Source organism: Budorcas taxicolor, chromosome 2 (genome assembly GCF_023091745.1).
Source record: "Budorcas taxicolor isolate Tak-1 chromosome 2, Takin1.1, whole genome shotgun sequence".
Lineage (NCBI taxonomy): Eukaryota > Metazoa > Chordata > Mammalia > Artiodactyla > Bovidae > Budorcas > Budorcas taxicolor.
In genome coordinates this window covers 48567218-48711396 of record NC_068911.1, presented here as the reverse complement: position 1 = coordinate 48711396, position 144179 = coordinate 48567218, and the positions used below count along the sequence as shown (strand labels likewise).

Genomic DNA, 144179 nt, shown 5'->3' with positions numbered 1-144179 from the left:
GGTTTCACCAGACCTGAGTGATATTTAAACCTACATTTGAAAACAAGTTTGCGGTTATAATTGAGGAACGGTATGGTAACATAACAGCTCCCCTGGCGGCTCAGTGGTAAAGAATCTGTCTGCAGTGCAGGAGACCTGGGTTCAATTCCTGGGTTGGGGAGAGTCACTGGAGGAGGGCATCGCAACCCACCCCAGTATTCTTGCCTGGAGAATCCCATGGACAGAGGCGCCTGGCGGGCTACAGTCCACTGGAGTGTACAGAGTCAGAGACGACTGAAGCGACTAAACAGCAGCAGCATGGCAGCATAAATAAATATGAATTTGAGCAAACTCCAGGAGATAGTGCAGGACAGAGGAGCCTGGGGTCAAAGAGAGTCAGACATGACTCAGTGACTGAACAGCAACATGGTAACACTGTGAATGAAGTTAAACCTAGAAGTTGCGTATCTCTGTAAGTCCATTTAGGGAGAACTGCAATGGCTTGTCTAATACTAGAAGAATTCACTTAAATTCCTCTCAAGACTAAATGGCAAACTGAGATTCGAAGTCAATGAATATAACACATGGATTTATCAGGTAAACTGATCATTTAAAAGATAAAAAAGAGAGCTAATCATTTGATTTATTTACTCATAAAAGGGAAATGTAACTCATAAAAGGGAATTTAACAGTTAAATCTTAACAGATTTTCTTTCTGTTAAGACCAGTACAGAATATGTCAGCTAGTTCCATTCAGAAATGCATGTCACTTACAGGTTCAAAATCATCTGTATCAAAATCCCAACTGTCTTCTCCCCAGCCAATCCTAAAGGAAATCAATCCTGAATATTCATTGGAAGGACTGATGCTGAAGCTGAAGCTCCAATACTCTAGCCACCTGATGTGAAGGACTGACTCACTGGAAAAAACACTGATGCTGGGAAAGACTGAGGGCAGGAGAAGGGGATGACAGAGAATGAGATGTTTGGATGGCATCACCAACTCAATGGATGTGAGCCTGAGTAAACTCTGGGAGATAGTGAAGGACAGGGAAGCCTGGCATGCTGCATTTTGTGGGGTCACAGAGTTGAACTTGACTTAGCTTCTGAACAAAAACAGCAAAGTTATTTAAAAAGTGTGTAACTTACTTATCTTAGATGCATGAAAGGTATATTCACACCAAAGTGAACCATTTCCATTTCATGATGGAAAAAATATTTCAAATTCAAGATAGCCTTTAAGTTTCTGTATTATTTCCCATTATATTTTAGACATAATAGGTTATTACATACAACATAGTGTTTTACTTTATTATCTTGTAGTTAGGAAAATAGTAATAGTTGCTTGAGAGATTATCATAATAAGTGAAATAAGTCAGAAAGAGAAAGACAAATAGTATATGATACTGTTACTTATATGTTTAATCTAAAATATGAGACAAGTAAACCTGTCCATGAAACAGAAACACACTCCCAGACAGAGAGTAGCCTGTGGTTGCCAAGGGGATGCAGCATGGGAGTGAGACGGACTGGGAGTTTGGGATCAGCAGATATAAACCGGGATATATAAAACGGGTAGGCAAGGTCTGGAGAAGGCAATGGCATGCCACTCCAGTACTCTTGCCTAGAAAGTCCCATGGGCAGAGGAGCCTGGTGGGCTGCAGTCCATGGGGTTGCTAAGAGTCGGACACGACTGAGCAACTTCACTTTCACTTTTCACTTTCATGCATTGGCGAAGGAATTGGCAATCCACTCCAGTGTTCTTGCCTGGAGAGTCCCAGGGATGGGGGAGCCTGGTGGGCTGCCATCTACGGGGTCGCACAGAGTCGGACACGACTGAAGCGACTTAGCAGCAGTAGTAGTAATAGTAGGCAAGGTCTTACTGTACAGCACAGAGAGCTATACTCAATATCTTGTGATAAACCATAATGGAAAAGAATATGAAAAAGAATGCATATTTATGTATAACTGAGTCACTTTGCTGTACAGCAGTAATTAAAACATTGTAAATCAACTATACTTCAGTTAAATTAAAAAAAAATCCATTATACTTCAAAAAAAAAGTTGCTTGTAAAAAGCTATCCACAGTAGCCATTTAGTTTTTATTCCGAAAAACTGAACCTTGTAGAGCTACCTAGTGGAAATCCATCAGCACAGCTCAGTACAGCACAAAGGCAACCAAAACCCAGGTACCATCTACCATGCCCCAGACGGGCCTCTTCACTTGGAATACTAGGCAGGTTTACTTCCTCTGGTGTTTTCCCATTTTTGTCTGTATTAATTGTCTTGCTGTCTTTATTATAGGTTTCTATGTTGAATTTAAACCATCTTCTGGGCTTCCTTGGTGGCTCAGTGGTAAAGAGTCTGCCTACCGGTGCTGGAGACACGGATTCGATCCTGATCTGGGAGGATCCCACGTGCTGCAGGACAGCTAAGCCCACGCGCCACAACCACTGAGCCCAGGAACTGAAGCTACTGAGCCTGCGCGCAACTACAGAAGCTCACATGCTCTGGGGCCCGTGGTCTGCAACGAGAGAAGCCGCCACAAGGAGAAGCCTCCACCACACAGCAAGAGAAAAGCCTGCTCAGGAACAAAGACCCAATACAGCCAAACACAGACAAATAAATAAATAGAAGGATAAAAAAATTTAAACCATCTTCTGAGAGGTATAGGAGGAGGAAGTTCTGGAGAAGGAAAGTCTAAGACAGGAATATTGGCTATTGGAATGTCCTGAATTTCTCTATATTTGCTGCAGAGTTCTCCCAGGAAACTTGATGCACCTCTTTGCACTTGTGGTCTAGGTTGCCTGTTTATCTTTTCATTTTTCAGGATTTGCCCTCAGTGTGTGATGTTGGTGCTCATTCTTTTTATGAAGCAAGTATAGTAGTGATTCTTAGGCCCCTTTCAAAGAGTCTAGGATTTTTCTGGCAGGTATTTATCTGTAAAAAGGCTATACTTCTGAAAGAAAAAGAAAGAGGCCTAAACGCCAATAGCTTTGCCCTTGACTACATTCTTCTGGGCTTTTTTCCGCGGTTCTGTGTTGCCTTTTTCCACTTTCTTGGTTCTGAGATTTCATTTCATTCTCTCTCTAAGTTAGTATGTTAGCCTGTCCCTATTTCATGGGTGCTGGCAGAAATTACCAGACTCTTGGATCAAGTTTCATTGCATGGGTTTATTACAGACAGAATAGCAAGCAGCATCAGCATTACACATGCATGATTTGTTTTCTCACCACCGCCTCCACAAGTCCCACGGGGGTGACGCGGTGTGGGCCTGATAGCTTTTGTGCACACAGTGAGTTTTCATGACAGCTGAGATACATGGAGCTTGGAGAACTCACTATTTTATAGCAAGCAGTATGCAAGCCTGCTCTCTGCCCCAGAGAGAAGCAGTCTCATATCTCTTAGGGCTGCTTGCCGCAAACACAGTCCCAAGAAATGGCCTGGGATTCGTCAAGGTAGTCAGGCACTTATGTTCTTGACATAGTGTTATAGTGTTAGTGACTCAGTTGTGCCAGACTCTTTGCGACCTCATGGACTTCAGCCCGCCAGGCTCCTCTGTCCATGGGATTTTCCAGGCAAGGATACTGGAGTGGTTTGCCATTTCCTTCTCCAGTGTTTTTGGCATACCCAGCAAGAAAGGTGAGAGACACATGAAGAACTGTCTGTCTCAACATACTGCTCCTATTTCAATATGTATTGACCTCCCAAAAGGGCTCCCCTAGGTAATCCACCATCTAGGAGCTTCCTGGATGGCTGTGCTAATGATAGCCAACAAACAAGCATGAAAGATAAACCTTTATTAATGCTCCCACCAGTGGGGACTGTCAAAGGAGAAGGGGCTTCATCAGCTGGAGGCAGGTGATGACAGGGTCATGGGAAGGCAGCCAGGTTGCAGAAGCAAAGCTACTTATGCGTTAATTAGGGTAGAGTTACATTTTGCACAAATTCTTCTCTGACTGGCTGGATTTGGATCCTAAAAAGCTCTCACAGGTGCCACTGAAAAGGGAGCATACATGTGAGTTCAATACCTGTGAGGCACAGGGGTGTCAGTGGGTGAAGCAATGGAGGGCATGCAGATGGGAGGACATTAGTGGGCATCCCAGAGTTAAGTGGGACTTAACCAAGCTGAAGTGGGTCTTAGGAAGTGCTACTGTGAACAAAGCTAGTGGAGGTGATGGAACTCCAGCTGAGCTATTTCAAATCCTAAAAGATGATGCTGTTGAAGTGAGCACTCAATATGCAAGCAGATTTGGAAAATTCAGCAGTGGCCACAGGACTGGAAAAAGTCAGTTTTCATTCCAATTCCAAAGAAAGGCAATGCCAAAGAATGTTCAAACTACCACACAATTGCACTCATTTCACATGTTAGCAAGATGACTCAAAATCCTTCAAGCTAGGGACTTCCCTGGTGGTCCAGTGGTTAAGAATCTGCCTTGCAATGCAGGGGACACAGGCTCAATCCCTGGTCAGGGAACTAAGATCCCACGTGCCATGCAACAACTAAGCCCATGCCACAACTAAAGATCCTGCATAAGGCTACAAAGATGCCACATGCTGCAATTAAGACATGTCACATATATTTAAATAAATAAATATATTTTAAAAATTCCTCAACTTAGGCTTCAGTGGTAAGTGGACCAAGAAATTCCAGATGTACAAACTAGATTCAGAAAAGGCAGAGGGACTGGAGATCAAATTGCCAACATCTGTTGGATCATAGAAAAATCAGGGGAATTAAAAAAAATTTGCTTCGTTGACTACATGAAAGCCTTTGACTGTGTGGATCACAACAAACTGGAAAATTCTTAAAGAGATGAGAATACCAGGCCACTTTACCTGTCTCCTGAGAAACTGTATGCAGATCTAGAAGCAACAGTTAGAACCAAACAAGGAACAATGAACTGGTTCAAAATTGGGAAAGGAGTCTCTCAAGGCTGTATGTTGTCACCCTGCTTATTTAACTTCCATGCAGAGTACATCATGTGAAATGCCAGGCTGGATGAATCACAACCTGGAATCAAGATCACTGGGAGAAATATTAACAACCTCAGATATGCAGATAACACCACTGTAATGGCAGAAAGTGAAGAGGAGCTAAAGAGCCTCTTGATGAGAGTGAAAGAGGAGAGTGAAAAAAGCTGGCTTAAAACTCAACATTCAAAAAATGAAGATCGTGGCATCCAGCTCCATCACTTCGTGGCAAAAAAAAGAGGGAAAAAGCAGAAGCAATGACAGATTTTTTTATTTCTTGGGCTCCAAAATCACTGTGGACGGTGACTGCACCCATGAAATTAAAAGACGATGCTTCTTGGAAGGAAAGCTATAACAAACTTAGTGTATTAAAAAGCAAAGACATCACTTTGCGGATAAATTTCTGTTTAGTTAAAGCTATAGTTTTTCCAATAGTCATGTACGAATGTGAGAGTTGGACCTTAAAGAAGGCTGAGCCTTTATTGAAGCCTCAGTAAATGACAAGAAATTGACTTTCCATTTCCCTGCAGCTCATGATTGGTTTGCTCTCCTGCTCTGTTGATAAACGTGGAGTGAATTGGGTGCTTCTCTTATTTTTGGAGATGTTAGGCATCACTCCCCTCTCCAGAAAGGCATTAAGACATCAAGACATATTCACAGAGTTATGACTGTCTTATTTCGAAGGTTTTGCAACCCCTCATTGATTGTCTAACTATGTAGAACCAAATTAGGCACTTGGCTTATGTCCTAGTCGATCAGTAATTTCCTCCAAGCTTGCCTGTCTATTGTTATAGAAGGCATATTAGAAATTCCTCTCGTAGAGATAAAGTAGCCCAATGAATACTACTATATGAGCAGGATTAAAAGCAGTGAGGGGACAATTCTCAGTTCCTGCAGCCTCCTGTGTCCTTCATTCCATGCCGTTTGCTGGGACAACTGACTTTGGGGAGGAATCTCAGGGGAATCAGGCAGGCATGGGAAGTGGTGCAGCCTGCACTGCTCTGCCTAGACCACACTGCTTCACAGTTGATGTGAGAAGAACACAAGTGAGGAAAACTTCAGCTAAGCCTGAATTAGCCTCTGTAAGTTGGCTGAGGCTCAGTCACGTATCACCCAGAATCCTGGGCTAGACAGAAAGAACAAAAGAGAAGTTGGTAGAGCTTGGAGGCCCACGCCTCACGCGGAAAGATGATGGGCCATGTGGCTTGCGACTGCCCTGTTTCTCATAACTATCTGTGCTCACAAGCCAAAATTACTTTTTTTTTTTTTTTTTTGACTTCACACCTTACAACAGTGAAAGCTTGAAGTCCTGACCACTGGACTACCAAAGAATTCCCCCAAATTACTTTTTTAACGGCAACTGTGGTTCTCCCTGTTGCTAGTTTCCAAGGGGCAGAGGTCAAGCACAGGCCAAAGACCATTATAAATAGAATTGCAGCAGAGTGGACAGTGAGCATGGATGGAGCAGCAAGCAGAATGGTTTCCCTCAAGAAATCCTTGCTGATGGGTTATAGAACATGACATAATAAGGAATAAAATATATGAAAACTCCACTAAATTTGTAGTTGCTATTAAGAAGCAAAAATGTTTTAGTTGTGGCCTCCACAGACCTGATTTGAGCCAAATATTGTAGGGTCATTTTCCATCACCCGATTCTCACACTGAGGCAGTTTACAGCCCCAGGGCCTCTTAAATGGAGGGAAAGGAAATCTCTCTGAGGAAAAACCTTGCGAGACTTCCCTGATAGTCCAGTGGCTAAGACTTCACACTCCCTATGCAGCAGGGCCTGGATTTGATCCTTGGTCAGGTAACCGCTAGACCAATCAGGTATGACTTAAATCAAATCCCTTATGATTATACAGTGGAAGTGAGAAATAGGTTTAAGGGACTAGATCTGATAGATAGAGTGCCTGATGAACTATCGACAGAGGTTCGTGACATTGTACAGGAGACAGGGATCAAGAACATCCCCATGGAAAAGAAATTCCAAAAAGTAAAATGGCTGTCTGAGGAGGTCTTACAAATAGCTGTGAAAAGTAGCGAAGTGAAAAGCAAAGGAGAAAAGGAAAGAAATCATTTGAATGTAGAGTTCCAGAGAATAGCAAGGAGAGATAAGAAAGCCTTCCTCAGCAATCAGTGCAAAGAAATGGAGGAAAACAACAGAATGGGAAAGACTAGAGATCTCTTCAAGAAAATTAGAGATCCCAAGGGAACATTTCATGCAAAGATGGGCTCGATAAAGGACAGAAATGGTATGGACCTAACAGAAGCAGAATATATTGAGAAGAGGTGGCAAGAATACACAGAACTGTACAAAAAAGATCTTCACGACCCAGATAATCATGATGATGTGATCACTAATCTAGAGCCAGACATCCTGGAATGTGAAGTCAAGTGGGCCTTAGAAATCATCACTACGAACAAAGCTAGTGGAGGTGATGGAATTCCAGTTGAGCTCTTTCAAATCCTGAAAGATGATGCTGTGAAAGTGCTGCACTCCACATGCCAGCAAATATGGAAAACTCAGCAGTGGCCACAGGACTGGAAAAGGTCAGTTTTCATTCCAACCCCAAAGAAAGGCAATGTCAAAGAATGCTCAAATTACTGCACAGTTGAACTCATCTCACACGCTATTAATGCTCAACATTCTCCAAGCCAGGCTTCAGCAATACGTAAACCGTGAACTTCCAGATGTTCAAGCTGATTTTAGAAAAAGCAGAGGAACCAGAGATCAAACTGTCAACATCCGCTGGATCATTGAAATAGCAAGAGAGTTCCAGAAAAACATCTATTTCTGCTTTATTGACTATGCCAAAGCCTTTGACTGTGTGGATCACAATAAACTGTGGAAAATTCTGAAAGAGATGGGAATACCATACCACCTGACCTGCCTCTTGAGAAACCTATATGCAGGTCAGGAAGCAACTGGACATGGAACAACAGACTGGTTCCAAATAGGAAAAGGAGTATGTCAAAGCTGTATCTTGTCACCCTGCTTATTTAACTTCTATGCAGAGTACATCATGAGAAACGTTGGACTGGAAGAAGCACAAGCTGGAATCAAGTTTGCTGGGAGAAATATCAATAATTTCAGATATGCAGATGACACCACCTTTATGGGAGAAAGTGAAGAGGAACTAAAAAGCCTCTTGGTGAAAGTGAAAGGGGAGAGTGAAAAAGTTGGCCTAAACCTCAACATTCAGAAAACAAAGATCATGGCATCTGGTCCCATCACTTCATGGCAAATAGATGGGGAAACAGTGGAAACAGTGTCAGACTTTATTTTGGGGGGCTCCAAAATCACTGCAGATGGTGACTGCAGCCATGAAATTAAAAGATGCTTACTCCTTGGAGGGAAAGTTACGACTAACCTATATAGCATATTCAAAAGCAGAGACATTACTTTGCCAACAAAGGTCTGTCTAGTCAAGGCTATGGTTTTTCCAGTGGTCATGTATGGATGTGAGAGTTGGACTGTGAAGTAAGCTGAGTGCCGAAGAATTGATGCTTTTGAACTGTGATGCTGGAGAAGACTCTTGAGAGTCCCTTGGACTGCAAGGGGATCCAACCAGTCCATTCTAAAGGAGATCAGCCCTGGGTGTTCTTTGGAAGGACTGATGCTAAAGCTGAAACTCCAATACTTTGGCCACCCCATGCGAAGAGTTGTCTCATTGGAAAAGACTCTGATGCTGGGAGGGATTGGGGGCAGGAGGAGAAGGGGACGACAGAGGATGAGATGGTTGGATGACATCACTGACTCGATGGCCGTGAGTTTGAGTGAACTCCAGGAGTTGGTGATGGACTGGGAAGCCTGGTGTGCTGCGATTCATGGGGTCACAAAGAATCAGACATGACTGAGTGACTGAACTGAACTGAACTCAACAGGTGACTAGATCCCACATGCCTCAGCTAAGAGTTAGTATACCACAGCTATAGATCCCACATGGTGCATCGAGATAGAAGATCCCAACTGTCACAACTAAGATCCTGTGCAGCGAAATAAATGAATTAAAGAAAATAAAAAGACCCTGCAATGTGGCTACTTTTCTTCCTTGCTTTCCACATGCACCTGTGGCCAGTTACCAGAGTGATTGTGTATTGTAGGAAGGAAAATGCTCAGAATTTTCAAGGATTACTGGATGCTGTCACCTAACTGATGTTATTTTCTTTTTTTTAAAAAAAATATTTATTTAGGCTGAGCTGGAGCTGTGTTGCTGCGTGAGAGCCGTCTGTAGTCATGGGAAGCAGGGGCTTCTCTGTTGCAGTGTGCGGGCTTCTTGTTGCCGTGGCTTCTCTTGGTGAGGATCATGGGCTCAGTAGCTGTGGTGATGGGTTTAGTTGCCTCTCAGCATGTGGGATCTTCTGGGACCAGGGATTGAACCCTCATCCCCTACATTGGCAGACAGATTCTTAACCACTGGACCACCCAGGAAGTCCCAAGTGATGCTTATTTTCTGATGAACCTTTGAGTGGTAGGCTGAATAATGGTCCTCCCTAAGTAGTTCACTTCCTAAGCCCCAAAATGGAACCTGTGAATAGATGACTTTGCTGATGTCCTTAAAGATCTTGAGATGGGAAGATTGTCCTGAATTATCCAATGGAATCTAAGGGTCTTATAAGAGGGAGACAAAGGGTCAGAGAGAGAGGAGATATGATGACAAAAGCAGAGGTCAGAGTGTGCAGAGCCATGATCCAGAGAGAGTGGGAGGCTCTGCTGCTGCTGCTGCTGAGTCACTTCAGTCGTGTCTGACTCTGTGCGACCCCATAGACGGCAGCCCACCAGGCTCCCCCATCCCTGGGATTCTCCAGGCAAGAACACTGGAGTGGGTTGCCATTGCCTTCTCCAATGCATGAAAGTGAAAAGGGAAAGTGAAGTCACTCAGTCGTGTCCAACTCCTAGCGACCCTGTGGACTGCAGCCTTCCAGGCTCCTTCATCCATGGGATTTTCCAGGCAAGAGTGCTGGAGTGGGTTGTCATTGCTTTCTCCTGTGGGAGGCTTCTAGGGGCTGAGAAAGGCAAGAAACTGATTCTCCCTTAGAGCCTCCAGAAGGAATGTGGCCCTGCTGACCCATTGTGAACCTTTGACCTCTAAAACTAGAGTGGAGTTCTCTGGTGTCCTAGTGGTTAGGATTCTGGGCCTTCACTGCCATGGCCCTGGGAGATCCTGCAGGCTATGTGGCCAAAAAACCTCCAAAACAACAACAAAAAAACAACAAAAAAACTAACAAAACCATGTAAGACTTTGCACTTTACTAGTCAAAATGGGTACTTACAGAGTCATAGTATACCAGAAGTTTTTATCCAAGTCTAGTGGCCTGTCAACTCACTCTTATTTTTTTCTGTCTATACACAATAATAGAATCCCAGTAGCTTTCTGACCCATAAAACAAAGTTTGCTTTTAAGGTCAGAAGTGCCATGTGGAAGCCTAGGAATTACTCCACACATCACAGCAAAAATATAACAACCTCCTTGGAAATTCCAGAGATCAGCATCATCAGTTAAAAAAAAAAGAAAGATGTAGGGGTACTCCTTCCCCATTCATCTTGTCCGTTAGTTTTGTGCAAAAGACTGATTTCAGAGAACAAAGGATTATTGTAAATTTAATTGCAGCTGCATCTGATCTCATAATATTGTCTCTTTAGAGCAAATTGTCCTATTTGGTAACTGGTTTGCAGCCATCATATCAACTGGAAATTGATGTGGCAATTTTTTTTTTTCTAAATGCCAATTAAACAAAACCTACTAGAATTTGTTTTCCTCTGGCAATGAGAGCAGTCATGTGCCTTCATCATCTTTCCTCAAAGATGTCGAATCTTTGGCTCTACATCTTAATCTCGTCTACAGAAAACAATCTGTCATTAAGTCATCATCCTGTCCTATTACAAGGTATTGAGTAAGTTACACTGGATCTGATAACGAGGATACTTCAAATGCCCTAGATTTCTTAAAAAAAAAAATATTAAAAAAATCTTCCCTCGGTATATTTATTTACTCTTATTTTTGCCTACTTTTTGGCCACATGGCATATAGGATCTTAGTGCCCTCTACAATGGAAGCACGGAGTCTTTTTTCTTTTAATGTCAAACTTTATTAAAGTATAGTTTACATATAATAAAGTACAGGTGGATTAGTTTTGACAAAAGTATATTGCCTTGGAGTCATCCCCACAGTGTAGGTAAAATATTTTCATCACTTCAAAAACTCTCATTAAGCCCTCTGTAGCCAATCTCCTTCCCCAACTCCTGGTCCACAGAAGATTACCTTTTGAATCCTACTGGATACCTACTGGATCCAGTGAGTTTTATCATTCAAGAATTAGAACTCTCTGCATGTTCAACACAGAAATCAATAATTTAATCCACCAAACACAAAATATACTCAGAAAAGGACTACAATAAAGGAATTCTCAATATACAGCATGCCAATTTGTGACCTTGGAGCACCATTACCGAGGTTGAATCCAAGTGTTAGTCATTCAGTTGTGGCGGACTCTTTGTGTTCCCATGGACTGTAGTTGGTCAGGCGTCTCTGTCCATGGAATTCTCCAGGCAAGAACACTGGAGTGGGTAGCCATTCCCTTCTCCAGGGGATCAAACCCGGGTCTCCTGCATTGCAGGCCGACTTGTAACCATCTGAACCACTAGAGAAGCCCAGTTGAATCCAACATCCATAGAGTTTAAGCCCCCTTCATCCTTTAAGGAAGAACAGAATTTTAACCACTGGACCACCAGGGAAGTCCCTGGATTTCTTTTTAATACTCTTGCATGATTGAGGACTGGAGAGAAACCTCATAAAAATCCAGAAGTTGATCACTTTGTTAAAGTTTCTAGAGGTTTTTCGGTCTGGGGTATGTTGAGATGCCCCCTCATGAATGAAATGAGTTACTGGAGCTTGTGCCTCTGTCACTAATACAGAGGCATAGTGTTTTGGTGGGTCACTTTGGATTCTGGAGGCAACATATATATTTGGCCCAACTACTGAGTAATACGTAACATTCAGTTTTGAGTGAAAGTTCTGAGCAAGAAGGCACTGCAGTTTGTTCAACTTTACTACGAGCTACTCTGTCACTTGAGCCTAATGACCCAGCAAATTCAATAATTCCAAAGCATCTCTGATATTTTGATGTTTATGATGGGGCTTCTGGAAAACCCCAATAGAGAAATGTCAGTTCAAACTTCTAGGGGTTTTGCACAAAAGTAATGCCATTTTCGGAAGATAGATATTCCCTTTTTACGAAATACCTCCTGATTTACTCTTCAGCCGTAGCAGAAGCCAAAGGGAAACTAAGTTATTACTCCACCTTTGTTGGTTACTATGATCTAGGTGTTTGTTATTGGATCTACAAAGCTAAAGAGTCTGTCATGCACACCAATAATTCCCCATCAAATGGAAACAGTACATACGAGATTGTGCATGAACATTTCCTGAAGACACACGTGAGTTGTGTGAGCAAATGGCTTTGACCCCATGGTAGCTACTGCTGCTGCACTGACACTGCTCTCTCAACCCACATCGTGGCTTCATGGGGAGTTTCTTATGACCCATCCACCTAGAAAGGGCAGTTTTGATGCTGATCAGGGTTCTTGACCTTCCCCGATTTATAGAAATTGACTAGAAGCCAGACAAGAAACTCAGGCAGGGCTTTAATGGGGCCACAGCTATAGCAGCAGGGAGCCAGAACAAGGAACAGGTTCTCTTGCTTGATTGCTCCCTGGGCGGGGGTGAGCTGGTTCCTTACACAGGGGAAGGTGGGGTGTGTCTAGGGGTCGGACTGGAGGTGGTTTGTCCACTCCTTGGATGGTATTGTATGCAGAGAGCGTGGGCAGTACCCTGCTTTTGCTCCAGAAGTGGCAGTTGGTTTTTTGGTCTCTTTGCATCATTTGTCTAGAATTTGTCCCAACTGCACATTCATGCAGGCTTTTTTTTTTTTTTGGTCCCATATAATTTCTTTGTGTTCTTCCCAGGTGCCTCAGTAAGTAAAGAATCCACCTGCCGGTGCAGAAGATGCAGGGTTCTCCTGGGTCGATCCCTGAGTTGGGAAGACCCCTAAGAAGAGGAAATGGCAACCCACTCCAGTATTCTTGCCTGGAAAATTCCATGGGCAGAGGAGCCTGGTGACCTCCAGGCGGAGGTGGAAAAGACTTAGTGACAGCGTGCACACACACACAGTTCTTTTGTGTTCTATTGCTCAGGGATGTGTGTCCAGGTGCAAATACTGCAGCAAAGGGTCCCAGGTCCCACACTGTCTCAGTGTCCCCCTCAGGCTTGGTTTATAGATGTTTCCGTACAAGGATGGCTCAGTAATAAAGAATCTGACTGCCAATTCAGGAGACACAGGTTTGATCCCTGGGTCAGGAAGATCCCCTGGAGAAGGAAATGGCAACACATTCCTGTATTCTTGCTTGGGAAATCCCATGGACAGAAGAGTCTGGTGACCTATGGTCCAGGGAGTTGCAAAAGAGTTCAACACCACTTATTGACTAAACAACAACAAGGAGATTGTGCATGCATGTCAAGACTTTTGCTTTGGAAAAATGTAGACTCAGCAATTTGTGAAAAAATCAACTTTGTTTTCTGCGGCCAGTTTCTTTGTTGACCTTAGATTCTTAAAATTCCTGGCCAGTTTTGTATGATACATTTAAGTTTAGCCAAAGGTATACACAGAGCTCCCTTAACAGTGATTTCAGTTTCCCGCAGATTTGCGTTGTAGGTTCTATGTAACTCCTACTTCCAACTTTATAAAAGTTGTCTCTAATTTGTATAGATTGGAACTGCTTTTTTCACATTTATTTTATTGATATGTACTTGAGTTACGATGTTAACTTGCACAGTGTTAATTTCTACTGTACAACAAGATGATACAGTCCTCTACATATATATATTCATATTCTTTTCCATGATTTTTTTAAAGTCTTTATTGAATTTATTACAATATTGTTTCTGTTTTATGTTTTGGTTTTCTGGCCTCAAGGCATATGGGATCTTAGCTCCCCAACCAGGGATCAAACCCATGCCCCGTACATTGGTGAAGTCTTAACCACTGGATCACCAGGGAAGTCCCTCCATTACAGTTTATCCCAGGATATTGAATGTCGTTCTCAGGAGTATACAGTAAGACCTTGTTGTTTATTCTATGTAATAGTTTGCATCTGCTAATCTCAAATTCTCAAGCTTTCCCCTCCCCCCTCCCCCCTCCCCCAGCCACTTAGCAACCACAAATTTTAGAACCTGGTTTCTGGCCATAAGATATTCTCTGAATGTCATTCCCCTCTCTTTCTCTGAGTATATCCTCCTCCCCCCAGACACCTCCCTTTTCCTTGGGCAGTTCAAAGTTTAATTCCTCCCTCTTTTTAATCCAGTCTTGCATCCTCCTCCAACAACTTAGTAAGACAGAGGAGCTATATGACACTGTATCAGTTCAGATCAGTCATTCAGTCATGTCTGACTCTTTGAGACCCCATGGACTATAGCACGCCAGGCTTCCCTGTCCCTCACCAACTCCTGGAGCTTGCTAAAACTCATGGCCATCCAACCATCTCATCCTTTGTCATCACCTTCTCCTCCTGCCTTCAATCCCAGCATGAGGGTCTTTTCTAAGGAGTCAGTTCTTCCCATCAGGTGGCCAAACTACTGAAGCTTCAGTTTCAGTATCAGTCCTTCCAATGAATATTCAGGACTGATTTCCTTTAGGATTGACTGGTTTGATCTCCTTGCAGTCCAAGGGACTCTGTGGGTTGCCATGCCCTCCACATCTTCCCAACCCAGGAATCAAACCAGGGTCTCCTGCATTGCAGGTGGACTCTTTACCAGCTGATCTACCAGGGAAGCTCAAACAGATATGTGACACTGTACAGAAGTAGCTAAATAAGTGGCAGAGACATTAAGTGCCAGAAGTTCCAAGGACAAATGTGGACCAGATTTCCTTGCACTCAATAGGCACTTCAACGCAGGAGCATGGAACATGACGTAAGTGGACACGTACATGCAGACAAGGAACCAGAGGTTAGGAAAGGGGGAGACACAAGGGCCCAAAAGGCCTTTCGTGAAGCAGAGTGGGGACCAGTGATGCAGACCAGACACTGCCCATCAAGTTCTCTGAAGCGATAAAATTAACAACTGAAAAGTCCCCCAGGAGCTTCAGTTCCTTTTTATGAATTAGGGATGCCATTATGGGGCCAATCAATAAAGATGAGAGAATAAGATGCTGGATCAAAGTTGTAAAATAAGAACTGATTTGACAGAAATACAAGTAGAAGAAAGACATAAATGTAATCAAAGATAAAGCAGTGTAAAAATACTTATAAGGTAGGCATTTACAGTTAACTTATATATGGCTACTTTTAGATATTGTCTTTATTGTGTTTATTAACTTACTTTTGGGCAATTTCTTTTGCCAGATGGTGTGGAACCCTGTACCAATGTCACAGGATAAAAATCTCTGGAATTGACCAACCCCCATAGCATAGCAACTGTTGCCATGTGCCTCTGGGATCTAAACCAGCCAGTTCCCTGATCCCAGATTAGGCAAACTATCCACCCTACTATCCACCCTATAGCATCCTCACCAATCACCTAATGCCACAATTTCAGTAGGAATTTTCTGTCTTGAGGCTATAAAAACTGGATGCGAGGCTGTGAAAGGGCTCAGTTCTCCCTTGAGTTAGCCCACTATGCTAACAGCATCTCCCACTCTAATAAACTTTATTCTCCTCTCGTTCTGCCTCATGTCTGGAAATTCATTTCCAACCCGTGTACGGACCACGACAGATTGTTCTTTGTTGGGAACTCTAGTAAGACAACTCTGTAAATGCAAAATATATACTAGTTCAAACAGTACAAAAAATAGTAAAATTTCTTAATAATATTAAAAATAACTACCCCATTTAAAGGCCCTGGTTGCCTTACAAGGACCAGGTGGCCTGGGTCTGCAGGGCCAGCACCCCTGAGGACATAACTCTCCCACTGGGCCTGCCTGCTCTTGAGTCCTGTGTTAAGAGAAAAAGCACACAGAGTCAACAGTGGGCTTTCATTTCTAAAATTATAAACAGAGCTTAAAAGTGGGAAGAGTCTATGCTCTGTCTCTTAAATAGTTCAAGGAGACTCACTGATCTCATGGCAGGTCCTTTGCCCACAAGCCGACAGGGTAACAGCAGAAGTAAGGGCAGAACACCTCCTTGGTTGAGCATGTTCACATGGACAGAGGAGGGCGATGTGGCTGGAGCTCATCATCAGATGTTGCGTGGTGCTGTCCTGGGATGAGGACGTAGCATGGAACTAAGTAGTGTCCTGTAATGGGGAAGGACAAAATCTGACTCTGTGCTGGGTCTGCTTCTTTTACTTTAGCCTTTGCTTTCCATTGCTTTTGTCACCATAATCACTGGAAGAATGCCGTGTATGCTATATGTATGCTATAAGCATACACAGTGGCCTGCCTTGTGGAACCCTGTCCCTCTGCCTGAATGTTGAAGTACCTTTGTTCAGCTCGCGGGTAAACACGCTGACCCTGCCCACCTGTGGATGGTTGCAGAAAAGAAGAAACTAACAAGCCCTCTCCACAGGCTGACGAAACCAGGAGATATTTTGCAAGACTTTCTGTGGTTTTATTTTACTTCCTCCTCTCCTTCCCTCTCTCTCTTCTATAAAAGAAACTGGTATCCAGATCATGATAAAATGGTACTCTAAGACTCTAGTCTGTCACCTTCTTTGACACCCGGCTTTCTGAATAAAGTCATTATTCCCTGCCTCAATGCTGCGTCTCTCAATGATTGGTCTGTGGTGCAGAGAGCAGACTGAGTATGGATTTGGTAACAATCCCTGTCCTTGTGTGGTGACATCTAATAGGGTATAGTAGACTATAAACAAATATAGAATGGAAAAAATAAAGTGGGTAAATCAGACAGAAGGTAACAGTTTGGGGATCTATTTTAGGTGGGGAAGTGAGGAAAATCCCTCTGAAGAGTTGATGTTGACAGTGACCTAAGTCAAGAGTATGAGCAGACCTTGTAGAGAAGGGGGAAGAAGACAATTCAGCCAGAGGGGCAAGCACAGGAGGGTGCCTGTGTGTTCAAGAAACAGTCCTGGTGAGGCGTGCACTCAATTTACTCTCAATAATTTTTTTAATGACAGATAGGGTGGTTAGCAGAGTCTATGGCTATTGAGCCCTTAATATGACTGAATTGAGATATGTTGTAAATGCAAAATGTATACTAGATTTTAAACACTATTTAAAAAAAGAGTAAAGTGTCTTAATAACTCTTAAAATAACTGCACATTTAAATGAAAATGTATTAAATATATTGGTTAAGTAGAATATGTTGTTAAACTAATCTCACCTATTCTCTGTACTTTTTAAACACTTTTTATTGAAGTATAGTTGACTTGCAATGTTGTGTTTAATTTCTGCTGCACAGCAAAGTCACTCAGCTATGCATATATATGTATATATTCTTTTTAATATTCTCTTCCATTATGCTTTATCTCAGAATATTGAGTGTAGTTCCCTGTGTCTTTGTAGTTTTTTAATGTGGCTACTTAGAAAATTTAAAATTACACGTGTGGTTCACATTTTATTTCTATCAGCCGCCACTGATCTAGAGATCCAGGCTCTGCCAACAACTCTTCTCAAGCAGTGTGTTTGGACTTCTGGTTTCTACTCTGTGAGTAGTGTTTGGAAGTCATCTTTCCTATCCTCACAACAAGAAAAAACTGAATGAACTAAAAGTCAACAGAGAATTTTCAGAAGACAAACTGCCAATCCCCAAACTGGAGAGATGGGTAAACACAGAGAATAAAGGTCATCCTACCTGAAGGAGAAGCTGCTGGAACTACTAAGTCATAGGAACACTGAACAGGTAATGTAGGCAAGTTTCTAGAGGCTGAGTCTACACTAGTTTGAGAGAGATACCCCTCAGGGCCCGGAGTAAGGTGAGATGGTTCCTACAGTTTTGTGGGGTCTGTCTCCAGGAGCCTTTCCAGATAACAGTAAGTACCTTAGAAAAATCTGTTCATGTTTGGCCTGGTGGAAGGGAAATGCAATGATTTTGAAACAAGTCCAGAGAATTCTCCAGAACAAAGCCTTACCCAGTGAGGAGAAAGCCATTACCCCAGCCTTCTGACTTGGAGGGAAGGAAATCCCTGAAGTCCAGCCCCCTCTGGATATCCTGTCTCATGCAATGTGAAAAGCGCTTGTGGAGGTCACAGCCCTGGGAGACAGGCCTACAGAATCTAAGTACTAGTCATAGAATTGCTCAGTTTTCCCTCCCATCAACCTTACCACCACATCAACAGGACTCTTGTGATAATGTGGGGTACAGCTGAAAGGACTAATAATGCCCAGGCTCTACTTAAGAAGTCGTTTCTAGGGAAACCCAAATATAAGAAAGGAAACAAAAACAAGAGGACAACAGAGGAAATTTAGGTCTCTGATATATACAGCTTCAGGAACAGTAAACACAGCCTAACTCCTAGACAGAAAAATATAAAGGCTCACACCAAGGTCTATTTACCTCACTTCCTGCTACCTACTACGTCATGTCTGGGTTTCAAGCAAAAATTACAGGCATCCTTAAAGTCAACAAAAAATATAGCCTGACAAGATAAAGCATCAGATCAGGTTCTGATATGGAGAGATTTTGGAATTATCAGACTAGAATTTGAGCAACTTTGTGTAACACGCTAAAGGCTTAAGTGAAAAATGTGGGCAGCATGTAAGAATTTCTCTTTGTGTCCTCAGATGACCAAAAGGCAAGGGAGCCTCTGAAGTCTTTTTTATAAGGGAACTAACCCCATACATGAGGGTTCCACCCTCATGATCTAGGCCCTTCCAAAGACCCTGTCTACAAATATTACCACGTAAGGTTTCAACATATGAATTTAGGTGGTGGTGGTGGTTTGGTCACTAAGTCATGTCTGGCTCTTGCAACCCCATAAACTGTAGCTTGCCAGGTTCCATAGGATTTTCCTTCTCCAGGGGATCTTCCCAACCCAGGAATCGAACCTGAATCTCCTGCATTGCAGGCAGATTCTTTATGAACTGAGCTACGAGAATTTAGGGGTGTGACACAAACATTCAGTTATAGCTCAGTTGTCGCTCAGTCGTGTCTGACTCTTTGTGACCCCAGGGACTGCAGCAGGCCAAGACTCCCTGTCCATCACCAACTCCCAGAGTTTACTCAAACTCATGTCCATTGAGTTGGTGATGCCATCCAACAACCTCATTTTCTGTCATCCCCTTCTGCTCCTGCCTTCAGTCTTTTGCTGCATCAGTCTTTTCAAATAAGTCAGTTCATCCCATCAGGTGGCCAAAGTATTGGAGTTTCAGCTTCAGCATCAGTCCTTCCAATGAATATTCAGTACTGATTTCCTTTAGGATAGACTGGTTGGATCTCCTTGCAGTCCAAGGGACCCTCAAGAGTCTTCTCCAATACCACAGTTCAAAAGTATCAATACTTCAGCACTCAGCTTTCTTTACAGTCCAACTCTCACATCCATACATGATCACTGGAAAAACCATAGCCTTAACTAGACAGAACTTTTTTGGAAATTAATGTCTCTGCTTTTTAATAAGCTGTCTAGGTTGGTCATAACTTTTCTTCCAAGGAGCAAGCGTCTTTTAATTTCATGGCTGCAGTCACCATCTGCAGTGATTTGGGAGCCCAAAAAAATAAAGTTTGTCATTGTTTCCACTGTTTCCCCATCTATTTGCCATGAAGTGATGGGACCAGATGCCATGATCTTTGTTTTCTGAATGTTGGGCTTTAGGCCAACTTTTTCACTCTCCTCTTTCACTTTCATCAAGAGGCTCTTTATTTCTTCGCTTTCTGCCATAAGGGTGGTGTCATCTGCATATCTGAGTTTATTGTTATTTCTCCTGGCAATCTTGATTCCAGCTTGTGCTTCACCCAGTCCTGCATTCCTCATTATGTACACTGCATATAAGTTAAATCAGTAGGGTGACAATATACAGCCTTGACACACTCCATCCCGATTTAGAACCAGTCTGTTGTTCCATGTCCAGTTATAACTGTTGCTTCTTGACTGGCATACAGATTTCTCAGGAGGCAGGACAGGTGGTCTGCTATTCCCATCTCTTGAAGAATTTTCCACAGTTTACTGTGATCCACACAGTGGATCAAAGGCTTTGGTGTAATTGATAGAGCAGAAGTAGATGTTTTTCTGGAACTCTTTTGCTTTTTCCGTGATCCAATGGATGTTGGCAATTTGATCTCTGGTTCTTTTGCCTTTTCTGAATCCAGTTTGAACATCTGGAAGTTTGCAGTTCACGTACTGTTAAAGCCTGGCTTGGAGAATCTTGAGTATTACTTTACTAGCATGTGAGGTGAGTGCAATTGTGTGGTAGTTTGAACATTCTTCATTGCCTTTCTTTGGGATTGGAATGAAATTTGACCTTTTCCAGTCCTGTGGCCACTGCTGACTTTTCCAAATTTGCTGACATACTGAGTGCAGCACTTTCACAGCATCATCTTTTAGGATTTGAAAGAGCTCAACTGGAATTCCATCACCTCCACTAGCTTTTTTCGTAGTGATACTTCCTAAGGCCCACTTGACTTTGCATTCCAGGATGTGTGGCTCTAGGTGAGTGATCACACCATTGTGATTATCTGGGTTGTGAAGATCTTTTTTGTACAGTTCTTCTGTGTATTCCCATCACCTCTTCTTAATCTTGTCTGCTTCTGTTAGGTCCATACTATTTCTGTCCTTTATTGTGCCCATCTTTGCATGAAAATTTCCCTTGGTCTCTCTAATTTTCTTGAAAAGATCTCTAGTCTTTCTCATTCTATTGTTTTCCTCTATTTCTTTGCATCGATCACTGAGGAAGGCTTTGTTTTCTCGTCTTGCTATTCTTTAGAACTCTGCATTCAAATGGGTATCTCTTTCCTTTTCTCCTTTGCCTTTCACTTCTCTTCTTTTCTCAGCTATTTGTTAGGACTTCTCAGACAATTTTTTTGTCTTTTTGCATTTCTTTTTCTTGGGGTTGGTCTTGATCACTGACTCCTGTACAATGTCACAAACCTCCATCCATAGTTCTTCAGGCACTCTGTCTTTTGGATCTAATCCCTTGGATCTATTTGTCACTTCCACTTTAAAGTCTTAAGGGATTTAAGTTAGGTCATACCTAAATGGTCTAGTGATTTTCCCTACTTTCTTCAGTGTAAGTCTGAATTTGACAATAGGAGTTCATGATCTGAGCCACAATCAGCTCCTGGTCTTGTTTTTGCTGACTATATAGAGCTTCTCCATCTTTGGTTACAAGGAATATAAATAATCTGATTTTGGTATTGACTATCTGGTGATGTCCATGTGTAGAGTATTCTCTTGTGCTGTTGGAAGAGGATGTTTGCTATAACCAGTGCATTCTCTTGGCAAAACTCTGTTAGCCTTTGCCCTGCTTCATTCTTTACTCCAAGGCCAAATTTGCCTGTTACTCCAGGTATGTCTTGACTTCCTACTTTTGTATTCCAATCCCCATATAATGAAAAGGACATCTTTTTTTGATTTAAGTTCTAGAAGGTATTGTAGGTGCTCATAGAACCGTTTTACTTCAGCTTCTTCAGCATTATTGATCAGGGCATAGACTTGGATTACTGTGATATTGAATGGTTTGCATTGGAAACAAACAGAGGTCATTCTGGCATTTTTGAGCTTGCATCCATGTACTGCATTTTGGACTCTTTTGTTGACTATGATGGCTCCTCCATTTCTGCTAAGGGATTCTTGCCCACAGTAGTAGGTATAACAGTCATCTGAGTTTTATTCACCCATTCCAGTCCATTTTAGTTGCTGATCCCTAAAATGTTGATGTTCACTCTTGCCATCTCCTGTTTGACCACTTCCACTTTGGCTTGTTTCATGGACCTAACATTCCAGGTTCCTATGCAATATTGCTCTTTACAGCATCAGAATTTACCTCCATCAGCAGTCACATCCACAACTGGGTGTTGTTTTTGCTTTGGCTCCATTTCCTCATTCTTTCTGGAGTTAGTTCTCCACTGATCTCCAGTAGCATATAGGACACCTACCGACTTGGGGAGTTCCTCTTTCAGGAACTGTTCATACTGTTCAGTTATAGTAGATGCTGATAAGACCAGTGGTTGCCAGGATTTCAGGGGAGAGGTGAAGCACAGGGGATTATTAGGGGGATGAAACTATTCTGCATGAAACTGCGATGATGATTATGTGTGCATTTGTGAAAACACGTAAGATAGTACAACATCAAGAGTGAACTGTGATGTAAACTATGTACTTTAGTTAGTAATAATATATTTGTATTATTTCCACAAACAATACTAACAGTATTATGCTGTTAGTACAGCATACAACAGTTAGTACAGCATACAACAGTTAGCTGTATGCTATAACTAAGCAAGTATTGGTGTTCAGTTCAGTTATTCATGCAACAATAGCAGACAACCAAGTTAAAACAGAGTGAAAACTAACTCTGTATTGTGGTTAAACAATTCATTTTTAATGAAATTATCACTTGAAGTGACTTTAAAATGCACAATGGAAAACTGCTAACACAAAGTCTCTCTGAAGAAATACATTTTGAAACAATCACTTCCATTCCTTAAATTTTTTTGAACTTCTTTTAGTCTAGGAAGGAACAGAAAACCCAACAGTCAGCTACAGTTCTTAAGTACAGTACAGACATATAGTTATCAGATTAAGGCAAGTGTTTTTTTTACTACTTGTTCTGCCACTCTCAAGGGAAGGACTGTTTGTGCCATATAACCATCAGTCAGTTAGTATTTTACACTTTTTATTTAGGTACTTACAAAAATATGTTTGGCTCTCTAGCTCACTTTATTAGTTAAAATATATCCCCCAAAGACTTAACTCATTTCTGGGTGGCTAAAATGACCTGCCTAGTGTCATAATTCTAAAAGTATTTTACATAGTAATTTATATTTGCCAAAAAGTAATTCAAAGGACAAAGTAACCCTTGCAGATTAAGCTGCCACTGCCCATACAAAATAAGCAAAAACGTCTCATGAAATTAAAAACAAACAAACTATTTTCTCTGCTCCCTGTAACGGAAGCTATCCAAGATAGTTTGAGATAAAGTCTAAGAAACTCAGAAACATTAAGTCGTTTGGTCCTTTATGGTGCAACAGTGCTTTTAATGGACGAGTTTAAGGAAGTGGGTTCTATCCAGTCTCTTCATGTCGTAAGGCTTTTGTGTCTCAGTTGTCCCCTTACATATTCACAAACCTCAAAGAACAGCGCCTCCGCAACCAAACTGAACCTCCGGTAGCAAGGAGACAGGCGGAACCTCTTCGGAAGTAAGATGGCAGCAGCGTGGCGCTCTGGGCGGCCCCGGCCACGACTCTGTAGCCGGAAGTCCTCCGGCGCTAGCCAGTAGGAAGCGGAAGTAAAGGGCGGTCGGCAGCTGGTCTCTCCTTTGCGAGGCCGGCTTGTGAGCAGAGCCGCGGGAAAGGCGCGTGTCGGCAGCTCACTGGCGCAGCTGCTGCCGCCTGCGCTGCTGCCCTGCCCCGCCCCGGCGTTGTCGCAGGTGCCGTCGCGGACAGAGCGCGGCCCCTGGCATGGGCTGGAAAGGTGATGAGAGCGGCGCGTGTGCTGCAGCTGCAAGACCAGTGACAGGTACCCCTGGGGTTGGAGTGGGGAGGTCTCGCCAGCGGAGAGAGGGTCTGGGGAGCGAGGCCACCGTGTGTCTCGGTCACCTTGATCTTCCGATTCTTTTCTGACTCAGTTTCCCCTCCTGTGTCTCAGCCCTTCCTCTCTGTTCGAGTCCCTCTAGAAGTCCTTCAGTGTTTTCTGGGCAAATCCGGTTTCTGCGAGGGTGGCCGCGGACTCTCTTCATCGGTTTTGCGCCTTCATTGGAGAGCTTTGAAACCCGTGTGCCCAAGTGCAGACGGAGGTGGGGGACGTGTCCTAACACGAATTCAGACCAAGCTTGACCCCAACAAGGTTGAGAGCCAGAGGTTTGCAGGACTCCGGTGGGAAAAGGATGGATCTTTGTATAGATTTATGTTTTCCCTACAGTGAATTCGGGTGGTGAATTTTGTTTACCGTTTTCGTTTGTTTCAAGGAACTGTTGACTGGAAATTGGATGATCCGGTTTCACTTTTAGTGTGGGACCTGCCAGAAGAATAAGATCGCGTACATCGCCAATGAGTTACGGGCGCGAGCTCTTCAGCGTTCCTTGGCCAGAATCTCTAGATGGTTTAGCATTTTTTTGCCAGATTTGAAAACTAGCATAGTTTGCTCATTTGAAGTCTTGGGGTCTTATGCCTTACTGTGTGCTAACTATTTTGAAAACATTCATCATGCACTTGGCCAGCCAATTTTAGTGTGATATTTGAAGACGTTTTAAATAGCTATATGATAGCAACATAGAAGTTGGGTTGATTGTAGCCTTTCCGTTTGACTTGGTTTTGATAAACTTAGCTGAAACTCATTTTTAATAAAGGAAATAAACATTACTTTCTACGGTAGTATAACTCCTTCACAGAGTGTGTTTAACTTGAGGGAACTAGATTGAACTATGGAGAAAATTCTAGGTATAAATGTATATTAATTTAATTATTTCAGAAGTAAATGTATTTCTCAAGAAGGGTGCTTCCTAATGTTTTTCCTTGCTGTTGTCATATATGTTCAAACTCATCTATTAGCCTGAACCCTTCAAGTGTTTTTTTGAGTTCATTAGCTATTTTCTTCAGTTTAAAAATGGAAAAAGTTGGTGATGACTTAGAACTTTATGCCTTTTCTATTTTTCAAAAGTGATAAACACTTGCCATAATATAACTTTGATGAATATTTTTAAAAAATGAGCAAGAGTGTCTTTAATTTACACTAAAGAAACCAGGCCACACGCTAGATCTTACAGATGAATCATTTGGGCCTGGAACTTACTAAAGACTTTTTAATTTATGCATCATGCCTTAAGTGTGATGCCTATAATCACGCAGTGCCACACTGAAGATTCTGCCAACTGTTAGTTTGCAGACTATTCCTCTTAATAAGCAACCTTGAAGGACTACTAGGGTCAGAGTGATATGGGATCTCGGCAAATGAAGGTATCCTCAAACAAAAGACCACTCAGAAAGGTTGTTATTTTGACTTCTGTGAACAGTCTTTTTGTCTGGTGTTACCTGTGGTATCAAGGATGTGGGGTTTGGGTGTGGGAAAGCTGTTCATTAATGTATGGCTTTCCTCCCTTTCCCATCTCTAATGATGCTCTGCTGCACCCCAAGAACTCTCTCTATGTCTTTAAAACAGGTCTAGGGGATCTCTGAGTGAGTCATGATGCGTAGTTTTCATTTTCACCCTTCTTAAGTCCTAGGCTTTCTGAGCGCCTTTGCTTTTGGCGCCACATCCCTTTTTCTCCCAGTTCTTTTCATTCACCTGTTAATGAACAGAGTCTGTGTTTGTTTATGTTGAGGGCCTCCTGTGTCCCAGGCATTATGCTAGGCATGTGACTGTGACATAACTTCCTGCTCTTGAGGTGCTCACATTCTGTCCCCAAAGTCAGCCCCAGTATGGATCTGTCAGGCTGGTTGCTTGATCACACCCTTGGTTCCTTGGTTTCAAGGTGAAACCATACCTCTCTTGGCCACTTGGGACCCAAAGCCTCTGCCCCTAGAAATCCTTGAACTTGCCTTGGGTCTCGTAATAAAGCCGTATGGTCAGTCTAGGTCTGGACATTAAGAACCCCTTCTTAAAGCCAGGGCAGAGAGCATGGTATTGTAGAACTTTTGAAAACAGGCAGGTGTAGGTTCCAAGAATTGCTATTTATTAGGCAAGTTACTTAGCCTCTCTGAATTCCCATTTTCTTATTTTTAAAGTGGGGGTAATAGTGTTTCACCCATCATGCAGCTTATTTATGGACTGTCTGCCGTTTGCCAGGCACTGCTGTTTACTGAGGTGAGCAGAGTGGAGCAGGCCTTGTGTGGACAGGCTGGGGAACATGCTGTTTGCAGAGCTCTTGGCAGTGGCGCAGTCCAGAGTGATTCCGCCTCTAGTAATTGCTCAGTAAATGTGAGTGTCTGCTCGGGTGGAGTGGGGAGGAGCCGCCTCCTCACTCTATGCATGCAGTCTATCTGGGAGTACTGTTCAGTGGCATCCAGTTTCTCATCTGGACTCATCACTGTTGGGGGTGACATATCTAGGTCCCTGCAGGAAAAATTGTGAACACAGCTGTAGCATTATTACTGCTTGAACATAGTTCGTATGCGCTGCCTCTGGTTTAGAAACTTACTGATTTTGGGGTAGGATTTTAAAAAGTTTTTGTTGGCGCAGTGGTAAAGAATCTGCTTGCCAATGCAGGAGACGTGGGTTCAGTCCCTGGGTTGGGAAGATCCCCTTGAGGAGGAAATGGCAACCTGCTCCAGTATTCTTGCCTGGAAAATTCCATGGACAGGGGAGCCTGGCAGGCTACAGTCCACAGGGTCACAGAGCTGGAAGCAACTGAGCGGGCAGGCACTATAGCTGATTTACAGTGCTGTGTTAGTCTTTGCTCTGCAGCAGAGTGTTTCTTTCCCCCTCTAGCCACAGAGCATACATTTCCAAGGAATGTTTTTGGGGCCTTGTAATAGTGCTGAGCTGTTATTCTATAGTTTAGAAGATAGTTTCTAGATTCTTTTCCTTATGACATGTTTTGCTAGACCGGTTAGTTTTTGTGTAGTACTTGGCACATTACAAAGTGACTTTCGCTACAAAGTGACTTTTGTTACAAAGTGATTTCATGTTGCCTTCTCATCCCGGCAGATACTGTTATTCTTATTTTAGAGAGTGGGAGACTAAGGGTAAGGGTGGGAGTTATTAGGTAACATGCTTGGGGTTAAACTGTTGGTAACTAGCAAACTCAGGAGTTGATCATAGGTCTCTATTACTAACCCGTGTTTGTTCTATCAGGAGGAGCAGGTTTCTGAGGCTGCAGTCCACGAACCTCCCGGGGAGGGTGTCTGAGAGAGTTCTTGAGTGGTCTGAAATTGTATGTAACAGTTTGGGTCCTTGCTTGCCCTCTCTGCAGGAAATGTCAGTAACTTTTGCTACTTCAGGAGAAGAGCCTACATCATTTCCAGTTTCCTCTCCGTGCCCCCCACCTCCCCAAGCCCCGCACCCTCCCAAGCCAGGACTTACCTGCTAGCAGGTTTCATTGTCAGAGGTCTGGTTTGGTTAGTCCTAGTCTTTATTAATGTTGATTTTTTAAAAAAAATATCTGTTTATAAATGGGGCTTCCCTGGTGGCTGAGGGTAAAGAATCCACCTACGATGCAGAAGACAGGGGGTTCGATCCCTGAGTCAGGAAGATCCTCTGGAGAAGGAAATAGCAACCCACTTCAATATTCTTGCCTGGGAAATACTATGGATGGAGAGCCTGGCAGACTCCGCAAGGTCGCAAGAAACAGACACAACTTAGCACCTGAACAACTACACGTTTATAAGTGGGATATTCCTAGTAATTTTTTTGTTTCCCAAGAAGCCAACAGTGCCTGAACTTCAGACTCTTTTAAAAGCAGCTTTTGGGGCTTCCCTGGTTGCTCAGTGGTGAAGAATTCGCCTGCCAATGTAGGAGACATGGGTTTGATCCCTGGTCTGGAGGGTCCCACATGCCATGTGGCAACTTAGCTGGCGCACCACAGCTGCTGAGTTTGCTCTAGACCCCGGGAACCACAACCACTGGCCCCGGCGCTGCGACTGCTGAAGCCCACACGCCCTCGAGCCCTTGTTCCACAGCAGGAGAAGCCTACTCCGAACGAGAGGCTAACATCTCTGGTTGGCATAGGCACCAGGAGATGAAGTGCAGCCTTTGTAGCAAAGAGTGTAATGAACTACACACCTTTAGTTGTATGTCAGTAATCAACTAACATCTATTGACTATCTATAGATAGTGTGTGCTGTTATATTTTGGAAACATTTTTATTTTTGTCACAATCATTTTTTTTTTGTCTCTAAGTATTAAGATTCAGGTTGAAACATTGCCTTGTAGAAAAATCTTTTTTTTTCCCTTTCTAGGACTTTGCTGTAAAATGGGCCTTCTGACTATGCTTATTGGATTATGGCTGTTTTCCTCAGTTAAGGCAGATTCAAAAGCCATTACGACCTCTCTTACAACAAAATGGTTTTCCACTCCATTGTTATTAGAAGCCAGGTAAGAAGACATGTTTTTTCCTTTCCACATGTTTAAGTGAAAATGTGGGCTCTGCCAGTGAATATTTGGGAGCTTTTAGGGAGTGGGATTCTTATTATGCGTTTAGTAAGAGCCCCATTCAGCGTGCACCATGCTGTGTACCTGCCACAGGCTGAGAGAACACAGATTCTGCCGGCAGGCTAGGACTGCACTGATGACAGAGATCCTTAGGGACTTCTTTAGACAGATACACTGAATTGGTTAAGTTATTATGGTGTCTTCCAGGAAGAGTGTAAATATGCTAATAAGGGAAGAGAGTGTTGTACTTAAAGGAAAATTTCTGTTTATTTGAACAGGGTGCTAAGGGGTGTTTAATACAAGAAAGAGAAGAAAGCTTGTTGAGGTGCAGGTGGAGGATATACCCCTCCTGAGAACTTGGAAGGAGACAGACCCCAGATAAAAGAGTGCAGGGGGGAGCTGAGAAAGTGGCCACATCTAATCTGATGTTAGTTTCTCCAAAATCAGGATGCAGTTAATCAAGTTGTTACCTTACAATTAAAACTGGTAGCATCTTTCACTCTTAGCATTTTCTAAAACAATGATATGTCTTAAAGTTGACAGTTGTCTTTGGGCAGCATTTCCTGAAACATGCTGGACCCTAGTCTCCTACCCCATGTACCTCAGTACCATCTGGGGCTTCAGGAAACTCTGGAAGACAGGTTCTTGCCTGTTTGCCTTCTGCCGCATGCAGCCGTTTCTACTTCTGCTGTGTTCCGGGGTCTTAGTGCAGAAAATGAGTTTCAAAAGCCTAGGCCTTGAAGGGATTTAGGGTGTAGTGAATATGCAGTAAGTCACACCAAGTTTCCCACCGTTACCTCTCAAACTAGAAGAGATTCTCTGGTCTGGGGAGTATGGAAGAAAATGAAACTTGAAGGAAACTTCACAACCCTTCAGTGAACCACAAGAAGGAGTTAGTAGACAGGTTGTAGAAACCATATGTATGTTTTTAGGGGAAAAAAGAAAACATGCATTTCAATTTCTCAGTAAAGAAGATTGCCCAAACTTGGGGGAAAAAAAAAAAGAACATGTCTTCAAATTGGTAAAGTAAAATATAGTCAATGATTTCTTGGAAGGTTTTATAAACCAAATGTACTTTTTAGTAAATGGTTGTTATATAAGTATAATTAGATACCTGTCTTTTAGTCAGTTTTTTTGTTTATAGAGGGAAGCTTATTTTTATTGTATCTCAGATAACATATAGCTAGGACCTATAGCGAATCTTTCTAAAGCATACATTTAGGTAGGTGAAAGATAAACATTTAGTAATTTCAGAATTTGATAGAGCTGGAAATTTGAACTGTTCATTAGATAACTTTGTGGCCTTCAACTTAGAATTTTATCTTCTCACATCTTGCCTTAATCCCTAGAAAGATGTGAACGAAGTGTTTGTTGTATTGATAGTGTACCGCCTAAGGAAGAGCCTCCTTTGTATTGAGGAGAGGCTGGAAGGAACATGACTTGCTGAGGAGCCTTCCAACTTTCTGCTGAACAGACTTTCTGCCATCACTTCTCCATGCCTCCCTCTCCTCAGCAGTTAAAGGGCAGCAGAAACAAACCCCAGGCCCTAACAACCCCCATGCCCGCTCCACCAGACCCCACTGCTTATATGTCATAGTGATGTTACAATAACTAGATAGATAAATAGGCGGAGCCCCTTGTTAGATCTTGGGTGTTTGTAGCAGTGAAGTGTGAAGGCATGTGAGGTCCGCGACTGCCTGGACTAGGACTCTTATAACTAACTGAATTTTTTTTCTTCCTTCTACTCATCTTATTTTGGATGATTTGTCTGATGTCAGTCTAAGTCATTGAGATTTACTACTACTTTGCAAATAAGTTTGTGTTGCTATCTGTAATAGATGTTTTAAGATATTCTGCTTAATATTCATAACTGGGTTACATACCAGTACTCTCACTTATACTAACAAACTTGCTGGTGTCTGTATATTTTCTTAGAAGAGTCTTATGGCATATACTTATGGACTTTTGAGAAAGTATGCTCAAGTTGTCAGCCTTAATTAATCAATTTTTTTCAGTTCTTTGATCTCAGTGAAGTGAGTATTATCAACTATTTCCTTCACCCCAGTTTACCCATAACAAACATAGCCGCTTTTCATAATATCCTGGCCATTTGCCATTTGGGTTCACTATTTTAGTTTTCCTTTGTGGCTATTTACAGATAGTTTGCTAGGGTAATGGGATGAGTAGACAACTCAAAAATATGCTGTGCTTGTTTGGAACCACTCCATATTCACCTCCGGAGCTGGCTGAGGCCACCATCCTCCCCTCCCGCATCCACGGCAGACATTGATGGTGGGTCACAGCACGTCCATGGTGGGAGGCTGAAGGGTCAGATATTTCTCCATACATTGAGGCATGCAGTTAACACAGACATTTTGCTTTCCTTGCTTCTGGCCCTTAGGGACTGAAAATATTCCCTTGTGTATTTTTAGATTGGACCTGATGCTAATGAAGGGTTTGTAGCTTCTGATTGTTCATCAATATTTAATTGAAGTAGAGCCCTGAATATGTTTTGAGCAGCTATAGTTACTAACAGAAACATTGTATAAATAAAGTTCTGTTATTAAAATTGAAGCAATTATTTATTGAATGCATAAACATTATAATGGCCTGAGAATGCAGCTTGAAAGATTTGAGTGATTGAGACTGGAATGTAAATTCCAGATTTTTCTTTAACTACCTCTATGCCCTTAAGAAAGTTAATATATTTATAAGTGGAGAAAATGTTATATATGATGTGCTCTCTCTCTACCTGTCACCTAGTTGTAGCGATTGCCAACTCAAGTCCAATAACCATCGCTATCACCACCCTCCTACCTTCTCCCACTAAGACATTATAAAGCAAATCCCAGACATTGTAGAATTTCATCTGTAAAACTTGATTTTTTACTCAGTGGAATAGATATCAGAAGCTAAAAAACAGTTTAGAGCAAAAAGCAAACAAATTGAAGCATACTGTAAGCAAATGGCAGCATTCCTTTTAATAGTATCTTGTACTGTTCTTATCTTCCATGGGTTAGTTCAGTGGATCTGGTAATTAATTTTCTTAAGACTGTTTGACACTTAGACATTGCAAGACGTATTTATGCATTGGGGTGAGAAAGAATGGATGTTTATGTTTTCCTGTAATTATATGAAAGTATATGTTTATGTGCATATGGCCTTTGTAGGAGGGTCTTAGCTTAAGTGAACGCTTGTCTCACAACTAACGAGTGTATTACTTCTCCCCCTTCTGCTCACTTATCTTGTGAATGCTGCTTTAATTCATGAATTTAGCATTTAATTACACATTATAATCTGTTGCAAAGAGTCGGACACAACTGAGTGACTGAACTGAACTGAATCTGTCTTAATACCTGTAAGACATTAATAGACTGTAAGCTATTATAAGATGTGTGTAATGTTTGTGTCAGTTACTCGAAAGCCTAGAAAAATGCCACATTCAAGGAGGCACTAATTTAATACATTATTATAATGGGTATTTTCAGAAACCTATATTTAGAGAAGCTGTGCATTACCAGGAAATGTTTCTTATTTTTCCCATATTTCTGTGTCTAGCTGTGGAGTAGAGTGAGAGTTGTACATCCCAGTGTTGACAAGTAATGGGAAAGTCTTCCTTTGGCTAGGTAAGCTGAGATCCAGATCTGTAGTTTGCTCTAAGACAGGGAAAGACCACCACTACATTGGTATGGTTTGGAGGAGAAGATAACCAATTTACATGAATCATTCAATGAATACCTGGTTTTTCTTCTTGGGATTTTAAAGGCCCTGAATGAAGGGAAGTGTAGAATAGCCATTATTTTATTTTAGGTCGGTACAGTAAAGTCAAAGAAAAAATTAAGATGGCATTAAGTTCTGAGACCTGATTTTATTAAATCAGTGCTAACTTTAAAATTTGATGCCCTTTAAAGTTTGGATTTATGGATGTAAAAAGATTGCAGCATGCTGCCTTCAGTCTCCTAGAGATGTTTCTAGGATTCATGTTTTCCTCAGGAGAACCTTAGGCGAAACATATTGTTTTGTTCTTTGTAAGTCTTTCAGAAAATGAGTGAGCAGAACTAGTACTAGAATTATAAATTCCTAATTCTGCTTCCACTACTGACAGCATTTTCACAAATGAGATTTCATAACCTTTCTTTATATTGGGACTTCCCTGTTGTTACAACCTTTCTATTATTCTAGGATTCTTAAGGAATCCTTATGAAGCTATTAAGTGAATAAACTATGAAGCTAATTATTAACAGCTAATAAGCTAGTAAGATTTGCCTAAAATTAGGAAATATTTTATTGAAATATATTACATATATTCATATATAATGTATATTATCAAAACCAACCTTTGGACATTTGGAAACTTAAAAGCTTATTTTTACTCTCCTTAGTAATGTAACTTATATTGGAAGATTTTTATTAAGTTGTTTTATTTCTGATATTTCCCCCTTTTCTCTCAGTGAGTTTTTAGCAGAAGACAGTCAAGAGAAATTTTGGGATTTTGTGGAAGCCAGTCAAAATATCGGATCATCAGATCATCACGGTAAAATAGAAGCAGATGCTTCTTTGACTTTGGTGTCTGGGAATATATTAAAAATTTGGTCTCTTTCAGAGTATGGTGGCATGGCAATTAATGAAAGACATTTTTATCTTTAGTGAGTAGAATTGTCATGGCAGCCAGCAGAGCCAACACAAACTAGTACTTGTTTTTGAAAAAGTTTACAACTTTGGCAATAAGAATTGCCTTTGATTTCCCACCCCACCCCCCCTTGTGTTTTGTTCTTTTGTGTTCTTTTATTGAAAGTGCTATGTGATTATTTTGCAGAAGTCAAATTTATTTAGAATCATTTAGCATCTACATAATAACCATCAGATTTGATTTGCTTTCTTTTGTTATGAACTAATTACTCAACTGATCTGTTATCTGTTAAGTTTCTTCTCATTGAGTGCCATCCAAAATGTTTTCCATTATGCATGCCAACCACTCACAACTAGAGTGTCAAGGTGTCAAATTAATGTAAACTGTATACTTGTTTAGTTTTTGATGAGCTTTCACAAACGTTTTCTAATTCAGTGTAAACTATATAGAATATGGACATTAATACTCAAAGATGCTGATCCAGGAGTAGCTAAAGCCTTGAACATTGCATTGACAGGCATAAGTCCTTGTTGAAGTGAAAGTGTGTACAAATTATAAATTTGTGACTGCTGTTAATGTTTGAATTGATTTTTAACTTTATGATTTAAAAAATTAGAGCATATTTAAAAAGTGAAGTCTAAGTCTTGTTTGCAGTTTAAATACGTAAAAGTTTTGCACAAGCATCTGTAAGCTTCAGTTAAATAATTTAGAGTCAACTGTAATTGTTCAAGTAACCAAAAAAAATTATTTTAGTTTGCAATTTTGTAAAACAAATTTATGAAAGTGGGTTTTATAGTGAAATTTGAACTCTGACATTTAAAATGAAAGTTCTTCAGTATAAGTGCTAGTGTGTTTTTGGTTGAAGTTAAGAGAGTATGAATTCTTGGAAGTGACCATAAAAGTATATTAAACACTTTATTTGAAATATTATTCATAGTCCTAACACCCAAAGATAGTCACTTTTAACACTCTGGCAACATTCCCTTGTGGCTCAGACGATAAAGCATCTGCCTACAATGCAGAAGACCTGGGTTCAATCCCTGGGTTGGGAAGATCTCCTGGAGAAGGAAATGGCAATCCACTCCAGTATTCTTGCTTGGAAAATCCCATGGACGGAGGAGCCTGGTAGGCTACAGTCCATGGGGTCGCAAAGAGTTGGACACAACTGAGTGACTTCACAAAACATTTTAAGACATTTCTTTCTGATCTCTTTTTCTACTTTGAAGGTGCTAATGTCACACACAACCTTTTACATTTTGCTTTTTAAAATGTTAACTATTTTTCTTAAAATTTTCAAAAATATATAATAGTAGTTTAAAAGTCAAATCTTCACATACCTGAAACTATCCTAATATTGTTAATCAACTTACTTCATTATAAAGTAAAATTTTAGGAGAAAAACCAAAGCTATATAAAAGGCTATACACAGAAAAATCTTGTTCCTTCTGTTTCTCTTGGCTTTTTATAACCACTTAAAATTAATTTGTTTAGCCTTCAGTATTTTTTTGTTCTTCTTCTTCTTTTTTTTTAACAACTATTGAGTTGACCAAAAATTCGTTCAGGTTTTTCCATATTATTTTATAGGAAAACCTGAATAACCTTTTTGGCCAATCCAATACATAAGTATGTATTCTTATTTCTTATTCTTCCTAACAGTAAGAAAAAATAGTGTACTAAATATATTGTTTTGTACCTTATGATTTTCATTTAATATATCCTAGGGATTTTTTTTTTATACTGCTGCACGTATTTTTCCCCCAGACAATTTGTTTCAATTGTTTGTTTTAATGCTTCTCCCCAAACCATAGTTTCATTAGCATCCTTTAATATCTTGTACTTCCTCATTACGTTGCTCAGCCTTGTCAGGTTGTTTGAATAGGTAACATGTGCCAGGGGACACAAAGACACATCATAGTTTCTGTGTGCAGGGGCTCACAGACTATTGCGGGGGTAGTTAGTGATTAAGTGAACGAGTGAACAGTGTGCTAAGTGAGAGAGGTAAGCAAAGAAATATGGGAGCAAAGAAGAGATGAACATGATTGATTGAAGTGTGGGGGTAGGGGCTGGGAATGCCTCCGTGGGATAGGTGCTCTCATAAACTGAGTTCTTCCTGAGGAAGAATGTGGAGTTAGTCATCCAGGTAAGTGGGAAAATCTCAGTCCAGGGAGAGGGAATAGTGAAAAAGGATTGAAGAGAGGAAGAGTCCAATTGCACAGTATATTCTTAAGTAATTCTAAGCATTTGACAACAGCTCAAGACAGTATGCTTTGCTTCCCTGGTGGCTCAGGAGGTTAAAGAGTTCTCCTGCAGTGTGGTTGAGCCGAGTTTGATCCCTGGGTCAGAAAGATTCCCTGGAGAAGGGAATGGTTACCCACTCCAGTATTCTTGCCTGGCGAATTCCATGGATAGAGGAACCTCAAGGACTGCAGTCCATGGGGTTGCAAAAGAGTCAGACAGGACTGAGCAACTAACACTTTCACTTTACAAGACAGTATGGTGGTAACATTTTGCAATCATATGCTTTTGTAACACATAGCTTTATACTTTATGAGCTATCTTATTTGGATACCTGTAGTCATATAGAACTATTTTGGTTGGTATTCTTCTGACAGGTACTGATTACTCCTATTATCATGCAATATTGGAAGCTGCATTTCGGTTTCTGTCACCACTACAGCAGAATTTGTTGAAATTCTGTCTGTCTGTCCGCTCCTACTCAGCTACAATACAAGCCTTCCAGCAGGTGAGTTCAGTGCTTCCACGTGACAGTACTTTTTTTAGGGGTTGTATCACATGATTGGATGTATTGCAGTTGTCCTGTCATTGTGTTACAGCACTGTACCTTTTCTACCTGAAATTTTCTAGGATTTATGATTTGTTTGTAAATAATGAGCAAAACTGATGATGTGAAATCTTCAAATAACATGTAAAAAAGGTCCATCTAGTCAAGGCTATGGTTTTTCCAGTGGTCATGTATGGATGTGAGAGTTGGACTATAAAGCAAGCTGAGTGCCGAGGAATTGAATTGTGGTGTTGGAGAAGACTCTTGAGAGTCCCTTGGATAGCACGGAGATCCAACCAGTCCATTCTGAACGAGATCTGTCCTGGGTATTCATTGGAAGGACTGATGCTGAAGCTGAAATTCCAATACTTTGGCCACCTGATGTAAAGAGTTGACTCACTGGAAAAGACCCTGATGCTGGGAAAGATTGAGGGCAGGAGGAGAAGGGGACGACAGGGGATGAGATGGTTGGATGGCGTCACCGACTCGATGGACATGAGTTTGGGTGGATTCCAGTTGTTGATGGACAGGGAGGCCTGGTGTGCTGCGGTTCATGGGGTCGCAAAGAGTTGGACATGGCTGAGTGACTGAACTGAACTGATTTTGCACTTACTGTCATTTAAGGAAAAAAATGCCTATGCAAAAAACCTGAAACTACAGACTTCATTTATATAGCACAGCCGAAGAGAAAGATGCAGTTTTGCTAAACCATTTAACCCTGAGGGTGATCGAGGGTGATCACAGTGTAGATCACAGGAGAACAGCAGATAGGAAATGTGAAGAAATATTACAAGGTTATAGTCAGGAAAAGCTAGAATGTGAAAGACTTTATGGCAAAATGATCTGATTTTTATCAACAAATACATTAAAAAGGAAAGAAAAGAGGGAAGGAGGAACTTCAAGAGAAACTTAAAAATGTGTCACCTTAATGTAATGTGTGGATCTTACTGGATTTTGAGTTGAACAAACTTGTAAAAAAAATAGAGAGCAAGAGAATCAAAGCTGTTTGTACACTGGTTGTATGTTTGATATAAAAGAAATGCTAATTTTAAAACCATTTTTTAATTCTGAAATGAAACTGGTATAGACAGCAACTCATAAGAAATGTATAGTGTGATGCATTATGATGAAGGGAACACGTTTGTGATTTTCGCCCAGGTCAAGAAATTGAACTTGGCTCGGCACTGTGGAAGCCCTTTATGTGCTGTGTCCCCACCATAGCTGACTTTTGCCCTGCAAAAGGAGTCACTTTCTTCTTTTGGAATCATCTGCTGTTTTCTTTTAAAAAAATCCTTTCATTGCTCAAGAGTGCCTCTCCATACAGTAGAGTTTAGTTTTCTCAGTTTTTTTATAAATTTATTAATTTTGGGGGGGAGTGTGTTCTCTTAATTTATAGGTTCTCCCTCTGTCCCTCTCTTTTCTGTTGAGTAACTTACACAGTTTGCCTTATACATTTTTTTTTGGCCACACCAGGTGGCTTACAGGGGATCTTTGTTCCCCAGCCAGGGATTGTACCTGGGCCCTAGCAGTGAAAGTGTTGAGTCCTAACCACTGGACTCCCATGGAATTCCCAGTATATCTCTCTCACTGCAGAATTTTTCTTGTAAGGCTAAGAGTGTTATTCTGTTCTTTCCCCTCTTCTTTTCTTACAGTATGGCATTTGACACTGAGACTTTCTCTGCTCAATTTGATGAGAAATTTGTTTTCTTTAACTTCCCTGGTTCCCTATCCTGTTTGATTTTAGGTTTTGTTAAAATATGGTGACTTTAAAAAAAGGTAGCTTGCTTTTTGAAATTTCCTGACTCTGTTCCTTTCTTCAGCTTTTATTTGGACTTTTTCTTTTATTGTCTCTTATTTCTGTCCTACTGAAGTATTATTCTACCCTCAAAAGTTTCTCCTTTGCGTGGGGCCCTTCCCTGGAAGGGAGTCCTAGTTTGTGAGTTCCACGTTCACAGAGCTCAGACTGCCATGTGCTTATCTAATGTTAGGCCGAACAAAACCAGTTGGTCCATCATACTTGGCCAGTGAAAACCTGTTAGCCGTTTCAGGGTTTTCTTATTCTCAGAATCATTAGAATCTCTGCAGTTTCCCTCTGCTTCCATGACCTCTGATAACTGCAGGTCTTTTTGCATTTTATATCAGGGAGATTTCTTTCCCCCTGGTTTTGTCATAGATGTGGTCCATTGGTTTCTGTTTTCATTTTTGCTCTAATGAGGGCACTAGGGAAGACTGAAAACCTATGCTGCCAGTGGCCATCAATATGGAACTGTATGACTTTTTTTCAGTTGTTTATGTTAAAGCTTGAGATATTGTTTATTTATTTTTTGGCTGAGGTGGGTCTTCCTTGCTGCATGAGGGCTTTCTCTAGTGGCGAGCAGGGGCTGCTGTTAGTTGCGGTGCAAGGGCTTCTCACTACAGTGGCCTCTTTTGTGGAGCGCGGCCTCTAGGGTGCGTGGGCTAAGGTAGCTGTGGCTCACGGGCTCTGGAGCAATGGATGAGTAGTTGTGGTACCTGGGCTTAGTTGCTCCGTGGCCTGTGGGATTGTCCTGGACCAGGGATTGAACTGGTGTCCTTTGCATTGCAAGGCAGATTCCTAACCACTGGACCACCAGAGAAATTACTTGTTAAAAGTGATAATGGTGGTATGTTTTTAAAAGAAATCTCTGTGTTTTGGGAGTTCCTTGATGGTCTAGAGGTTATGTTTTTGGGCTTTCACTGCCATGGCCCAGGTTTAATCTCTGTTAAGTGAAACTGAGATTGTGCAAGCCACGTGGTGTGGCCAAAAAAACTAAATGAATAATTTTTGTGTTTTACTGAGAGATAACTGAAACATGCATGAAATGTTATTTGGAGTGCATATCAAAATGATCCAATAAAGTGTGGTAGGAAAGTGGAGGAAATAAGATTTGGCCATAAATTGATAATTACTGAAATACTCATCATGGGTACATGGGAGTTTATTGTACTATTCTTTCTTTTTACAAGTAGAAGTTTGGAAGTTTTGTAATAACTTAAAAAAAGACAAAGAATGTAATGAAAAGTTTTAATGTTCATTTTTCATAGCAAGCTTTCCATTTCTTCCCCTCTTTTCTTAGTTATTTGTATTCCAGCCATAGAAAAGAACATTCACTAAGAATACGTTACGTAAATGACATCAGTGCAAACAGCAGTGCTTGTCATCACGTCCTCTCTTTCTCCCATTTCTCTACACTCTTGCATCTCGGGGTGCATCTCATTAAGGTTGTGGGTGGACTTGTGTTGTTGTGCCTTGGCGGTAGTGCATTTTCCTCTGAACATACCCCGTAACTCATTCAACCTTTCTTTTAAATATCTTACTGTGCTCCTTGGGTGATTTTTGCCTTTCCATATATATTCTTTTTTCGGTTCTGTTGGCTTTTTAGATGCAGTGTCATTCTTCCTGTTTCAGGGAGGGGCTTTGCATTAATCTGCATATTAGACTGAAGACTGCGTTGTTACACTTTGACACCTACAGCTGACATTTGTAAGCTTAGTTTTCTGCAAGGTACATATTCTATTCCCTGGATAGCTTTTGATGTCTTCTAAGATAGATTTTTAAAGTTCTTTGTTCAGAATAACAATAACACCTACTTCGTGGAGTGATATTGGGAGGAGCTAGGTGAACTAGTATAATAAGGAAAGTAGGAAGCATAGAGCTCTTACTCCTGTCACGTAATAAATGTTCAGTAGATGTTGCCTTTGTTTCCACTGATGTCTTATTATTATTTTATTACCTATTTAGAATATTTATTTTTTATCTTGTCTTTGGTTAGAAATTATTTTTAAAAATGTCTTGTATCTTAAATGACAGATAGCAGCTGATGAACCGCCACCAGAAGGATGTAATTCATTTTTTTCAGTGCATGGAAAGAAGACTTGTGATTTTGATACCCTTGAGACTCTTCTACTAACAGCTTCTGAAAGGTACATTTGTGTTTATTTAAGAGTCATGCATTCATTGTGCTTTCTTCTGATTTTTCTCCTGGGTTTTGTAGTTCGTAAATATAGTGGTTTAGAATATGGATTCTGGAACCAGACTGACTAGATTTAAATCCCAACTCCATCACTTAAAATAGTTTTGCCTACTTAAGCAAATTATATAACCTTTCTCTCCTCATCTTGTTTCGAAATAGAGATAATAAGAGTACTTACTGTTGTTTGCTGCTGCTGCTAAGTCATTTCAGTCGTGTCCGAGTCTGTGCGACCCCATAGACCGCAGCCCACCGGGCTCCCCCGTCCCTGGGATTCTCCAGGCAAGAACACTGGAGTGGGTTGCCATTTCCTTCTCCAATGCATGAAAGTGAAAAGTGAAAGTGAAGTCGCTCAGTCGTGTCCGACTCTTGGCGACCCCATGGACTGCAGCCCACCAGGCTCCTCCGTCCATGGGACTCTCCAGGCAAGAGTACTGGAGTGGGGTGCCATTGTAATGACTATATCAGAGAGGTTACATAGGCTTTTTCATCAGCTTAGTAAAGAATATTCTGTGTATTAAAACCAGTGCCTGGAGTAATGATAATAATGGTAATGAACTTTAAGGATAGTATTACTTTCAGAAAAAGGAGATTATTTAAGATGATTGCAAGCTTAATTTGAATATTAAGTTGGTAATGGCTGACTTTTTTACTTGAAGGTAGGTTTCCTGTGATGGACAAATAATAGGTCCTTCTTGCTGTCTGGCTAGGGCAGTAACCCCTCTGTATATCCTCTCATACTTTTGTAAATGGGATAATAGCAACCTCTCTCTTTGAGGTTGCTCTGTGCCAGAAGTGCCAAGGGTGTTTTAGGTGAGGAAATTCTTCTTTAGTGAGATTACCTACTCAGCATCTGTCCTGTGCCCACCAAATGATACGAGTGCTTTTTCCTCAGGGTGATAACCAGAAGTGCAGTGGGCAGCATTCAGCCATCTCAGTGGGGAGGTGTGGACTTTTGAAATTGGCTGCATGGCAAAGTGCTGTTCACTGGGGAAAACAAGTTGACCGACTTGAAAAATTCTTTGTTTCATTTGTTACAATAATGCAGACCTTTATAAAGAAAAGAGTGATAATGTTTCCTCTTCTGAGGTGTGGTAACTTTTTAATGCATTGGCATATATCCTCTTATACTTTTTTCTGTGGTTATATGTTTATGCAGGTAGGTGGGTTTATTTTTACAAGAGGCATCTTCCACTTAGTACATGTAGGTGTACTTCCTTGAGAGGGGCTGGTAGGTCATAACATCTGTGCGTTATGATCTGTTAATACCTGATGCCATTCTTAAAGGAGTTTTCTTGAGGGGGGTAGTTTCAGAATTTATGACGAAAACCTAAATGAATGTCAGATCCAGTAGTAGGATGATCATAATGGTAAAACCAATAGAGAAGGGAGATGCTGTGATTGGGCAATTATATGCTTAAAATCATCCCCACTGTTTTGCATTACTCACACTTAGGTTTGCAGATAAAAAGATAATTATATTCTATTTATATAGTAGAATAATTTACTAAAGTTTTAGTACTATGAGGTCTGGATATGTATTTGTTTCCAGGCTCCCCTACTTCTTTAGGAATTGATAACAATTTCTAGTCAAAGTCTACATTTTATAATTTATATAATTTACATTTGTTATTTTTAATTATGGACCAATAAGACTTATATCTGAACCATTCTTACTAACTAAAAGCTATTTAAGATTGTGATACTCAATTTTCTATTAAGATGCTTATAATCTGAAATTATCATTGCTGTAGCTTCATTTTGTACTGTTTTTAACATTTAAAAACTTTTTTAAAGTTAACAGTCTTAAGCTTTTAATATTTATTTTCAGACCAAAACCTTTATTGTTCAAAGGAGATCACAGATACCCCTCATCTAATCCTGAAAGCTCAGTGGTTATTTTCTACTCTGAGATTGGCTCTGAGGAGTTTTATAATTTCCACCGACAACTTATTTCAAAAAGCAATGCAGGCAAAATAAATTACATATTCAGACATTATTTATCAGTAAGTATTGACTTATTTTATACTGTTTTAAATGTTAATTTGCCCATGACAACCTTAGCCCTTAAGCTAATAATTTCCCCCTTTATAAAATGACTTGAACTACTTCTTTGGAAACTGTGGTACTTTCATCAAATCTGTTATTTATACTTTGCTTGCCTTACTGAAGAAATGTAAACAATTATGCTTTAAAAATGACTATATAAAGTTATTCTTTAAAATTTTTAAATAAAATTATGCTTTAAAAATAGCTTCCCAGGTGGCTCAGTGGCGAAAAATCTGTTTGCCAAGCAGGAGATGCAGGTTTGATCCCTGGATCAGGAAAATCCCCTGGAGAAGGAAATGGCAACCCACTCCAGTATTCTTGCCTGGGAAATCCTGTGGGCAGAGAAGCCTGGTGGGCTACAGTCCACGGGGTCACAAAGAGTCAGACATGACTTAGCAATTAACACCAGTATAAAAGTTACGTTTTATTTCAAAATGGATCATGTAAATTATATTTAATTTCATCCACATTTAATATGGGCATCATACTATGAAACTGATTCTTGAATTCAGTACCTTTCTAAACCCTTTTTTTTCCCCTCCTTTTTGGAATTTTTCATTTGATAGAAGGAGGAGAATGTCTAAAGAGATAAAATCTAGCAGAATTGGTTTGAAATTAAGGTTTTCAAACTTTGTGTAGCATTTAGCATTTAAAATATTTATATGTAATGATCGTTAGCCTTTAAAGTCTCTTTGTCATATTGAGCTCAGTAAATACTGTTAAGTCCATGCGGAATAAAAAAATTAAAACTTACATGAGCAGAAGCAGATTTGTCAGTATCCAGTTTTTGACCCTGTCCCACTATGCCCTATTGCTGGGCCATCCTCATTCAGGATGATGGTAAGCCTGTGACATTTGGTCAGCCCAAACCCTACCTGAAGACATGTAAATTCAGTAAAAAAATGTATACACACAAACACACACGTTTACACATATGGTCTCAACAAAGCAATTCAAGGTTTGTAACCTTACCAGTTTTCAACCCTGTGTAGGTCCAGAACTTCTTTTTTATTTTCTCCATTTCTTCATATGGTTTGGTGACCATTATGCTTTCCACTATGCCTTCATCCAGTTTAGTTTCTTCCTTGGAATTTCGGTTCTCACACTTGTGGCAGGATCCACAATCTAAGGATTTCCATAGAAGTTCAAGCGTATCATGAGTGCCTAATCCTAGGTGATGACTGCATGACATTAATGTGGCTGCACTCTGTATGCCATGGTGCATTAAGAGCTAGGTGGTCATGATGGCATGAGAGCTCGGTGGTGATGGAATGCTTGCTCTGTCTGCAGAACCCCAGGAAGGAGCCTGTTTACCTCTCTGGCTATGGTGTGGAGCTGGCCATTAAGAGCACCGAGTACAAGGCCAAGGATGATACTCAGGTGAAAGGTGAATTTGTAAATTAAGACCAACGCGTTTTCTTTAGATACGACAAGTTAAAGGGGAATTTTTTTCTTTAATGAAAAAGAATAGATTTAGGAGAATGATGAAGCTGTGTTTAAATCTTGGTTCTGTTATATTTGAGTTGGGTGACAAATTATGTAGGTCCTAATTTTTTACTCTGTAGAACGTGGTTAATGATATATGCCTCTTAAAGTATTTGTGAGGAGAAAATAAGATGTGTAGATAAAAAAATTTTACAAAGGTTTTTGTACAATGAAGTTCAGTAAGTAGTAGCTACTGTTATTGATAATAAGTAATTCACAAATAGTAATTAACTTGTGATCCAATATGAAATCTTAAACTATTATGTAATTAACAGTTTAATTTTGTTGTTGTTGTTGTCATTTTCTGACTTGGAACAGTTTATTATGGATACTTCTTGTTGTAATATGCTAGGGTTTTGAATTTCAACAAGGTTTATGTGTACTCTTTTTATGTCTTTTGCTTTATTTTAAAGGTAAAAATGATTGATTTTGGTACGTGGAAGGTAGCCTAGTATTTCATCATTTTGTTCTCAATAATTATATCTAGGATTAAGTTGCCTAGTTACAAATTCCTCAGAATTTTGATATTGAAATACCTGTTATTCTTAATTTTGAAGTATTTAAATGTAAAAATTTCCAAAGTTCAAGAAAAAATACATTCTTACTTTATCCAGGAACACAGGATATATCAAAAACACATTTATAAATGCTATTATAGTTTCAAGTATTTTAAAATGTTTCCTTATATTTTTCAAATTTTATGAAGTTAATATTTTTATATTCTGAATGATTAGACATGTAATTGCTGTGCTTTTGTAGGAACTGAAGTTAACGCCACAGTGATTGGTGAAAGTGATCCTATTGATGAAGTTCAAGGATTTCTCTTTGGAAAGTTAAGGTGTGTATTTTCTTTTGGGAGAGGGTTTTACTCTCTTTAACTCTTTAGGCTTCTTAGCATTGTAAGTATCATCTTTCTCATTACTATATCTCCTGTTTCTCAAGAGTACTTTACATATGTAATCTGATATGAGAAGATGACCATTTAGCTTCTAGTATGTTTATGATTTTTAGTAATTCTGAAGCACATTATTCTTACATGATACTATGACTGCCTGCTTATGGCTTAAGTTGATTTCCCTTTTTGGACCTTGTAGTTGATGCCATTAAAGTTACATTCCACTTTTTGATTCACATAGTAGGAGAAATCTAATAATTTTATGTAATCTTTTCCTGAGAAAATCAAGTGTATTTTAACTTAAAGAGGTTTTAGCTATTTTTTTTTTGCTTGTTTTTTGTCTCTTTAAAAAAAAATTATTGAAGTATAATTGATTTATAATGTTGTATTTATAGCTATTTACTTATGCTCAGCATAGCTTAAAAAATTGCAAAAGAGTTATAATAGGTATGGAGGATTTTATATGCTCCATTGAAATACATTTTATTGCAATTTGCTTTATATGAAATAAGATAGAAAATGGCTTTTTGAAGAAAATTTCATTAACTGTTTTATGAAAGCATCTTGGAATTTTTTACCTGAAAAATCTTCTTAGCTCTTATTTTAAATGTTGCAGCTATTTCTGATATGTCTTCTCGTTGTTCTGAGCCCTGAATTTTGCTCAGGGCTCAGGGAAATCTTAATTAGGACATCTATGGTGTGCTTTTTTAAAAAATAGAAATTGTATTTGTAGGTGTAGTTTCATATACTTTAGCTTTAACATTTGGTTGAGTAAAATGATGTAACTAAAGTTTAGCTGAGATGATTTTGTGTTGAGTGACTGCGCATACTGAGTTCATCCTGTGCATATGTACATTTCTTTGTGTTGAACACCAATTATGGCCTCATTAATATGCAGTCAGGTTCCATTCTTACCGCATCTAGATTTCCATAATTCCTTTTCATATTCACGTTTTATGTTTGTTTTTTGGATAGCATTATGATTTCATGTATTTACAGCACAAAGGTATTGTGTAGAATATTGAAGACATTTTCCTTCATGGACATTCAGAATAGTTATTTAGCTATTTAAAGTAATTGACCCATTTTAAGACACTTTTGGAGAAGGAAATGGCAACCCACTCCAGTGTTCTTGCCTGGAGAATCCCAGAGACAGGGGAGCCTGGTGGGCTGCCGTCTCTGGGGTTGCACAGAGTTGGACACGACTAAAGCGACTTAGCAGCAGCAGCAGCAAGACACTTTTATCATGAAGAAAGGTTTGTAATAACTCGAATGTATTGGTTGGATGGTGAGTGATCTGAGTAAATGTTTTACTTTTGGCATTTAAGAAGTTTTGAGTTAGAATATTTAAAAACAATTAGTCTATTGCATCTGTGCTTCTGATCTAAATGATGGATCTCTGCCTCTGAAAACTTGTTTTACTAACTTTAAATAGAATGCACTACATTTTGAGATAAAACTAAGCAAAATCCAGTTATTTTGGATAGCTTGAATTATATTCACGTGAGTAAAGGATTTATGGGCAGGTATTGAAAGAAATTCATTTTGGGACTGGCAGCAAGATATTTGCAGTTTTATTTTGAGAAATTAAAAAGATTCAGGGAAAAGAGAATAATATACCTACATACCACTCAAAATTGATTGTTGCTATCATACTTGCTTTTCTGTATGAAAAAACTGTGAATTGAGTTTTTTTCCCTTCAACACAATGCCTTCTTTTCCTTAAAGCAAGAAAAGAAGAAACAAGTTGAGTAAAACACAATGAATAGAGTTGAGGTCCTCTCTGTTCCCTACTCTCAGTCCCACTCCTCTCCATCCCCTCAAAGAGAGAATCAATATGTAGTGATGCATTTTTAAAATGTGTTAGTTTTTAAATGAACTTATTAATTTTTTTAAAGAAAAGTAGTTATACTTTAATATTTTTCCTGTATTGTAGGATTTTTTCTATTATATAGAGGGAAAAGTCATGAAGATAAATTTGAGGTCAACTTTTAAATGCTTTGGGAAAGAAAAGACACATGAAAGGAATTGATTTTGTGTTTCTTTCAGAGACCTGCACCCTGACCTGAAGGGACAGTTGAAAGAACTCAGAAAGCATCTCGTTGAGAGCACCAATGAAATGGCACCTTTAAAAGTCTGGCAGTTGCAAGGTAATAAAAATGTAGAAGAATCGTTCTAAATTTTACGGTGTTAAGAAAGTTAGAATTTGTATTTGTTTGTATTTATTCACAGATTTTAAGGGTCATGTGATTTATGGTGATTTATCAGAAATGGAAGGAAGTCCTTTTGTAGACAGGTAACACTTAGCAGAATAATATATATTTATAGAAGAGTACCAGATCTTTCTCTCTTTGACCAGATGTGTTAGTTTGTAAAACTAGAAACAAGCTTGTCAGAATCTTTGTGTTTCTACATGTACACATTTATTAAACAGTTGGATGCTAAAGTCATCTCAGTATGGCAGGATGTGCTCTTCTGGTCCAAAGAACTATATATCAAAGTTTTTTTCCCAAGATAATTTACTAAAATCTTTTGCTATACTTTGTGATATATTGTAAATTCAGAAGACGGAAAAGGATTTGGGATGGATTAATCCTGTGCTAAATGTGTTGGTATGTACCCTAGTGTTTATGCAGGCAGATTGAGAAACAGCTACAGTAAACACTTTAGGGGCCTATGAATTGAGTAAAACCTGGACACGCTCTGAAATGGTGGCATTCTAAGGTATTCTTAATTACCAAGAAAATAATGGGAAATAAATGTTTTTTCCTATTTCTCATTTCTCATTGTGTTAGATTAATACACTTCAACTTCTGTTTGACGTTGTTGCAGATCTAAGTTTTCAGACTGCTGCACGGATCTTGGCTGCACCTATTGAGTTAGCTCTCGTGATTATGAAGGATCTCAGTCAAAACTTTCCCACCAAAGCCAGGTAACACAGAGTAATACAGTTTTGAGACAGTCTTCTTTTTAACATGTGTCTGATTATGTGCATGCTTACGCCATGTTGAAGCCACTAAAATATGAAAATGCCTAGAAAACTAAAGTTCTGTTGCTACCAGTGCTGTACCACTAATGGTACCCTCTTTTCAAGAAGGCACCCTTGCATTGTGTGGTTGAAGAGAGTAACTTTGCAAATACTCACATTCCTCAGCAATAAAACAGAAATAACAGTACCTGCCTTTCAGGATTAGATGAGTTAACAAAATTTAACATATGCAGACGTTAAATCTAGGGTCTGGTGTGGACTCTAGTGCTTTTCTTCCTAAACAGTTCCATATATATCGTCTTAATCAATCTTGATGAAGGAAATGAATTATAGAGGCTGATTTGTTCATAGTGACTGATTAAGGTTTTGAATGCAGCTTTTCTGCATTGCTTTCAGTTCTATAAAGGTCCTCTACTTCTCATAAATATGAGGCAAACTTGTTTAAAAGCCACATTTTTAGAAACTTTAAATGATTGTCAGTCCTTTACTTGAGTAATTGAATGAGGTGTTTTAACTGAGATGCTTTTGTAAATAAATTTGTTTACTTGGTTAGTCTTGGAAAACACTTAGACAGGACTTAAAAATAATGTAGTACATCCTTATTTAGTCATGTGTGCTGTTGATATATGCGTGTGAAGTCACTTCAGTTGTGTCTGATTCTTTGTGACCTTGTGGACTATAGCCCACCAGGCTTCTCTGTCCATGGGGATTCTCCAGGCAAGAATACTGGAGTGGGTTGCCATGCCCTCCAAGGGATCAAACCCGATCTCTTATGTATCCTGTATTAGCAGGTGGGTTCTTTACTACTAGTGGCATCTGGGAAGCCCTGTTGAAGACATACATATGTTTAAAAGGGTTGAGCAGTCTGTAGCCTTAACTTATTTAACATTATCCTTTTATTCTATGAGCTGTAGAGATGATGTATAGGAATAGAGTTGCATATATTTAACTAAGTTCCTGGAAATAACTGCACTTCCATTAAAATTAGCTATTACTATTATTTTCCTTGGTTTTATAGCTTATGATAATGAACAAATATACACATCTGAGAGGAGAAATTTATTTTATCAATTGTTAAGGTTTAGAGTTTTTTCCATTTAGTTTTTTTTGTAATTTATTGAACCATGTGTTGTTTCATATAGGGAAATTGAAGTCATGTATATCAAATACTAAACCAATCACTGATAATATTTTTCTTTCCTTAGAGCAATAACAAAAACAGCTGTGAGTTCAGAACTTAGAGCTGAAGTAGAAGAGAATCAGAAGGTACTAACCAATGGAAAATAGTAACCTTTCTATTTTGTATTATATCTTTAAAGGTGCACAAATGTGAGTTAAATCAGTGACATTTAATGGTTTTACTCTTCTTATATTAAAGATAATGGTATTTTGATTCATTTCTGGAATCTTTTTTATACTTTCCATTTTTAATCACAGTTGAATATGCATATAACTCAAATAATGTTATCAGTTTCTTTAGAAAAATAACATCCCCCCTATCATGTCCCACTCCCTATGTATCCCCCTTCCCAGAAGCATCTGGTTTCAACTCCTGATTTCTTTTGATATTTATCTCTGGATTCTAGCAAGCCTAAACTGGTACTTTCTCATTTTCCAGCCTCATATATTGGCTTCTGTTACAATGGTGAGGTTTAACTTTCTTTCACTGCGCTCCCTCTCCTCCCACTGTCTACCAATACTTCATATTGGCACTGTCCCCGTATCTCTACTATCCCTTTAGTTTTGTCTTGATTAAATCAATTTTGATCTGCTTTACTGTGGACTGGTTGTTCTTTGTGTCTAGTGTTGTGCTGTGCTTAGTCGCTCAGTAATGCTCGATTCTTTGCGACTCCATTGATTCTAGCCCACCAGGCTCCTCTCTCCATGGGGATTCTTCAAGCAAGAATACTGGAGTGGGTTGCCATGTCTTCCTCTCTTTATGTCTAGTACATATCAGTTATCCTGGGACCTTCCTTTAACCTCTTTTGTTGAATCTCCTATCTCTTGGATTCCATGTCTTCTGTGATTTTGGGTTATTCCCTTATTTTGGTGTAGCAAATCATTCTTCATGAGAAGGATTGTGTGTGAGGTAAATTCTAGGAAATCAGTTTTCCTTTTTTTTTTTTTTTTGGCCATGCTGTGTTGCATGGATCTCAGTACCCTGACAAGGGATTGAACTTGCACCGCCTGCAATGAAAGAGCAGAGTCTTCACCACTGGACCGTCAGGGAAGTCCCTTCTGTTTCTGATTTTATCAGTAGCTTGGCTGGGTATAGAATTCTAGGTTGGAAGTTATTTAGAACTTTGAAGGCATTGGTCTTTGGAATTTTGGTTTCCATTATGGCTTTTGAGACATCTGAAGCCTTTATATGCTGTTGTGTTTTTTTTTTTTTTGAATCATAGGATCTTTTCTTTGACCCTAGTAATCTGAAATTTCACAGTGATAATGCCAAGAAAGGCAATGCCAAAAAATGTTTAAACTGTCATAAAGTTGCACTCATTTCACATGCTAGCAAGGTTATGATCAAAATCCTTCAAGCTAGGCTTCAGCAGTACATGAATTGATAACTTTCAGATGTACACACTGGGTTTAGAAAAGGCAGAGGAAGAAGAGATCAATTTGCTAACATTGTTTGATCATGGAGAAAGCAGAGGAATTCCAGAAAAACATCTGCTTCTTTGGCTGCATTAAAGCCTTTGACTGTGTAGGTCACAAAAAAACTGGAAAGTTCTTAGAGAGATGAGAATATGAGGTCACCTTACCTGTCTCCTGAGAAACCTGTATGCAGGTCAAGAAGCAACAGAACCAGGTGTGCAACAACTGACTGGTTCAAAATTGGGAAAGGAGTACATATTGTCACCCTGCTTATTTAAGTTGTATGCAGAGTACATCATGGGAAATGCTGGGCTGGATGAATCCCAAGCTGGGAGTTAAGATTACTGGTTGAAATATCAACATCCTCAGATAGGCAGATGGTGCCAGTCTGATGGAAGAAAGTGAAGAGAAACTAAAGAGCCCCATGAAAAGGGTGAAAGAGGAGAGTGAAAAAGCTGGCTTGAAACTCAGCATTCAAAAATCTAAGGTCATGGCGTCAAGTCCCATCACTTCATGGCAAATAGAAGGGGGAAAACTGGAACAGTGACAGATTTTATTTTCTTGGGCTCCAAAGTCACTGTGGACGGTGATTGCAGGCATGAAATTAAAAGATGCTTATTCCTTGGAAGGAAAGCTATAACAAACGTAGACAGCATATTAAAAAGCAGAGACATCACTTTGCCAACAAGGGTCAGTATAGTCAAGGCTATGGTTTTTCCAGTAGTCGTGTACAGATGTGAGAGTTGGACCATAAAGAAGGCTGAGTGCTGAAGAATTGATGCTTTGGAACTGTGGTGCTGGAGAAGCCTCTTGAGAGTCCCTTGGACAGAAAGGAGATCAAACCAGCCCATCCTAAAGGAAATTAACCTTGAATATTCATTGGAAGGACTGATGGTAAAGTTGAAGCTCCAGTACTTTGGCCCCCTAATGTGAAGAACTTTGGAAAAGACCCTGATTCTGGGAAAGATTGAAGTCTAAAGGAGAAGAGGGTGGCAGAAGATGAGATGGTTAGATGACATCACTGACTCAATGAACATTATTCTGAGCAAACTCTGTGAAGTCGTAGAGCATGGAGGAGCCTAATGTGCTGCAGTCCATGGAGGTGCAAAGAGTCGGACACGGGTTAGCAACTGAAGGACAACAACAATGCCTTTTAAAAAAGTCTTTGTACTTTTTAGTGGTTGGTGGACCCTTTACATCTGGAAAATCATTTCCTTTAGTTTTGGGAAATTTTCTGGACTTATTTCTCTGCATTTGGTCTTTTTGGTTTCTCTTTTCTGTTTTTCTAGAACTCCTGTTTGCTCTTAAGATGTTATACCTTCTTGACTTGTTTGACCTAATTAAAAATCTTTTATTTCTTGTTTCCTAGTTCTTTTGTCTTTTATTTTTAAACTTTCTGGGATGGATTTTCAGACCATTTGTTGAGATTCTTTTCTTTAGTTGTCAAATTTTTAATTTACAAGGGTTATTTTTACTGGGTTCTTGTTTCTATGGTGTTACTTTTCTGAAGATGTCAGTGGTTCATGTGTGTGTTTTCTTCTCTTTTCATAGCCTGTTTGCTTTTAAGTTGCCTTTCTTTTTGTCTTGGCCTCTTGTCTTAAATGTTGGAGGCTTTCCTGAGATACCTGGTGATCTCTCACTAAATACTTGTATTGGAGAGCAAGACAGTAAAAAACTGATTGAAAGCCCTAAGAATGCGCCTCTGTGACTGTAGGCTAAGGTGATATGGCCATTTCTTAGGGCACTCCAGTGACAGATCTTTAAACTTTTCGTCTTAAGCTGTGTAGTCTCCAGAAAAGGATCTTCTCATCTTCTGCCTGGCAGGGTTGTTGAAGCCCAATAGAACAGAGCATTTGATAACTTCCACTCGGTCACCTGTTTTTAGCATGGGATCCCCACCCTCAGTTGTGTTTCATTTCTCATAGATCCCAGTCAGTAGGGTGCTGTGTTCACAGCCTTGGAGTGAGCAGATGTGGAGTTTTTCTTTCCCATGTAAAAATTTCTGATTCTCATTGATGCAGGTTTCTATTATCTACCCTTCGCTTGCTTATCATTTATCTTCTCAGGGCAAAGAAGCAAAAGCTGTGGCTTTGGCATTGTTTTGTTTTATGTTTTTCCCACACAGTGCTAGATAGATCTTAGAATTCATTTCTCTTGGTCCACTGAGTGGAGTCATGAAGGGAACTCAGCGGTCCCTGCTGCTCACTCCCAGCCCTGGGAGAGCTTAGGGATCTAAGTTCTGTCCCTAGCATCTGATTTGTTTCTTTCCTTCTCTTATTGTGTGCTGTCTAATATATGATTAACAGTTCCAATTTCCTTGGAGAGGAAGAATTGAGTGGAAAGGATAGAAGTCAATAGAAGCTATGATATGGCATCAAAGCAGTGTTTCTGGTGGGTTAGGCAGTTCTGAAGGCTGCAGGGGCTGTGCAGTCATGTGTGTCCCACCATGACTGTGAGCATCAGTTGGAGGGCCCCCTAAAGGCCAGGCCTTAGAGAGCTTGGGTGCATATAGGTGCTGCCCTTAGCTCAGCGACTCAGTTTCTTGATATGCCTTAGTTTGGAGGTGTAAGGGAGGTATAGGGTTTTGAAACCCTTTTGGATCAGATCCTTGGACTTCATCCAGAAGGCCAGCTGTTAGTGACTGCTGGCTCAACCTTGACTAGCATCACAGACAGGCAAGGGTAGCAGAAGAGTAAATCTCAGCACTTGGCTTATTGAATACCCTCCCTACCCCAACATTGTAGGAAACAGTGTAATGATCATTATCAATATTTGTGCATAAAGCCAGAAACGTGGATATTTTTGTTAAACATTCTCTTCCTACTCCTCAATCAATTTTTAATATTTCAGTATTTCAAGGGAACTTTAGGGTTACAGCCTGGAGATTCAGCACTGTTCATCAATGGACTTCATATTGATTTAGAGACACAAGATATATTCAGGTATGGATAAATATTTTTTACTCTGAAAAGTTTTAATAATGTATGGCTCCTTGTGATATGTCCAGACTGTTGTTCCTCCTTGATGTGACATGCTGCAAAACCTGATGACTTACTAGCCCAGTGAGTGCATTTAGGTAGTCCATATTCTGGCTGGGATGGGCAGAATGATACTTCGCCATTTTTTATCATAACATACATCTGATACCTTGGACATTTAAGGTCCAAGTGTCTATCATTTGAATAGCTATCTTTTTGTTAAAATGTGGTTTAGGATTAAATTTCTATAAATTGTCCCCATGAATTTTGGGGTGGGTATGGAAGACAAGTGGAATTCTGATTTTATCTTTGAAATTAAAAGTGACATAGTTGACACTAAGGCTTTATAATAGTGAAAACAGAAGCTGTGGTTGGTTAATGCTTCAGAAGAAGCAGCTTCCACAGTAAGATACTTTTCACATTAATTTAATTAAGCTTTTATGTCCACATACTGCTTTCAGACCTAGTAAAAAATTGGTAAAGAACACATTAAAAGACTGCTCTTGTTTTTATTTTATATTAAAAAAACCTTTAATTTCCCATACTATTACAAACTGTGTACTAGCTTTTTGTAAACACTTTTCAATAATGCAGAGATAAAGGAACTAAACAGTAAAGTCTTCATTTCGTTTCATCTTATTTAATCTTCCTTACCCTGCAGATCTTTTAAGTTGGGTGTGAATTCCTCCAGACCTTTTTCTGTGATCATATGTATGTGGGCCTTGTGGGAATTGATACTGATATTGAAACACATATTATTTAGTGTATTTTTTGGTGTTACTAAATTATTTTCAGATAGTTGTAGATTCATGTGCAGTTATAAGAAATATCACGGGGAGATTACTTTAGTGTTTTTAAAACATACGGTATAAAATCCAGATTTAGGATTATTTCATCCTCAAATTGTGTGTGTATAATCTCTACACAATGTATACATTGGTAAGTATAAATAAATATCAACCAAGAAGCAAGTCTTACCCACTCTGTTCTGCATACGTGGACAAAATGAAGCAAGGGAAGAACCTCCTCTTTTGATTTCTCATCTACTGTGATGGGGCATTGAGTTTGAACTGATGAATTTTTTCATGGTGAGAAATTTTTTTTAGGGCCCCTTCTCCTAAATACTGTTTTTTTCCCCCAGTCTGTTTGATATATTGAGGAATGAAGCTCGAGTGATGGAGGGTCTACATAGACTGGGAATAGAAGGCGTTTCTCTGCATAATGTCTTGAAACTGAATATACAGCCCTCTGAGGCCGACTATGCTGTAGATATCAGGAGCCCTGCTATTTCGGTAGGTATTCCGTGAGTGTCCAGGGGGTGATCTGGCCAGTTATTTTATTACGGATTTCACATTTGTCTTCTATGAAAGATAGGTTATTCCTTCATCTCTTTCACTGGCATCAAAGATTTGCAACAACTGCTTATATGGCATATGTGTATATAATAAAGTAGGCTCTTAAATGCTCCAGAAAGTTGAGTCATTTGGTTTAATGTGGTGAAGACAGTGATTTTTCGAATTTTATATCTCTTTAGGAATCACCTGAGCACCTCTTGGGAAAGTGTTTAGTTTTTTTAGTTGCATGCTAGTCTTGTGTGATTTTGTTTAAAAATGTTATTTTAGCTACCAAGCCTCTTTAAGAAAAGACTTTGACATTTTATACTGAATGATTTATATAGATTAATATCTGCTGTGTGATGTCTCTGGGCCTTTGTCTCCTCAGATACAAGAGACTAGAGGGATTAGAGCTGCCTGGGGTAGTTGTGGTGAAAGTGGCACAAGCGGTAGAGATGTACCCGCGCCTTTAGCTCTCCAGGCCCTTTTCCTTGCTGTCTGTCCTGCATTTATTTTAGGGAAATTTTTTGGAAAGGGGAGTAATACAGAATGTAGATGTTTCCTACTTGAGTTCTCACTTGGTGTTATAACTGTTATCTTGATGAACACTGTTACGTGATTCGTTTTTCTGTAGAATTTTTTTCATTACTGAGTAAAGATATTGACATAATTAACAATCATAGGACCCATTGCCATACTTACTAAATGTTAGTTTAATCATTTCATGTTTTCTTGGAAGAAAAGATGTTTCAGTCAAAGCCCTCTTTATATCTCTTCCTAGTTCCACCCCTCTCCTCCCTGCAGGTAATTCATCTTTTGAAGTGGGCATGTATCCCTCCTGTCACTTATTTGATCATTTTCTTCCCTGTCATATGTTTTTAAAATTTTGAAAAATGCCATATCTCAGTATCCTTCATCAAATTTTTAAAAAATGAGTTACTCAACAAGTTTTTCAAGACTTATATGCTTGATACATAAAGATCTAGTTTATCATGTCATGTTTTACATTTTTCTTATTTTTTAAAAATATCTTTTATAAATTAGCAATGTGGAATTTAAGACATACAAGAGTGTGTATTGAAAAAACTCTTCACTGAGCTGTCCAGTTTTTCTTCCTAGAAGCAATAGGCTTTATCAGTTCATTGTATATCCTTCCAGAAATACTCTTTATATGCATGAACAAAGTATTATACACATACTTTCCCACCCTGCTCTTTTGTACAAATATTATGTACCATTTAATCCATTCATTTTTTATGAATATTTTAGTCAGTTCAGTCACTCAGTTGTGTCTGACTCTTTGTGACCCCATGAATTGTAGCACGCCAGGCCTCCCTGTCCATCACCAACTCCCAGAGTTTACCCAAACTGTTGTCCATCGAGTCGGTGATGCCATCCAGCCATTCCATCCTCTGTTGTCCCTTTCTCCTCCTGCCCCCAATCCCTCCCAGCATCAGAGTCTTTGCCAATGAGTCAACTCTTCACATGAGGTGGCCAAGTATTGGAGTTTCAGCTTTAGCATCAGTCCTTCCAGAGAACACCCAGGACTGATATCCTTCAGTATGGACTGGTTGGATCTCCTTGCAGTCCAAGACACTCTCAGGAGTCTTCTCCAACACCATAGTTCAAAAGCACCAATTCTTCGGTGCTCAGTTTTCTTCACAGTCCAACTCGCACATCCATACATGACCACTGGAAAAACCATAGCCTTGACTAGACAGACCGTTGTTGGCAAAGTAATGTCTCTGCTTTTGAATATGCTATCTAGGTTGGTCATAACTTTCCTTCCAACGAGTAAGCATCTTTTAATTTCATGGCTGCAGTCACCATCTGCAGTGATTTTGGAGCCCCCAAAAATAAAGTCTGACACTGTTTCCCCATCTATTTCCCATGAAGTGATGGGACCAGATGCCATGATCTTCGTTTTCTGAATGTTGAGCTTTAAGCCAACTTTTTCACTCTCCTCTTTCACTTTCATCAAGAGGCTTTTTAGTTCCTCTTCACTTTCTGCCATAAGGGTGGTGTCATCTGCATATCTGAGGTTATTGATATTTCTCCTGACAATCTTGATTCCAGCTTGTGCTTCTTCCAGCCTAGCGTTTCTCATGATGTACTCTGCATAAAAGTTAAATAAGCAGGGTGACAATATACAGCCTTGACGTACTCCTTTTCCTATTTGGAACCTGTCTGTTGTTCCATGTCCAGTTCTAACTGTTGCTTCCTGACCTGCATACAGATTTCTCAAGAGGCAGGTCAGGTGGTATGGTATTCCCATCTCTCTCAGAATTTTCCACGGTTTATTGTGATCCACACAGTCAAAGGCTTTGGCATAGTCAATAAAGCAGAAATAGAGGTTTTTCTGGAACTCTCTTGCTTTTTCCATGATCCAGAGGATGTTGGCAATTTGATCTCTGGTTCCTCTGCCTTTTCTAAAACCAGCTTGAACATCAGGAAGTTCACAGTTCATGTATTGCGGAAGCCTGGAGAATTTTGAGCATTACTTTACTAGCGTGTGAGATGAGTGCAATTGTGTGGTAGTTTGAGCATTCTTTTGCATTGCCTTTCTTTGGGATTGGAATGAAAACTGACCTTTTCCAGTCCTGTGGCCACTGCTGAGTTAATTTTTTACTGTTTTGAGCAGTATTGTTATGGCCCTTTTGTACCTCTCTCTTTGTACATTTGAGAATTTAATATTTGGGATAGATCCCTAGAGCTGCAGTACTTAGTGGTAGGATAGTAGCAAAAGTTTCATCTTTGAAGTGAAGTGAGGTGAAAGTTGTTCAGTCATGTCCCACTTCTTGTGACCCCATGGACTCTCTCCAAGCCAAAATACCAGAGTGGGTAGCCTTGTGGGGTAGATACCTGGAGCTGCAGTACTTTGTGGTAGGATGGTAACAAAAGTTTCATCTTTAGTAGGTCATTTTCTCCAATGTGACTGTTCCAGACTTCAGAATTGGATGAAAATGCCCATTGTTCTATATTTTTGCCTATTCTTGGATATTGACAATATGAATGAAATTACATTGTGCTTAGTTTATATTTCTTGGATTACTAGTGAAGCTGTGTATCTTTCCTTCTGTTAATTGCCCATTTAAAGTTCCTCTATAAATTCCTTATTCATATTTTTGACTCATTTCTATTTCTTGTATGTTCCTTGACTTTTTAAACTGATATGTTAGATTTCTGTAGATATTCTTGACACTAGTCCTTTATTGATTTTGTAAGTTGCAAATACCTCCTTATATTCTGTGGCTTGTGTTTTAGTCACTTTAAATAAAATTATTTATTGGTTTATTTTTGGCTGTGCTGAGTCTTCCTTGCTTCATCTGGTCTTTCTATCGAGACCAGGGGCTACTTCCTAGTGGCCGTGTGTGGGCGTCTCCTTGCAGTGGCTTCTCTTGTTGCAGGGCACAGGCGGTGGGCTTGTGGGCTTCAGCAGTGTGGCACATAGGCTTAGTTGGCTCACAGCGTGTGGGGTCTTCCTGGACCAGAGATCGAACCTGTGCTGTCTGCATTGGGGACATTACCACTGGCCCAGAGGGAAGTACTGGTCACTCATTTTTCTACTTGATCTGTTTTTGAAAATGGTCTTTTCCTATGTGATTATTCTTGAAATAAAGTCTTAGTGTTATTTTTGCAAATTTCACTGGTGGTAACTAAAGTATATACACCATGTTGTGTTCTTTGTTTTGTAGTGGATCAACAACCTGGAGGTTGATAGCAGATACAATTCATGGCCTTCTAGTCTACAAGAATTGCTTCGCCCCACCTTTCCTGGAGTCATCCGGCAGATCAGGAGGAACCTGCACAACATGGTAAGTGGGGCTCCTTGTGGCTGGGCCATGGTCTCTGTTTCTCCCTTGCCTTCTTCCTTTTCTCTCACATCTAGAGTTCACTTCTCTCCTTTACTAGTTGCTTCTCTGCCTCGCTCCCGCCCCCCACTACCACCACTAAACATGTTCTTTTTCTAGCTCTGTGTTCAAACTGAAAGGGTTTGGAAATGTATCCGTAGGGCTATGAAATGTCCGTGTGTAAGGGATGCTTCTCATCTTTAACCTGAGGGTTTAGATTGTGTCGAGTTGTAAGGTAGTTTTCCTTTTTCACTCAGAAGATAAATTATATACCGTTTTTCTTGAGTAGCTTAGTCCCTAAAATTTGATAGTTCAGTTTATTCTCTTAAATAAATCTTTGCCAGCTCCTACTTTTTATCCTTATTCCACTGCTTTAGAGAGATAGAGGTTCTTAGTTGGCCTCTTTCCCTGTCCCATGTCTTTCTCTTCCCTTATGTAGCTCCTGAAGAGGCGGGGCAGGTGAGGGCCAAGGCTGGCTTCCTGAGAACTCTTCAGGGAAATGATCTTCTGCACTTCCGTCACTCTTTCGAAACCCCCTCTTTTCCTTTCCTAGTCAAATTTGTCTTTTTTTTTCTTGGCATATGAAATAATTTATTAAATGAGAACTTTATTTGATTCAATGTGATGGCTATTATTTTTTAAAGCACATCATGAGAGCTTAATACATGATACCTATTATTGTGGTCTAAAAATTGGGTTCTGTCCTTTGAAATGAATATCCAAGAAGCTAATCTCTGTTTTCTAAAGTGGAAGAATTAATAAAATATGTATTGTTAAGTAGTGAAGGATAGGAGTAAGGTATCTGGATGTAGTTTTCATGTTAGCATAAGATCATGAGAAAATCGTTTAGTCTTTGAGTACCATGTTCTTTGAATACAGAAGGAGGGTAACTACTATTTGTATAATTTCTTTTTTATAAGGTTCAAAAGCAGCTGGAGGAAAACAGCCAACCCAATAAAAAGACTTAAGGCATTTTTCCTGACCCAGTGACATTTGACTAAATGTGATTTCATGTTTTCCTTTCCCTCTTCCTATAGGTTTTCATAGTTGATCCTGCTCACGAGAGCACTGCAGAGTTGATGAACACAGCTGAGATGTTCCTCAGTAATCATATACCACTAAGGTAACATCATTGTTGATTTGATAATATAACATTTAGTTGAGGTTTTGTTTGTCATTCTTAAATGCAAATCTGGTACTACTGAACTTTAGGATAATTAATTGTGGGGATCATTAATAACAGTTTTATCTTTAGCTCAGTATGAAGCCAGTGTATTTTGGGGTAGAGAATTTGATTCTTAATGAATAGAATCTTATTGTCATTGAGTTATTAGTAAATAGCCCATGTAAAAATAGCGTGTGATCTCAGTTTATTTTCCAGTGGAAGGGAATTTTCCTACATAAGTGTCCACATCACAAAGCCTACCTCCACTTTTGGCAGAGATAAGAAGTATTGCCAAGAACTTTTGTTAGACTCAGAGCTAAATGTATACACAGCTTTTTATCGATGCAAACAGACACATTTATTTCACTAAATAGTTTTTACCAAATCTACCAACAGAGTATTTAAATGGCTGAGTTTCCACTGTGCCTTTTAAGAACAGTGTTTTAAGGTTTTACATATAAAGGTTAAAGTATTTTCACTCACATTCTAAATAATATCTGATAATTTTATGAGTTGATAAAATTTGAATTCTTAGAAAACATGAAAATAAAGAAGAAAAGAGCTCTTTAGTTAACAAATGTTATTGTGTGTTCCATACTTAGCACTGAGCTAAGTACTGTGAGTGGTATATAAGGCACATTTCTCCCCTCTTGGAAAAGTACAGCACCTACTTCCTATAAGATACTTGGTTAAGTGCTGAGTGATATCCTTACTAGTTATAAGTTCTTTGGAATTTCAGGGAAACAAAAGACTATAGACGAATATTTGGGAAGGACAAAGGTTTCATGGCAAAGTTGGATTTAAGTAGACTTTGAAGAAAAAGGTGGGTTTTCATTGCTGGAAAAGCAGAGGTTTTGCGTTCGATGAAATTTTTAATATAAACATGAATACTACCTGGCTCAGTGGCGGATTACAGCCAGAGCTATGTTTGATTAAAAGGGAGATATAAGAGTAGTCATGTATGGATGTGAAGTTGGACTGTAAAGAAAGCTGAGCACCAAAGAATTGATGCTTTTAAACTGTGGTGTTGGAGAAGACTCTTGAGAGTACCTTGGACAGCAAGGAGATCCAACCAGTCCATCCTAAAGGAGATCAATCCTGAATATTCATTGGAAGGACTGATGCTGAAGCTGAAACTCCAATACTTTGGCCACCTGATCTGAAGAATTGACACATTAAAGGCCCTGATGCTAGGAAAGATTGAAGGTGGGAGGAAAAGGGGACATCAGAGGATGAGATGTTTGGATAGGATCACTGACTCAATGGATATGAGTTTGAGTAAACTCCGGGAGTTGGTGATGGACAGGGAAGCCTGGTGTGCTGCAGTCATGAGGTTGCACAGTTGGACACGGCTGAGTGACTGAATTCACTGAAAAGAAGAAAAAGAAGTTGGCTCATGGCACACAGTAGGCACTAGTTAAAAATTTACTGAATTGGATTGAGAGACAGGAACAAGGAATGTGGTCTTCGGATTGCAAGGGTAGATAAGAAGAAGGCACTGGCCTCATAGGCATGTTGTGAACAATTAGGGGAAAGGCAGACCAGCAGTTGTTTTCCTGTGTTGCGTTGATGTGGTGGCTGGGTTGTTGGCAGTTCAATGAGGAGAGGAGAGAACGAATCTGAGAGGCTTCTTGCTGGTCCTTGATGAGGGACCGGGCCTGGAAGAACCCAAAGTCTGAATTTTGGAACTTAGTTAACAACGATTCTGATGCCCTTTTTAGAAACTGAATACCTGGGAAAGGGAAGTATTGATACTTTGTGAGGATATAATTAGGTTCTCTCCCTTATTTTTATTTTCATAAAAATAATATTTAGATCATTCCTGCCTGGAGCTTACTCGTGATTTCTGTCATAAAAGAGATTTAAAAAAAAACAGACAATTTTTAATCTAAAAACAAACCCTCTCAACCACCTTATCTTTGGATACACAAATTTTCCACATACATTCTGAGAGCATGATTGAAATATGTTTATATTTTCTTCTATTTAAGCTGTACTTTAAAAAAATGAATAGACTTTGTATTTTTTAGAGCAGTGTTGATTAACGAACTGATAATGCTGCATTCTTATTAATGAAAGTCCATAGTTTACATCCGGGTTCACTGTTTGTGTTGTACATGTTGAGAATTTTGACAAATGTATAATGACATTTTCCGCCATTATTTTGCAGCAATATCATAGATTAGTTTCACTGCCCTAAAAATCTCTTGTGTGTCACCTATTCGTTCCTCCCTACCTCTCTCCTAGCCCCTGCCCGCAAATGACCTTGTTACTATCTCTGTAGTTTTGTCTTTTCCTGAATCATAATGTATATAACATTTTCAGATTAGCTTGTTTCACTCAGCAGTACAGTTTGCTTTTAAGTTTTCTCCATGCCTTTTTGTGACTTGAGACCTCACTTCTTTTTTATCACTGAGTAATATTCCATTATGTGGATGTCTTATAGTTTTTCAATCCATTTGCATGGTAACAACATCTTTGTTGTTTCCAGGTTAGGGCAGTTAGGAGTAAAACTGCTACAAGAATTTGTGTGCAGGTTTTTGTGTGGATATAAGCTTTCATTGCATTTGAGTTAAATACTGAGTGTGATTGCTTTATCTTACGGTAAAAGTGTGTTTAGTGTTTTGAGAAACTGCCACATTATGTTTGAAGTGGTTGTATCATTTCACATTCTCACCAGCAACAAACGAGTGTTCCTATTGCTCCACATCCTTTCCAGACAGAGTTTTCTGTTTTGGGTTGTACCCTTTCTCCTAGGTGTGTGGTGGTATTTCATTATGGTTTTAATGTGAAATTCCCTAATGACAGTGATTTTGAGCATCCTTTTTTAAAAAAAAAAACAATTCTTAAAAAAAATTTTTTTTAAATTAATTTATTTTTGCCCACACTGGGTCTTTGTTGCTGCACCCTGTCTTTCTTTGGTTGTGGCGAGTGGGGGCTGCTTTCTGGTTGTGGTGTGTGGGTTTCTCAGGGCGGTGGGCTGTCTTGCTGTGGAACATTGGCTCATGGGCTCAGTAGCTGTGGTGCAGGGGGTTAGTTGTCCTGTGGCACATGGGATCTTCCCTGACCAGGGATCAAACCTGTGTCCGCTGCATTGACAGGTGAATTCTTAACCACTGGGCCACCACAGAAGTCCTTGAATGTCTTGTAATATGCTTTTTTGCTGACTGTATGTCTTGTTTGGTGAGATGCTTGTTCAGATCTTTAGCCCAGTTTAACTTTTTAAAAATTATTAGTTTTAAGAGCTCTTAGCATCTTCTGCATATCAGCCCTTTATCAGATATGTGTTCTGCACGGATTTTCAGCGAGTCTGTGGCTTGTCCTCAGTCTCTTAGCAGTTTCTTTGGCAGAACAGAAATTTTTAATTTAAATGGAGTCTAGCATACCCAGTTCTTTTTGTTGTGGGTCATGCTTTTGGGGTTAGACCTAAGAAGTTATTGCCAAACCCAGGATCACCTCATTTTATCCTGTGTTATTTTCTGTGAGTTTTACAACTTTTTGTGTTTTACGTTTATGTCTGTGATCCATTTTAGTTAAAGACTGGCCGTTCTTCATTGCTTTTGCTCTGAGATGGAGTCTAGTGGCCTACCTATTGCCAGTGCAAATTTTTTTGGCCAGTCTGTAAATGTGTGATGGTGTATCTTTGTGGTTTGTTCCTTTAAGTTTTAAAATGTAATTAACTTTGGATATAGCTTTTTACCTAAGGACAGTAGTAAAAATTTTAATGGTTTCCATTTGCCTATGATGCTCATATCGCTGGGGTGAAATCTCAAAATCCACCACACCCATGTATGTTTTCACATTCTGAGAATTTTCACTTCTCTTAATTTTGATTTAAAAACAGAACGAAATCTCCATCTAAAACTATAGCAATATCTTACATGTCAGTAATGTCTCATTTCATGATCTTGAAACAACTTGCTTCAATAGTTATAGTCTAAGCCACCTTTGGGAACTTGCTTTTTTTATTCTTAAGTGATGAATAGCTTTGCCAACCACGTTAGAGAATGACGTGAACTGTGTTTTGTAAGACGATGCCTTTCCTTTTTTTTGACGGGTTGCATTCTTTGAGATGTTTCATTTGCTTCTTTTTGCTCACCCCTTTCTCCCCCCAGACTTGGTTTAATCTTTGTGGTTAATGACTCTGAAGACGTTGATGGGCTGCAAGATGCTGGAGTGGCTATTCTGAGAGCGTATAACTATGTTGCGCAAGAAGTGGACAATTATCACGCCTTCCAGATTCTGACACATGTATGTTTCTGTTCAAAATGGTGAATAATTTCTAAAAATCTAACTTACTCTCAGAAACAGTATGTGGTAAGGGGATTCTATATTTCTGGAAAGAGAACAAGGTAAAGTGTTCACAAACTTTCTGCATTTTATATGTTAGGAGTTGCCTTTATTGATACACTAATGTTAATAATAGATTGTTGAGATTTCAGCTAAGATTCCTTAGATACTAATTCCTTAGATACTAAATACATTAATATATCTTAGTCTTCGGCCTTTTGACAATTTGAAATCACAGGTTAACGCCTTTTGGTAACTGTGATGTTCTCTACTTGTTTAAAAAACTTTACTCTTTTTCAAGACCATCATGATATTTTCATTAGGGATCCATTTAATATTCAAGTCATAAAATTCTTATTATCTGTTTTCTCTATTTTTAACTGGAAACTCTGAAGTGTTCTGAATTATATATGTGTATTTTGAGATACTTGCTCAAGTTCAAACAGAGAACTGTCCTTGTTTTTTTTTCTTCTATTTTTGAGTATTAAAAGTTTATAAGTAGTAGTTGTTTTGTTTACAAATTAGTGTTAATTATTTAAAAGCTACTTTAAAGCAGTTGATTTTCACCACTTCTGTTTTACCTGTAATCCTGGTGGCAGCCTGCTGTTTATTATGCTTGTTTTGTTTATTGTTTAGAGATTCAGTCAGAGGCTTTTTTTTTTAAATTAATTGAGTGTTCCTTTACTTATTTGGCCAGCCTTTATTAAAGATGCACCCTTTACAAAGAAGTGCAAGCTTTCCTCCATCCTCCAACACCTCACGATCTATTGGGGGACGCCTCCACAGAGGTGATGTGGTTCTGTGTAGCACCACTGGCTACAGCAGCATGAGGACCTCACTCCACGCGGAGTGAGGGTGTTCTTGTGGAGTGTAAAGTTGTCTCAGCTCTGCGTAGGTGAACAGACAGGAGTCAGTGAACAGTGACTGCAGGTCAGAGGTGGTGACTCCAGGTTGTTAGTGTGACTTGAACAGAATATCGTAAGCGCAGAGTGGAGCAGGGAACCTGGTCACTGAGCCCACTGGGCTGCGTAACAGGTATCCAGGTCTAGAGTTAAACCCCAGTCCAACTGAAAAACCGCACTGTGATGCGTATATGGAGGTGGATCTGGTGAAGGGTGGAGAAAGAGGCACGAGTCCTAGTTGATGAGCTGATGCTGTGACCTCTGTAAGAAGTAAGGGAGGACCCATGATTAGCAGTAGGCTGTGGAGAATGAAGTAGGTTCATGTGAAGTTACTGAGGATAAGGGGTTTAAAGTCTGCTTTTTAATGTTTTTTCCCCTAAGGATAGTGAGTTTTCTTTTTAGTCACAAAAGGAAAAAAATTATGTTTGTTATTAAAATTTTTTAAAAACAGTATTGAAGTGTCAGTTAAAAATCTCTTCTCCCCTCTCCTTAATTCTACTCCCTAAAGGCAGCCACTGTTAAAAAGCTTGCCTAGTATATCCTTCCTATGCTTAACTGTGTATGCACAGACACAGTTTTGTTGTTTGTTTTGTGTCTGCCTTTTACAAACAGGGATTATGCCATACATATTTTGAAACTCTTTTCCCCTTAAACATCATGGACATGAATGCTTATTTCAAGGATTACTTATAAGTATTCAGATTAAAAAAAAATGAACAGATTGTTGTGTTTTGGACCTTTAATGTGTGAGAATGAACTGATTGAGTTATTTTACGAATATATAGTTTCTAACATAAGAAGGCATAAGGAAGTAATGCAGAAAAGGGAGAATTGCTAATATGGCCCATTTGCCCTTTAAGAGAAATAGCTATTTTTTTCTTTTTCCTCTGCATTCTGAAATCTTTTGTAATAAGTACTCTGAAATTTTGGATTTGAAAGTGTAGTTGGTTACTTGGTTTTTCTTTCTTTAGATGTATAACAAAGTAAGGACTGGAGAAAGAGTGAAAGTTGAACATGTGGTCACTGTCCTGGAGAAGAAATATCCGTATGTGGAAGTGAATAGCATTTTGGGAATTGACTCTGCATATGATCAGAATCGAAAGGTAAACATTCTCTGGTGTTTCTCATCTGACTGCAACACTATGCTTTCCTTACCTCCCCTTATAATTGAAAATGAAAGTCACTCAGTCTGTCTGACTCTTTGTGACCCCATGGACTATAGTATACAGTCCATGGAATTTTCCAGGCCAGAATACTGGAGTGGGTAGCCTTTCCCTTCTCCAGGGTGTCTTCCCAACCCAGGGATCGAACCCAGGTCTCCTGCATTGCAGGTGGATTCTTTACCAGCTGAGCCACCAGGGAAGCCCAAGAATACTGGAGTGGGTAGCCTATCCCTTCTCCAGCGGATCTTCCTGACCCAGGAATCGAACCAGGATCTCCTGCATTGCAGGCGGATTGTTTACCAATTGAGCTATTAGGATTTCTATTAATATAGGTGGTGGTGGTGGTGGTGAAATATTTAGATACTTAGCATTTAAAAAATTTAGAAACCAGATCACTTTTTTATCTTTGCAAATATAGTTTATGTTTCAATTTTGTAAAGGTATCTTTAGCTGGTCTATTAGCTATTAAATTGAAAAATAATTTATCTTTATTATGCAGTGGTAGTACTTATGTGATGTATGTTCCAGATAAAAGCTGTTGGAAGTATATGATGTATGCTTGTTAGGGTATGATGTATATAGCCTAATGTGTGTCGTGTATTTAATTGTTTAGACTAAAGGTGGAAATGTAGTAAGAAATGTAATAAACAGAATGGCCAAGTCTGATAATAAAGATGTAGGGAAATATTTTAAAATCTTTGTTTAAAGATAATAATGAGACAAGTAAATACAGTGAAGGACCTTTATTGCAAATAGTAACATGATGGTTAGTTTATTGAAAATAAGTGTTAAGGCAAGGAATCAAAATACATTTCTGAAACAATTTAAAACAGTAAGAGTATATTTATTTACCAACTTTTTTCATTTCTTTGAATGAAAGACAAGACCTTTGATTCATCTGCTTGGAGATCTGAGCTATCATTTCATTAGAAACCATACTGATAATGAATGCATTTTTTATAATTGGTTTTTTGTCTGAGTACAGAATCCTAGATTCTATAATTTCCATCTCAAGTCTTATGCACACCGAATTCAGTACCAGTTGTTTTTAGCCTTTTGCTTTTTTGTTTTTCTCATCATTCAGTTTATTTTCATTTCCTCCCTTCCTCTCATTTAATTTAACTTAATATAATTTTATTAAGGTAACATTGCAGAGTTGACTCATTGGAGAAGACTCTGATGCTGGGAGGGATTGGGGGCAGGAGGAGAAGGGGACGACCGAGGATGAGATGGCTGGATGGCATCACGGACTCGATGGACGTGAGTCTGAGTGAACTCCGGGAGTTGGTGATGGACAGGGAGGCCTGGCGTGCTGCAATTCATGGGGTCGCAAAGAGTCGGACACGACTGAGCGACTGAACTGAACTGAACTGAACATTGATTTATAACATTATAAGTTTCTTGTGTACAACATTTTATTTCTACTTCTGTATCCTCTACAACTTGCTCACCAAAAATTTAGTTTCTACCCATCCCTATACAGTTAGTTGATCCTATTTACTCATTTCTTCCTCTCCAGTGTCCACTACTTTGTTACATGTTTGTTTTTGTTTGGTTTGTTCATTTATTTTGTTTTGCTTGTTAATTAGATTTTTATATTTCACATATAAGTGAAATCTGTGGTATTTGTCCTTTTCCATCTGGCTTTATTTCACTTAGCTTATTAACTTCAAGGTCCATCCATGTTGTCACAGATGGCAAGATTTCATCTTCTTTTTATGGTTGAGTAGCAGACTGAGTGACTTCACTTTTACTTTTCACTTTCACGCATTGGAGAAGGAAATGGCAACCCGCTCCAGTGTTCTTGCCTGGAGAATCCCGGGGACGTGGGAGCCTGGTGGCCACCGTCTATGGGGTCGCACAGAATCGGACACGACTGAAGCGACTTAGCAGCAGTACAGCAGCAGCAGTAGCAGTCTGTAGTATGTGTGTGTATATCTCATATCTTTATCCATTCATCTATTGATGGACATTTGGGTTGTTTCTGTGTCTTGGCTGTTGTAAACAGCATCATGATGAACATAGAAGTGCATATATTGTTTTACATTAGTATTTTCATTTTCTCTGGATAAATTATCAGAAGTAGAATTATTGAATCTTATGGTAGTTCTATTCTTAACTTTTCTGAGGAATCTCCATACTGTTTTTCATAGTGGCTGCACCAATTTACATTCCGACAGTGCAAGAGGATTCCTTTACTCCACATCAGTTCAGTTCAGTTCAGTTGCTCAGTCGTGACTGACTCTTTGCCACCCTATGGACTGTAGCACGCCAGGCATCCCTGTCTATCACCAACTCCTGGAGTTTACCCAGACTCATCTCCATTGAGTCAGTGATGCCATCCAACCATCTCACATACTTAGCATTTTTTGTTGTCTGTCTTTTTTACAGCAGTCATTTTGGCAAGTGTGAGGTGATAGCTCACTGTGGTTTTGATTTGTATTCCGTGATGATTAGTGATATTGAACATCTTTTCATGTGCCTGTTGGCCATCTGTATGTCTTTGGAGAAATGTCTATTTAGGTCTCTGCTCATTTTTTAATCAGGTTGTTTTTGTTGGTGGTGGTGGTGTTTTGAGTTGTTTGAGATCTTTACATATATTTGTATATTAATCTCTTATTGGATATTATTTGCAAATATCTCTCATTTTGTAGGTTGTTTTTTCATTTTAGTGGTTTTTTTTTTTTGCTGTGCAGAAGCTTTTTTCATTTTATATAATTCCATTTGTCTATTTTTACTTCTGTTTTCCTTGCCTCAGTAGGCATATCTAGAAAAATATTGCTAAGACCAATGTTAATGAGCATATTGCCTTTCTTTTTTCTTGGAGCTTTGTGGTTTCAGGTTTTACATTAAAGTTTTTGATTCATTTGAGTTAATTTTTGTATATGGTGTGAGACAGTGGTCTAGTTTCTTTCTTTCTTTTTTTTTTTTGCATGTGGCTGTCCATTTTTCCCAACACCATTTGTTGAAGAAACTATCATTGCTCCATTGTATGTTCTTTGCCCCTTTGTCATAAATTGTCCCTATATATTTGGTTTTGTTTTCGGGCTGTTATTTCTTGTTCCATTGATCTATGTATCTGTTTTCCTGCCAGTGCCGTGCTATTTGGATTACTATGGCTTTGCAATATAATTGGAAGTCAGGAAGTATGACACCTCCAGCTTTGATGTTTTTCTCAGGATTGTTTTGGCTATTTGGCGTCTTTTATATTTCTGTATAAATTCAGAATTTTTGTTCTATTTCTATGAAAAATGTTCTTGAGATTTCAGTAGGGACTGGATTGCATCTGTAATATAAATTGCCTTGGGTAATACGAATGTTTTAACAGTGTGAATTTTTCCAGTCTGTGAGCATGAAATATTTTTCCATTTATTTGTGTCTTCAGTTTTTTCAACAGTCTTCCAGTTTTCAGTGTGTTACAGGTCTTTCACCCACCTGGTTAAATTTTTTCCTAGGTGTCATATTGCTTTTGTTGTGATTATAAATGTTAATTTCTCTTTGTGCTTAACATATAGAAATGCAACATATTTTATGTTGATTTTGTATCTTATAGTTTTACTGAATTCGTTTATTATTTCTAATAAATTTTTAGTGTAATCTTTACAGTTGTTTTACACATAAAATCATGTCATTTGCAAATAGTAATGGTTATTGGGCTGGCCAGGGTGTTCCTTTGGTTTTTAAGTAAAAATAAAAACCACGTTTTCATTTTCACCTAGAACTTTATTGAACAGCATACTCACCATTTTGTTCCACTACCTTCAGCCATTTTCGAGGCAACTTCATAATTCCATCTTCCCAAAACTTTTTATTGTTTTGAGCAAAGAACTGTTCCAGGTGGCTTTTATAGCCTTTCAGGAAGTGGAAACTTTTTTCATTAAGAGAATTTTGTAAAGACTGAAATAAATGGAAATCTGAAGGTGCGATGTCTGGAGAATCCAGCAGATGAACCAGAACTTCCCAGTCAAACTGTAATAGTTTTTGCCTGGTCATTAAAGAAACTTGTGGCCTTGCATTATCCTAGTGGAAGATTATGCATTTTCTCTTGACTAATTTTGGATGCTTTTTGTTGAGTGCTACTTTCAGTTGGTCTAATTGAAAATAGTACTTGTTGGAATTAATCGTTTGGTTTGATGGAACGAGCTCATAATACAGGACTCCCTTCTCATCCCACCGTATATACAGTATCACCTTTTCTGGATGAAGACTGGCCTTTGGTGTGGTTGGTGGTGGTTCCATGATCTGTTCCATTCCACATTATTGTACAATATCCATTTTTCATCACCTGTCACAATTTGTTTTAAAAGCAGAATGTTTTCATTACAAGTAGAGAATCACATACAGAAATATAGTCAAGAAGGTCTTATTCACTTGTGTGGAACCCAAACATCAAAGCAATTAATGTAACCAAGCTGGTGCAAAATGACTTCCAATGCTTGATTTGGGTATTTTTAGTATGTCTTTTATTTCCCTTTCTCAATTCATGTCTTGATTTGATTGCTGTCAGCTTCAACTGGTCTACCAACTGTGGAGAATTGTCTGGTGAGAAATCTCCAGCACAAAATTTTGCAAACCACTTTTGACAGTCATAGCACATTCCACGTTCTCCATATGCTGCGTAAATCTTCTTTTGAGCTTCAGTTGTGTTTTTACCTTTCTGAATAAAGCATAATTATGTCAGAAAGGTTGCTTTTTCCCTCCCATCTTCAGTATTAAAGTGGCCATGCAAAAACTCACCAATATTAATAAGTTTTTTAAAAAAATCCTTGCTGATGGGACAGCTGTCACAATATGATCTATTAAAATTGTTTCAAAGAAAGTGAAGACAACTGTACACTACTATAGCTACCTCTGCTCTCTTCTGGTTTCCACTTGAATAGTGTATCTTTTTTATCCTTTCTTTCACTTTTGAGTCTTTTTGTGTTCTTAAAGCAGCAGTGAATTGTAGGCTTATATAGTTGGGTCTTATTTTTTAATCTATCCAGCCATTGTATACCTTTTGATTGGAGAATTTAATACTGTAACAGAGTGATTATAGATAGGTAAGGGACATATAATAACCATTTCATTAGTTATTTGAGGCTGATTTGTATTTCCTGTTTTTTCTTCCTCTCTTGCTGCCTCCCTTTGTGAACTGATGGTTTTCCATAATGGTGTGCTTTGGTTACTTTCTCTTTATCATTTGTGGACCTACTGTAGATTTTTGTTTTGTGGTTACTATGAGTCTTACAGAAAATATTTTGTAGATATTAACAGTCTGTTTTATGTTGATGCTTTAACTTTGATCACTTATAAAAACTACTCTTTTATTCCCTCCTTTTTATTTTGGACATCACAATCTAATTCTATATTGTATGTGCTGTGCTGTGCTTAGTTGTTCAGTCATATTTGACTCTTTGCGACTCCGTGGACTGTAGCCCGCCAGGCTCCTCTGTCCATGGGGGTTCTCCAGGCAAGAATACTGGAGTGGGTTGTCCTGCCCTCCTCCAGGGGATCTTTCCAACCCAGGGATCGAACCCAGGTCTGCTTCATTGCAGGCAGATTCTTTACTGTATATATTTAACAGCAAATTATTATAGCCTTAGTTACTTGTAAAACTCTTGTGTGTGTGTGTGTGTGTGTGTTTTTTTGCTTTTCATTAGCATATTCTTTATATTGAAAAACAGAAAGATGGAGTTTCATGTGTGAACTGCATCATCTTTAGAGGGGAATCCGAGTGACTCTATGTTCTCTTTGAGTGTGGAGGTCATTGCTACAAAATTTGTGGTTGAGGGCTCTCTCATGCTTCATCTGAATACTCTTGTCATTTGTAGAGTTAACTTTCTTTTTTCTTTGATGCCCTCTGACTGGATAATTGCAAAGTTTCTGTCTTTTAACCTGTAGATTTTTTTCTTTGACTTGATTTCACTCTGATGTTAATGTTATATTATTTTTTATTTCATTCATTCTATTCTTCAGCTCCAGAATTTCTGTTTGGTTCTTTTTTATGCTCTCTCTGTCAAAATTCTAATTTTGTTTGTGTATTGTTTTCTCAATTTTACTGAATTGTCTTTCTGTGTCTTGTAGCTCGTTGAGTTTCCCTATAACAGCTATTTTGAATTCCTTAATGTGTAAATTGCAGATTTCCATGTCTTCAGGATTGGTTACTAGAAGATTACTGTGATCCTTAGGTAATGTTATAGTTTCTTGAATTTTTTGCATATTTGTTGCATCTTTATGTTGTTACCAGAAGTGACTGGTAGCAGTCACATCTCCCAGTCTTTGCTCTCTGCTTTGGGAGAAAAATACCTTTCATTCCAGCTTTGTTAGGAATTCTGAGGCTTTCTCAGAACATCTGTGGGTACACCTACTCCTTGCTATTGTTCCCTCTTGGGCAGATTTCTGAAGCTTGTTTAACTCCTCTTGATTCTACAGTGCCCCAGGCTGGGTGCTGACAGGCCCGTTTTTTGTTTTTCCCAAAGTGGCACTACAGCTCAAATTTTGTCTGTTCCCAGCCCATGGATGTGGACTGGCTTTCTGCATGTCCTCATTAGCTACTGGCGAAGTTCACTCTTGCTGCCATTATCAGGATTGCACACTGGGAGCCAGCTGCTGTGTGCAGATTTATGTGGGTAAAGGTGTGTAGAGCACTGTAGGGGGATCTGGGGGGATCTGTGAATGGGATGTCCTGGGTGCCTCTTAGGTGGGCTTCTTGATGCAGTAAGTGGGATCTGCCTTCCTTAAATGGCCGAAGAGCGCTGGCTGCTGCTCTCCCGGCCTCTTCCCACTTGGTGAAGCTGCTCACAGTTCTGTATTCTGGATGGGGCAGAACAGAAATGAGGCTCTTTGCCAGCATCTGACATAGCTGGGGAAGCTGGGTGCTTAGTCCTTTGCTCTTACTTCCCCTGTAGAAGAGATTGTAGACTCAGAAGATCTCTTGTGTCTCTAAGCTGTGCTGACTTGGGAGGAGAGTGATATGAATAAAGTCAGACTGTTTCTCTCAGTCTCGCCAATGTGTCCAGTGGACAAAGTCGTGGAACTTCTCTGCTGGAAACCTAGACCTTCTTTGGCATCGTATCCATGGGTGATTGCTTAAGATGGCTGTTCCCAGGAGTTCCCTGGAGCCAGCTCAAAGGACAGTGCAGAGGCCACAGCCATTGTCAAAGTCCGTCTGCCTGTTTCCTGCTGCATGGGTGGGCAACACTTCTCCCAGGCCAGTTGGCGTTTGGTGCTGGATTCCAGAGCTCCCACAAAGACACTTTTGCCTGTGGATGGATGACAAATCATTGCTTTTCTGTGAGGGAGGCACTAATGAGGGGTGTCTTTTTCAGCCGTGAAACTGATATCACTCATTTGCGTGTGTGCTCAGTCACTTGCTTGTGTCCGACTCTTTGCCACCCATGGACTGTAGCCCGCCAGGCTCCTCTGTCCATGGGGTTATCCTGGCAAGAATACTGGAGTGGGTTTTCATTTCCTCCTCCAGGGGATCTTCCTGACCCAGGGATCGAGCCCACATCTCCTGCATCTCCTGCATTGGCAGGTGGATTCTTTACAGCTGAGCCACCTGGGAAGCCCCCAAATCACTCCTGCCTCAGTGTTAAATCTCCTTGTTTTCAGGAATATCCAGCTGGGTTTGAAGTTGAAGCGGGTCATGAGGTCTACTCAGTTTAGAGTGAACATATTTCCATTATTGTATCGCAACCTTTTGTTCAGTCACTTTCCTTTTATATTTTTAATAAAATAATATTGATAATGGGCACGTGCTGGTGATTTTTTTCACAACCAACCTCAGTAGTACTCTCATGTAGAAAAAGAAAAAGTGAAATAAAAGGAAAGAAGGGCCACTTGAGAATATTTGAGGAAATTAATGGAATTTTCTCATATTTCACATTTGGAAAATGTTTAACTTAGATTTTCTATCATTCTGTTGAAGAAAAATTATGTACTGCCTTTTTTATTGTGGGTGATTGCTTTATCAAGAGGAATTGCTTGAAAACATTGAATACAGTGGACAAATTGGAGGAAAGGGTGTTTTTTACTGTTTATATTTTATTAATAACATGTTCTTTGATGATACATATGCAGAGTTGGATGTATTAGAGGTGAAGGACATATTCTATGATATTAATGGTTTTAAAGCATAATAATGTGAGGAGGAGTATTAAGCTTCTAGGGCATGGATCGCTAGTACCTTAATACCTGTCCTGAATGGTAAAGCCTCCCAACTTGCCTTTTTAAACTTGAAAAGGCATATGTTAATAGACTGCTAAAACAATGCTGGAAACATACTTGTTACGTTAAAAGAAATGATAACATTCTAAAATTTACCTCTTATGATCAATTTATCCTGTGCAACAGACAATCAGTTATTACATCTTCTTGAATTTTCATTTATATTCAAATGAATAATTCACTCTTGAAATACAGGCTTTCAGTGATAGCTAATATAAATACATAGATACAAAAATGATAAGAAAATAGCATACTATTTTGCTGTCATGTTTCTTTCATGCAGTGCATAATTAGCAAGCACTGTTAAAGAAATACCTACTTCTGAAGAAGAATATATTCAATCTAAAGTTCTGATTTCATTTAGCAGATTATACACTGATTGAAAAATGAAGAAACTCACAACCAATATTGGGTTTGTGTATATGTGTGAAAAATGTTTCAAGAAGCAGTCTCCACTGCAATAAATTTGAGGTGATCATTCTTTTACACCTATTGACATAGAAATCGATCAATGAAAGAGAGAGATATCATTAAGAATTTAACATTTAGCTCTTTACATTTGTAAAACAGTTTCATCTAAGTAAGTTATATAATCTCTATCTGCATGTGTGTGTGCTAAGTTGCTTCAGTTGTGTCCAGCTGTTTTTGGACTATAGCCTGCCAGGCTCGTCTGTCCATAGGATTCTCCAGACAAGAATACTGGAGTGGATAGCCATTCCCTTCTCCAGGGATTCTTCCTGACCCAGGGATCGAACCTAGGTTTCATGCATTACAGCAGATTCTTTACTGTCTGAGCCACCAGGGAAGCCCAATCTGTATCTAACTTTCCCTAAATAAGGTTCACAGAAAGTGGTATTTTCACATGTTGTCTTTTATGCACTGAAATCTTGATTCTGCTGAAGAATCAAGTGAGAGTATCACAGACTCAGCTCCTCAGTCGTTTCTCCCATTTGGCCATTTGCCTCATCTGTACTGGCTAGTGGGCCTTCTCATATAAACAGGTCATAATTTCCTAGCTAAGTAATCACATACTTTCAAGAGAAGGTTATTGCGAGATTCGCAGAAGTCCTAAGAATCTAATGATCAATAAGATTTTTTAATTTTTTAAGATTTTTGCAGGACATGTACCCTTCATATGAAAAAGCCCAAGGAAAATAGATTTTTTTGAAAAGAAGGAATAAGTACATGGTTTTTAAAGGAGAAATGAGTACAATTGGCAAATGTTATTATACTTACAAATATCTGAGTCTTTTGTTATAAATCTGAAGGATTGTTATCTTCTGTGCTTGATATCTGAAAGAAGTAATTGTTTCTAAAACTAGGGAGTACAATTAAAGTAGATCTTTTGAACTGAAGAGCATGTAGTCTGATAGGTGCATATTTGTATCTTTTAAATTCAAAGTAAGAAAAGTTCTAAATTAGTCATGCCAACATTTTACCACTGACATATTAACTCTGAGTCTTTATTAATCTGTTATCTTTTATGAATGACTCATTTGTGACTTTGTAATCAGTGTTTCAAAATTGTGTATAATTAGCATTTTTAGTGATCAGTTTCTAGAAATTCTCACATAAAAGTTTTAAGTGTGACTCAGATTATTGGCCTGCGTTCTGTTGTTTAGTCTGATAATCTTTTTGCAGGTTGTGAAAATGGAAAGTCAAAACATCTCCCTCCAACTCTTGACTTTTACTCAGTTACCACTTTCAGAGAAAGCCGATGTTACTTACTTCCTATTGTTACTGAGAGTTATAATGTGGGTTTTGTTTTCTTGGGGAATCCATCAGTAAATTTTCAGAGCTCAAAGTATATTAAAATTGGGTGTCTAGGAACTTCTTTGAAATAGGTGAGATGTCAAAGAACAGAATTAATGTAAGTTTTGGGGGTATACATTTGAAAAGTTTTAACAATGGCATAGAGAAGTGGCAGAGATCAACCTAGAATGGTATAGAGAAATGGTGAGATCACAGTCTTTCTCACTGTGCCGTATTATAGTCCATCATAGAAGTCTGTAGTATCATTTACCACTGTGGCTAGATCTGAAACTAAGCTTATGACTAGTATTAGTTACCACATTTTTCTATTCGTGCTATCTAAAAAAGGTTATATACTTTAAATTTCCGCTATTTTCAGAAAATATCAGTTATAAGGTGTTTAACAAGGATGTCTTATAAACTTTTTATGTCTTGGGTAATAACATAGTTTTTACTCTAAAAACTTAGTCTTGAGTCTGTGGTTGATATCTGGAGGAATGTACCTATATTGATTGTTGGAAAAGTCTTAGATATATTTGTTCACCTGGTATTTCCCTGCCAAGGAATTTATGTCCTTGAGAAGAAAAAAAAGATTGAGCTTAGTACATTATAGAGTGATTTTTTGAGCACTGTCTTTTCACCAGCCTTGTTTTGGTTTCTGTAGGTGTAATTTCTTTTTTAGTGATATGGACCCTTTTAAATTTAGAATTGGATGTGAATATTTCATCTCAGGTTATCTGCTCAGGAGCACTAATGATTTATGACAGTCTGTAGTAGTGCCGCCCATTATGGCTGTCTCTGGTCACATGGGCTTTAAAGATGGAAATTAACTAGTTTCCTTTGCTCAGTAGCTGCATGTGGCTAGTGGCTACTGCATTGAGCAGTGAAGACAGAATACCTCGATCATTGCAGAAAGGTCTGTTGTGTAGTTTGGGCTGTAGTATATATAATTCAGATCTGTTAGCCTGGGCTGCTTAAAATTACTCTCATCCCCACCTTCAACTACTTCTTGATTTATAAGGTTTTGTGGTTTTATTAAACCTCAGTAATTTAAACTCAAATTTCCTAGTAGGATATTAACTATGATGTTCTTTATATATATATTTAAATTAATTTTTATTGGAGTATAGGTGATTTATAATGTTGTTAGTTTTTTATATATTTTTAAAATAATTTTTCTACAGTTATCTCTTGGATTCTATATTTCTTTTGATTTTTTTTTTCTTGTTAGAACATGTATGTGTGAAAAATACGCTTTGTTCAATTTTTCTCAGGAATGACAAAAATATACTATTTGTGGTCCTGTGTGTTTCAGGAAGCAAGAAGTTACTATGAGCAGACTGGAGTTGGTCCACTGCCTGTTGTCCTATTCAATGGAGTGCCCTTGGAAAAGGAGCAGCTAGACCCTGATGAATTGGAAACCATTACAATGCACAAAATCCTAGAGACCACAACTTTCTTTCAAAGAGCAGTGTACTTGGTAAGTAGTGTTTCAGGTAGATTTTGAAAGAGAATGGTTTGCTTACATTTTGTAATCTCTGTATTAGGCAGTAAAATTCTTTAAGTATCACTGTTTTCTGTACCACTCTCAACTGATCTGTAGACTCCTAGCAAATTCTGGGAGTGGAAATATTCATGAGATTTTTGTACATTGTTTTTGAAATAACTAATTTTATTGGCTTTAAGATTAAATTTTATACTTAAAATTCTTAAGAACTTAGCCATTCTTAGAAACATTTATTCTACTTGTAAGGAATTTTGACATAGAGAAATTCAAATATGCCATATGTATATGTGTGTGTGTAGTTACTGTTGACATATAATGTACGTGCCATAAAAGTCAGCCTTTTAAGGTGGACATGTAGGAGGTTTTAGTATATACACAGAATTATGCAGCTGTCACCTTTGTCTAATTTCAGAGCATTATTACCCCTAGAATAAACCTGACACCCAGTAACAATTGCTTCCCATTATCCCCTATCCTACCCCCTGGCAACCATCAATCTGTTTTCAGTCTGTGTGGATTTGCCTGTTTGGATAGTTTATATAAAGGGATTCGTGTAGTATATGGTCTTCTGTGATCGATTTCTTTTACCTAGTGTAATGTTTTCAAGATTTATGCTTGTTGGAGCATATGTCAATACCTGATTCCTTTTTATCACCAAATGATAGTTCCTCCCGTGGACAGACCACGTTTTGTTCGTGCCTCCATCAGTTGATGCGTATTTGGGTTATTGCCACTTTGAGGCTACTGTGAATAATGCTGCTGCTGTAAGCTATCAGTAAAAGTTTTACTGTAGACTTGTTCTCAGTTGTCTTGGGTATATACCTAGGAGTGGAATTGTGTGCCCATTTAGTTCTATTTTTAACAGTAATTCTGTTTTTAAGAGAGCTGCCAGACTGTTTTCCAAAGCAGCTGCACACTTAAACATGTATACAGGTTCCATTTTCTATAATTGGTATTATCTGTCTCTTTGGTTATAGGCTGGTGGGTGTGAAGTGGTATCTCATGGTGGTTTTGATCTGCATTATTCAAACATGAATGATGTTGAGCGTTCTTTCCTGTGCTTATTCACCACTTATTTCCTCTTTGGAGAAATGTCTGTTCAGATTATATGCCTGTTTTTAATTGGGTTATTTGTTTTATTAATGTTGAGTTGTAAGAGTTATTTATGTATTCTGGATATGAATTACTTATTATTATATGTATATAATTCTCAAATATTTTGTCTCATTTTCTGGTTTGTCTTTTTACTTTCTTGGTAGTGTCAGTTTACCTTTTTTGTTGTTGCTTATACTATTTGTACCATATGTAAGAAACCTTTACTTAATCCTAGGTAATGAAGATTTCTGTGTTTTCTTCTGAGTATTTTATAGTTATTTCTCTTAATGTTTAGTTCTTTGATCCATCCTCAGTTAATTTTTGTATGTGGAGTGAGGTAGGAGTCTATCTCATTTTTCATGTCCAATTTGAGACATGCAGCTGGATGTCTTTTTAACTATTCAGTTAGCTGCCCCAGTATCATTTTTGAAAAGAATTGCCTTTCACCCTTGTCAAAAATAAATTGCCCACTAATGTATAGGTCTATTTTTAGACCATCTGTTGTTTCAATTAACCTACTTTTCCTGTGTAAGTACCTCACAGTCTTGATTATTGCCATAATCAAGTTTGAGTTTTCCAACTTAGTGTTTTTCTGTTTTTAAGAATGTTTGGCTCTTTTGTGAATATTAAATATATAAACATATGAATGTGAAATATATAAATGTATACTGAAGCAGTCACTATTATAGCAAAGAATGAGAAATAATTTAAATATCCAACAATGTGGTGGAACACAATGCAGCCATTAAAAAGACGTTAACTAAGACCATCTAAAGACATGTCTACAACATGTTGCCATGGACCGGCAAATGGATTATATAAGGTAGTGTGGCTAGGCTGATCTTATTACTGTGTATATGTGAATGTGTCTGAGTAAGTGACATAAGTTTATGTGTGTGTGTGTGTTAGGCTGGAAATGTGCTTAGTCACTCAGTCATGTCCAACTCTTTGTGACCCTGTGGACTGTAGCCCGCCAGGCTCCTCTGTCCATGGGGATTCTGCAGGCAAGAATACTGGAGTGGGTTGTAGTGCTCTCCTCCAGGGGATCTTCCCAACCCAGGGATTGAACCCAGGTCTCCCGCATTGCAGGCAGATTCTTTGCCTTCTGAGCCACCAGGGAAGCCCAGGCTGGAAATAAATAACTCAGATGAGCAGCTTTTTCATGGACAGCATGGCGAGATCACGGATGATTGTTTTTCTTTGAACTCTTCTGTATTTATCATGTTTTCATCAATGAATATGTACTATGGTGCTAATTTGAAGTAAAGAAATTTTTAAAAAAGCCTTAGCCTGTTTACCATCTGACAGGAAAACTGCTCAAGCACAGAGAAAAACAATTGCTTTACAGTTTTAAGATTGAAATTATATTTTAAAAAATCAGATTTGAGTTCAAAGTGAGCTTCAGACAAGATAATTATGTGCCCACTTCCCTGGTGGCTCAGACGGTAAAAGTGTCTGCGTACAATGCAGGAGACCTGGATTCGATCCCTGTGTCAGGAAGATCCCCTGGAGAAAGAAGTGGCAACCCACTCTAGTACTCTTGCCTGGAAAATCCCGTGGACAGAGGAGCCTGGTAGGCTACAGTCCATGGGGTCACAAAGAGTTGGACATGACTGAGCAGCTTCACTACACTTGTGGTTTTAAAACTCATTGTGTAGTTTTGAATAAACATTACAAATTTCAACTCACTATTTGCTAAAATGAATATTTTTAGAAAGGAACTTTTCCAGATCACATTGATTTACATGAACACCTTTGGTTTTCAAACTACTCTTTTCACTGGGCTCTTCTCTGTGGTCAGACATGCCCCATCTGCTGTTTTGCGTCAGGCCAGCTTACAAGACAGTTGTCTATAAAATTTGTAAAATCCCTAGTGAAATTTGATTAATAAAACCTTAATTAGTCAGTCATGTAGGTCTTTGTTTTTTTAGGAGATAGATCAAAGAAAGGGGAAATAAAATATTAGAGACTTAAAGCTGACAAAAAGCCCCTAAAACAGCTTTACACGTATGCTTTGTGCTGTCCATGTTCAGGTGAATCATAAAATTCCAAACACAAAGAAACTCGAAAAAGCAGTTGAAAGAAAGTTAACATAGCCCCAGATCTCTGATTTAGGCACCATGTTACCAGTCTTTAATGCATACACGAAACACATGCATGCACATGTGTGTACATACTCATGTATCTGGGAGGAAGGTCATGGCTCGGGTGGTCCCTTCCTCCTGGAAGTTTGTACCTGGAGTATTAATATTTGAAATGTACTGACAGTTTTAAGTTTCTGGAGAGAGAGGCATCAGTTCTCCTTTGGAGTAGACTTCTAATGTTTCTAGAAAAAGTCCCAGTCTGGGCTGTTTAGTTCCCAAATAGGAAGGACTTAGCTCATACACGGAGAGAAAATGTCAGGGTCACCATAAAGATGGCTGTTGTATAGTGTGGCGTGGCTGCTAATGGGAACAAGGCTGTTCTTTAGCCTGACTGTGCCCTTCATGCATCGTGGAAATGATTTTTATGTAAATAAAACTTTGGATTGGACTGTTAGTATTACTTAAAAAAAAAAAAAAGAACAAGGTTTGGCACTTCTGTGTCCCTTTCAATTCCCTATGACTCTTAAAATAAGCTTGTCAGTTTCTACCAAAGAGAGGTCATTGGGATTTTAATAGTAATTGTGTTGAATCTATAGATCAATTTGGGGACTATTGACATCTTAACAATAGTGCATCTTCCAACCCATGAATGTAGGACGTATTTCCATTTACTGTCTTTTAATGATGTTTCATAGTTTTTAGTGAAGAAGTCTTAGACTTTTGTTAAACTTATTCCTTAGTATTTTATGTTTTATTCTTTTTGATGCTGTTGTAAATGCAATTGTTTCTTTAATTTTGGGGTAGTTTATTTGTAGTGAATAGAAATGCAATTGATTTTTGTATGTTGATCTTACATGCTATAACCACTTTGAACTTGTTTATTAGCTCTGTTAGTCTTTTGTGTGGGTGTGTGTAGATTTCTTAACATTTTCTGTATAGAAAGCATTGTCATCTTTCAAATGACAGCAGCATGTCTAGAGTGGAACTCTTGAGTTTTTCCTACTTATAATATGTTACATTTTGTTTTGTTTTTTACAACAAATTACAGTATTTCTACTCTCTTAGTTTTCTGCTTTTCAAGACATCAAAATATGACTTACTGTACAGATATTTCAGGACCCCAAAGCAATGTATAGACAGAAAAAAATCTCAGTATACTTAAGGATTCTCAGTTGCTTGAGAGGGAAATCACTTCATGGGAAATAGATGGGGAAACAGTAGAAACAGTGTCAGACTTTATTTTTCGGGTCTCCAAAATCACTGCAGATGGTGACTGCAGCCATGAAATTAAAAGACGCTTACTCCTTGGAAGAAAAGTGATGACCAACCTAGACAGTATATTCAAAAGCAGAGACATTACTTTGCCGACTAAGGTCCGCCTAGTCAAGGCTATGGTTTTTCCTGTGGTCGTGTACGGATGTGAGAATTGGACTGTGAAGAAGGCTGAGCGCCAAAGAATTGATGCTTTTGAATTGTGGTGTTGGAGAAGACTCTTAAGAGTCCTTTGGACTGCAAGGAGATCCAACCAGTCCATTCTGAAGGAGATCAATCCTGGGATTTCTTTGGAAGGAATGATGCTAACGCTGAAGCTCCAGTACTTTGGCCACCTCATGCGAAGAGTTGACTCATTGAAAAAGACTCTGATGCTGGGAGGGATTGGGGGCAGGAGGAGAAGGGGACGACAGAGGATGAGATGGCTGGATGGCATCACTGACTCAATGGACGTGAGTCTGAGTGAACTCCGGGAGATGGTGATGGACTGAGAAGCCTGGTGTGCTGCGATTCATGGGGTCGCAAAGAGTCGGACACAACTGAGTGGCTGAACTGAACTGAACTGAACTGAGAGGGAAATCAAGGTCTGGCATTCTTATAAATAATGATTATTAAGACTGATCAAATGGAAAGACTCAAATGATTTGTCAGTTTTGAACTGTGTATTTAATTATTTAAAAATTCCCCTGGTTATTGTTATAAAAGTAAAAAAAAGTCTCCCTCTGTATATAGCCATCCATCTACCCACCTTCCAATAATAGGTAATTACTGTTTTAAGTTTCTTCTGAGTTGTTCCAAAACATTTTTGTATCTATATGCTAACAATGAAAATTTACTCTTTCCTAACCTTTATTCAAAGTGGTAACAAATTATTAATACATAACTATACTATACTTTGGTTTTTTTCACTTAACAAAATACAAATTATAAGTGTTTCTAATTTGGTGTATAGAGTATTCTCAGTTTTTTTAATATAGCCATGTAGTGTTTCATTAATTGGTCTCAGTAAGCAGTTTTGCCCCACTTGGCAGCACATTTGGCAATATATGGAGATATTTTTTGTTGTCATAGTTTGGGGAGGAAAGAGGTGCTACTGGCTTCTAGTGGGAATGAATCAGGCATGCTGCTAAATCTCTTGCAATGCTCAGGATGTCCCTTCCCTTCCAAAACAGGAGGATATCACCTCCTTTCCAAAGAGTTATCTAGTCCAAAATGTCAACAGTGCTGAGATTGAAAAACCGTTTTGTGGATATACCCTCACTGCATTTCTCAGATATGTAAATTAGCATTTTCCGTCAAATCTGGGAACTTTTTACCCTTTATTTCTTCTATTAGTCTTTTGGTTTGTGGTGACTTCTGACACCACACAGTCCAGAGTTAGGAAATAGTCCTAATAGATTAAGGACATAGTTCTTCACAAGATTGTCTTTATTTTAGACACTAGGCATAAGTTCAGAGATCCTCAGGCCACCCTTACATATGATCAAATAGCTACGAATGCAGGTATCCCCTCAGTTATGATAAATTGCTGGAATGGCTTACAGAACTCAGGATAGTGCGGTTTTTACAGTTAGTATTATTAAAGTAATAGAATATGTATCAGAACCAGCCGAAGGCTGAGGTGCACACAGCAAAGCTTCGGAAGATTCCAAATGTAAAAATTCTATGTCTTTTCCCTATGACACCAGGTTATCTTATCCTTCCAGGTCTTTGATGTGGGATACAATTGTTCTGCAGCGTGTGGGTCATCTGCTTGGTGGCTCTACAGTGGGGTTAACAGGGACCTCCTCCAAGAGGGCTTATGCCACAGGCTGTGTGACCCAGATCTGCCGCACGCAGAGCCCCTGCCTCTGCGACAGGCCCCTGCTGACCTGCACCTTCACAGGAGACACTCAAACACAGGTCTGGCTCAGTCTCTGTGGGGTCTCTGGGTCCTGGTATACACAAGGTTTTGTTTGAGCCCTTCAAGCATCTCTGATGGGTATAGGGTTTGATTCTAAACGTGATTTCACCCGTCCTACTGCCTTGCTGGGGCTTCTCATTTGCCCCTGGACGCGGGCTGTCTTTTTTTTTGCTGGGATCCAACATTTCTCCTGTCAATAGTGGTTTAGCAGTGAGCTGTAAAAAGAAAAACAAATGCAAAAGGCAAAATGGTTATCGGAGGAGGCCTTACAAATAGCTGTGAAAAGAAGAGAAGCTAAAGGCAAAGGAGAAAAGGAAAGATACACCCATTTGAATACAGAGTTCCAAAGAATAGCATGGAGAGATAACAAAGCCTTCCTCAGTGATTAATGCAAAGAAATAGAGGAAAACAATAGAAAGGGAAAGACTAGAGATCTCTTCAAGAAAATTAGAGATATCAAGGGAACTTTTCATGCAAAGATGGGCACAATAAAGGACAGAAACGGTATGGACCTAACAACAGCAGAAGATATTAAGAAGAGGTGGCAAGAATACACAGAAGAACTGTACAAAAATGATCTTCACAACTCAGATAATCACGATGGTGTGATCACTCACCTAGAGCCAGACATCCTGGAATGTGAAGTCAAGTGGGCCTTAGGAAGCATCACTACGAACAAAGCTAGTGGAGATGATGGAATTCCAGTAGAGCTATTTCATATCCTAAAAGATGATGTTGTGAAAGTGCTGCACTCAATATGCCAGCAAATTTGGAAAACTCAGCAGTGGCCACAGGACTGGAAAAGGTCAGTTTTCATTCCAATCCCAAAGAAAGGCAATGCTAAAGAATGTTCAAACTGTGGCACAATTGCACTCATTTCACATGCTAGCAAAGTAATGCTTAACATTCTCCAAGCCAGGCTTCAGCAGTGTGTGAACTGTGAATTTCCAGATGTTCAAGCTGGTTTTAGAAAAGGCAGAGGAACCAGAGATCAAATTGCCAACATCTGTTGGATCATCGAAAAAGCAAGGGAGTTCCAGAAAAACATCTATTTCTGCTTTATTGACTATGCCAAAGCCTTTGACTGTGTGGATCACAATAAACTGTGGAAAATTCTGAAAGAGATGGAAATACCAGACCACCTGACCTGCCTTCTGAGAAGTCTGTATGCAGGTCAAGAAGTAACAGTTAGAACTGGACATGGAAAAATAGACTGGTTCCAGAATGGGAAGGGAGTACATCAGGACTGTATATTGTCACCCTGCTCTTTTAACTTATATGCAGAATACATCATGTGAAATGCTGGGCTGGATGAAGCACAAGCTGGAATCAAGATTGCTGGGAGAAATATCAGTGATCTCAGAAACACAGATGACACCACTGTTATGGCAGAAAGTGAAGAACTAAAGTGCCTCTTGATGAAAGTGAAAGAGGAGAGTTAAAAAGCTGGCTTAAAACTGAAAATTCAAAAAATGAAGGTCATGGCTTCCTGTCCCATCACTTTATCACAAGTAGATGTGGAAACAAGGAAACAAGTGGAGACTATTCTTTTGGGCTCCAAAATCACTGCAGATGGTGACTGCAGCCATAAAATTAAAAGACGCTTGCTCCTTGGAAGAAAAGTTATGAACAACCTAGACAGCATATTAAAAAGCAGAGACATTACTTCGCCAACAAAGGTCCATCTAGTCAAAGTTATGGTTTTTCCAGTAGTCATGTATGGATGTGAGATTTGGACTATAAAGAAAGCTGAGTGCTGAAGAATTGATCCTTTTGAACTGTGGTGTTGGAGAAGACTCTTGAGAGTTCCTTGGACTGCAAGGAGATCCAACCAGTCAACCCTAAAGGAAATCTGTCCTGAATATTCATTGGAAGGACTGATACTGAAGCTGAAGCCCCGATACTTTGACTACCTGATGCAAAGAACTGACTCCTTGGAAAAGACCCTGATGCTGGGAAAGAATGAAGGCAGGAGGGGAAGGGGACGACAGAGGATGAGATGATTGGATGGCATCACCGACTCAATGAACATGAGTTTGGGTAAACTCTGGGAGTTGTTGATGGACAGGTAAGCCTGGTGTGCTGCAGTCCAAATGGTTGCAAAGAGTAGGGCACTGAGCAACTGAACTGACTGAACATGTTGGCTATTGCCATCCAGGGAAGTTCAGTCAAGTTTTGGCATCCAGATTTTTTACTGGGGCTTCCTTATGTAGCTGCTGATAGAAAGCTTTTAGGTTTAATTAGGTCCCCAGTTGTTTTTGTTTTTATTTTCATTATTTTAGGGTCAAAAAGATCTTGCTGTCATTTATGTCAGAGTCTTTTTCATGTGTTTTCCTTTAAGAGTTTTATAGTGTCTGGTCTATACATTTGGGTCTTTAATCCATTTTGAGTTTTTTTTTGTGTGTATGGTGTTAGGTAGCATTCTAGTTTCATTCTTTTACATATTGCTGTCCAGATTTCCCAGCACCACTGATCGAAGAGTCTGCCTTTCCTGCACTGTCTGTTCCTGCCTCTCTTGTCATAGACTAAGTAACAGGCTTGTGGGTTTATCTTTGCACTTTCTGTTCTGTACCACTGGTCTATAGTTCTGGTTTTGTGCCAGTGCCATATTGTTTTGATTACTGTAACTTTGTAGTATCAGTTGAAGTCAAGGAATCTGATTCTTCCTCCTCCATTTTTCTTTCTTAAGATTACTTTGGCTATCCAGAATCTTTTGTGTTTCCATACAATTTATAGAATTCTTTGTTGTAACTCTGTGATGAATACCATTGGTAATTTGATAGGAATTGCATTGAATCTGTAGATTGCTTTGGGTAGTATATTCATTTCCACTACATTGAGTCTTCCAATCCAAGAACATCATATATTTTCCATTCTGTTTGTGTCCTCTTTTGATTTATTTCATCAGTGTTTTATAGTTCTCTGAGTTCAGGTCTTTCGTTTCCTTAGGTAGATTTATTCCTTAGTATTTTATTCTTCTTATTGTGATGGTAAATGGGATTGTTTCCTTAATCTCTGTCTATTCTTTTGTTGTTAGGAATGCAAGTAATTTCTGTGCATTAACTTTGTACCTTGCAACTTTACTTCTGTTTCATTGACTATGCTAAAGCCTTTGACTGTGTGGATCACAACAAACTGGAAAATTCTTAAAGAGATGGGAATGCCAGACCACCTTACTGGCCTCCTAAGAAACCCATATGCAGGTCAAGAAGCAACAGTTAGAACTGGATATGGAACAGACTGATTCCAAATTGGGAAAGGAGTACGTCAAGTCTGTGTATTGTTGCTCTGCTTATTTAACTTACATACAGAGTACATCATGTGAAATACTAGCCTGGATGAATCACAAGCTGGAATCAAGATTGCCAGGCAAAATATCAACAACCTTAGATATGCCACACTAATGACAGAAAGTGAAGAGGAACTTAAGAGTCTCTTGATGAGAGTGAAAGAGGAGAGTGAAAAAGCTGGCTTAAAACTCAACATTCTAAAAATGAAGATCATGGCATTCAGTCCCATTGCTTCATGGCAAATAGAGAGGGAAACAGTGGAAATAGTGACAGACTTTATTTTCTTGGGCTGCAAAATCACTGCAGATGGTGACTGAAGCCATGAAATTAAAAGATACTTGCTTCTAGGAAGAAAAACTATGACAAACCTAGACAGCATGTTAGAAAGCAGAGATATCACTTTGCTGACACAAGATCCATCTAGTCAAAGCTATGGTTTTTCTAGTAGTCATGTATGGGTGTGAGAATTGGACCATAAAGAAGGCTGAGTGCTGAAGAACTGATGCTTTTGAACTGTGGTGCTGGGGATGACTTCCTGAGAGTCCTTGGACACAAGGAGATCAAACCAGTCAATCCTCAAGAAAATCAGTCCTGAATATTCATTGGAAGGACTGATGCTAAAGCTGAAGCTCCAGTACTTTGGCCACTTGATGCGAAAAGCTGTCTCATTGGAAAATAACCTCATGGTGGGAAAGATTGAAGGCAAAAGGAGAAAGGGGCAACAGAGGATGAGATGGTTGGATAGCATCACTGACTCAATGGACATGAGTTTGAGCAAACTCTGGGAGATAGTGAAGGACAGGGAAGCCTGGTGTGCTGCAGTCCATGGAGCTGTAGTCCAGAGTCAGATATCACTCAGTGACTGAACAACAGCAACCTCACCATATTCACCGATTAGTTCCAGTAGTTTTCTGGTGGAATCTTAAAGGATTTTCTGTGTGTAGTACTGCAAACAGTGACAGTTTTACTTCTTTTCCAATTTGTCATCCTTTTATTTCTTTTTCTTCTCTGGTTGCCATGACGAGGACTTCCAAAACTATGTTGCGTAAGAATAGAGAGTGGCCATTGTTGTCTTGTTCCTGAACTTAGGGGAAATGCTTTCAGCTTTTCACCATTGAGAATGATGTTTGCTGTGGGTTTGTCATATCTGGTCTTCATTATGTTGAGATAGGTTCTCTCTATGCTCATTTTCTGGAAAGTTTTTTTTTTTAATTTTTATAAATAGGTGTTGAACTTTGTCAAAAGCTTTTTCTACACCTTTGAGATGATCATACGATTTTTACTCTGTTAATATGATATATCACATTGCTTGATTTGCATATATTGAAGAATATTTGCATTCTGGGATATGCAGATGTGTGAGATTCAAAGTATGTATAGAGATATAAATGAAGCAAAATTGTCACTTAAACATTCCTCTTCCTCACTGTTCATTTTTCTTTCTGCAATCACTGTGTGTGTGTGTGTGTGTGTGTGTGTGTGTGTGTGTGTGTGTGTGTGTGTAGGTGAGCTCCATTTAAAGGTATGTATAATTGTGATAGATGTTGCCAAATTGCCCTCCTTCAGTTAGGCTTTTATCATAGAGACCAAAGTTATATACATGGGCTTGCATCTATACTGAGTCGTTGAGTACCTTTGTAAGTCTTTTGAATTGTGTAATTGGTTTGCTGCTGCTGCTAAGTTGCTTTAGTCGTGTCCGACTCTGTGCGACCCCATAGACGGAAGCCAACCAGGCTCCCCCGTCCCTGGGATTCTCCAGGCAAGAACACTGGAGTGGGTTGCCATATCCTTCTTCAATGGATGAAAGTGAAAAGTGAACGTGAAGTTGCTCAGCCGTGTCCAACTCTTAGCGACCCCATGGACTGCAGCCTACCAGGCTCCTCTGTCCATGGGATTTTCCAGGCAAGAGTACTGGAGTGAGGTGCCATTGCCTTCTCCGGTAGTTGGTTTGTATGCTCATTATTGGCTTATAGTTTGAGACTTTGTATGTGAGTTATTAATCTTGAGATAAGTAGCCACAGAAGATGCCTGAATGGATTTTTTAAAAACTTGACTGTATATTTGGTTCACATGTTTCCCCTGAAAATCATGTTGAAGTACGGTTTTGTGTGAAATATTTTCAGTGTGAAAGTTTGTAAGTTTCCACAGCCACATATACTAGATCACCTTCATGAAGTACAAGTATTTCTATAATATGAGGAGCATGAAAGGGAAGAGTTAATGATAAATGATTTCTTCTTCCCCAGTGTAATCGTGACCCTGGAAATACAGGATTATTTGGATGTCTGAGATTGAAAAAGGCTTGGGGTAATATTTTTTTTCAGAGAATATTAACTTCTTTAGTGAAGTCATTTGGCTTTGTTCTTTAGAGAGAAGCTTACTGTGAGAAGATCTCAAGATGGGTTTTTTGCTTGTGTTAACTCCAGTTTCTCAAGCTTGCTTGTTTCTGTGGCAAGATCGAATAAACATGGGTTTGCATTTCACATGCACTTCTCATTAGCTTTGTGGCTTAGAGTAAGTTATTTAACCTTTCTGTACCACATCTTGCTCACATTGTTGAACAGATTAGAAATACTGTACATAAAGAGCCTTGCTTGGCAACAACAGGAACCTATAATGGGGTAACTTCTATTTTTAGCTGTTACTAGTATGTCAGAAGATAATATAAAGTTAATGATGTTTTAGTTGCTAATAAATCGCTATTGATCAATGGCTCAGTGGGTAAAGAATCCGCCTGCAGTGCAGGAGATGCAGGAGACACAGGTTTGATCACTAGGTGGGGAAGATCCTCTGGAGAAGGAAATGGCAACCCACTCCAGTATTCTTGCCTGGAAAATTCCTTGGACAGAGGAGCCTGGTGGGCTACAGTCCATGGGGCCACAAAGAGTCTGATATGACTGAGCAACTGAACACTACTCATATTTGTTTAACGTGCATCTTACCGGCATCCTGTTTCTTTTTTTCCGGTAGGGTGAACTGTCCCATGATCAAGATGTGGTAGAGTATATCATGAATCAGCCAAATGTTGTTCCACGAATCAACTCTAGGATTTTGACAGCTGAGCGAGAATACCTGGACCTAACAGCAACCAGTAAGTAACATTTTAGGAAAACTTTAGGCTTTTTTGATTTGTCTTTCAAAATCCTGTATTTATTGGATTGTAATGTTCAGAAGATAATCCAAGATTGTGACACGATTTTGTTTAAGCTCTTTGTACCTTGATTTCATTATGAAGTGAAGTGAAGTCGCTCAGTCGTGTCTGACTCTTTGTGACATCATGGACTGTAGCCTACTGGGCTCCTCTGTCCATGGGATTTTCCAGGCAAGAATACTGGAGTGGGCTGCCATTTCCTTCTCCAGGGGAACTTCCCGACCCAGGGATCAAACCTGGGTCTCCCGCACTATAGGCAGACGCTTTACTGTCTGAGCCACAAGGGAAGCCCCCTGATTTCATTATATGAGCCTCTAAATTTACAAGAGTTTCCTCCAGAGGAGAGAAATTCTTCCTGGATAAATCTTTGTAAACTCTGAAACTTATTCAGTGTGTTTTAAATGCCAGCTCAACATAGGCACTAGATGGTAGGAATGGTCCTGGATTATTGACTTTCTTACAGTCCTAAAGCTCTTAAGCAGCTGTTTTCTTCCTAGTTCTGGTGTCAATTTCAGCAATAATGTTGACAAATATCTCAGAGAACTTTACTCTGTGGACTTACGAATGCCTATTTAACAAATAAAGCTTCATTGAGAAATATCATTCTTGCCATAAAAGTCAACCTTTCAAAGTGTACGGTTATAATGTGTACTGTTTTTAGTATATTCTCAAAGTTGTGTGATCGTCACACTGCCTAATTTTAGACTCCTCCAAAAGAAATGATGTACCCCATTAGTAGTTCCTCTCCATTTCCCACTTCTCCTGTCCTTTAGCAACTACCTAATTTAGTTTCTCTTTCTATGGATTTTTCTGTTCTGGATATTTTATATAATTAGAAGCTTTTTGTGACTGGTTTCTTTCACTAAGCATAAAGGTTTTTAAGGTTCCTCCACGTTGTAGCCTGTCTCAGAACTTCCTTTTTATGACTGGATTCCTTTTCTATTGTATAGACAGGCCATACTTTGCTTATCTGTTCCTCAGTTGATTAATGTTTAGGTTGTTTCCACAAGAATACGTTTTTGTCGCTCATGAAACTGAATACCGGAAAAACAAACAACCCAGTCAAAAAGTGGGCAAAACACATAAACGGGTATTTCTTCAAAGAAGACATGCAAATGGCTAATAAACACATGAAAAGATGCTTAACATCATTCATTATTAGAGAAATGCAAATCAAAACTACAATGAGACATTACCTCATACCAGTCAGAGTGGTCATCATCAAAAATCCACAAACAATAAATGCTGGAAAGCTTGTGGAGAAAAGGCATCCCTTTTGCACTGTTGGTGGGAATGTAAATTCATACAGCCACTGCAGAAGACCGTATGGAGATTCCTCAAAAAACTGGGAGTAGAACTACCATATGACCCAACCATTCCACTACTTGGTATATACCCTGAGGAAACCCAAATTGAAAAAGGCACATGTACCCCAGTGTTCACTGCAGCACTATTTACAATAGCTGCAACATGGAAGCAGCCTAGATGTCCATCGACAGATGAATGGATAAAGGAACCGTAGTACATATATACAATGGAATATTACTCAGCCATATAAAGGGACACAGTTGAGTCAGTTCTGATGAGGTGGATGAACCTAGAGCCTATTATACAGAGTGAAGTAAGTCAGAAAGAGAAACACAAATGTTACATATTAACGCACATATATGGAATCTAGAAAGATGGTGCTGATGAACCTTTTTGAGGGCACCAGTGGAGATGCAGAGAACAGACGTGGGGACATGGATGGGCAGAAGGGGAGGGTGAGATGAACAGAGAGAGGCATGGGGGCACACACTACCACGTGTAAAGTAGACAAGCAGTGGAGATTTGCCCTGTGACTCAGGCTCAGATGGGGCTCTGGAGCAACCTGGAAGGGCGGGAAGAGGGGGGAGGTTAGAGATGGAGGCGACACGTGCACACCCATGGCTGACTCGTGTTGATGTATGGCAGAGGCCAGCTCAATATTGTGAAGCAATTTTCCTTCAGTTAAAAATAGGTAAGTTTGGAAAATGAAAAAAACAAAGCAAAACAGTGCCTTGTTAAGAAGTTAACCCCAGGTGCAGTTTGTTCTTTTGCCTTTGCTGGAGACTATGGAGGCCGCTTTAACAAACTGCAGGGTATAAAATAGAGATATCATTATTTGCTCAGGAAATCTCACTGGGGAAGAAAGGATATGTGTAATGGTGAAGTCAAGACCAAGTGTATTTGTCGTGGTAGTTGAGTGCAATAAATATATACATCTATTTGTGATTGGTACTTTATTGTGGCTATCTGTGTTCTACTTTAAACTAAATTCCTTTTCTTTCAGGCAGAAGAAAATGGTTAAATATAGGCAGAGGAAAAAAATATGCTTATATTTGGAAAAAAAAAGTAGTTAAGAAAATACTTTTTACCAGAAGAATTAGTAGTGCAAGTCAGGCAGTATTATGAATCTTCATCCTGTTTGTTGTTTCCATCATCTTAAATTAAGCTGTAAAGAGTTATCTTTGGATAACATAAAAACAGTTCTGTGTTTTGGGATATCTTTCTCCACTGAGTGTTAACAGCCTTGACTGTGTCATGATGCTAGTCCACAGTGGCAAGGATGTAGTTCACTTGGTGAGCATTTTGAAGCTGTCAGTGGAAGAGTAACTGGCATCCTCCTAACCCAGTGGTTGTAGCTCCATCATGTACACTGCTCTTGGCCTTTGCTGTCCTGCAACTAAGTTTTAAGGCCATGGTGCTTCCTCCCCTCCCCTGCATATAGCCAACAGTATGAATGGACTATGTCTGTCATAAATTGCTTACCATTTCTAGAACATTGATTGAGCAGATTGTAGGCCCTCGGTGTGCTTTGTTGAATGAAAAGATAGACGGGTGAGTGGGTGTACAGACCAATAGATGGGAGGGTGGGCAAGCAAGCTGTTGCTTGGAGGATAGGGCAGAAAGCAGGGCGTTTGTATTGGGGTGTGCGTAATGCAAAGACCTGGGATGATTGCTGGAGATACAGGGTTTATGATACCAGGCTGGAGACCACTTTGTAGGTAGGAAGAAATTATGAAGTACTTAGAGCAAGAGAGTGACTTGATGAACCTGGAATTTTGGTAGGAGTAATCTGAGGGGAAATGATTAATAAGAGCAATTGCCCAGAGGCACTAATAGGAAAAATATATATCTAAAAATGACCTCTTATTTCTTTTAAGGTTCAAAATGTTATTATGATAGACATGAAGTAACTAAAATATGAGTTTTCTTATATTTTCTCTCCCATTTATCCCCTCTTATCCCAAAATAGAATAGGGAAGAGTTTACTGGAGGGATGGACTATGGAAAGGAGAGAGAAAGTTAAAGTCTCTTTAAAAGATCATCCTCTAGGTATAAAGTGAAAAAGTAGGAAGAAAATCAATTTAAATCATCAAACTAACACATATATGAGAGTTATGTGTCAGATGGGTACGTTTTCTCTTTGTGTCTTAAAATATGGTTAATGAGGTAGGGGTCATGTTGTTAACTTGTTCAATGAACTTAGAACAATATATTTTGCTCATGCATTTTGTTAAAACATATATTATGGTCAAATCAGATTATCAATTGAATGTTAAGATTAGATTGAATTCAGGCATATTAATTATAAATCTACTTTAATTTTTTTTCAGATAACTTTTTTGTGGATGATTATGCTAGATTTACCGTCTTGGATTCCCAAGGCAAGACTGCTGCTATAGCCAACAGTATGAATTATCTGACTAAGAAAGGTAATACATTTTAGGCTTACCTTGGATTCAACTTTTTGTTTTTTAGTATCTACAAAAATTTAGTGTCTGTTGAGAAAGAGATTCCATAATTTCTTTTATTTTTTTGTATAATTATTTGAGTCTAGAAATTACCTATTTAAATTTGATTTTTATATATATTTGAAAGTTCAGATGTTATCTTTATAAATTTTATGTGCTGTGTGTGCTGTGCTTAGTCACTCAGTCATGTCCAGCTCTTTGTGACCACGTGGACTGTAGCCCATCAGGCTCCTCTGTTCATGGGATTCTCTGGGCAAGAATACTAGAGTGGGTTGCCATGCCCTTCTCCAGGGGATCTTCCCGACCCAGGAATTGAATCAGGGTCTCCTGCATTGCAGGCAGATTCTTTACCAGTTGAGCTACCATAATAGACATAAAAGGCAAAAAGAAAAATTTTTTTATGGTTCAGAATGGAAAAAGAATTATGTAAAAATGGTTTAATGGATTGCAGATTGGTTTGACTCACCTCTTATGATAACGTTGGATTAAATTTTTAGGATTTATAAGATAAGTGAAGTGAAAGTCGCTCAGCTGTGTCCGACTCTTTGTGACCCCGTAGACTATGCAGTCCATGGAATTCTCTAGGCCTTTCCCTTTTCCAGGGGATCTTCCCAACCAGGGATCATCACCCACATTGCAGGTGGATTCTTTAGTAGCTGAGCCACAAGGGAAACTTGGTTCAAGAAATCCTTGTGAACATTTTTAAGCTGATTTTGATGCAGAGTTCTTTATGCAGATCAAAATTTTGTAAAATGATACCCTTTTAATGGAAGACAGATGTTTTTCCTCCCTGATCACATTTATTACCCTTTCAAAGCACCAACTGTCATTTAAGGTAGCTATTTTTATTACCATTGTAGTTTTCTCCCAGAGAGAAATTCTGGCTTTTCAAATGTATATTTAAACACAGGCAATTGCTCCATTTGGTTCCTCAAAGAAATTGATTCTGAGGAGTCCCTGTATAGTTCTGTAACACAAATAGGACTGAGAACCAGAAAAAAACGCATAGAGGATGTTGGGCATTATTTAAAATTTGTCTCTTAAGTTGGCATTAATTAGAGAAATGATACTTTCTTTTTTTCTACTCTTTTTCCTTTACTTTTGTCCAGGAATGTCCTCCAAGGAAATCTATGGTAACTTTAAACTTCAGAATGTTCTATTCCTTTTATTTATTTTTATTAGTTATCTTATGTGGTTCAGGCACTGTTGTGATTCAGAATTTATTGCTACTTTATTGGAATGTTTCTGGAACCTGTGGGTAATTTATCAATGCAGATGAGTTCTGTGTGTTTGTAAAGAGTTATGTTTTAGAAAGTTACAAATGAATATGATTGGAGACTATCATATTACCCACACTCTCAAAGACTCTTTTTCATTTTACATGCTAACAGATGCCCAAACCAAAATAGAATTAATAAATGCATGTTTCTAGTTTCTAATTAAGCCACATGGAAGGTTATCATACTTTCATTCTGGTATCAAAGTTTCACTGCTTTTGCCTTGTATCTTTATTTTTTGCATGGCTTGCAGAAATTATTTGACTTAATAGCAGTACTGAAACATAGGATGTGGTTTCTCCCCTCCTCCCACTCAGTATGTTATATTTGTTTTTCTACAGATGATTCTTTTATTAGGCCAGTAACTTTTTGGATTGTTGGGGATTTTGATAGCCCTTCTGGAAGGCAATTGTTGTATGATGCTATTAAACATCAGGCAAGTATCTACTACTTCAGTCTGTATCTTTGTTTGAGGCTGCAGTATCTTCATGAGCATCAAGTGTGCTGATAATATTCTGGTGGGGAGGCTGAATCCTGCATTTTTAGTGCTTGGGGAAAAGAAGCATTGTTTTCTCAGAGGTCTGGCAACTATTGAGAAAGCCAAGAAGACTGCAACATTCTGACTTTTTTTCTTTAAAATTTTGTTTATTTATGGTTGTGTTGGGCCTTTCTCTAGTTGTATGGAATGGGGCCTCCTCTTCGTTGCAGTGCACAGGCTTCTCATTGTAGTGGCTTCTCTTGTTGCAGATCATGGGCTCTAGGCCGCAGCTCAGTAGTTTTGGCAAACGGGCTTAGTTGCTCCACAGCAATGTGGGATCTTCCTGGAGCAGGAATCGAACCCATGTCCCCTGCATTGGCAGGCAGAAACTTAACCACCAGACCATCAGGGAAGTCTGGGAATAGATTCTTTTAGAGGAAAAAATAACGAGCTCTTCATCATAGACAAGTTTTTAATTGCATAACTGTTCATGCCCTTGCTGAAGAGATGCTGCAAAGTTCATTTTGTATATTGTGTGGAAGAGACAGAGTCCTTACCTTGACAGAGGTCCAGATATAGGAAAAATATTACGCAGGCACATCAGCACCTATGTAATAGACGTTGGTGTAGGCATGCAGAGGGATGCACATGCAGGTGGCCTGAAAATAGCAGTGGTGAACAGTTGAAAAAATATCACCTCTTCTAGAGATCCTCATTGTCAGAGAGAGAGATTTCCTGAGTGGTTTCAGATTGGATCTTCATCCAGGTTTTGCATCCCCCCCCCCCCCCCGCCCCCCACCCCACCCCCGCCCCCCACCCCCGACCTGTGTCCCCTTACCACCCTGTGTCCCAAGGAGGCTCACTGAAATACTGATGTACTGAGTATCTTTATTGTCCAAAGGAACAGACTGGATGGTGTGGTCAGTTCAGAGTTGTATTTGAGAGCAGTCCTGGAAGGATGCTATACGTATAATGCATTCTTAACTCAAACTGATAAAGCTTGTGTGGTGGTAAAGTGCGAGAACAGGGAGGGAATAATTGAGGTGATACATAGGTTCAGAAGACAAGCATAAATTAATAGGATGTACATTGTCACTGTGTGACCACCACCTAGGTACAGAAATAGTTACCTGAAAGTATGGCCCTGCCTGTGCCCTCGCCACTATCCCTCTCCTGTCCTCCTCACAGCCTAGGTTTACCTGTTACTTACTTTGTTTAAATAGACTCTTACAATATTAATATGTGTTTGTTTGCATTTGATTTCTTTGCTCAACATTTTTGAGATTTATTCATGGCTTTACAAGTGGTGGTTATTAGTTCTTTTTCATTGTGCATTGGCTGTACCAGAGTTTTGTTTGTTTAGTCTGTTGGATGGACAGTTGGTTTGTTTCTAGTTTGGGGCTAGAAGAATGCTGCAGTGAATACTCATGCACATGTTTTTAGATACACATCAGTATGAATGATACACATAAGTATGAATTTCTGTTGCTATGGCCCTTTTTTGGTTTTTTGGGTCCTAGATATCTTCTTCCACATGAATTTTGACTTTTTACCCTAGGAGAGATGAATTTTTGCTACAAATCTGTAAAGGCCATGTGACTGAAGGGTTTGTGCAGAGCCCATCAAGAGGGTTGTGACTTGTGGTAGTAAAGATGGGTGTAGTTGGGATTCACATGCCCAAGTGAGGCATAACATGCATAAGAAGAACGCAAAGTGTATTGGGAAAATACAGGACTCTGACAATCTGTAATGTATACCGTGTTTACAGAGATGGCAAGAAATGAATTGGAAAGGTAGGTTGGGGGCCAATTCATATAAGGGTTTGAATGCCTACTTACAGCATTTTAATTTTATTTGGTATGCAGAGGAGAATGACCGAAGACTTAAGTGTTATTTGCTGCTTATGGAATGTGACTGATGTTAATGCTGCTTTTTAAGTTCAAGACATCTACCATATAACTCTTATTTCCCATTTTGTAAATAGAAATCCAGTAACAATGTTAGAGTAAGCATGATCAATAATCCTAGTGAAGATATAAGTTACGAGAAAACTCAGATCTCCAGAGCAATCTGGGCTGCTCTCCAAACCCAGACCTCCAACTCTGCTAAGAACTTCATCACGAAAATGGCCAAGGAGGAGACTGCAGCGGCCCTGGCTGCAGGAACTGACATCAGGGAGTTCTCTGTTGGGGTAAGTCTGTGTATTGCATGAGGCTGCCTTGTTCTGCTATTTAGAAGTTCATTCCTATGGGCTGGTTTGTCCTGTTCCTGTTGATGTCAGGATTTGTGATTGTAGTTCTGAGCTCAGAGAATATTTTTTAAGTTGGAAGAGCCTTTCCAGTAAATAACAATTCTGCGATTTTCCCTTTACTTCACTTTAAACTTACTAGGTTTCATGATGTGTATACATGAGTTTATGTATGCTTTTAAGCACAAAGCCATTGGTTTTGTAAGTTTTTAAAAGGTAGATAGTGTTTGACTTGTTTGTAAAGCAAAGACAAATATTTGTTTCTAGAGATTTAAGCTACTTAATGAGTTAGAGGCTTATGTGTTCTTGCTATATTTTCAGTATAAGTCCAAATTAATTAATTTATATACTACATACTTTTCATTGTTCTGTAATTTTAAAATTTTTTATAAAATGATGAATGTATTTGATGTTTCAGTTAGAAGAAAGGTTCTCTCTTGAAATTAACAAGATTTAAAATGCATGATAAAGTTACCGTGAATTATAGTTTGCCAATTGAACTATCACATAAAGGACCAGAAAAAGGAAATAAGCAATTACTTAAGTGAGAGGTTGGGAAAAAATGGGAGGAAATGTGGAAAATGGAGACATCATAATGTTAATTATTAAAATTAGTCATAACTTTCCTCTAGAGCATTTTATGATTTATTCATGTGATTATTAATTTTTGTGGTTTTCTTAATAACAATTACTTTTCCTTAATAACAATTACTTTCCTAGGGCATGGATTTCAGTCTTTTTAAGGAGGTCTTTGAGTCTTCCAAAATGGATTTCATTTTGTCTCATGCCGTGTACTGCAGGGATGTTCTAAAGCTGAAGAAAGGACAGAGGGCAGTGATCAGCAATGGAAGGGTGAGGATTTTGTCCTGAGACAAGGTTGCCTTCAAATTAAATTAGTGAACAGTCTTGGCAGCTTTCTTCTCTGAAGCTAGTAAACTCTTCAACAGAGCCACTTTTTCCAAAGGTGATTAGGGCTTATGCAGTGCTGATGATCATTACTGCCCCCTTGTTTCAAAGAAAGTTTGCTCATTTGGACACAAATGTCCTTTCATGAAACCTTCCTCCTGTTTAGTTTTGCCCTGCGATTGTGTAAGGTGGTGAGAGTGTGATTGCTCTCAGAACATAAATTCCTAAGACCTTTGATACATAAAGTGTTTGTCCTATGTGGGGATTAAGTTTATGGTTTGTGCAGTTTATGTGAACTTAATTGGTTTACGCTTAGAATACTTCATAAATATCTGCAGACGCGGAAATGAGGCTAGACAGACATACTAAACTTGAAACTCTTAGCACTTAGGGTGGAATCTCTGGTATCTACCACTGCATTTCTATTTGGCTTTTTTTTATTCAGTGAGAATTAATGAAAATGATATTGCTGTTTTATTCCAGAGTTTGCTTACTGTAAAAATAGTGTAAAATATTCAAGTCTACACTCTGTTGAGTGTGGAGGAATTGATAAGGGGATAGCCATATGAGTTGATTTGGCTTTTATTTTCACTTTTTTCATTGATTTAACTTAGGCATAAACGTGTTTTGGGTCTGTAAAGTGATTTGGTTTGTAAGGTGGCCTGAGGACAACCAAGGGCTTCTCTGCAGCCTGCTAATTCCAGCACTGACTACCCTGCTCTCTTTCACAGATCATTGGGCCACTGGAGGACAGTGAATTCTTTAATCAAGACGATTTCCACCTCCTGGAAAATATCATCTTAAAAACTTCAGGACAGAAAATCAAATCTCACATTCAGCAGCTTCGGGTAGAAGAAGATGTGTAAGTTTTGCCATAGAAGTTAATCAGTTCAAGTCATAGGGGCTCTGTTAATTGGACCTTCCTCATGCTTTAAAAAAAAAAAAAAGTTAAATATTTATTCTAAGATGTTTTATCTCTAGCTTTAAAATATAATAATTGTCTTCATTTCAGGTTTACTTATTTTTGCTTTCATTGAAATGAGTTAATTTTGCAGCAAGCTGTTTAAAGAACTGAATTCTCTCCATTTTGATTTTTTAAAAGTTTTTGATTGTGGAAAATTTCAAACATATGCAAAAGTAGAGGGGTGATTTTATTTCTTTGAAATACTTATGGAAAGACATACTTTTCCTCATTATCTCTATAATTACCCTTCAGTTTTATTTTCAGGAAAAAAAGGCAAATTAAGTGTTTCTTTTTCTGTATTTACTAATTATTGAATAATGAGTTTTTTGTTATATAGTCCAAAGGTGATGATGATGAGTTGATTATTATTGGTTCTTTATTGTTATTTTAATCCTTTTCAGTGTTATTACTCGCTTATGTATTTTAATAAGTTATTTCTCAAAGGAAGAAAAGTAATTATTTGACTGGTCTATGTACCTGCTGTGTAACTGAAGCTCATATTCATATTCACATGGTTTTTGGCATTAAATATCAAATAGATGTGTAATTGGAGGATGTATATTTATGTTTAATGTTGATGAACCGTGATACCTTTTTCCACAGAGGCTATACCGTTTTACTTTCTCATCAGTAATGTATAAGGGTTCTGGTTTCTCCACATCCTCATCAATGTTTGTTATTTTTAATTTTTTTATAATACCCATTCTAAATGGGTGTGGTATCTCCTTGTGGTTTGTCATACTCCCCTAACAATTAGTGATCTTGAACATCTTTTCGTGTGCTTAATAGACCCTTTGTCTATCTGGGAAAAATCTGTCCAAGTCCTTTGCTCATTTTTAATTATTTATTTTGTTGATGAGTTGTAGGAATTCGTTTATATTCTGGATATCAATCCTGTATAGCTGTGTGATATGCGGATGTTTGTTCCCCACTCCATGGATTGACTTTTCACACTCCTAATAGTGTTCTTTGATGCATAGTTTGAGGATATAGAATTTTGAAGTTTTTCTGTTTTTTTCTTTTCTTCATCTATTTCATCACAGCATGATGTTGCAGAGTTCAAGATGCATGTCTTAGTGTTGACTTTGATAGCTACCAAAGCAGCCTCTTTGCCAAGTTTTATGTGATATGAGAAGGAATCTTTTTTCATCTCAGCCAAACTGGGGTCACAGATAAAGAGGTTTTGTTCTTCCTCATTTGGTGCTCCTTGTTTTAGCCTATGAAATGCCTCCTGGATACAGGCCAGGAGCTAACCTATGACTTGAGGCCACTGTGTCACAGGCATGGGCTTGATGTGCTCCTTGGACCACTCCTTCTCTGTCTCTGGAGCCTGTGGCGAGCCCCTTGGAGTCCCTGCGGACTGTATAATTGCCAGACTCTGCACAAAAGGCTTGTCTTTAAGCAGCCAGAGAGGGACTGGGTGGGTGCTGGGTGGATATAGACAAGTAAGGTAGCTTTGGGCTTCCTTGGCAGCTCAGTTGGTAAAGAATCTGCCTGCAATACAGGAGACCCCTGGTTCCATTCCTGGGTCGCAAGATCTGCTGGAGAAGGGATAGGCTATCTGTTCCAATATTCTTGGACTTTCCTTGTGGCTCAGCTGGTAAAGAATCCGCCTGCGATGTGGGAAACCTGGGTTCGATCCCTGGGTTGGGAAGATCACCTGGAGAAGGGAAAGGGTACCCACTCCAGTATTCTTGTTTAGAGAATTCCATGGACTGTATAGTCCATGGGTTGACAAAGAGTTGGACACAACTGAGCAACTTTCTCTTTCCCTTTCACTTTCAGGGTAGTTATGGGGGTGCCAAAAGATTGATACTAAAACTTTTAGGGTTTTCAGAGTGACCTTGCTTGCCTAAGGTTTTCCTTAGTGCTAGAACTGCTCCACCTTGGAGTGGCCCCTTGTGACAGCCACAGCTTTCATGCCCGACCCAGACCTGCAGCTAAGAGGCCATCCTCAGCTCCCTAAACCTCAGTTGTGACCTCTTTGATCAGGGAGCTCATCCCAGGCCACGTTAGTGTCTCGACGTATTTTGTGACAATGTTGACACATCACAGGAAACAGATGACCTGTTTTATTTTGTTTTCAGAGTTAGTATTGAGAAGTACCAGGGGATATAATTTGATATAGTTGTTTGGTTCAGTGAGAGAATGGATGGGCTTGATTCTAGTTCAAATATATTCACAAATATATTTTAACATTCTTAGAATTCAATCCTTGGTTCAGCAGACTAGAGCATTCTTTTTCAGTCTCATGATTTAGTACAAAATCTTCCTTGGTTAGAGATCAAGTTAGGAGGGGTGGGAAACGTGGAAATGCTTTTCTAAGTTGTTTACTGTAATGTTGATTGTAATAGTGTAATAGATAATGATGTATTCATAAATATAATACTATGCAGTTATTGAAAATATTGATGTACCCCAACAAAATAATGTTTGTAATGTATTATTAAATGAAAAATTAGGTTACCAAATAATTTAGTACCACTTTTGTGTGTGTGTGTGTGTGTATATATATATATATTTTATAATATAGAAGAATTATGAACTGAAATGTTTTCAACACTTATTTCTTAAATATGCTATTATTGTGTGTATCTCCATTTTCTCCTTATATATTTTTTTCCTGAATGATTTTTGGTAAATTGTGACTCTAATGATCATAAAAAGTAATAAAGTTATTTAGAAGAGAGTGAGGGAGACATAAATGACACTGGCAGCCTGCTCTGGGCCAGGCTCTGAGCTAGGTGCTTTATTTGTATGTTTAGCCAGTGCTGGTTTTACAAGAGCCACTCCAAGTAGGTGTTACCTCCATTTCACATATGGAAAAATCAACACTTACTGCCGGGCTATAAAACTAATCAGTGACATAGATCTGTAGTTTTTTTTCTCATGCCTATTGGTACAAAGTTAATTTCTTCAAACCATGTCGTTGGCAGTCAGTACGTAGGTTGATTGTAACAGCTGGGAAACCTTCAGTCAGAGAGATGCTAAATTTTCACCAACCAATCTTTCAGGGCCAGTGACTTGGTAATGAAGGTGGACGCCCTCCTGTCGGCGCAACCAAAAGGAGATGCAAGAATCGAATACCAGTTTTTCGAAGACAGACACAGGTATAGAATCAGTGTTGAATGTATGCATAGTTTTGTTTTCCTCAGCTGCTTTTCTGCCATTTAGAGTGTATTTGTAAGTGTGATATGTGGCTTTCATATATGTTTATACTCATACATAGAACTCATAACAGAGCTCAGTTGCATAAAAGTTGACATTTATTTCTAAATCAGTTTAGTTCTGAATACACGCCTTGAGAAAACAGAGCATTTAATAAAGCAGATCAGCTTAATTTTATGATATTAAAGAATAAACAGTTGTTAGACCACATGTCTCTTCACCATTTTTTGAAACCTGTCGTGTTTTCAATAAAATAAAAATAAGTGTAGCATTATAAGGAAGTCTTTTGTCATCTGTCTTTTTGTCTCTTGTTTTCCAGTTTTTTATTTTGAAAAGTTTCAAACTTGGAGAATAGTTGAAAGACTATTACATTGAACACCCAAATATCTTTAACCTAGATTCACCAATTATTGACATTGTGCCACATTTATCCATATGTGTGTGGATGTATGGTATATATTTGCATACAAACGTAATGTGCATTCACATTTTTGGCAACCATTCAGTTCAGTTCAGTCACTCAGTCGTGTCCGACTCTTGTGACCCCATGGACAGCAGCATGCCAGGCCTCCCTGTCCATCACCAATTCCTGGAGTTCACCAAAACTCATGTCCATTGAGTCAGTGATGCCATCCAACCATCCTCTGTCATCCTCTTTTCCTCCCACCTTCAATCTTTCCCAGCATCAGGGTCTTTCCAAATGAATCAGCTCAATGCATCATGTGGCCAAAGTAAGGAGTTTCAGCTTCAACATCAGTCCTTCCAATGATCACTCAGGAATGATCTCCTTTAGGATGGACTGGTTGGATCTCCTTGCAGTCCAAGGGACTCTCAAGAGTCTTCTCCAACACCACAGTTCAAAAGCATCAGTTCTTAAGTGCTCAGCTTTCTTTATAGTCCAACTCGTGAGAGTCTCACATACATGACTACTGGAAAAACCATAGCTTTGACTAGACAGACCTTTGTTGGCAAAGTAATGTCTCTGCTTTTTAATAGGCTGTCTAACAACTTTTCTTCCAAGGAGTAAGCGTCTTTTAATTTCATAGCTGCAGTCGCCATCTGCAGTGATTTTGGAGCCCCAAGAAATAAAGTCTGACACTGTTTCCACTGTTTCTCCATCTATTTGCCATGAAATGATGGGACCGGATGCCATGATCTTCGTTTTCTGAATGTTGAGCTTTAACTTTTCACTCTCTTCTTTCACTTTCATCAAGAGGCTCTTTAGTTTTTCTTCATTTTCTGCGATGAGGGTGGTGTCATCTGCATGTCTGAGGTTATTGATATTTCTCCCGACAATCTTTATTCCAGCTTGTGCTTGTAAACATTGTTATATATCATGCATTAATTCTCTGGCATCTGTTTCCTGAGTACTGGCAGTATCTCCAGCAATTTAAATCACTGGCATACCTCAGCAATTTAACCTTGATAAAGCAATGTTATGTAATATCAGTCCATTTTCTGATTTCTCCGAAGCCCAGTAATGACCTTTTACAACTGTTTGTTGTTTTGGTCCAGCTCACACATTGCAGTCAGTTATTGTGTCTCTGTAGTCTCTTCTAAGGTAGAACAGTTTGAGGGTTTTTTGTATTTGTTTTTGTCACTCTTTTATAACATTGACTCTGAGGAGTCCAGGCCAGTTGTCTTGTGGAATGTCCCACAATCTGGGTTGTTTTCTCATGATTAGATTTAAGGTTAAATTGTCTTTAGGAAGAACTCCTACAGTTGATGTATGCAGCACTTACTTTACCAGTCAAGTGTATATCTTTTTGCACATCAGAATCACCAGAGGCTTTAGCTGCAGAAGCCTGCACACTACTCTTCTATGATTTTGATTTAATTAGTTTAGAGTAGATTGGACTTTGGTTAATTGACCTATGCTTTCTCACAGTCAGTCCTTGTGGGGATAAAATTTGAACAGACTATTTGCCGTAAAAATATTTGTTTAATTATGACTCTCATGTCTATGAGTGGCATTAATTCTTAAGAAATTTCCAGCTGTGATACAGACTGATTGTGAGAAGTTCTTCATAGCTTGAAAGCCATCTAAAAGTCTAGCAATAAGGAATGGCTTAAGTAAACTACAGCAGGTTCACTTGGCACATTGAAGATTATTTCTTTTTCAGGGTATTATTGTATAACAACATGGAAAAATCTTTATAATAATTACAATTTCTGGGGGAAGGAATGAAGTCATTATAAGGTTGCTGATATCTTGTAGGTGCATCTGATCTTTATATGGGCATATAAGGAGGACTGTATAGAAATATGTCATACAGTGGTTGAGTTGGGATGGTGAGATTTTATGATTATTTCCTGTTTCTCTCTTTTGCAAATTTCTTGTAATGTTCTTAAATTTCTTTTACTATTTAAAAACATCAATTTCTTCTCTCCTTACAACCTTCTTGCCAAGAAATAAAAATTGGCATAATGTTCCTTAACTGTTAAAAACAAGCATCAGAAACTTTTAGAGGGTTTTGCAAACTTTGAGGTAAACATAATCACATAGTTGACCACCATGTAACCTTATTGTTTGAGATCTAAAGTTTTTTGGAAAATGCTAAGAGATTTGATTAGTTGTATTGGATGTATTGCCTTCCTGCCCCCACCCCTCCAGATTAATGTTTTATCTTGTTGATCTCTGTAGTGCAATTAAACTGAAACCCAAGGAAGGGGAGACGTACTTTGATGTTGTGGCTGTCATTGACCCTGTCACCAGAGAAGCACAGAGACTTGCCCCATTGCTTTTGGTAGGTACAGCTGCAGAGGCAATGCCCGTGTTTTGTCCTAATGATAGGTAAGTGTGATTTTGATTGTGCACTAGAGCTGTGATTTCTAGGGATTTACCCCGTGCAGAATTTATAGGATTTATTATCTTTGTGTTTTTTCTTGAGATACACATTTCTGAAGAGAAAATGTAAACATTTTGTCTCGAGTATCAGTCACTTTGTAGGAAAAATTTTTGTTTTGTCATCTGATTTCTTCTTTTAGGTTTTAACTCAGCTGATCAACATGAATCTAAGAGTATTCATGAACTGCCAATCTAAACTTTCCGACATGCCGTTAAAAAGGTAAAGCCAACTGGCTAAGAAATCAACCCTTGGAAAAAATTGCACTCAGTCTGAAAGCTAAAAATTGAATGTAAAAGATCAAAGGGATTTATGTATGGACATTATGTTTAGAAAAAAAATCACTTACTGAAGTTTTGCTAAATTTCTAAGAACTAATCAAGAGTTTGAAGAACTTAGTATGAGTGCGGAAGCTAGGGGCACAAGCTTTTCCCCTCCCCACAAAATGCAGGAAGGAATGACCTCCCCCGCAACCCCACCTCCCCTGCTCTCCTTGCATCTTCAGCAACCACAGGACATATAGTTAGGGCAAGAGATGGTTTTGGAAACACTTTCTTACTGTGGAAGGAAGGTCTTCCAAATCTAGTTTGTCTTAAGTCACTTGTTTACCTGTGTAGATGTGTATAAGCTCAAAGGTTGTGGTTGCATTAAAAAAACAGTTTAACACCTTTTCTTTTCCATTTCAGCTTTTACCGTTATGTCTTGGAACCAGAGATTTCTTTTACTTCGGACGGTAGTTTTACTAAGGGGCCAATAGCAAAATTTTTGGATATGCCACAGTCTCCTCTGTTCACTCTGAACTTGAACACACCTGAGAGTTGGATGGTAGAGTCTGTCAGAACACCATATGACCTTGATAATATTTATTTAGAAGAGGTAAGAGTATCATTGCTTCCCAGTATTTAATTCCACATAACCCTGTTGAAGATGTTGTTATGGTAGTCTCTGATAATCTCCCTACAGTCTAGGGGTGCTTCTGAAACAGTAGTGTTCAAGTAACAGCCTCGTTGAGATCGATGTCACATACCATAAAATTCACCCTTTTAAAGTATACAGCTCAGTAATTTTAGTATATTCACAGAGTTGTGCAGCCATCACCACTATCTAACTTCAGAAAATTTTCAACACCCCTAAAACTAACTCCATTCAGTTCAGTTCAGTTCAGTTGCTCAGTCGTGTCCAACTCGGCAGCCCCATGGACAGCAGCACGCCAGGCCTCCCTGTCCATCACCAACTCCCGGAGTTTACTCAAACTCATGTCCATTGAGTCAGTGATGCCATCCAACCATCTCATCCTCTGTCGTCCCCTTTTCCCCCCGCCTTCCATCTTTCCTAGCACCAGGGCCTTTAATGAGTCAGTTCTTCACATCAGGTGGCCAAAGTATTGGAGTTTCAGCTTCAGCATCAGTCCTTCCAATGAATATTCAGGACTGATTTCCTTTAGGATGGACTGGTTGGATCTCCTTGCAGTCCAAGGGACTCTCAAGAGTCTTCTCCAACACCACAGTTCAAAAACATCAATTCTTCGGCGCTTAGCTTTCTTTGTAGTCCAACTCTCACATCCATACATGACCACTGGAAAAACCATAGCCTTGACTAGACTAACTCCATACTCATGAGTAATCACCCCCAATTCCCCTTGCCCTCTGACAACCACTAATCTATTTTCTGTCACTTTTTTGTGACTGGCTTCTTTCACTTAAATTGTTTTCAAGGTTCATTCATATTTTGGCATTTATTAGTACTTTATTCATTTTTATTGCCAGATAGTATTCCATTGTATGGATATTCTATGTTTTATTTAGTATTTATTATATCCACTGTGTGGCTGTATCACGTATAGACATTTGGGTTGTTTCTGCTTTTAGACCATTATGAATAATGCTGCTATGAGCATTTGTACATAAGTTTTTATAGATATGCTTTTCTTTCTCTTGAATATATACATAGGAGTGGGATTGCTGGATCAGATGGTAATTTTATGTTTAACTTTTCAAGGGATTGGCAAACTGCTTTCCAGAGTGATTTGCCCTAATAACAAATGACATTGAACATTTTTTCATGTGTGTTTATTGGCCATTTGTGTATCTCCTTTGGAGAAATGTTTATTCAAATCCTTTAAAAATTGACTCATCTTTTAATTGTTGAATTGTAAGAGTTCTTTTTATATTCTAGATACAAGTCCCTTATCACATGTATGCCTCACATATGTTTTCTCCCATTTTATATGTTGTCTTTTCACTTTTTTGATGGTGTCCTTTGAAGCATATAAGTTTCTAATCTTCTTGAAGTCTAATTTTCCTATTTTTTCTTTTATCACTTATGCTTCTGGAGTTATATCTAAGAAACCATTGTTTAGTCCCAGATCACAAGGGTTTACACCAGTGTTTTCTTTTGAACTTTCGCAATTTAAAACTCTTAATTTTTGAAAACTCTTTATTTCCTTGATACATTTGGAGTTACTTCTTTGTATATGGTGCCAGGTAGCGTTCCAGCTTTGTTCTTTGTATGTGGCTATACAGTTGTCCAAGCGCTATTTGTTTTAAAAACCTATTCTTTCCACATTAAGTGGTCTTTGTGCCTTTGTCAGAAATCAGTTAACCCTAATGTGAAGGTTTAATTTTGGGCTGTCAGTTCTAGTCCGTTGATCTACGTGTCTGTCCTTGGGCTAGTACCACATTGTCTTGTTTACTGAAGCTTTGTAGTAAGTTTTCAAATTAGAAAGTGTGAATTTTCCAGTTTTTTTTTTTTTTCAATGTAGTTAATGGCTATTGTGGGTTCTTTGCATTTTGAAATCAGCTTATTAATATCTTCAGAAAAAGCTGCTGTGATTTTAATAAGAATTTCATTAAATCACTAAGTCAATTTAGAGAGTATTGCCTTCTTAACAGTATTAAGTGTTCTGAACCATGAATATGGGATCTCTTTCTGATTATATAGGTCTTTAATTTCTTTCAACAATGTTTTGTAGTTCTTAGTATACAAGCCTATATAAGACCATATCATCTGCAAATAGAGTTTTACTTCTTTCTTTCCAATGTGATGCCTTTTATATAATTTTCTTAATGCATTGGAAAAATTTTAAATTACTGATTCAATCTCTTGCTGTAGGTCTGTTTAGATTTTCTGTTTTGTCTTGAGTCAGTTTTCAAAGTTTGTGTATCTTAGGAGTGTATCCATTCTATCTAGGTTATCTAATTTGTTGGCATACAGTTTTTCATAGAATTTTCTAAAATTTAAATTTTCTAAAATTTAAATTTACTTGATTTCAATAAGTTGGCTCTTTTTCTCTTGGTCAGTCTAGCTAAAAGTTTGGCCATTTGTTGATATTTGTGAAAAACAAGCCTTTGGTTTCATTGCCTTTTTTTTCTTTTCTTTCTGTATAACTGTATTTGGAGTCCCTAAGGTAATTAGTCCTTTTCCCCTAACCCATTTTCAAAGATAGTTCAGTTTCATTTCACTTATGTCTCTTACCAGCCCTCACTCTATGCCTAAAGGAACTGAAAGACATGGGCTTTACCTCCAGGGACCGGATAGTGCCTCAGAGCGGCCTTCCTTTTTAAACCATTTGCCATTGTGTCTGCCCGGAATATCTCCTGTCACGGTTTAACCCTGTTTTCTGGTCCTGGCTTCTTGGGAATTAGGAGACTGAAAACTTGAGCAGAGTTACCAAAGGACTTTGCAGAATTCTTTTCGTGAGGTTGAATAACTAGTTTCTTAAAGAAGAATCCCTGTGCTTACTTCAGCGGCACATACACTAAAACTGGAAGAAGAATCCTTTAGGTCTAAGCTGATTGAAGCAGAAAGAGAATGTGTGTGTGTGTGTGTCTGTGTGTGTGTGTGTGTGTGTGTGTGTGTGTATGTACACATAGGTACACACTTGCCCTTTCCCAATCCTATCCACCATATTTTTAACAAATAAAGAATACAGTTTTTGCCCTTGAGGAACTAACTTTTGTTGAAGAAATTATAGAATGGCCACAAAAAAGCACGAAGGAACATTGCACAGAAGTATAGAATCAAATGCAAAGCAGATTTCTTCCATATTTCCCAGAGTTTTTGCTGTTCTTTTTTAGGCTTCCTCCAGTTTCTCTGCATTCCATTGAAAACACAGAGCCTGAGACTTCTGAGCATGTGGGGGTTTCCCTCTTACCTCTTAATATTATACTTTTGGAATTTAGTATTGCAGTAACATGTTAAGCTCCAAATAGTTCCATTGTTAGCATTAGATAAGGCTATAAAACCAAGCCTGAACTAGCCTGGGATAGAAACTCTTTAATTATTAGTTTGGTGCAAGCATAATTATGATTTTGGGCCACGAATTTTAAATCACTATAACAAGGCTCAAACACATCTTTATTAATCAGAATAAGAACATTACAATTAACATGCTTTTGCCAATGAGAAATAAATTTGTTTAATCTTGTAGCATAAAAATTCATGATTTGAGGTTTGATGAACTCATGGAAAGCATTTTCTGCCTCCTGTTCATTGTGGAAGCGTTTTCCATGCATAAAGTTGTCAATATGTTTGTACAAGTGGTAGTCAGTTGGCAAGAGATCTAGTGAATTTGATAGATGAGGCAAAACCTTATAACCCAATTCGTTCAACTTTTGAAACATTGTTGGGTGTTGTTGTGAAGAAGAATTAGGCCCTTTCTGTTGACCAGTGCTGGATGCAGACATTGTAGTTTTCAATGTTCAGTTCAGTTGCTCAGTCGTGTCTGACTCTTTGCGACCCCATGAACTGCAGCACACCTCCCTGTCCATCACCAACTGCTGGAGTTTACCCAAACTCATGTCCATTGAGTCTGTGATGCCATCCAGTGATATCATCCTCTGTCGTCCCCTTCTCCTCCCACCCTCAATCTTTCCCAGCATCAGGGTCTTTTCAAATGAGGCAGCTTTTCGCATCAGGTGGCCAAAGTATTGGAGTTTCAGCTTCAAAATCAGTCCTTCCAATGAACAGCCAGGACTGATCTTCTTTCAGGTAGAATGGTTGGATCTCCTTGCAGTCCAAGGGACTCTCAAGAGTCTTCTCCAACACCACAGTTCAAAGCATTAATTCTTTGGCACTCAGCTTTCTTTATGGTCCAACGCTCACATCCATACATGACTATTGGAGAAACCATAGCCTTGACTAGATGGAACTTTGTTGGCAAAGTAATGTCTCTGCTTTTTAATATGCTGTCTAGGTTGATCATAAGTTTCCTTCCAAGGAGTAAGCATCTTTTAATTTCATGGCTGCAGTCACCATCTGCAGTGATTTTGGAGCCTAAAAAATAAAGTCAGCCACTGTTTCCACTGTTTCCCCATCTGTTTGCCATGAAGAGATGGGACCGGATGCCATGATCTTAGTTTTCTGAATGTTGATCTTTAAGCCAACTTTTTCACTCTCCTCTTTCACTTTCATCAAGAGGCTCTTTAGTTTTTCTTCACTTTCTGCCATAAGGATGGTGTCATCTGCATATCTGAGGTTATTGATATTTCTCTCGGCAATCTTGATTCCAGCTTGTGCTTCTTCCAGCCCAGCGTTTCTCATGATGTACTCTGCATAAAAGTTAAATGAGCAGGGTGACAATGTACAGCCTTGCCGTACTCCTTTTCCTATTTGGAACCAGTCTATTGTTCCATGTCCAGTTCTAACTGTTGTTTCTTGACCTGAATACAGGTTTCTCAAGAGGCAGATCAGGTGGTCTGGTATTCCCATTTTTTTCAGAATTTTCCACAGTTTATTGTGATCCACACAGTCAAAGGCTTTGGCATAGTCAATAAGCAGAAATAGATATTTTTCTAGAACTCTCTTGCTTTTTCAGTGATCCAGTGGATCTTGGCAATTTGATCTCCGGTTCCTCTGCCTTTTCTAAACCAGCTGAAACATCTGGAAGTTCACGGTTCACGTACTGCTGAAGCCTGGCTTTGAGAATGTTGAGCATTACTTTTACTAGCATGTGAGATGAGTGCAATTGTGCGGTAGTTTGAGCATTCTTTGGCATTGCCTTTCATGATTATCTGGGATTGGAATGAAAACTGACCTTTTCCAGTCCTGTGGCCACTGCTGAGTTTTCCAAATTTGCTGGCATATTGAGTGCAGCACTTTCACAGCATCATCTTTCAGGATTTGAAATAGCTCAACTGGAATTCCATCACCTCCACTAACTTTGTTTGTAATGATGCTTCCTAAGGCCCACTTGACTTCACATTCTAGGATGTCTGGCTCTAGGTCAGTGATCACACCATCATGATTATCTGGGTCATGAAGATCTCTTTTGTACAGTTCTTCTGTGTATTCTTGCCACCTCTTCTTAATCTCTTCTGCTTCTGTTAGGTCCCTACCATTTCTGTCCTTTATCGAGCCCATCTTTGCATGAAATGTTCCCTTGGTGTCTCTAATTTTCTTGAAGAGATCTCCAGTTTTCCTATTCTATTGTTTTCCTCTATTTCTTTGCATTGATCACTGAGGAAGGCTTTCTTATCTGTCCTTGCTGTTCTTTGGAACTCTGCATTCAAATGGGTATATCTTTCCTTTTCTCTTTTGCTTTTTGCTTCTCTTCTTTTCTCAGCTATTTGTAAGGCCTCCTCAGACAGCCATTTTGCTTTTCTGCATTTCTTTTTCTCGAGATGGTCTTGATTCCTGTCTGCTGTACAATGTCATGAACCTTTGTCCATAGTTCATCAGGCACTCTCTTAAATCTAGTCCCTTAAATCTATTTCTCACTTCCACCGTGTAAAGGAATTTGATTTAGGTCATACCTGAATGGTCTAGTGGTTTCCCCCACTTTTTTCAGTTTAAGTCTGAATTTGGCAATAAGAAGTTCATGATCTGAGCCACAGTCAGTTCCCGGTCTTGTTTTTGCTGACTGTATAGAGCTTCTCCATCTTGGCTGCAAAGAATATAATCAATCTGATTTCGGTGTTGACCATCTCGTGATGTCCATGTGTAGAGTCTTCTCTTGTGTTGTTGGAAGAAGGTGTTTGCTATGACCAGTGCGTTCTCTTGGCAAAAGTCTATTAGCCTTTTTCTGGCTTCATTCTTTACTCCAAGGCCAAATTTGCCCCTTACTCCAGGTGTTTCTTGACTTCCTACTTTTGCATTCCAGTCCCCTATAATGAAAAGGACATCTTTTTTGGGTATTAGTTCTAAAAGGTCTTGTAGGTCTTCATAGAACTGTTCAGCTTTTTCAGTGTTACTGGTCAGGGCATAGACTTGGATTACCGTGATATTGAATGGTTTGGCTTGGAAACAAACAGAGATCATTCTGTCGTTTTTGAAATTGCATGCATTTCGAACTCTTTTGTTAACCATGATGGCTACTCCATTTCTTCTGAGGGATTCCTGCCTGCAGTAGTAGATATAATGGTCATCTGAGTTAAATTCACCGATTCCAGTCCATTTTAATTCACTGATTCCTAGAATGTCAATGTTCACTCTTGCCATCTCCTGTTTGACCACCTCCAATTTGCCTTGATTCATGGACCTAACATTCCAGGTTCCTCTGCAATATTGCTCTTTACAGCATCAGACCTTGCTTCTGTCACCAGTCACATCCACACCAGTTTTCAGTGTATCTCACTGACTTGCTGTACATACTTCTCAGATACATTGTTTTTGCCATGGTTTAGGGAGCTGTAGTGGATCAGCCCAGTAGCAGACTACCCGACAGTAATCAGGACCTTTTCCAGTGCAATTTTGGCTTTGGGAAGTACTCTGGCGCTTCTTCTCGGTCCAGTCACTGAGCTAGTCATTGCCAGCTGTCATATACAATCCACTTTTCGTTGCATGCCACAATCCGATTGATAAACGGTTTGTTGTTGTTGTTGTGTAGAGTGAGAGTAGATGACACTTCAAGACGATGTTTTTTGATTTGCAGTCAGGAGGTACCCACTTACTAAGCTTTTTCATCTTTCCAATTTTCTTCAAACACTGAATAACTGTGGAATAGTTGGCGTTGAGTTCTGTGACACTTCTCATTGTCTGTAAGAGGATCAGCTTCTGTGGTGGCCCTCAGTTGGTTGTTGTCAACTTCCAATGGCTGGCCACTAGGCTCCTCGTCTTCAAGTCTCTTGTCTCCTTCGTAAAACTTCTTGAACCACCACTGAACTGTACGTTCTTTAGCTGTTCCTGGGCCAAATGCATTGTTGATGTTGTGAGTTGTCTCCACTGCTTTACAACCCATTTTGAACTCAAATAAGAAAATTGCTTGAATTTGCTTTTTGTCTAACATCATTTCCCTAATCTAAAATAAATATAAACAGGAAGTAATAAGTCATTACCAAAAAAATAAGGTGAGAAATATGCATTAAAATAATGTATAATATAACCACATTTATTTAGAATATATTCTAATATCAAGCAACAGTGCAAAATTGCAATTACTTTTGCGCCAACCTAATAGCTAAAGCCAAGCTGCCCTAAGATTTTGTAATTATACCATATTTTCTGCAAGGAATTAGCAATAATTTAGGCAGTTAGTTTTATGCCACTATGGAACCATTAAATATATCTGCGGTATTTGCATTTAGAACATCAGTATTTTCAGCTGTCTTCTAAAGGCCAAGATGAATTTGCATTTTTGTCAGATGTTTTTCTGATGTTTCGCCTTGTTTCTTTTTCTCATATAAATTACCTATCTTCTCCATTATTTGCTCTTAAATATATTCATTCTTTCAGAAATTTTATTTTATGTGATTTTTTTCCCAATACTACCTTCCTAGATTAACATCTTATCCTCTCCTCTGAACTTTTGGAATAACCTCCTTACTGTTTTTCTGTGTCCTTTTTCCTGCCTCTCCTTCCAACCCACCTAAGTTTTTAAAATTGTGTATGCTTGTTAACTACCAGCACAATCAAGATACCAGAGCATTTCCATATCTCCAAAAAATTCTTTCATGCCCCTTTGCAGGTAATGCCCTCCTTCCCCCCAGCCCAGGCCACAGGCAGCAGCTGATCTTCTTTTTGTCACTAGTTTTACCTTTTCTTGAATTTTTTATGAATATGATTATATGATATATAGCCCTTTATGTCTGATTGTGTTCACTTTTGCATAGTGATTTGAGATTCATCTGGTTGTTGCATGTATCACTAGATCGTTTCTTGTTATTGCTGAAAGTCTTCAGGTGGTGATTTAATTTTAATATTGCAGGTGGACAGCATCGTGGCTGCTGAGTATGAGCTGGAGTACCTGTTACTAGAAGGTCACTGCTATGACATCACCACTGGCCAGCCCCCCCGGGGACTGCAGTTTACATTAGGAACTTCAACCAAGCCAGTCATTGTGGATACCATTGTTATGGCTAATCTGGTAAATAACAGTACATCAGGTGGTGATACTGAGTGACATTAATTTGGGCCCTACAGTTTATGATGGAGCAATTAGCATTCTGAACATGAGTGAGATTAAAGTTCATGATGGACTGAATTTGGTCAGTTTAAAAATCATCAGTTTAATTAAACTTGTAGATTGGAATTACATGGCATCTTAAAAGAAAACATGCTAGAATATTTTGCTCTAACCAGGTTGGCTCCTGAAAATGTGTTGCTTATGAGCCAATAGCCTTTTTCTTTTTTAAAAATTTTTGGAAGTTTGAAGTATATTCATACATTACATACTGCTTCTTCACTGAAGTACAGCTAAAGGACAGGCTTCTTGGCTTGACAGACCTGTATTTTGCTAGTGTTTCTAATATGTGGGTTTTAAGAATTGCATTGGTTTAAGTATCTTATTTAAAATAAAGTTGACTGACATTTCAAAAAAGAAAGAGCTGTCCCTCAGAAACAGCATTTTGATGTTTCCAAGAGAACTAAAATTTGTCTTGTCTTCTGGTCCTAGGGCTATTTTCAGTTAAAAGCCAACCCAGGAGCTTGGATTCTCAGACTAAGAAAGGGACGTTCTGAAGATATTTACAGAATCTACAGGTAGGACTAAATGATACAGGTGCATTTTTTCAGAACATTCTGCAGTATGAATCAGCTTGAATTGAATAGTACACTGGCAGTTAGGCAATTAGAATTTACTTTGTAATTGTATGTGCTTTTCCAGAAAATGCAATGTGGAAGAATTGTTGGTGTATAATTGAACAGTAAGCAGTATAAATACTAACAATATCTGTAATCAAGTCTGGCCTCAGTCATTCTTTGGTGCTAACTGTCCCAGCACCAAATCATTCTGTCAGCTGTGATGAAAACCATAGGCAGATGAGAAAGTGAGTCATTTTTAGGAAGGAGAAAAGAAATGAAGAAGAGTTCAGACTTTTCAACCCAGGGTAGTATATTTGTGTACCCTGAGTGGGTTGCAGATTGACCAGACATATGTAGGCTTTGGTCTTAGAACCTTGGTGCGAGCACTTGTCTTTCTAGGTCTGAGAAAGTATAGAAGTACTCCCAGCATGTTTTGTCAATAGCCTGCTTTTTTGCTTTAAGGTTTGCTACAAGTGACTGTTAGTTTATACTGCCTTCTAAAAAGGTGTGGTCTAAATTCTGTTTAACACAATTCAAATTAGTCTTAAGCTATGTGAGAAGACTTCATGCCAGTTCATTTTGGGAATGATTTCCATTAGTTATTTGAAAACAACATCATGTTGTGTCCTCATCCTAGCTTTATAGAATCTTATCTGACACACATGAAAGCAATGTGAATTTCTGCATATTTCTTACCAAGAAAATAGAAGATTTTTGTATTATAATTATATCTTCATTGTACATAGTAGGGTTTTCTCCAATAAATGTTTTCCCCAAATATGGTTTTAAAGAATTTTAGTACTGTCATTAAGAGCTTAGCTGTTGTCTTTCTAAACCCTGTCCCATCTGTATGCCCTTTTCCTAGCCACTCTTCCCTCTAGGGTGTGTGGGCTTCTTCTCCACCTAGCAGTTGAGGGCTCTCTTCCTTCTGTGCGTCCTGGGCTCTGGAATGTTCCGTGCACCCTATCAGAATCTCACCTTTGCCCATGAACTCTGCTCTCTGTTGGATGACAATGAATTCAGTGAATTCATATTTTATCATGGCTTTATATAATTAGCATCTTAAAAATTGGTGACTGGAAATTTTAGACATTATTGTTGATTAGGAAGGAAATACTCTCTTTAAATTTTCTTCTCTGCTCTGTCTGCTTGCAAACAGAGATTGTTTTAGTTCTTCCTCCAGAGTATGGATGCTAGATTGAGTACATAGCCTGGACTTGGCTGTGCTTCCAGGAAGGACAGAGTCGCAGCCTTTATAAAACTCTGAAGTAGAGCTATGTCTCGCCATGTGTAAAGTAATGCGTGCATGCGCACTCAGTCATGGCCAACTCTTTGTGACCTAGTGGACTCGCCTGCCAGGCCCCTGTGTCCATGGAGTTTCCTAGGCAAGAATATTGGAGTGGGTTGCCATCATACTCTTGCCAGCACTGGGAGCCTGTCAGTGTATGGAAGGTCATTCAGTGAGGGGCTCCAGAAGGAAATTTGGGCTGTGACCAGTTGGCATGTTCAACATGTAAGGGTAGAGATTTTGACAAGTGCCTCTGTGTTGCTTGAAGGGGTTTTCTGCAGGTTGTGAGGAAATAATTTGTTCAGAAAAAACTCCTTTATGATGAAAGATGGTGGAAAAATATAGCAGGTTGATGTAAGTCCATTTACTGCAACTTGAGAATTATGATTTGTGATATCTGCCTTCCTTTCTTCTTTTCTAAGTCATGACGGTACAGATTCTCCACCCGATGCTGATGAAGTTGTTGTTGTCCTCAACAACTTCAAGAGCAAAATTATTAAAGTGAAGGTGAGTTTGGTATATTAAGGCAGCCATTCTATTATAGTTGATAAAAGCAGCAGTAACTTGGTCTTTAGTAGTTGTTATATAAAAATATGTATCTTTAAACCAGCCCCAAACTATATGAGGTGATGGGATGTGTTAACTCCAGAAAAAGTGCTGTTATTATGGTGAAAAAGTTAGTTGCACAGTTGTGCCCTACTCTTTGTGATTCCATGGACTGTAGCCTGTCCCACTCCTCTGTCCATGGAATTCTCCAGGCGAGAGTACCGTAATTGGTTGCCATTTCCTCCAAGGGATCTTCCCGACCCGGGGATTGAACCTGAGTCTCCAGCATTGCAGGCAGCTTTTTACCAACTGAGCCACTAGGGAAGCCCGATCATTTCACAGTATAGACCTGTACCAGGCCATCATGTCCTGCACTTTAAATTTACGCAGTTTTACTTATCAGTTATATCTCAGTAAAGCTGAAGAGAAAGGAAAGAAACCCAAGTAAGACTAATTCACCTTTGGGATTTTACTGTAGCCTTATGGCAGTGCGGCTTGAAATGCAAAGTATATTTTGTAAATACAAATTTGTGGCTTTCTTCAGCTGAGAGGTTGCGCCTTTTGGGTTATCTCATTGAGCAGTGCAAGTCTCATTTTGCATGAAATGTTTTCATAGATACTGCTTTGTTTGTGCAATCACAGTTCACATTATGTTTTGAAAACTGGGAAGAATGCCAATGAGAATTTCAGCAACAATAATAAATGGTGGTAGCCTTATTTAATTTCTTCTCACTTTTGCTTTCTGTTCTTAGAACTTTGAAATTCCTAGTACATTATATTCAGATAAAAGATATTATGAGACAGTCATTATACTCTAAAATCTAAAGCAGGCCACACATGGTTAAGCAGAAAAATGATCCCTGTGCTCTCGAGAAGTTTTAAGCCCTCTTTGTACTAGTCAGTCCTAAAACAAGGCTGTCGCGTGAGATGATTCCTTCCTGGCAGCTGAAGTGTGTGCGCACTGTACTCTTTGCCTAGAACTAGAGTTAGCTTGGTGAATGCATTTCTGTTTTCACTTAAACTGTAAGGTTCTCTGCCCATTTTTCAAACTAGAGACAGTTATTATCTAGTTACAAGAGGTTGCTGTCTCCTCATTAAGATTTTAATGTGGTATGATGAGCGTAGTTCTGTTGAATGTGTCTGGACTCATTCAGCAGAATTCAGCATTCATGTTCTGTTGAATGTGTCTGGACTCAGAGTATGTTATATCTGCTCACAGGAGAATTCATTGTCTAGTGTGATCAGTATTCAGTGAGCATCCCGTGAAGATGAGTTCAGTGCCTCCTCAACCCAGTAGGGAGAGTGAGATTCATCACATGTGACTGATTGCAGGTTCAGAAGAAGGCAGACATGGTGAATGAGGACTTGCTGAGCGATGGGACTAATGAGAATGCCTCTGGATTTTGGGACTCCTTCAAATGGTAAACTGGCATCAGAAAGAAGTGATGTTTTTGAGGGAAAACTGAGATATAAATGCCATCCCTCCCTTCTTTTGAATATAGTAATCCTGTCTGGGCTTTTCAGATTCTGCTCTTTGCATCCACTTGTGTGCAGAGTAGATGAGTGTTCCCCACTGAGCTACTGAAAGAGCTTAGTGTCCCCGCATAGTGGAGTTCCTTCTGTGCCTGACTTCCGAACTCCTGTTGGACTTTTCCTGCTCTTTGGAGAGTTGAGTGGTAATTGCTCAGTTAACTTTCCATTGTTTGTTTTGCATTCTAGTGGAGTAGTCCAGTCTTCTCCTGAAGCTCCACAAGGCCCTCTGGGCAGCCTCCCTCTCTTTGTCCTGGTGGGAAGCACCATCTCCTTCCCCTCCCCTTAAAGGGCAACATGTCTGTACCAGCATTTCAAGTATTCTTGTTTTTACCTTCTTTATTATAGGGGCTTTACAGGAGGACAGAAGACCGAGGAAGTGAAACAAGACAAAGATGACATCATTAATATTTTCTCTGTTGCATCTGGTCATCTCTATGAAAGATTTCTTCGGTTAGTCGTGTTTGGTTATTTCAGTATATATGCATGAATTTATCATGTTGTTCTTTAGGGAGTACACGTTTTATGGGATTCTGCCCATTATACTTCTTTGTATTTGAGGCACTCTGAGGATTGTGTATAGATGATTATATATACTTAACCTTTGTTTTGATTTGGCCAGCCTCATGAAATGGACTATATAATATATAGTAAATGAATCTGTATAGCTCTTATAAGGTTATAAACCTTTAAAACTACTGTGTGCACATGATGAAGAATGGCTTTTCATTGTCCACCAAGGATTGCCTGAGGATAGAGAATAGAGGTGGAATAGGGCCATGGGCCTGCCTTCTGATGACTTGTAGGATTTTAGAGCCAGGAGGGATCTTTGTTGTGTTTTATAGACAGGCTGAGACTTGGAGGGTCGCGGCTGAGGTCACATAGCCAGAGTCGAGGGAGGCACAGGCTTGGCTGGTGAATGCAGCAGTCACCAGGGGGAAAGCCCTCAGGGGCGCCTTGCAGTCAGTGGTCAGGAGGGCTTGGCTGTGAATGCGCACCTTTGCCCGACAGTGGCTTTCCTAATGCCAAGGTCCTTTTTTACTTTTCATTTTCCACTACAAATCCAGTATAGCAAATAATCAAGATGTCATGTTACTCATGTTTAGCTGTCATATTCCCAAGAAATAATAGCTGACCTTGAATTGTAATGTCAGATGTTAACAACCACTGAATTTAATTAAGTTCCTTGACTCAAGAGTTGTTTGTTTTCCAAGTAGGGAATCCTGAAGCTCTGATCATTTGCCATCCCCTTCCCTCTGCCTACTCTCTGCCCTGGCTGGGCTCCCCGATGTAGGCTGGGAGAGGCAGTGCTATTACCCAGAGCTGCTGAGGCTTCACCGACTTTCTTTTTAGAGTGATGTAGGCATTAAACACAACCTCCGTGATTCATTTGTACCATAATTAATGTGTCAGTTCATAAAGGAGTTTATTTTAAGGTGTAACGTAATTAGAACACATGCCTTTATCAGTCTGGTATGTTTTTATAGGTAATAAGTACTACTTCTTTCTCATCCAGTGATGACTCTATAAAATGAATGAGTGCAAGTTTCCATTTTCCACTATTCAGGGTCTCTCTTTGCCTAACTGAGCCATTAGTTAGCTCTGCCATAAAGAACACTGAGTCTAGTGATTGACTTTACTTGATTTTGTTGAGATTAAAAAGATTTGAATGATTGTTATTATTGTTTGCTTTTGTTTGACAGCATAATGATGCTATCAGTACTGAAGAATACCAAGACTCCTGTGAAATTCTGGTTCTTGAAGAATTATTTGTCCCCCACGTTTAAGGTTTGTTCCTTAGGCTTTGAAAAGGAAAACATTCTTATTAAGGAGATATATACAGTGCAATATACTGTTTACTACTTCTACTTTATCTGTGTATTTAAAATTTTTTTCCTTTTATTAGGTTACTATAATTCACCTGCTTAATTATATGTTGATTATTCTTTTTCCTGTCTGTTTTGGGGGGAATAGTTGTCATAAAACCGAACACAGAATTACAACTTGGTTGAAGCTTGGATAACATAAGAGGAGAGTCTGTTTCTTCTGTTTTGATGAAGTAACATTTCTCAAGCATGAATGTCCTCATTTAATGAGAAAGCACATTACTGGTTCCAGTGAGAAGGATGGTTTGTTCTGTTTTGAACAACTGTACCCAGTGATCTGTGGAAGTAATGTATCATCTTTGCAAATCAAAAACACACATGGAAAGTTTAGAAAGTTTTCTGCTTTCTTTTTATCAGTATTTGTCATCCAAATTGATTTATTTGCATCTTTTTCTTTCTTGTTCTATAGAATTTATTAAGCAACTTTTAATATATTCAGTAATATCTCTCCTAGATAAATAATTCACTTCTGGTCCCCTAGGGTACTTATATTTAGAATCTGAAAGACTTGATGGCAGCAAACTTGTTCAGAGTATTTGGGTTTGCCCTGTCATTCCCTGGATTAGACCTGGTGGTGAGAAAGGCTTAAAATCAAGCTCAAAAAAATGTTTTACTGAAATCAAGTTTAGACAAAGTCCATTTCCCTTAAACACATGCACACATAAATTAGTTATATAAAAGCCTTCACTTAAAGATTTCTGGTCCTCTCATGTGTGATTAGAAATCATAAAAAAATGGAGATTTGACAAAAAGTTTATATGTATTCTTTATGTAGTCACAAGTTAGTCAGGGTCACATTTCTTCATTAGACTGCTGGTATAGTAAATGTGTTTTACTTGTGCCATAATTGTGGTTTGTTGACTGACTTGTTTTTCTTAATCAAAGTAAATGCTTGTTGGTCCTGTGTTTGCAAATAGGAGTTTATACCTTATATGGCGGACAAATACAATTTTCAGTATGAGCTTGTTCAGTACAAGTGGCCCCGGTGGCTTCACCAGCAGACTGAGAAGCAGCGCATCATCTGGGGTTACAAGATCCTGTTCCTGGATGTGCTGTTCCCACTGGTTGTTGACAAGTTCCTGTTTGTGGATGCGGATCAGGTGAGCTCTCAAGGGCTGGGTTTCAGCAGTGCAAATTAAAGGCATTAGACTTCCTTTTCCTTTTTAAATGATTTTATCTTTCCAGTTGTTGAAAAATACACACTTATTTTACATTATTTAGAATATATGAATCTATTGCAGAACAGCAGTGGCAGCACAGACATTGAGAACAGACTTATGGACGTGGCTGGGCGGGGGGAAGAAGAGGGTGGAAGATATTGGGGAGAGTAACATGGAAACATACGTGACCATATGCAAAATAGATAGCCCATGGGAATTCGCTGTATGACTCAGGAAGTCATACTGGGGCTCGATAATAACCTAGAGGGTTGGGATGGGGAGGGAGGTGGGAGGGATGTTCAGGTGGGAGGGGACATGGGTAAACCTATGGCTGATTTATGTTGATGTTTGGTAGAAACCAATGCAGTACTGTGAAGCAATTATCCTTCAATTAAAAAGAAAAAAAAAAAATATATGGAAAGGTATCACCAGATGTGATCACTTTTAAAATTTGCGTTCAGTGTATCTCCTTTCTTCTTTTCTCCTGTGCCTCTCTTATATAGTTGTGATCACATCATTTATGTAGTTTTGTATCTTAAATTTAACTCATTTAATATACAAACTAAAATTGAAAAATTTGCCAGTTTAACATAAAACTGCTTGCTGTCATCTCCAATCATTTGCCCCACAGCTAGGAGTTATTGATGTGGGTAAGAGAGGGAGTTGGTGCCTGGCCTTGACCATATGGAACTCTTCAGATGGTCTTCCTGCTATCAGGAAGACAGCTGACTTAATTAAAAGGAACACACAAATTTTAGAGCATACACACTCAAGAAGTGTAAATATACTTCTGTCCTACAGCCTTTACCCTTATCCTGAACTATCTAAAACTTGAGTTCCTCATCTGAGTGGAAGTGATGTAATGTGTGCAGAAGTCATTTGGACAAAAATCATCCAACTGTTGGGAATTCTGCCCCACCTGGCTCATTTATATCATAAGTGGCTCAACATGAAGCCTGCTTTCCTAGTTCTACGATCACATTTCATCCTTGCTGAGCACTTACTGTGTGCCAGGCATCATTCTCTATCTGTCATACATGAGTTCATGTGATCCTCCCAACAAGCCTGTGAGATGTCCATTTTAGACCCAGAAACTGAGTCACAGAGAGGCAACGTGGTGTGAATTTGTTTTACTCCTGCTTTTTTTGAATACTTAGAGTACTGTGTCCCAAGCACTAGGCGAATCATCTTACACGCTAGTGAGGACAGTCAGCCTAATCAAGAAGAAGCCAGGCTTGGACTGGGTTTGCTGCCTGTGCCATTGATAAGTCCCTGAGCTGCCCTCAGTATTTTTAGGAAACTGCTGTCTGCATGGGTGTTAAACAAGTGACTGTGATCCTTTCTTCTTCAGATTGTACGAACAGATTTGAAAGAGTTAAGAGATTTCAATTTGGATGGTGCTCCTTATGGTTACACTCCTTTCTGTGACAGCCGCAGAGAGATGGATGGCTACAGGTTCTGGAAGTCAGGGTACTGGGCCAGTCACTTAGCTGGGCGAAAGTACCATATCAGGTACTGAGAATGTTATGGTTTGATTTTCATTTCCTTAAAATTAATTTCGCATATTTAAAATTGTGAGTAGGTAATATGTTAATGTGGTTCAAAAATAAGAACTATAAAAAATATATAGTGAAAAGCTGCCCCATTCTGTCTACTTACCGTGTCTCCTTCTAGAGTTTTTTAATTTTTAGGTAAAAAACTATGACTTCTTTTTTAACACAAAATATATCCTAACCTTTTTTACAGTTTTGTGCTTTGCTTTTTTTAACTTGATGTTTCTAGTAGACCTTACATCAACATGTAGAGAGAGACCTTTTTCCTTTTTGTATCAACATATTATTCCAGTATATGTATCATTGTGGTCTTGGTACGACATACGTTATTTGTTGTTGTTTAGTCACTGAGTTGTGTCTGACTCTTAAGACCCCATGGACTGTAGCCTGCTCCTCTACCCATGGGAGTTCCCAGGCGAGAATACTGGAGTGGGTTGCCATCTCCTTCTCTAGCGGATCTTCCTAGTCCAGGGATCGAACGCTCATCTCCTGCATTGGCAGGCGGGCTCGTTATCACTGAGCCACCAGTTAAACACACAATTTCGTATATTTCAAATATACCTATAGAATAGATTCCTAAAGCTCCTAGGTTAAACAGTGTGTGTATTTGTTGTACATCTGTTGTTTCTGTATATTATCTTCTCTGGGAAAAGTGTGATTTGGAGAGTAGGGAAACCTGTGGGAAGCAACATGTATAGAGATAAATACTGGGATGTTGGTGGTTTAAGTATTGTACTGTATGCCCCTGGTCTGAAGGAACTATAACACTTGGTTGGTGTTTTCCTCTGTAACATTTAAGATATCATCAGGATATCTTTGACTAATGATTATCAATTACTATAGTTTTTATTATCAAACCTGCTGACATTTGCTAGAAACCTTCTTTTGTCATAGATTATTTCCTTTGAAACAGTGACAAAATGAGCTTGTGGTACCAGAATATGGGCTTTGTAATCACTTCCTTAGCCGTCTTTGAAGTGGTACGTAGTGACTGTGAGCTCTACTGTGAAGCCTCAGCTTACCTTTTCCACGAAAAACCAGAATGTTAGCCTAGTGATCTGTTCTGTTAGTCAGTGGGGTTGCTTTTTCTGCCATGATCCATGGTTATAACAAGTGGATTTTCTCTATCCAGTGCGCTGTACGTCGTGGATCTGAAGAAGTTTAGGAAAATAGCAGCTGGCGACAGACTCAGGGGACAGTACCAAGGTCTGAGCCAGGATCCTAACAGCCTTTCAAATCTCGATCAAGTAAGTGGCCACTTTTTTTGGTTAACAGTTTTGGTGATGGGTGTACAATGTTGTGTCAGAAAATGAAGTAGTATTTGCTTCTCATTTCTCTCTGTTGAGATAGTGTTTTGTTTCTTCATGGAAAGGAATTTGTGTTTTGTTGTGTGTGTGTGTGTGTGTGTGTGTGTGTGTGTGTGATTTTTATTTGCCCTTAAGAGAGGACATAATGGTAAAAAATATGATAGGCCTGATGACGGTTTGGGGAGGGAGATGGAAGGAGGGCGCTATCATATCTCCTTATTTTGTGCCCAGCTAAGCTGATAAATTTGTTTCTCTGCCTGCTAGGGTCAGTTTGTTTCTCTTCTTTAGGAACCAACTATCACAGCGCAGGATGTAGTATTGTTATTTCTCTTTTCTCTATACAAAAACCATGGTGTTTTTTAAAGAAGTTTAGCCGAATCACTATTTATTAATGCTAAACATTTTTTAGAGGTGAGATTGTAGTTTATGCTTTAGGTACCTAGTTTCACATACTTTGTTTTGCTTAGGTCTGTTTTAAACATTTTTAAACCTTTACTGTGATATTTAGCACCCATAAATAAGAGTGTACAAAACAAAATATATAAATACATATTCATATGCATCAATGAAGTACCACACAGCACACACCCATGTACTGCCACCCAGTTTAGGAAATTCAACTTTCTTAGCAACCCAAAAGCCACTCTCTTCCGCAACAGCATCCTAACTTTTGTGGTAGTCATTCCATGGCTTCTCTGTGTTGAGTAACTACTTACACATGTATCCTTAAACACTATAGTTTTGCCTGTTTTTGCCCCTGCCTGTCTCAGTGGGAATATACAAGGTGTACTCTTTTGAGTCTAACTTCTTTTGCTTAGCATTATGTTAATGAAATTCATCCATGTTGCTGTATGAAATGGTACTGTGTTTTGTTTATTATAAATTTGGATTGTTTTCCATTGTTGTCTTCCATGGATAATGCTGCTGTGATCAGTTATACGTGTCTTGGTTGATGCAAGACATTTGATGTACATGCAAATACATGTACACGTATTTCAGTTGTGTATACAACTACAAGTTGAATTGCTGAACCATCAGATTGGTGGATCTTTATCTTTATTAGATAATTCCAAACAGTTTCCAAAGTAGTTCTGATTTATACTCCCATCAGCAGTGCAAGGATTCCTGATGCTCTGTGTTTTGAGTAATGCTTATTATTAATCGAATTGATTAGATGTGAGCTGGCATCCCATGTGGCTTTCAATTGGAGAATTTAATCGTGAGGTGGGATTTACATCTGCCAATTTCTTACTTGTTTTGTATATATCTTTTGTGTTTCTCAGTTCCTGTATTACTGCCTTCATTAATAGATGTTTTAATTCCTCTCTTGTTTCTTTCACTGTGTACATGGAGATTTTCTGGGTTTTTGTTTGTTTGTTCTAGCCCAGTTGCTCTAGTCTGAGAAAGTATTCTGTATGATTTTAGGCATTTAAAATTTGTTGAGCTTTGCTTTTTGATCCAGATACGGTCAGTTTTGGTAGATATTTCATCTGGTTTTTGTTGTGCTCGAAGTCCGAGGAGACATATGTGCTGACAAAGCAAGAGATTTTATTGGGAAAGGGCACCTGGGTGGAGAGCAGCAGGGTAAGGAAACCCAGAACTGCTCTGCTGCGTGGCTCACAATGTACAGGCGGTGTCTCCTTTAAACCTTTCCTGAACTCTTCCGGTTGGTGGAGGCTTATTAGTTCCGTATTTCTTATCAGGATCTCCTGTCGTAAAACAACTCATGCAAATGGTTACTATGGTGCCTGGCCAGGGTGGGGCGGTTTCAATCAGTGTGCTTCCCCTAACAATTCCCCCTGCAAGATGGGGTATATAGCGGTGCCGTTGGTTCAGGCTCCTTGAGATTCTTTGGGTTCTTTCTTACATGTGTCGCCAACACCTGAGGGGTAGAAAATCCCTGTTGAGGCAAAAAAGGTTTTACCCAAGGAGGAGGGCTTGGTCAGGGTGTCCGATCCGCAGTTGGAAGACGATATCTCGGACTTGGTGTACAGTTCCCAAGTCAAAGGTGCCTTCTGAGGGCCAGCCTACATGGAAGGTCCGCCATGCTACACTGCAAAAAGTTATTAATTTGTTCTTCTTCACCAGCACTGATAGATTCTGTGCTCTAGACTTAAAATCAGAGAAGTGGTCAGTCATAAGAGACAAAGGAGTAGAAGTTGTTTGTCCCATGATTACAGAGAAAAACACAGAAGACCAAATGAGCACACAAAGAGCAGAGACAGTGCTGGCACTCACACAGATGCAACAAACAGACAACAAATGTACATCGGCCAAAAACACAGTACTAGGTCTTCCCGGGCCTCCTTTTTTTAACCTTTTTCTCCCCTTGAGAGTATCTTACCAGCAGGACGTCCACAGAGCCAGCCGCCTCCCCAGCACAATGCCACGCCTTGGCCTTCTGCTGGTCTCAACCAGAAAACAGAGCCAGCCACCTCCCCAGCACGATGCTGGGCCTTGGCCTTACGCTGGACTTAACCAGAAAACACCGGTGTTCAGAGATCTCTCCTGCTAGTGAGGAAACCCCTTCTGCCGGGAGAGTGTTATTCTTCCCAGTTAAAGGGATCCCGGACGAGCCCCCAAATGTTACGCCCAGAGTCCGAGTCCCCAAAACTGAGAGAATAAGACGTCCACAGCAATGCAGAAGCATAAAGGGGTTTATTGCTAGCTCGAGTTAGGGCCCAGGTCTCATCCAGCACAGTGGAATCCGACAAGAGTCCCAAGCTCTGAATCACGTCTACTTTTATACAGACGGTTCTTTGTTCCTGTAACAGCATAGCTGATTAAACCGTACGCGCGCGCGGGACTTTTAAACCTCGCATCCCTATCTAGATTGGCTCGGGTCTGGCACGGGCGAGGGGCTATGGGGATTTTTCTGATGGGTCGAGCTACACTGCCTGTGGGAGTTTCCAGTGCCTCAGCCTTCCGAGAGACTAAACCTCAGGCCTAGCCTGCCCCTTAGAGCCTGTCCTGGCTCCAGTTTGGTCCCAACAGTTTTATACCCTGTAGATGTTAGATATGATGCTTTTCTTTGTATGTCCATTAGGTGAGGTTTAGTGATAATGTTGTTACTGTTACTGAGTCCAAGCACAGTCTGCTTGCTGTATGATGAGGCAATAAATCTAGAGATGAGGTGTTGAATCAAGGAATAGCAACTTTATTTGGAAAGCTGGGTGTCCAAGAAGATGGTGGACAGGAGTCCTAGAGAACTATCTTATTAGGGTCTGGATGCTAGTTTCTTTTATAAAACAGAGAGAGGCAGGAGGTGAGAAAGTAAAGTGAAGAGGCTGGAAGTCTTGCAAAATATCTCCTGGTTTGCCCAGCCTCTGGGAGGGGATGTGTTGATTTCTTCTTTCCTGCAGCCATTCACAGGTGGACAAGATCAACACGTTTCTCTAAGCTGAACAAAACCCCTTGAGTTTAACTTTCAGGCAGAGGGACTGGGTTCCCCAAGGCAGGCCATTATGTATGCTTATTACTGTAGAAAGCATCCTTTTAGTGATTTAGAAAGCATCCTCTAGTGATAACAAAAGCAACAGGAAGCATACGTTAAAGAAACAGATCCAACACAGAGTCAGATTTTGTTCTTTCCTGTTACATTATGTGTGTTTTGTCTGTTCTTCCATTAGTTACTGAGACAATTATGTTAAAATCTCTTTCCATAATGTGAAATCTTGTCTTTAGATTTGTCAAATTTTACTTGATGTACTTAGAGACTATTTTGTTCATTGCCTAAAAACTTAGAAGTCATGTATATTTCTGACAAATTAACTTTTTATTATTTCTATTGATGCTTTTTGGGCAGGGGCTTGAAGTGTGCTTCATCTAATATTAGTATAGCTACACTGGTTTTCCTTTTAGTTAGTGTTTCATAATATATTTTTTTATCCTTCTGTTTTCAATAGTTCTTAATCCTATGTTTTAGTTCTGTTTCCTATAAAGAGCTTATATTGGTTTGTTTTTTTCATTTGGTGTGACCATCATTTAATTTGAACATTAGTCTGCTGATAGTAAAGGTAATCACCAATAAGTTTGGCTTTTCCACAGTCCCCTTGCTAATGCCACATGTCCTCTGTTTCTTTTTTTTCCTTAGTCAGTTCCTTTCCAAATGATTGAGAGTTTTTAATAATTCTATTTCCCTCTATTAAACTATACAGTTTAAAATAAATTTTTAATGATTAGCCTAGAGGTAACAGCATGCATTTCTGACTTTGCAAAGGCTAATATTAAATGGTGTTTTACCCAGCTACTGGACAGGGCAAAGACATTAGAACAGTTCTTCTCAAATTTTAGCTTAATTAAAAAAAAATCATCCGAAGAACTTACAAAAGCATTAATCTTTGGGCCCCCATACTCCACTGGCTGATTCAGTAGGTATTTGGTTGGACCTAAGAATCTGCATTCTGAGCAAACTCTGTGCTCCAAGTCCACAGACTACATTTTGAGTAGCATTGTCTGAGAACTCATTAACCCCATTTATCCATTGTTAAGATCAAGTAATATTTCATTGTATGTATATACTACATTTTGTTTGGCTATTCATCTGCTGGTGGACATTTGGCTTATTTCCATCTTTTGACTGTTGTAAATAATGCCTCTATGAACATTGGTGTGCAAGTATCTGTTTGAGTCCCTGCTTTCAATTCTTATGTGTAGATACCCAGAAGTGAAATTATTGGATCATATTGGTTGTGTCTTTGAACAATAGAACATTTTATTATTAATGTGTCAAACTCAAAAGTTTTCCTAAGAAAAAAACTTGAAAGCATAGAGTACAGTTGGCTAGAAAACACATGGGCTTCATCTACTTGGGATCAAGCCTCAGTTGACAAGGTGGATTTAGAGCTTCCTTTAAGCAAAACTCTGACATACAAGAGCCACATTCATTGCTTAATTGGCTTTTAGAAGGCAGTGCTGTTTTTCTTAGAAATGCCCTCAGGAAGGGAAGTCTGTTGTTGTTTAGTTGCTAGGTCATGTCCAACTCTCTGTGACCCTGTCAACTGCAGCATGCCAGGTTCCCCTGTCCTTCACTATCTCCTGGAGTTTGCTCAAATTCATGTCCATTGGTGCTATCTAATCATCTCATCTGCTAACAGCCACTTCTCCTTTTGCCTTTAAATCTTTCCAAGAATCAGGGTCTTTTCTAATGAGTTGGCTCTTTGCATCAGGTAGCCAAAATATTGGAGCTTCAGCTTCAGCATCAGTCCTTCCAATGAATAATCCGGGTTGACTTCCTTTAAGATTGACTGGTTTGCTCTCCTTGCTGTCCAGGGGACTCTCAGGAGTCTTTTACAGTACCACAATTTGAAAGGATCAATTCTTCAACGCTCAGCCTTATGGTCCAACTCTCACATCCATACATGACTACTGGAAAAACCATAGCTTTAACTATATATATGGTTGTTTGTCAGCAAAGCAATGTCTGCTTTTTAATTCACTGTCTAGGTTTTTCATAGCCTTCCTTCCAAGGAGAAAGCAGACTATTTGTGAGTTTTAGCCTAAAGTTTTTCAGGTGCTTCTTATGGATAGGTGTTTTATGGATCATCTAAACTTTGGTTTTTAAAAACACCATAAATAAATACTGTAGGTACTTTACAGTTTTTGCTAAGAACTCTGTTTTAAAATTTTGTGATTGGCATGTGATATGTAATGGTAGCTAATTTGCTGTTCGTTTATTTAAATTTCCCATAGCACTTTATTTATAAATATTCTCTTTTGTATTTTATTGAAGCATAGTTGATTTACAATGTTGTGTTAATTTCTGCTATACAGCAAAGTGATTCAGATATATGTTCTTATTCATGTTTTTCCATTATGTTTTATAATAGGATATTGAATATAGTTCCGTGTGCTCTATAGTAGGACCTTGTTGTTTATTCCCCTACAACTTCAGATTGTTGTGTTTTATCTTCTCTACTGAATAGGATTTGCCCAATAACATGATCCATCAGGTGCCAATTAAATCACTCCCTCAAGAATGGCTTTGGTGTGAAACGTGGTGTGATGATGCCTCTAAGAAAAGGGCAAAAACAATTGATTTGGTAAGTTGTGTGTGGCTCTTTTCTGCATTCAGTCCAGTCTGATGTATAGCTAGATAATTTGGTCTTTCTCTGTAATTGTGTAGTTCAGGGGTTGCAGGACTTCTTACAGTAACCTCAGCAGGAAGGTAAATCCTCTGTTGTCTAATGGGGCTGTTTTCACTATTTAGAATCCATGAAGTTACCATTTGTCTTCCAGATCACTCTGTGCCTTGTTGTTTTTCCAAACGGACTTTCTCTTTCTGCCTTCCAGTAGCGCTCCATGACTTCTTTGCAGAAGCTTTGTACAGCCCCTACCATATTGCTTCTCATATCATTGTTCTTTTTGTCCAGTTAGGACCTATAACCCAAGAATAGAAACACCTCTGAATGCTACGTAGCATACCCTTCCTTTAACTCGGCTGAAGTACGTTATTTTGATTTTCACAGTGTAATAATCCAATGACCAAAGAGCCCAAGCTGGAGGCCGCTGTTCGAATTGTCCCAGAGTGGCAGGACTATGATCAGGAGATCAAACAGCTACAGCATCGCTTTCAGGAGGAGAAGGAAATGGGAGCACTGTATAGAGATAAGACAGCAAAGGAGGCAAGCCAAGAAGGTATGTACAGATCTTTGGCTTTAGGTAGGTACTTCTTAGCCTGTCTGGTTTCTGTTGCAGAAACAGAATCTTGTAAGAACAAGAAGAATCAGTTATTCAGTCTTCCATCGTGACATCTGGTAGTCTATATTTTTCACTTTGCTTATTCAGCTGGGCTTCTAGACAGTATTTATTAATGTAATTGCTGCCTTTTTTTCTTTCTCTTTCTCCCATCCTTGTTCCTCTCTTCCTCCCTCCCTCCCTTCCTTCTTTTGTTCTCTTTTTTTTTTTTTGAAGAAAGAGTGCTTTGTGATTATTATTGTTTAGGTTTATGAGTTTTGTGATACATGACATACACTGGTTTCTCTACTATGTGTACATTTTGAGTGGTAGCCAGTCTAAAAAATTGTTAGAATACAAAAAGTGACTTTATATAAACCTTTAATAAGATTCACTCTGGATTTTAATTTATTCAGCTCAAAACGAATTCTAAAAAAGCAATTATAGAAATGGCTCTTGAGTGATTCACCTAAACATCCTGAAGACTATGCCATGATATTAAAATCACAGATGAAGTGTTGGACAGTCACCATAAAAATAATTAAATTCATCAGTAAAACCTAAGGATTTTCATGAATAAATGGGTAAAGAATGTAGACATACTGTTTAAATAAGATAAAAACACAAATAATAAATGAATTTGAAGAAACAGTAATCAAATTAAAGGACTCTAGCATTACTATTACTACATAGAAAAGAGTGGACATGTTGGTAATGCCAGGTTTCTCTGGTGGCTCAAATGGTAAAAAACCTACCTGCAGTGTAGGAGACCCAGGTTCGATCCCTGGGTCAGGAAGATAATCTGGAGAAGGGAATGGCTACCCACTCCACCGTTCTTGTCTGGAGAATTCCAGGGACCGAGGAACCATAGGGTCATAAAGAGCTGGACATGACTGAGCAACTAACACTTTAACTTTTGGTGATTATGCCATTTGTTGGGGAAGATGGTGGTGAAACTCTTCTGGGTGAATCTTGTTGAAGCTGTGTGCATTAGAAAAATCCTTGTTAAAAGGCAGTAAATCAGTCAAGATTCATTAAAATTTTATATCCTCAATAATTCCTCTCTTGAGAATTTACCTTGGAAGAAATAATTCAATACAATAAAGAAGTTATATACATGGAGAAATTTATTTTACTATCATTTTTTTTTTCAAGGCATTGGAAAACAGTTTAAACACCCAAGACTAGAAAATGGTAAATTACACTGCTACAGAGGAAAATGTATACACTATTAAGTGAAAAAAGAAGAATCCTGACTAAACATATGTGCATTTTTACTAGAAGTAAATATTGTACTTGTAAAAACAATTTAGAGGGAGTAGGGGTATACAGTTAATTTCAGTGTTCTTGAAAATGAAAATGTATTTTTTGGTTTTGCTTTCAAAATATGACACAAACACACTAAACCAAAACTCCTAAAAATTTAAAAAGAGAGATACAGTGGAGGTGGGGCACAAATAATAGGTTTCAATAGCAGAAAATGCCTAGTCTGTACTTTATAACATGATAGTGATCCATTTTCTCTCCACTTGCTCTCCTTTTCCATAGGACCTCAGACACATGAGGAATTATGATCTCCAGAGGAGGATAGGAAATTACACCATTTGAAAAACACTTTTTATATTAAATGCTAGTTTTTTTCAATTTGTCTATACAACTGCTGATGAACCGACTGGGCGTGCCGCCCTGTTCATCCTGACTCCCGCACGCCGGCGGCTCTGGATCTCTGAAGTTAAGGCTTTCTACTAGATTCGAACCTCAGAGGAAGACAAGGAACTGATTTTGGGGGGACTTTATGAAGAGCAGGCCTTTCACCAGAAGAGAAGATGGCAAAAGCAACTGGAAGAGAAACAAGCCCGCATGTGCTGCAGTGTCCTAAGAGGCCACTAGCGGGAGCCGCCGGGTCCTCCTTACCTCAGTCCACGGGGAGGGGCGGCGGAGCTCCTGTCTGCAGCCGAGGCCACCCTTCCAGGCAGATAGTGGATGGGGCGGCGCCTATGTGAGCATCTCCGGGTTTGTGCCAGTGGGCCCCTGTGCCCTTCCCCAGCATCAGGTTCATTGTTAAATTGAAACCCAACGAACAATCATGTGTCTTCAGGCTAAGCGCGGGGCAAATTAATTTGGGGAGAGGACGGCGGGGGGAGGGGGGGTGGGTTGGGGTGAGGGTAGGAAAAATAGCAGTAGGAGGGCTCTGGAATGTTGGGGGAGGGGTCATGAGGAAAACCAGAAATTGGCCTTTCTCTTTTATAAACCATCAGAACCATTGTGACTAATATGAAATGAAGACATTATTCTTATTCTGCACCCAGCCCCAATGAACTTTTTAAGTAATTGTTTTGTAAGCAATTTTTGTATTTGCAAAAGTCTTTGCTTTCTCTTCCCACTTTCGTAAAAGAAGTCTATTATTTCCTTACTGGATACAGCCATAGTAAGCCCCTCTTGTGATCCACCTTGAGGGGTTCAGAACTCCCTCAGGAAGGTCATCACATCATTTACCTGCTCTTTCTCTGCAGAATTTTGTCTCTCAGACCCAGGGGAAGTTGGCTTTGTCGTTTCTCTACAAAAGACCCCCAGATCTGAGACCAGGAGAGATTTTGATTGTGTAATTCACGTTTTTCTATACACTGTTCTGTAGTTCTTCTAGTTTAAGCCAGCAGAAGTTGCCAGTGTTCCCCTCGTTCTGAGTCTACAGAGTTGCTTCTTGAAGCAAGTTGGACTCATGAGTCATGGCTTTTTGTGTCTGTAGCAACACAGAACAGCCTTTGCGCAGCAGCCTTTCCTGCTGGGTGGGCAGTGCTAGGAGGCGCCCAGAGGAGACTTCCAGTTGTGTGAGACTGCAGGTCCTACTCCCCGTCTGCCCAGGCTGCAGGCTACAGCAGCAGAGCACTCCATGGACTCCTTCCAGTATCTTAGGACAAATATCAAGTAATTAATTTTTTTGTGTATTCACATGCAAGCATTAGTTCAGGAGTCTGTAAGACGGAAGGAGCTTTTGAGTTCTTTTGTAAAAACTGGGGAGGAGGGACTTGTAGATAAATTGATCCAAGACTAAAATGGTCCCTTAGAGTTGTTGCTGTTGGCAAAGGCAGTAGTGTGAACTATACCCCCACCCCACAACCCCCAACACTGCTCCTCTACTGGTTGGAGCAGCTAAAGGGACAGAATCAATGAGGATGAAAGACATTTGCTCAGCTTTATCTGAGGTTTAATTAAGCCTTCAGAGAAGCTGTTGTGGCCACCACTTGTGTCTCTAAACCATGGACACATTTGTGCTTTTTTCCAGTTTATTTTCTGGGTTATTGAGCAGGAAATAACTATAAAGTCACTGGGATATGCTTTCTAAATGCTGGTTCCCTTGGGTCATGGAACAGGGCACCTTTCCACCTCTTCTGCCTGGTCTCTCATGCATATTCTGTGTGAGGAAGGTGCAGTGTGAAATCTGTTCTCTGTGCAGTGTGTATTCTCATTGCCCCTACCACCCTATATTTAAGTCTCTAAATATGCAAGACCCAGCCTGCTTCTGAGATGGCCTCAGACCCTCCTCCTCATGCCAGGAATTCTTGGTTCAAGTGGCATAAGATCTTCCAAAACAAATCTTGAACTCCCTAGGAAATGATGCTGCCACTAAAATTTGGTCTTGGTCAGCTTTGTCTGCTGTTTCTACTATATGAAAGCAAATTGTGACTGAAAAGATTGGTATTTTTTTTTTCTAAGAAACATGAATTGATTTCACTGAAAAGTTGAAGCTTCTGGAAACTGTTCAGTGTGTTGTTTCTAACCATCTTGTATATGTAATGAATTTTTTTTCTTTCATCATGCCATAATAGCAAACTCGTCTTAATCAGTGCCAGAGTGATATGAAATAACATGACATGTCAGAATGATATGCAACAGTGTGACTGTTTATGTTCTGTGAACAGTGATATTTGATTGAGGTCAAAATGCGTGTAACAATCTGCTGTTGGGGCTGTGGGGACATGCCTGTGTTTTGTTTTAAAATTGTCCTCTGTACGGAGCACATTGAGGATGATGGTGTGTGAGTTTTCCATACAATTGATAAAGTGTTAAATCTCTCACAATGGCATTTCAGATTGCACATGCATCTGGTAAACCCATGTATTTTGTGAACTCAGCTCTCTGGAGAGAGCAAAGGTTTTATACACATGAAGAGGCAGTTCCAAGAATGGAGCTTAATTTCCTCTGCTGTCCTCACGACTTCCTGTTGCGAACCTTCTTAAGATTCTGATGGAGTAAGCAACGATTATCTGGTTGCAGAGTCCCTGCCGGCTAGGGACAGCAATGCAGTTTCCAGAAGAGACTGGGAGGAAGGAAAATCCACTCCCTTTGGCTGGGAGTCACACCATACTGACCCTGCGACCTGGAGCCGGCCAGACAGCACCCTCAAAACAAGTATGGTTCCCCTTCCCCTACACCTGCTTTGTGAGTAAATTTAGGTACTTGAAAGCAGTTTTTTGCCCCCTACAATTGTCATGAATGGGTAAAAGAAATGATTCAATGCAGGAGTTCCAAGGGAACATCTAGTGTGTTTTTCTGAATAAAATGATGTTAGTACTGTAGTATCAAATTTCATGGAAATATTAAAGTTTTGGTAAAGCTATGTAATGGAAAATTTCTGTTGGTGACAACAAATGGAGGGTGCTTTGTGTGCAAAGTTATTTAAATATATATTCCATTGTGTAGTTTTAATAGTTTTTAAAATATTTTATTTTATGGGGACATTTTTGTGGGTTAATCAACTTGAATATTGCTGTTAAGTGTCTAGTCTGGTGGGATAAACTTTTTAATTTAAATTCCTGTTTTCTCAGTCTTGATATAACCTGACAGAGTTCACCAAATGTAGACATCATTAACTCAGGTTGCCGTTGCCATTTCAGAGCATCTGGAGGATGCCAGTTCCTTTTTCATTATTTGGTCTCGGATCTCTCAGTCTAATGCAGAAATGACTCTACTCTTCTGGGTGACGATGAGTCAGTGCACTGACTGGAGGATCTCTCCCTGTCAGGGTTCATGAGTGCTGACAGTTTGTAAAAAACAAATCAGGAAATCAGCTTCAGAGGTAGTCCAGAAGTGAGGCCATCTCCTGAGCCCTTTCCAATTACCTCACAGCACAGAGGCCAAATGTGGCAGATTTAAGTAGGACATGAGTTAGGGTATGAACCAGGGCCTTCATCCCACCTGTAATTTATGCATCGCCTTACTTGTCACCTTTTAGATTTCCTCAGAGAAATGGGTATCATTCCTCTTTAAAATGAAAATAGCGAAATACAGTAACCTAAGGTCAACAGTTTGAGACAAAAATACCAAGTACCATGTTTTCCAGTCACTTGTTTTTGGTAATAATAAGGTAAACATGGAAAAACAAAGTAAAATATTAGAATTTTTAAAGAAACTATGTACTTAAAAAAAACTGTTTGTAACTCTTCTATTTTATTGTAATCATGTTCTGTGAAATGCACCATCGGTTTGAGTGCTGCCCCTTGCTTTGGAGCAAGCACTGGGGCGCTCAATGTCTGCAGAGCCCTTTGCGCCTGAAATGAACTGAGAATGGATTTCTGGTACTGTAATGAAAATAAGGTTAACACAATAAACTTTTCCTTCTCTTCTTTAAAACCCCCTGGTCTGTCATTCAGTTCTTCAGTCTAAGAAGAGTAGACGGTTAGAGCTTGAAGTTCTATGCCTTCATCTGACACAAGCAGCAGGCCTGGACAGGAGGAAGAACTTTACCTGAACGTCTTGTCTAGTGAGGAGCTGGGTCCAGGTGCAGCCGATTCTTTTGGTTCTCAGGAGAGCATTTAGGTCTTTTCTAGGTCCCCAGCTCCGGGGAACTGCCTCAGGCAGGATCTGGCAGGCAAGTTGCCCAGAAGCACTAACCATACCAGGAAGGATGTCAGGGCCTTTGTTGATTTTGGAAATTCTCCGAACTACTCTGGGGCTGGATTTAAGGTTGAAGATACAGTTCCCGCCTTTCAGATGCTCACTGGGCACTGCAGGCTGGTGTAATGAGAGCTGTTGCAGAGGTGGAGGCTGGGGAGGGGGCCCTTGTGACTGTGAGAACACAGCAAAGAACACCTGAGGTGGAGGAGGGGTTCGGTGTCCAGGAAAAGCCTCTACAAGGAGATGGTGCTAAAACTGAAGGTTGAGGATCAGCAGCGTCATCCATGTAGAATGAGGGAGATGGGGATACAGGAAGGAGTGAGAGCTGGTGTCTCATTAAGGGAGTCACGTATGAACCTCCGTGGCTGGTGTCATGGTCAGGAGAGAGGTGCTGGAGAGGCGATCAGAGTTGGTCTGGGGCCATCAGAAATCCTCTGGGTGCTGACATGAAATCACATTTTTCTTGTAAAAAAATTACTACTGATGTATATAGCATGTGAAGGTACAAGTACACAAACATGTACCTTGGTAGATTTTCAAAGGGGGAAAATCCCAGAAAGGAGGAAGCCACAGATTTGAATTTGCCTTACAGGTGTCTGGTACTGGGGGGGAAAACACTTGCATCTGTGTCCCACCAGGTGAAAGAGCCTGACGTTGGGAAAGGTGATAGTTGCATGGCATCACCGACTCAATGGACGTGAATTTCAGCAAACTCTGGGAAATAGTAAAGGACAGGGAAGCCTGGTGTGCTGCAGTCCATGGAATCACAAATCCTAATACATGAGGCTGTGAAAGTGGTGCACTCAATATGCCAGAAAATTTGGAAAACTCAGCAGTGGCCACAGGACTGGGAAAGGTCAGTTTTCATTCCAATCCCAAAGAAAGGCAATGCCAAAGAATGTTCAAACTACCCCACAGTTGCACTCATTTCACATACTAGCAAGGTAATGCTCAAAATTCTTCAAGCTAGGCTTCAACAGTATGTGAACCGAGACCTTCCAGATGGACAAGCTGGATTTAGAAAAGGCAGTAACCAGAGATCACATTGCAAACATCTGTTGGATCATAGAAAAAGCAAGAGAATTCCAGAAAGACATCTGCTTCATTTACTACACTAAAGGCTTTCTGTGGATCACAACAAACTATGGAAAATAAAGAGATGGGAATACCAGGCCACCTTACCTGCCTCGTGAGAAACCTGTATGCAGGTTAAAGCAACAGTCAAAACCAGGTATGGAACAATGGACTTGTTCCAAATTGGGAAAGGAGTCACCTTGCTTATGTAACTTCTATGCAGAGTACCTCATGTGAAATGCCAGGCTGGATGAAGCAGAAGCTGGAATCAAGATTGCCAGGAGAAATATTAATAACCTCAGATATGCAGCTGACACCACCCTAATAGCAGAAAGTGAAGAGAAATTAAAGAGCCTCTTGATGAAAGTGAAAGAGGAGAGTGAAAAGCCTGGCTTAAAATGCAACATTGAAAAAATGAAGATCATGGCGTCCAGTTCCATCACTTCATGGTAAATAGATAGGGAAACAATGGAAACAGTGACAGACTTTATTTTCTTGGGCTCCAAAATCATTTTGGCCTGTGACTGCAGCCATGAAATTAAAAAACTTTTGCTCCTTGGAAGAAAAGTTATGACAAACCTGAATAGCATATTAAAAAGCAGAGACATTACTTTGCCTACAAAGGTCCATATGGTCAAAGCTATGGTTTTTCCACTAGTCATGTATGGATGTGAGAGCTGGAAAATAATAAAGGCTGAGAGCCGAAGAATTGATGCCTTTGAACTGTGGTGTTGGAGAAGACTCTTGAGAGTCCCTTGGACAGCAAGGAGATCAAACCAGACAATCCTAAAGGAAATCAGTCCTGAATATTCATTGAAAGGACTGATGCTAGAGCTGAAACTCCAATACTTTGGCCACCTGATGCAAAGAGCTAACTCATGGGAAAAGACCTGTATGCTGGGGAAGATTGAAGGCAGGAGGAGAAGGGGACAACAGAGGATGAGATGGTTGGATGGCATCACTGACTCAGTGGACATGAGTTTAAGCAAACTGGGAAATAGTGAACGACTGGTAAGCCTGGCATGCTGCAGTCGATGGGGTTGCAAAGAGTCAAACACAACTGAACTACTGAATGAGAGCAACTGTGTTAGAGGTCTGTAAATATTTGGGGCTTTCCTTTGGCCACCTCATGCGAAGAGTTGACTCATTGGAAAAGACTCTGATGCTGGGAAGGATTGGGGGCAGGAGAAGAAAGGGACGACAGAGGATGAGATGGCTGGATGGCATCACTGACTCGATGGACGCAAGTCTAAGTGAGCTCCAGGAGTTGGTGATGGACAGGGAGGCCTGGCGTGCTGCGATTCATGGGGTCACAGAGTCGGACACGACTGAACTAAACTGAATGAATCCAGGTCCTGGCGCTAGGATGAAAGGCTAATCTAAAATAGATTCACTCTGTTGTTTTAGTTGCTAAACTGTGTCTGACTCTTTGCAATCTCATGGACTATAGCCTGCCAGGCTCCTCTGCCCATGAAATTCCCCAGGCAAGAATACTGGAGTGGGTTGCCATTTCCTTCTCCAAGGGATCTTCCTGACTCTGGGATCGAATCTACATGTACTGCATTGCAGGTGGATTCCTTACCACTGAGCCACCAGGGAAGCTCAGACCTACTCTAATAAAGTCTAAAATAAAAATGATCCACTAGTAACTTAACTCCCTACTAAAACAAAATGAATAGTTTTCATGTGAAAATTAATGAATCCAGAGTCTCTACATCATTCAGAATGTCCAGTATACAATATGTATCTTATGTCTGATATATATCATAAAAGCAGACATAAGAAATAGGAATGCATGACATATGAATGAAGCAAAAAAAAAAAATCAAGAGACAAATAGGCAACCAAGATATTGAAAGTATTGAATAAGAATTTTAAATAACTATTCAAAATTGGGAAAGGAATATGTCAAGGCTGTATTGCCGGCAGCCAGCACGGGAGATCCCACCCATGACAAGGTCATGTGGAAGAGACCTGACGAGCAAGGCTTCAGGCCTCGAGGGACTGCCCCACTGGACCTGCTCGAGCATCTACCCCAAAACCAGAATCTGTCTGTCTTACTATTTTGTGTCTTTCACCAACTCTTCTGACATTAACAGGGGGCTATCCCTGACCACTTTTCTCTGGAGAAAATCAACTTAGGGCTCTAGCTAATAAGTCTCCTGGACATGAGAGGAATACTTCAAATCAAACCCCCCTGTTAGCATTCTAGCTTGCTTGACAGGTTTATCCAGACTCTTGCAGCTACGCATATGATTGTTCACAGCCTCCCAACTGTGAGAGGCACGAGAAGTGTAAAACATAGAGCCTTTCAAAGAGTTAAAAGTTATTAGAGTAGTGCTGGTGTAGGATTTCATTATTGGGCCAATGCTTGCTGCCAAGTTCCCATATCTCTTATCCACTGTGCACCTGGGAGTGCATTAGTCAACATAGTTGGAATGTAAGAAAAACAAAAAATAGCCTTGAAATTAACCACATCAGACCTTTGAGCTAATTGGTTCTTTCTTGTAACTCACTGCACCTTTGCTCCATGAGAAATATAACTCTGTTTAGCATTTTCTGAGGCTGACATAAATTAGAAATATAAAGAAAAAACACTTTAGGGAAAATGTTTTCTGGTTGAGCAGCCAAAAAGAGGGTGCACCCTCAAAAGAGGGTGATAAAATGTCCACAGGCCTCCAAGGCCAGAAGATAATGTACACAACATCATTTGTGGGAAAGGTATGCAGAAAAAATCCTGGCTTCGATAAGGGCAAAACTGCTGGAGTGTTTGGGCTGATTCTGTATGACCTTGCACCTTTCATTTCCCTCTATGTACAAGTCAAGGTATAAAAGTCCCTTTTGAAAATAAAGTTATGGGCCTCGCTCACTGAAGCTTGGTCACCCCGTGTCTTTTTCTTTTCTTTCTTTCTCTCTCACTCTCTATTTCAGGCTGATCCCTTGGAGCACAGAGGAGCTCTGCGTTCACTCATCTGCCTGGGTTTCTAAGACCTGAACGGGAAGGCATTCTGAGTCTTCACTCCCTTGGCAGGCGGGGAGGGCACCTGCAGCCTCCGTGAACAGAGCAAGCGCCTTGTCTCGCGGCTTTATTGGCTTTCTGTGTAAACCAAGGAATATCAGCCTCTTTCTCTCCTCTATTCCTCTCTCATTCATTCATTCATTCATTCATTCGCCAACACTGTTTCTCCCTTGGGTTCCCCTGGATCCTGTGGGGGCTGATCCCCGGCACTGTATATTGTCACCCTGCTTATTTAACTTATATGCAGAGTACATCATGCGAAATGCCAGGCTGGAAGAAACACAAGCTGGAATCTAGATTGCCAGGAGAAATATCTGCAATCTCAGATATGCTTCCCTGGTGGCTCAGAGGTTAAAGCGTCTGACTCCAATGCAGGAGACCCGGGTTCAAACCCTGGGTCGGGAAGATCCCCTGGAGAAGGAAATGGCAACCCACTCCAGTATTCTTGCCTGGAGAATCTCATGGACAGAAGAGCCTGGTAGGCTACAGTCCACGGGGTTGCAAAGAGTCAGACACGACTGAGCAACTTCATTTCACTTTCAGATATGCAGATAACATCCGTCTTATGGCAGAAAGCAAAGAGGAACTAAGGAGCCTCTTGATGAAGGTGAAAGAGGAGAGTGAAAAAGCTGGTTTAAAACTCAACATCAAAAAGACAAAGATCATGGCATCCGGTCCCATCACTTTATAGATCAGGAAACAATGGAAACAGTGATAAACTTTATTTTCTTGGGCTCCAAAATCAATGCAGGTGGTGAGTGAAGCCGTGAAATTAAGACACTTGCTTCTTGGAAGAAAAGCTATGACCAAACTAGATAGCATATTAAAAAACAGAGACATTACTTTGCTGACAAAGGTCTGTCTAGTCAAAGCTATGGTTTTTCCAGTAGTCATGTGTGGATGTGAGAGTTGGACCATAAGGAAGGCTGGGTGCTGAAGAATTGATGGTTTTGAACCGTGGTCTTGGAGAAGACTCTTCAGAGTCCCTTGGACTGCAAGGAGATGCAACCAGTCCATCCTAAAGAAAATCAATCCTGAATAGTCATTGGAAGGACTGATGCTGAAGCTGAATACTTCGGCCACGTAATGCAAAGAACCAACTCGTTGGAAAAGACGCTGATGCTGGGAAAGATTGAAGGCAGAAGAAGGGGAGGACAGAGGACGAAGTGGTTGAATGGCATCAACGACTCGATGGACTTGAGTTTGAGCAAGCTCTGGGAGATGGTGAAGGACAGGGAAGGCTTATGTGCTGCAGTCCATGGAATCGCTAAGAGTTGGACATGACTGAGTGACTGAATGATACAATAACTATGTTACAGAAATAGGAATAGGTATATACAAAGGATGAAGATATGGGGAATTTTAGGAAAGATAAAATTTTAAAAATTTCATGAGTGGGCTTAAATGAAGATTAAACACAGCAGAAAGAAAGGATCAGAAAACTTGAAGACAAGTGAATAGAAATTATCCACTTGAAGATCAAAGAGAAAAGTGGCTGAGAAAAAAAGAATATATGAATAAACTGCGAGGCAGCATCAAGCAGCTTAACAACTATGTTAAGTGTTCAGTGGAGTTTACGAGAAGAAAAAATATTTGGAGAAATATTGACTAAATTTTTTCAAAGTGTGATTAAAAATATCAAGTTATGAATTCAAGAGCATTAGTGATTCATGAAATGTAGTTTCTCAAAAATATTGTCCTGACCCAATTTTAGCCCTGGCTAAAGGTCAGTCACTTATCTTGAGCAGTCAGTCTAGTCCATAACCCCAACAACTTCACCAAAGATAAAGAAAATTTTTAAAAAGTAGTCAGGAAGAGAACAAGATGGTGGATGTGTAACTCTCTCCACAGATATATCAGGAATACACCTTCAGACACAGAAATGCATGCAGAACACCAGCTGAGAGCAGACAGGAATACCCAGCCAGCAGAAAAGAATATATGGAACCACGCAAAACTCGGGAGGATGAAGGAACTAGGGGGAGACAGGAGCATTGGTAGGACTGGACCTGCACTCGGCCGGTGGGGGAACTGAAGCAGGGGTCCGATCCCCACACTGGGGCAATTGTCCAAGTCAGAGGAGAAACATTTAAGGCGTGGAGTGAAACAGCTGATCTGTGGCAGCCTAAATGGAATGAGAATCAGACAGTCCTTGCCCCAGCCATACATAACCCGGGCAGGAACACTGGTCCCCTGAAAGGCACAGCGGCTGGGAGCTGGTGTTTAGGGATTGTGGAGCAACCCCAGGGTGAGGGCTGCTGTTGACTGCGGAGAGACGGATGGAGCGGATGTGAGGGAGGAGACTGCGGTGGGAAATGCTTGTGGAGGAAAGCTGGGCAGCCCTGGAGCACAGTGATACTGCTGAGCTGGAGCCACAGGGGGTGGAGCCATCAGCAGAGCCTCTTTCCCCCTACACGCCAGCATCGGCAGCTGAACAACAGAGAGGCTGGCCCATCAAACACCTGAGGCACTGAACTACAGGGTAGGACCCCACCCAGGGTGCCCCTTTAAGTGCCTGACGTGCAGATCTACAGAGTAGGACCCCAACTGGGGGGGCCCTCTATGTGCTTGACACACCCACAACAGAGAAGGACCCCAGGCAAGAGAGCCCTCCAACTGTCTGAATGGGCGGAGCTACAGAGAAAGACTGGCCAAAGAGGCCTTCTGATCTCCAGCTACAAGAGGCTCCAGAAAAGACTCTAGTAGGACCATAACTCCTGCAGTGGAGGCAGTCTGTGTCCCTGCACACTTGATGCTGCCAGGGTCCCTGCAAGCCAAGCAGCTGAGCCACCTTCACACTCAATTCTCACTGGGGCAGAGCTGCCACGGGGAAAAAATGTCTTGCATCTATGCACGCAGAGTTGCTTCAGTCGTGTCTGACTCTGCGACCCTGTAGACTGTGGCCTGCCAGGCTTCTGTAAGGATGGGGGGGTTCCCCAGGCAAGAACACTGGAGAGTATTGGCCAATACTGGTTGCCATACTCTTATAGAGCACTTTATTTCCTGCTGTCCCAGCTGCCAACCCCCTTGAGTACCTGGTGCTGCCAGAACCCCTGTGACCCAAGCAGCTGCACCACCTCCACACCTGGCCCTCACTGGAGCAGACCCAAGCCCTCCAGG

The 144179-nt window shown here is 39.5% G+C and overlaps 1 protein-coding gene across 1 annotated transcript; it reads left to right on the top strand.

Moving 5' to 3' along the window:
• Positions 1-23517: 23517 nt before the first annotated feature.
• Positions 23518-133147, top strand: UGGT1 (UDP-glucose glycoprotein glucosyltransferase 1). The gene is made up of 41 exons (XM_052657570.1): positions 23518-23575; positions 27952-28087; positions 32596-32678; positions 35387-35517; positions 39386-39498; positions 41377-41551; positions 42885-42981; positions 43839-43917; positions 46024-46124; positions 46807-46906; positions 48169-48229; positions 52409-52500; positions 53678-53828; positions 57566-57685; positions 58759-58844; positions 63002-63137; positions 65050-65181; positions 76520-76684; positions 89326-89446; positions 93145-93243; positions 94392-94415; positions 94901-94995; positions 97022-97228; positions 98006-98137; positions 98923-99053; positions 102170-102265; positions 104968-105070; positions 105312-105391; positions 105856-106045; positions 114312-114470; positions 114999-115084; positions 116837-116921; positions 118293-118381; positions 118839-118943; positions 120194-120278; positions 121294-121476; positions 122888-123048; positions 124222-124336; positions 130321-130437; positions 130864-131032; positions 132620-133147. Exons 1-41 carry the CDS (start codon positions 23518-23520, stop codon positions 132643-132645), a joined length of 4674 nt encoding a protein of 1557 aa, XP_052513530.1. The 3' UTR covers positions 132646-133147.
• Positions 133148-144179: the final 11032 nt, after the last annotated feature.

Excerpts from the sequence above, each read along its gene's own strand:
- UGGT1 (XM_052657570.1), top strand. The coding sequence starts at position 23,518 with ATGGGCTGGAAAGGTGATGAGAGCGGCGCGTGTGCTGCAGCTGCAAGA. Across the intron at positions 94,996-97,021 it reads ATGATGCTATTAAACATCAG|AAATCCAGTAACAATGTTAG; the intron begins GCAAGTATCTAC and ends TTTTGTAAATAG. Across the intron at positions 114,471-114,998 it reads CCATTGTTATGGCTAATCTG|GGCTATTTTCAGTTAAAAGC; the intron begins GTAAATAACAGT and ends TTCTGGTCCTAG.